The 120,869-nt window shown below is 40.5% G+C and overlaps 3 protein-coding genes across 6 annotated transcripts; all 3 read right to left on the bottom strand.

Moving 5' to 3' along the window:
* Positions 1 to 23,008: 23,008 nt before the first annotated feature.
* On the bottom strand, positions 23,009 to 30,694 carry GREM1 (gremlin 1, DAN family BMP antagonist). 2 transcript variants are annotated; one of them, XM_049825943.1, is made up of 2 exons: positions 30,624 to 30,694; positions 23,009 to 23,656 (listed from the first exon to the last, which is right to left on the bottom strand). In XM_049825943.1, exon 2 carries the CDS (start codon positions 23,653 to 23,655, stop codon positions 23,101 to 23,103), a length of 555 nt encoding a protein of 184 aa, XP_049681900.1. In that variant the 5' UTR covers position 23,656; positions 30,624 to 30,694; the 3' UTR covers positions 23,009 to 23,100. The 2 variants fall into 2 exon arrangements, with proteins under 2 accessions (XP_049681900.1, XP_049681901.1); XM_049825944.1 differs by lacking the exon at positions 30,624 to 30,694 and having other exon boundaries at positions 23,009 to 23,418; positions 23,629 to 23,655.
* Positions 30,695 to 49,688: 18,994 nt separating this feature from the next.
* On the bottom strand, positions 49,689 to 81,962 carry SCG5 (secretogranin V). 2 transcript variants are annotated; one of them, XM_049825941.1, is made up of 6 exons: positions 81,942 to 81,962; positions 80,202 to 80,434; positions 65,187 to 65,336; positions 62,095 to 62,207; positions 56,521 to 56,574; positions 49,689 to 52,775 (listed from the first exon to the last, which is right to left on the bottom strand). In XM_049825941.1, exons 2-6 carry the CDS (start codon positions 80,431 to 80,433, stop codon positions 52,680 to 52,682), a joined length of 645 nt encoding a protein of 214 aa, XP_049681898.1. In that variant the 5' UTR covers position 80,434; positions 81,942 to 81,962; the 3' UTR covers positions 49,689 to 52,679. The 2 variants fall into 2 exon arrangements, with proteins under 2 accessions (XP_049681898.1, XP_049681899.1); XM_049825942.1 differs by lacking the exon at positions 81,942 to 81,962 and adding an exon at positions 81,650 to 81,771.
* Positions 81,963 to 83,526: 1,564 nt separating this feature from the next.
* On the bottom strand, positions 83,527 to 96,831 carry ARHGAP11A (Rho GTPase activating protein 11A). 2 transcript variants are annotated; one of them, XM_049825928.1, is made up of 12 exons: positions 96,680 to 96,831; positions 94,077 to 94,147; positions 93,650 to 93,746; positions 92,862 to 93,112; positions 92,166 to 92,326; positions 91,904 to 92,050; positions 90,154 to 90,228; positions 89,323 to 89,490; positions 87,933 to 88,068; positions 87,533 to 87,641; positions 86,613 to 86,760; positions 83,527 to 86,225 (listed from the first exon to the last, which is right to left on the bottom strand). In XM_049825928.1, exons 1-12 carry the CDS (start codon positions 96,809 to 96,811, stop codon positions 84,643 to 84,645), a joined length of 3,078 nt encoding a protein of 1,025 aa, XP_049681885.1. In that variant the 5' UTR covers positions 96,812 to 96,831; the 3' UTR covers positions 83,527 to 84,642. The 2 variants fall into 2 exon arrangements, with proteins under 2 accessions (XP_049681885.1, XP_049681887.1); XM_049825930.1 differs by lacking the exon at positions 90,154 to 90,228.
* Between the last annotated feature and the right edge of the window lie 24,038 nt (positions 96,832 to 120,869).

The following is a 120,869-nucleotide window of genomic DNA, read 5'->3' as shown; positions in this document are numbered from 1 at the left end:
TGTTTCCTCCTCATCTTCAGTTGTACCGATTTTTCTCTAAAGACAGAGATTCTGATTCCAACTTAACCCATGACTTAAATCCTCTACTATGAGTTAAACTATTTTTAAGTGAAAAAAAGAATTGACCCAGACTATTTGATACATTCTCTTAATCAAGACTAAGACTCCTGGATGGAATTCATCAGCTAAATATCACACTTACACCCCTAGTGATACCCCAAAGTGTCTTCAGACAGTGATTGACAATGGTACACCTGCTGACCTTACCTAAAATGTTGTATTGCAGAAGAGATATTAACAGATATTATATATCTATGTAAGCTGTTCAATCATTAATTATTTAGACACTACAGACGTAACAAGTGCATCAACCAGCATTCATCTTGGGGTCACCAAGTGTCACCAAAAGTTATGTTTTAAGCTTGCATGTAGTTTGGTGCCTGACTTTACCCTGAGCTTTCTAGTTTGCGGGGAATAAAAGGAGAGGAGAAAAGAAAGAAAATAAAAAGATGGACTGGAACAGAAGTCTCTGGTACGTGTCTACATTGCTGTCAAGGAAGTAAAAGTAAAGAGTAGACTAAATTAAGCCAAGTAGCAATAGCTAGACAGTTACAATTTTCTGGGCTATGTAATTTAAAATACCTCTACACCACATAGAAGTCACTTCTGTGAGGATAAAGTAGATGTGGCTTAAGAGGGGGTTTTTTTCGGTTCTTTGTTTTGTTTTCAGCTTCTCAAAGTCTGTAAAGCAAAGCACTATTTAACCCCATATTACTCAGTAGGTGCTTATTACCCAGGAATAGTATATACATTACTGATTTGTAAATTGAATTATTAGGAAGAATTCAGTTTAGATGAGTAAATATCAATAATTTGTGAAGTGCTCTTTACCTTATTTACAACATTACCACTTAGTGATTTTAAAATGAAAGACCTTTTAGCATCTTTGAGATATTTTGACAGTATAAATTATATTTTCATTATGTTTTTATTAATCTATGAAAACTACCCAGGTGTTTTGCCATGACTAACACATGTAAATGTTTATCATGTGCTTTATTATAGGGTTGTGAATGTGTAGATTGAATATTATACTTTTGTATTTAACTTAGAAATTTTTTGCAGCAAAACAGAAACTGTATGATCTTCAGTTTCTGTACATATAGAAAATTAAAGTAGAATGGATGGAATATTCAGTACGCAGAGAGAAAAATAATTGAACATCTTAAGCAGTTCTAGGAAGGATAAAGTTTACATAGGGTTTTAACCTTTCTGAATTGCTGAGGATATCTCCTCCAACCAGATATGAACAGCCAGGTTATCTCTGACCAGTCTAAGTTTTTTCTACATGAAACATGAATAAAATATTTTGTTTTCCATATGATGTACAGGGTTCTTATTGCCCTGATTTTCCAGTAAATTGTTAGCAATTTCTTTCTTAGATCTAAACATCTTTCCTAGCTGATGATATGGGGCAGTGGAAGACTGCATATTTACTTATTTGTTAATACTATTTCTTCATTGCTTTAGGTCAATATCTTAAAAATGGATGCCTTAATCTTGTGTAGGTGTGGAATTTCAGAAACACCCAAACAAGTTAGAAATATTCATCTCATTACAGCACTGATGTGTTTTTGAAAATCCACCTCCATAAGCTGTGTTTAGTCACCAGTCTAAGTTTATAATTTCAGAAAATCATATCCACCTAGTTTTTGCTCATTCTTGGCCTTGTCTCAATCCTGTTTAATACTGTTACGGATCTTGCTCTTTCTTTTTTTTCTTTTTCTTTCCTTTTTTTTTTTAACGCCTCTAGAATTTATTAATGCCAGTTAGTGAATTTCAGAATTTGCAATCTGGAGAGTTCTCTTTGGCATTCTTTTCAAGATAAGCCTATGTATTTTCATATAAATGTAAAGAAAATAAAAAAGAAAGTTAAGAGGTAACTTGACTGTAGTCAATAAGTTGTTTCAAAGAGAGAAGATACTAGGAACTAAACAGTTGCCTGAGGCAGCAAGAAAAAATATAACAAAAACAATATAAAAATTAAAACCAGTTTAATTAAAATCAGCAATGAATTCCCAACTATTAGTAATGAGGCTAGTTAACCACTGGAAGAAGTTAGCAAAGATAATTGTAGTTTCTCCATTTTCTGATGCTTTCAAATCCAGATTGGACATCTTTCTCAAAGGTTTGTGTAGTATAATACAGCTTATTGGACTCAGTTCAGATGTACCTAAGCGGCATCCCATATCCATTGACTCACTAGTCCAAATAGTTCCTCTAGACAGAAGAATATAAGAATAAGTATGTCAAAAGACCTAATAAAATATTTTTTTCTCAGCTATAATGAAATATTCTTATCCAAGCTAGAAGAGCTCTTTGTTGTGAGTTAAATTTAAAATACCACAAAGTGTGGTGTAGAACAATATAATGCAGGAAACCATTGTCAAATTATATACATTTGTATTTCAAATGATTAATTAATTAATAGCTATCTGATCCATCTTGTGATATTTACAAGGTAGCAAATTTATATGCTCTGGAATTCAACATTGGTTTAAAGATTCCCAAGCTATGTCTGGGAAAATTGGCATTTTGGATTGTACACTGTGAAATCCGAGAATCACAGAAACCCTAGTTCTTTAGTATTTGTCAAAGGTTTGAGCATATGCAAGGGAGTTTACCTTGGCTACAGCTAATGTGATGCAAAATTTAAATAACAGTCTCTTGTTTTAGTGAATTATTATATATGACCTGTTAATATCATTACTAAACACTTCCACTGCTCAATAGGGTTTGAACCATAACAATTTTATGCAATTGTTTTAGAGATCTAAAGTTCAAAAGTTGTGCAAGCAAAAAGACTTGGTTTTGCAAGTTTTTTTCAAAATGCCTGCAAGAGCTTTTCGTTCTTGATTTTTTTAACATTGTTTTCAATACAATAAATATTCTTAGAAACATTACTAAAATGGATGTTAGGTTTTTTTCTACTTGTTGAAAATGTGGTACACCTAAACTGTAATATTTTCAGTAAATTTGGCAAGCTTCAACTGGCTTTAAATGATTTTGATGTGATACCTCATAGAATTCAAGATTTTAAATTAGGGCCTTTTTGTAAAACGTAAGCACTGGGTATAAGAGAACATTTGTTTTAAGCAGCAATGAATTAAAAATGCTGAACTGATAACTTAGACTCAGGATGCACCACCTTCCTGCGAGGACATTATCAAGTAGCATAAGCTTTCCCATAATGCAGAGCAGCATTGCGTTTCCTGTGATTTGTTTCTGCCAGATGTCATCTTAGAGTAAACTGAAGGCAGCAATTTTTTTTTTTTTTCCATTAAATATTTCTGGTTATTTTCATTCCATACTTTGTCACCTCAATTTCATCTTCAAGAATCTAATATTGAGGTAAAACGAAGCCTTTTTATAGAGGGTGATAGTGCTTCTATATGCAAGTAGTTTTATTTATTCAAGTATTCCTGGGGCCCACACAGTAAAAAAAATCCATAGAGGACATTATGGGGTCATGGGACTGAATAAAATCTCTTTTAGAATCATGTTATGAAAATTATCTTGAACTATCCTAGTATGGGACATGGATTTTTTTTCTGTGGTAGGATCTGCCTCAAAAAGTTTTGGAGCTCTGGGAGCTTTTGGAGGATGGAGGATGAGGCTGTTGGCATGGCACCTTTGCTTTAGCCATCAATTCCTAAAAGTAGGGCTTCTCTGGAGTTACATTGCAGTTGAATTGCCTGAGCGAAGATTGCCCCGGGGACTCCTGGAAGGGAGACTGGAAAATACTGTCAACAGCCATACATTTTCAAAAGGGAAAGACATCATAGTTGTATTTCCAGACTAAAGTAAAAGCTAGCGGACTCTTCTGAAATAGCAGAAATTTTGTATAGTTGTTTGTATCCTTTAATTGGGTTCTGTAGATTTCAGAAATTCTGCATTCATATATGAACTTCATTCTGTCCCTGTGTTCTTGTATTTATTGCTCATATGATCATTTAATATGAACATAATCACTTATATATTCTTAGTCTTTTATTGTGCTGCGACAACTAAAATGTAGACTACAAAAACTGTTGAAAGAGAGATCCATTAACAGAGTCCTGTCAGGCAGTTGTATTTCAGGTTTCCCAGTGTTGTTCTGCTGGGAACCTTCATATTTTCCTAGAGGTAGGAAGAGTTTAGCTGCCATGCCATCTGAATTCTCAGCCTTTCCTAATCATAAACTAGTACTTGTATCTTAGGGCCAAATGATGGGGCCAAATTCTATCATCACTGATAAGTATTGTCTTTGCTGCAATTAGAAGTTAACTGGGGCACAGAATAATGCTAAAGATGGCAGGTGGGGTGTTTTTTGTGATACCCATTAAACTGTAATGTATTTGATAAGCTCAAAGTCCTAAAGAGTACTGACACAGTCTAAGATTCATGTGCGATACTGACTCTGACTCACAGCATCCTTATAGGTTAGGCTCAAGTGACTTTAGAAAGAGGAGCTGTAATATCTGTTCACTAGTTGATAGTGTTTCTTTAATCATTTTTTTGAATCCTCAGCAAGATGATTTCTGTCCATCTGCGAATTAGAAAACTTTAAATGGTACATTTTCTCTACAACTGCTCCCAGAGGGACCAAGCTCGTAGTTCAGTATTTTTGTTTTCTCATTTGGCCTGCTGTAAATACATTCCATTGTACTTGGACAGATGCTCCTCCTGAGCAACTATCCACAGACAATAGGTTACAGAAACTGCAGAAACTGTGTAGAGTTCAAAGAATATAGCACTATTTCCTACTGCTTGGAGCATCAATAGTCAAATGAACATATCTATTGTATAGCACCTGATGCTTATTTCTTAGCTGTAAAGTAGTTTAAGCAATGTATTGCTATTAGCAGCTAATCACTATAAACTGGATAAAAGCCATGTTCCTATTCTAATTTTTTTTTTCTCTTTATTAGAATGATTTGTTGTGGTGTGGGTATCTTCTAGATTTTAGCGGGAAAGATACCATTTTGTAATGAATCAAAATGGAACAAGGTCACAGTTCTATTCTAGACTTCTTTCATATCTGACAGAAAGGTGAAGGAATAAAACTGATTTCTTTTCATTCCACATAAAAACAATATTTTTTTTCTGATCCCTCTTCATTCAGTTATTCATTTTGTGTAACAGTCCTATGTTTTTTAGAAGGGCTGTAAAGAAATTAGAAGGTTCAGCTATGAATCTCATTCCTTAAAGATTCCCTGTAGTGTTCAAATTCAGCAAAGTGGGATCGGGAACTCCTCCTCTATCACCATTTTGTTCAGTGATTCATAAAATTCCCCACTCTCCTTTTTTTTATTGAAAGTAAAGTCATATAGTTGCCAAAGGTCCAAGAAAAACTGAACTATTGGGTGCAGAGAGGTCAATTAACTTCCAAACCAAAATGAAGACTTGCACGTCTTTACTGCGCACGAGCTGAACCTTTCTAATTCACCTAAGTTGAATGCAACTCAGTTCCAAAGAGATAGACAATCAATACAGTGTTTTCATGCATTTCTGCTACTTATCTTACATCAAGAAAGCCTGTCTCTCTAAGTAGGAGGCACAACTTGTGCATTTAGTTACGTAATCAACTTCTGCTTGATTCCAGACCAGAAGTATGTGTGATATGGGAGATACATCTGAGTGTTTTGGCATTACATTTTATACTTATTTTCCATCACTTATCTAGGGGCCAAGTAAAGAGACCCATTAACATACCTAAAATGAAAATGTTGGTTGAAAATGCCATTGAAACAATATAAAGCTTACTATTTCATTCTAATGGATATTCATTTGAAGAAATCCATCCTCACGTAGTTTACTATTGAAGTGTTTGGGTTGGTTTGTTTGTTTTAATTAAAAGTTGATATTCTATCAGATAATCACCTGGCTTGTCTGGGACAAGCTTCTGTGGGGGCTTGAGTGCTAGTCAAGTAAAATAATCTGTGTGCATGCTCAACAAGTCCACTTGTTAACTACTGTAGTCTGAACAGCACCCTTTCATCTGCATATAGCTCAGAAAAGGGAGAGACTTGGAAGGGAAATTGTAACAGGTTTTCTGGTGTCAAGTTCAGAAAAAGCTATGTCAAATGATAAGCATTCTTGACATATTGCACTGGTTTTGAAACTTCAATGATATCTGTTGCAAAGAAAAAGACTCATGCTCTATGTCAGATGGGATTGGATAAGGACTTTTTATGGAGAGTTGGTAAAAGTACTATTTCTTGTAGGAGCTCTCAGCAAAGCTGTGAATTCCCAGCTGATGACTGGCAGGAGAAACAGAATTATTTTTGTAGGGTTTTGAAAATATGTATTTATTATAATGACACTTTATTTTGAGGGGTATATCAGCCTCAAGAAGAAAAGCTGCCCTTGTCATTGTACTCAGCTATTACTCTCTGTACAAGCTAAAAGCTTTGCCATATTCAGAAGTTATAGGAAGCAAAAATGGAGAAATATTATTCTGGGAAGAATCAAAGTTGACCTCTGCAAATTGTTTTTAGTAGGATTATAGTATGATTTTCAACTTTCATTTAGTTATTTTGAATTTTTTTTTGTTTTCCTTTCCAATCATTTTGAGTTGAATAGTTGCACTGTTGAACATTATTGTTGTTGGTACTCTTCCCTCTCTTCTCTCCATATGACTCAAAGCCATCAAAATACAGGCCTCTTTGGCTGGTTAACTTCTCTTTGAAAATGTACTAAATGACAAATTCTCTCGCAATGCTATTAATATTCTCTGTATACCTAGCGAGTTTCTGAGACATAACAGGGTTTAAGTCTCATGTCTATACGGAATTTGCTTTAATAAAATCGTAGTTTTGCTTGAATGTTCACACATACATTCAGCAATTAAATATTTGCTGTCATCTGAGCTCAACTTTGCATTTTTCATCCCACAAAAAGTACAGCAAAAGTAATGGAATATTAGTATGGTTTAGGTTTTTTGTTTTTCAGGAATCAAGCTCCTTTTAGTTCTTGACTAAATATGTTGTAAATGTCTGAAAAGAATAAGCTAAATAGATTCAGGTGCTTCCCCCCCCCCCCCCCACTTCTCATTGTAATTATATATGTGTGTGTGTGTGTTTCTACTATGTATCTGAAAGTTTTTCTCAAAAAATAAGATGTGCACATGATTAACTTTGTAAAAGTTATTGTAGTGGAATGGAGTATTTATTTTTAAACTAAATTCTTAAGGAGCCATTGACTGTAAATAAAAGACTATATTTTCCTCCTCAGTATTTTTGTTCATTGTATCAATTGTATTTTTGTATGTAAAATATATTGTTGAGTTACTGTAGGTTTCTCTGTTTGAAGAATTCTGTCTAAATGATGGGTTTTATTTACACTGCTTTACTGATCCAGTTAATATTCCAGGTTCAGTGTGTTTGTTAAAAAGATACACAATGTTTTGGGGATCTGCAAAAAGTTCAAATATGTAGCTTACTGATATAAATTTCTTGGAGGTATTTTAATAAATGTTGGGGAGGGGTTGCATCGGAAACAGTTTGTACAGACGTCTGGGGATGTGGATTTCCTTTAATTCTTGTGCCACTGTTAGCAACTTGTCACATTTCCAAATACATAATATTGAAAAGCTCTTCAATGCTCTTCAGTAACTCAGAGCAGACTGCCCACAAAATGATATTAAATAGTGTTTGAAAGGTATGTATCATTCATGTCCCCAGGCACTAATATTTGGGCTCCTTTATCTAAGGGGGAAAAAAAAAAAATCTATAAATTACATTATAATTTTATCTATATTTTACTGTTACTTGTATTACTCTAGACTAATAGCTTAGGAAACCTTATTAAAGATCACTAGAGATATTTTTTCCAGTTTCTCTACAGTCAGAATAGAAAACAATTACAATTTAAGTATAAAATTAGGCACTAATTTCATCCAGCAACTGACCATTGGTGGAGTACAGAAACTAGAAGCATCTTCACCAGGATGCTCAGGAGCTCTCCAAAGACTGGTATATTTTAGCCAGTTTTGAGGCTTTTTTTGGCATCACAGATCACATAAACTTAAAACAGAAAGAATGTGATTTGGCTTTAGATGTTTCTGAGAACAGCATTAGTGTGTTTGTTTGAAAATCATTATCCTTAGCCAATAAGAAGTTGGAGTGATCATGTCAACAGAGTAATAGCAAAGATACGCTATGAAGGACCTGGAAAATTGTAACAAACTACTCAGGTTTAAAGAGGGAGTCAGTGGAGATACTCAACAGCAGCATGATCAAACTAATGGGGTTTAGTTTGAAAAGTTGTATTTCTCATCACAGAAGAGACTACTGTAATAAGACTGTAGAAGACAAGAACCTGAGCAAGGATTTCAGCTACATAAATGAAATGGGGATGCCAGATAGAAATAATCACCAGGATGTAGACATTAACCAAGTATGAAGAACTGTTGGCAATCAATTTTCTGTAGAAGAGAAGGGGACACATAGGTATTGGGAACACATGCTGGATGTTTAAATACCACAATGATGAGCATGTTAGAAATATCTAGATAGGCATTGAACAGTTAATCAAGTAGGTAATGAGTTAGATCATCATAATTAAAATTAGCTAAGCCAAAGCAATCCAACTTAAAGACAGTTAGTCTCTTTTCTTTTATTATTTATTGTCTAGTTTCTTGATCCTTTAAGACAATATAATGGTGTGCTGCTGAAGAGACAGATGTTATAAGCTTCTTTGCTTGGAATGCTACTGATATGCCAAGATGTCAGATGACAGATTGTTTTTCTTTACCCACATGAACAACTGATTTAGTGTTCATTAAGAACCTAAATTTGACCAGCAGGTCCAAAAGAAGTGTTGGAGCCCTGAAGTTCTTGAACTGTCTTTATGCTTCTTGAAATGCAGGATTTTTTCAGCAACTCAGAAGATCTAGCCAAGAGCAGTATTTGCCATAGTGCTGTGCCAGTTATTCTGAAGGAGAAATACCACATGCAGGGAAGCAAATACATCAGATAAAGTGAACTTATTTCCAAGAATAAACCTTCATAATAACACCAAAGCTGAATAGAGATAAAAGCAGGCAATTCCCAAGTTATTTTATTTATAAATATACCGATACATATATATGCATATGTGTATTATTCTTAATATACACACGCACACCTCTAATACAAGCTATGCTATTTATATGGCAAAAGAAATTGATCCAGTCATAGAACTAATATCTGTATTTCAGTAATATATAATAAAATTTTCATACATCCATTAGCTCAGGAAAGGATAGTTAGCACAAAATCAATATTAAAAGCTGGGATACTGTAGTTACTGAAATAATTTAAAAGCAAATGAGCTGAAAACTAGCATTTGAGATGTGCTTGTCAGAAAACTTTAATCAAAGCAGACTGGGTATTTCTATGTAACTTCTTTCATGAGACGCATCCCAAGGTGCTTTGCAAAATAATGAAATTAACAATGCAAATATTGATGAATACACTAGGTCAAAGCAAGCAGTCCTTGGTCTTGAGAGTGCCACTACCATAAGTCAACAACCCAAGGGTTTCCAGTTGCAAAAAAAAGTACAAGCCACTAAGGTAGCCAAATGGGATATCTGCCTTTCACTCTGCGCTCTGTTTTTGGGAAGGATGAAAAAAATGTTCAAAACCATTTTTTAAGTCTTGGGTTCGCTTTCTACATAATTGCTGCATTTCATTGTGTCTATTTGCTCTAGGTTTTTTGCCTCTTACAAACGATCTTTGACACATTCATGAATGTGCCAAATCTCTTCTGTAAGATGGTGGATGAACAAGTGTATGGGTTCAGAAGTTTCTGGTTCCTGTATAAGCTACCTACTGTATGGGCTACTGCTGGAAGAATTACTGTTCTTATATAGGTAATTCCCACACACTTAAGAAAAGTTAGAATTTTTCAAGTTTGGTCTTACAGTACTGTTTTATCTATCCCTGACAAGAGAAACTCAAGCTCCACAGATCACAGCTGAAGACAGGCTCAAAAGAAGTGAGTGGTGATTTAACTTTTACAACTTATTCTTTCTGAGTGGAACTTGTTTAGGCATGCTGGGCCTTCATGAAAACCCTCTGCAGCTTCTTAAAAAGAATGTGAGGGGTGAGTGAGGAATAATTTTTTCAATCACAGTATGCTATAAGACTTCTTTCTTTTTTTCTTTTTTTTTGCATTGTTTCCTCTTTGTAAATTTTTTGTCTTCCTCTTTCTCCCTCCCTGTTTAAGAAACCATTGCTAGTTTCATGTGCATTTATCCAGCTCCAACATTTGTTCATTGCTAATAATGAAATTTATTCAAACTGTAAATTCCAGGACTGCAATGATTAAGCCATTTGAAATGGCTCCATTAATTGATCTCCAAATTTCTCAGCCAGATTATTGGTCATACTTGTAAGTATTTGTACTAATACTTACAAACTTTTATTTCAGACTCTGTTAGTCACAGAGTCAGGCACAAAAACCCACCACACAATTCATAACTAATCAAAATAGTGCCAATCAACCATTGAGAATTCTACAATTATGTAATTAGCTGAGCAGTAAAACTTGAAATTAACTTGTTATGAAAAGCTTGACCCACAAAAGGCCATACAAACTCAGCTCCCAAGGACCATGTGTGTGAGTTAAGGGAAATATGTTTAAATTTTAACATCTGTATTTTTTATCTTTCACTTCTCTTACTAACCTCAAAAAATGACAACAAGGTGGTGTTTGAAAATGCTCTTTGCCAATCTCACTTGCAGCATTTATAGCGGTATTTTGGGCTGTTGATTGGTTATGAATCAGGTAGAAGGGTGCTGTGCCTATTTTTTATTTTTTTTTACTTTAAGCATCTTTTATTTCCACTGAAGTACTGATGAAGACTGGTAGTGCTGGTTTTATATGTGATTCAGAGCAGTCATATTGACCCTGTCTTTAAGAGATGCGATGGTATGATGCAAATGTTCCGAGGAGGCTGTGCATTCATGATGTGGGATAATAGGGTTTTAATTAGACATCACAAAATGCTTTCAGATGTTTGAGGTGTAGGCATTCACAAAACATTGCAATCCTTAGGGTCTGAAGTTCTGTGATTTTAAAGATTTGAATGATATTCAAAGATCTCAGAATTTTAAAAGAAAGCACCATGTGAGTTGTGTTCTCTGACTACAGAAATTAGTTCCTAGAGGTTGAATAGGAGACGAGTTAAAAGAGAGAGAGAGAGAGAGAGAGAGGGGTTTCACCATGTGAATTTTTTCCTCATTTAAGGTCATCATCAGAAACTCTCATATAATGATCTTCCACACACACATGCCCTGGATGATGCATTCCAAAACTACAAAATGAGCATGCAGATCCAAGATGGGTTTCTGCACACACTTCTGAAGTTGTCATCTTTATTGCTTACATACAATAGCATGTTTTTAGAACTTCACAATCTCACAAGAGTACATCTTTCTACTCGTTGCTCTCTGTTTGGTGATAACTGCCACAGAAAGCAGGTTATGGGACCATACACCATGTCCTGACAACAAAAAGAATGCCCTGAGATTTTAAAAGAAGTTTCCTATCTCTTCTGGTCTTAAGTGTCTTCTAAAATATCAAACCAAATCCATCTGCAAGCCTATTGTGAAACTATTAACATTAATAAAAAAACGTGAAGGGAAATCAGAGTGTCCAGAACCTGAGAAAAGAGTTAAGATTCTTGAAAAGAGAACAACTTGCATATGAATCTAAAGATCCTGTTCAAAGCCAGGCGGAAAATCTGGATATTTTCCAAAAGCAAGATTCAATATAAACTTGCATCACACTGTGATGCTAGCGTGTCCTTTCCTTTAAGCAGCATTGAACAGCTGATAATCATTCACCTTACTTTAGCAGACATTGTTCGAGAGAAAAGGGGCAAAGGCAATATTAATTTTTAAGTAACGTGAGCACAAGAAATCTGATGCCAAACTGCCCTTTTTGCTCCTGGGATTGTGTTGAGCTAATTCCCAAGGCATCCTTCTGAAAATGTATCCTTTGGACTATTAAAAAAAAAAAAAAAAAAAAAGGGCAAAACCCACCCTCTTGGACCCTACTGTTTTAGTTCCCTGTGTGAATCTTCTGGTTTGATTTAGGAATGTGCTGCTTGGTTCCCATGTGCATTGTTGTTGTAGTATTTACTTTGGAAGGAAAAGTGAGTATACGGTTCACGCCTTAACCTTGTCAAGCTTCCCCCTTACCAACTTGAACTGACACCATACAAATTCTGAAAGGAAAGGCCACAGCCAAAATTAATCATAAACATTAACCATAAAATATTACTCTTGACCCTACCAAGGGGCAGACCTCTAGGAATAACATCCTGCTCCTTAAGAAAATAACATCCCTCTCCAACCGAGAGGAGCAGACGGCCTCGTCTATGCATGACGGACATGCTGACCTGTGCCTCAGGGAGTAACATCCGATTTCAACTCGGAGGGTAATAAGCACTCCAGGCCTTACATTATGGAAGTCCTTCCCCAGACACAGCCCTACACATAAGCTTTGGCAGCTTGCGCCGTCTGCATAAAACAAGTCCTGTCCAAGGTTGTGCTGTAAGGTTAGGTTTTTAGGCAAAGCCAAACAGGCTAAGGCTGAAGCTGGAAAAATGAGAGCTGCCGCCCCAGCTTCCATGCTGTTTTGACCTGAATGAAAACTGTCAATATACCTCAAACAATGAGCCCTGAGGAAAGGCTACACTCCATAGCTCCTTTGTAACATTTCACTTGAATAGATTCTATGCTCAGTTTATTCTTAGAGGCACAATCCACAGATTGGCGAACCTATTTCCATAGCTATCAGGCAGTATGTTGTTCGGCAGCAAATTGAATTAATTAAGCCTCTGAAATCTGAAAAATCCTGAACTAAAACATATTGCCCAATACTAATTTCATTTGGTAAAGAAATAATAGATCAAAGAACAACTTACTTTATTGCAAGCCACTGGAGATGAGACTTAGGTACCTAAATCACACAAGACCTGCAACACTGAATGAAGCATTTCCTTAATATCACAAAAAATCTGGGTGTGGAGCAATAAACCAGATTTCTTTCCAGGAGATGTTGGTTGTACTGGCACTGACAGTGAGAGATTTCAGCAGCAAGCTGTTGAACTTGTGTCGAGAATCCCCTGCAGATATATTTCTGATATTGCACTCCTCCCTGAATTCATTCCCTTGCCAGCAAGGACAAGATGGAAGTAGCACCAAACCCCACTTTGCAGGGGTTCCCCTCAGCATAAACCCCCTCCTCAGTGTCACCTCACCAAGCGATTTTGGTCTTCCTTTTCCCAGTGCGTTAGCCCCAGATGGAAGCTGAGATGCTATGGGGACGGGCAGGTTAAGTGGGAAGAGAACTGGGGAGAAAATAGGACGTCATTCCTAAATGTTGGTGCACTCAGCAATGATGTGATGTAATCATTATATACGATTAAAGGAAGATTTCCCTGGTAACTCTTGTTTTTCTCTATGCTGGGACAGACAGCAGGGTTTGTCTCACCTATTCATATTCACCATAATCATAATTAAAGAATAGACTTCAAGCTTTTGCAATTAAATTATTGCTGGTACCCATGTTTGTGAGGTTAAAACTTATCTGGGATTTCTATGCCACGCTGAAGTGCAGCTATGCTCCCAGTAAGTGAATGTGACAGATTTGATAGAGATGGCAGAGGTTACTGCAGTGTCATCTGCTGGATAAACGCCTTGAGATGAGTGAATATTTTCACAGGAATTGATCTGTACTTGATTTGTACTTGCATAGTCTATTCATATCTAACAAATATAAACTGTGCTCTACCCAGATGGCTTATTTCTAACACAAAACAAACCGAGTACACTCCTTCTTTCACACTAATGCCAATACATCTCTCCTGTTATTAATAAGCTATTTATACACATTCTGACAGCAGCCTAGACCTCATCTTTGAGATCAGTACCTGACGGTCATATTTCTTCCCTCTTGCCCTCTGTTTCTTTCCACCATCCATCACACTGACTCTTACTTCCTATCCTCTCCTGTGAAATAGACACTACCTTCTTTTTTCACCAACAGTAAAACAGATCAAGGTGGTTCCATGTGTTGGTAAAGATAAATGTCGAGGCTAAAATCTTTCCTTGTGTGGCTTCCATTAAATTTCATTGGGTAGCATTTGCACACCTTTCAAATATGATGCACAAAGGCTAGTGTTGCAAAGATTTCTGGAGTCTCATAACATCATGCCTTTTTAGGAAATCAGTGCTTCTGCACACCTCTTAATTGAAATCAAATGCCATTTAAACTTCCCTATTTTTTGAGACTTAGTTGTCCAGTCTTTTCAAATAGCCCCTTCTCTAATGGTACAGGTGGTATACTATGTCAAGGAGAGGATTGACAAAACATGTCTTGAAATTATGCAAACAGTATTTCAATGCAATTGTGCTAAATAAAGATAGTAGAGTACACTAAAGATGTTTTAGCTCTGGAGAAGTAGCAAAGATAAGGAAGAAAAGACGTGAAGATGCATTCGAACCTAAGGCAATTCTCACTGGAAGAATTTTTTGCTTTACCCAGCTCCTCTCTTGGGGTGAGGTAGTGGAAAGTCTTCTCACTTGTCACGGATACGTGATAGGAAGAGAAGAATATTTATTACCAGGTATCTGTGTATAATGTTTTGTTCTTGGTAATGAATGAAAATATTTGTTTCTGAAGGAAGGAATTTTTCTTTTGGTTTACAAAGGAATTTGTTGCAAGAAGTAAACTTGGTGGTACAGGAGCAGGGAGGCTGCTGACTTCTGACAGCCCATCGACACTGCCAGTTTAAAAAGACCTGCCAGGGTAGCTGTTCTCTCAGCTGGCTGAGTGACGGCAGTTTCATCAGCAGACAAAGTTCAACATTTCCTTCAGACGAAAACTGACTCTGACTTCTTGAACTTTCAGACTACTGGGCTGAGCAGAGTGAAAACTATTGTTTAGAGACATCATGCGTGAATCTGAGGGACAGATGGCTCTGAACTATGCCAGAGAACTATGATAAGACATTCAGGCTATATACCAGGATTGTCTTCTATTTATTTCTTTTTTAATCATTGTTCTTGCTCTACCGTTTGTTCTTAGTCTCACTAGCTTTTCATTGTTTCTCAGTAACAGTGAATATATGAAATACCCTGCTAGAAACCTGAGGCCACTTAATAAGCAGCTGTAAGCTGAGTTCAACTCATATTCACAGAGCAATGGCCTCCTTGAATGTTGAAGAGCCAAACTGAAAGCAAGTTGGATACCTCTGGGATATTATGGTTTCTCGGAGACTTTCATTGGTGTCCATTCAGTGGCAGCTCTCCTTTTGAAGCATATTCTATACAAAAAGAATCCTAAAAGCAACTTAACAGTGAAATGAAAGATCTACATAGATTACACTCCCAATGCAAGGGAATGGATTAACTTAACTTTCAACTCCTGCTGCTTAATGTTGGTTTAATATATTGTCTTGACTTTTAATAAGGTTATTGAAAGATAAAAGCATATAAGGAGCTGTGCCACAGATGCAACAGTCAGAACTTCATATGCAAAATAAAAAGAGACATTATAATAAAAAGAAAATTGAATGTTGCTTGTATAAAATCTGGCTTTGTTTTGATGCATAAAACAGCAAACACTGTTCCACACTGAGGTTTTCAAGAATGTCTTAAGTATACAACGCTTCTGATGCCACCCCAGTTGCCTATATATAGATCTGTCTTGTGTAAAGAATTTAAAAAGCATTAGAATGGAGAAATCAAAGAGACAATAAATTTTAAACCAATCTTATTGTCTGCAGCCTAAAGTGTTATTAAGATCAAAGTGGAGCAAACATCTGGCATTTGCCTTTCTGCAAAAATTAGATCAAATTACCTACCATAGGATTTAGATCCATTCAGTAAGTTCTTTCCATTGTACACATAGTTTTCTTTCTCCTTTTTATTTGTTAGATCTAACTTAACACCCAAATTCTAGCCTCTTCATTCATTTAGAGTTGAAACATATTAACAACAAAAATGGAAATACATGTTCTCCTTGAACATCTGTTTCCTAAGGAACATTCAAGGTCCTTCAGATCCTAAGGAAAGAGGTTCAGCTAGCCTTCATTTTTGCCATTAAATGTAATTGCCTAGAAATAAACTTGTATGCACAACCCTGTCCCCCTCCTTGAAAAAAAAAACCTTCATGCCTACTGTTGTAATTGTCATTGTTGACTTTATTCTATACTAATCACTCATAAAGTATGTTGGTAAGAAGCTTGGCACACTGGCCCATACTTTTATGTATAAACTTATCAGATGTACATTTTTCAGACTTCTAAATATATCTAATGCATTCCTAGGCTTTTGGTACCTTTGTTTAGAGAGATAAATACATGTATGTTACACCTATATAGCACAATTTTTTAATTCTCTGAATAGAAGAATATACTAATACAAAGCTAAGATTATGTCTCTTTTCTTAAATACAAAGACTGTACCTTTATACCTCAACAAACTAATTACAACACATGGAAATTCAGTAAAGTTTAATTTAAAGGAAAAACAATATTTAGGTCTGCATCATTAAATAAATCAAACAAACTTAACAGTGCTCTGTAGTAATGCCACACATAACTATAAAATTATGATTAATGAATTCGAGTGTTGCTGTCCCAGATGAGCTGTAACTGACACATTAATTCTTTCCAATTGCTTTTTTGCTGGAATCCATATTGATATTACTAGACAGAAGGATAAGATATAGCTCTCAATTATTCTAGCGAGAGATGGAGATATTATTTTAACCTTTGTTCTTTTGATCTCTTGTAATATGAATTGGAATATGGCTGTTCCCATAAGGCATTCTTTAAGAAAGAAAGGCAAACATGCTGATTTCAAATTTTATTTGCAGAACTTTCATTGGGAGTCAGTGTAACTTCTCCATTTGATTCATCCTCAAACTACGTGATTTACATCTGTATCACAGCAAGGAGGAGTTATGGCTTATGGCAACTTAGAAGTTTGGGGGTTTTAATGCGATCCCAAACATTCTTCTTTTATGTCAGTATATAATTTGATCCTCATATCTTGCTCCTTGATCATTCAAAAAAAGGCAGATTATGAATTTTATTTTCAATATTTTTAGAAAATAATAGGAAAGGGAGCAATTGACAGTTAAAATTTCTGTACTCCTCCCCCCCCAGACCCATAAAAGCTAGAGGAGGAATTCAGGCAGCCAGAAGCCACACATTGTCAAAGGGCACCTTAAAGTCATCAGCTACATTCCCAGGCAGGCAGTGCAGACAGGCTTCAGATGTTTTTATGAAGCTGCCTTACAAGGTCGCATCAAAAATCTGCACTGAGATTCGTTATGATACCTGCACGTTGCTGTATATTTCTGGTTTCAGTCTCAGCTGATAAAAAAATAAAGCAAGGTGTCTGACTCCTCTTATTATGGTTAATCTTTTTGATACCTTGAGGCCAAGATCTGATGGTTATTAAAAATATGTACCAGTGATATCTCCAGTGTCTTGACTAAATCCAAAAACACATTAATGTTTTCACTCCCTGAAGTTTTAAATGATGCAGCTCTCTCCCCTTCAAAAGCCTTTGGTTAGTGGAATCATCCAGGTCAGCAGAATGACTCAGACAAAATTTTGGACTGTCTTCTGCCGATATTAACTGCTCTATTTCAGTAACTAATGAAGTGGTTTCTAAGGCAGATTTGAGTTATTTGGAGTGAATAAGATGTATCTTTTTTAAAAAGGAAAGAGTGTGTAAGGAGATCATTAGGTTAAGCAAACCAGCATTCTCATCTCAGTCTTCTACCACTGACTTGGTGCTTCTCCTTTAGAAAACCTTTTGAAACTAACAACTCTAGATTTACTCTTGTACACTGGATAGCACAAAGAAACACCAGTCCCCAAGGGTACAGTTCTCTGGTGCTCCTTTTTTTTTTTTTTTTTTTCCTTACTCAGAAGGTAAATTACAAGGTTAAATTACTCCTCATTTTTGCAAATGCAATGTCCCTCTTCCCAACCAAGCACTGCTGCTGACAGGCAGCTGGAGCAGAGCCATGATGCTGCCTGTTCCACTGACCCATCCAGGACACACCGTACCTACTGTGCGCATGAGTTGCTCAGATGTCTTGCACATGCTCAGCAAATCTGACATGCTCTTGATGCCTCAGTCCTATAATGTGTGTGAGAACCAACTGTGCAGCACATGGATGACAGCGCGCACACAGAAATCCCAAAGAGAAATGTAGACTACCTCACTGGGGAGAGAGAAAAAAATAGTCTTATTTCCATCTGTGTCGCTGAAAGCTGATAAAGGTGTGTGAATTCTCTCTCTGTTATCTTCTTTTGGTCAGTGTAACTATCTATAAAGCACATGGGACTTCAATTCAAAGCTGGTATGTAGGCCAGACATAAATTATAATGTATGTCCGAGCTTGTTAGCATATAAATAGTAGGGCTATGGTACTACAGAGTACTAGGAAGGTAAGTCCAGGAGGTTTTTCCTCTCTGTTTTAAATATTCAAATAAAGATGTATATGCACATCTTTTCAAGGAAACTTGTTCTGTCCAGCTGTGCTCATATCTCAGACCAGAAAAAGCCAATCGCCTTCTAAAAATAATGACTTTAATGTTATTAGCCTTTCAATAAGTTTTAGAAGCAGGAAAAAAAGCTGGAAGAGAAGGAAGACTAAACCAAAAAGCCTTTAAAAGACCCCAACCAACCAGTACAACTAGACTGCTCAGCTCCATTATTGCATGAAAGGAAGAACACACCAGGTATCACCAGCACCCAGCTTTTCAGAGCTGGGAGCAGGACATCTGGCCCTTTTCTCTGGTTATCTGTGTGTGCCATGGGAAAACATTACATGCTGTTCTCTCATATGACCATGTTACCTGACTATGTCATCCATTCCTTTGAACTAAAAGGTGTACATCTGAAAATTGCTAGGCTTATGTCACTGCTCAGAAGTTTATGTGAAATCAGTCAGTTCTCAGTCCAGGTCAGCGAGGTGGCTGTACCTATTAGAGCAGCTTTCTTCACAAGGGCAAGCAATGCCACCGCTACTGCAGACAGCAGCATTGCACCGGGGTCTGCAATGACTGACCGAGTCCCTCACACATCTGACAAGGCAGCAGGTTGGAAAGGTAAAGTTTATACCGCTGCTGCTTATCTCCCACCGGCGGGGTGGAAAGTGCGAAGAAACCTGGTCTCTGTGGTTGCAAGTCCTTCCTCAACCCTGGCCTGGCTCAAGTGCTGCCAGCAGGAACAAATCTTCCTTTCCTCTTTTATAACTATTTTTCATCTTCTCTGTCCCTATATACAGCTTGTAACATGCTGTATTGTAAAAGTGTTCCTTACTCTTTTTTTCTAAAAGCAGGAGTAAACTGCTAGCTAGACGTAAAACTGAGATAAGGTGTAAGGCAGGCATGCCGACTCCAACTTTAACTCTACAACAATTCAAGGCTGATTTATATTTTGAACTGTCACTGTATGGTTTACAAGGGGAAAAGTGCGAGTAAAGATTGAGATTTTCCTTCTATAAATTGTGGAAGGGTGAGGGGGAAGTGACAGATCTCATTTAAAAACCTTATTGAAGTAGCCGTGTTGAATGATGGTGCCATTGCTTGTCTCTGTGTCTCATTGTCATAATGTAAGCCCTTTTATAATTAGAAGAAACCACAGAAGTCAGAGTAAAGTACAACAGATCCAGAAAGAGCTGGAAACTTAAGGAAGAAATAAAAAAAAAACAACCAACAATAGACATGGGCTGGAGAAGATATTTTATTTATTTGTTACTAGTAGTTAAAATGACGTACAAAATGCTGGGAAGAAAAAACTCCAATTCTATTCAGTTACAAAATAATTAAAACTTCATTTTAAACCAAGTTTTGCTTTGTGAGACCGAGCATGAAAATACTGCAGCCTTAGGTTATATAGTCCATTGTTTTTAGAATAAAGCAGACATTTAAATACATATTGTGGTTGATATTAAATATCTTGTATAATTGTAAGTTAGCAGAACTTTCTTACTCTCAGGCAATAACTAGCAATTCATAAAAGTTCTTTGTATAAAATTTACGTATGGGGCGGGGGGGGGGGGGGGGGGAATTGTCTCAAGGGGAGTTCCATCATGATCTATGCACAGGCTGTTTTGAAACATAAAGATTTGTAAAACTTTTATCAATTTTCCTTCAGAATGCTAGCCTAATCTTAAATAAAGAAGCCAGTAATGTCTGATGCTTAATGGCTAAGGGTTTAGGGACACAGCAGTCACTGTAAAAGACAATGGGCGTTTTGCTGTCAATTTCACATGAAGAAAAAAATGCATTCTTAAGGTGTTCCCGTTTCTTGAACAGAAACCCTAGCTAGTACAAAACTTTCAGCAATGACTGAGATTGGCCCTTTCCCCTGCAAACCAACTCAAAAAAGTTATTTAAAGGAAAACAACCCCTGCCTATTATCAGTGAAAGAGGATTTGTACTAATAATAACATTAAATATCCATATCTTTCTGTTTAACTATTCACATTCCACACAGTGGAAATCTACTTCCTGTAATTCCAGATTTTAAAATTGGATTTTAAAATCCATGAAGAATATGTCAAACCTGCTGAGTGAGAGTACACCAGATAAAATGCATTTCAATAATATCAATCAACAAGTTGCAATCTCTTAATCTTACAAACGCAGACCTCACAGCAGTGGATTTTACAGTAAAAATGTATTCATTGCAGAGACGCAGGATATCGCCAATAACTGCGTGATGCGTTGTGTAACAGCTGGGGCATCTAATCTAATGAGGGCACACAGGATGCATCTGCGACACGCCACTCTCTGTATTTTTCCCTTTGGACATGCTAGTCAGAGCAGAATTGTCTTCCTCGGCATTCAGTGGACAGAAATACTGTCAAGCTAATCACCTTATGGCTGAGAGAGGCATCTGGTGTGAGAGAGAACAGTTACACTGATCGTGGGTACTGGAGAGTATTGCTGCTGGTCGGAGAAACTGAGCCCTGGACGATCCAAGCCCCACCACACAGTCAGTGGGGACCTAACTCCCGTTTCACTCATGTCACTGATGCCAGGGTTGCTTCCAGGCCTGGTACTGACTCTGGCATAGGAACATGCCTTTCCTTCCGTACCCCACCGGACAGGACCGGCTGTCGGGGCCCCGCCGGCCCCGGCCCCGGCCCCGGTCCAGGCCCCGGTCCAGGCCCCGGCCCCAGCCCCGGCCCAGGCCCCGGCTCCGGCCCAGGCCCCGGCCCCGGCCCAGGGAAGGTGTGCAGCACCCTGTGAGCTCTTCAGCACCCGGCGGGGAAGCGCCTTTGCAAAGCCAGCACGCAGGACAGCATGAGCAGTCTGCACGCCCTGTGGTCCAAGGTGCAGGCGGCGAGACAACCCCCAGGTTCCTTCCCATCGAGCGCCCGCCAAAGCAAGGGCAACACGCGTGGAAGGGCTGCCTCTCGGGTCCGGTGGCCCACCGCGCTAAACCAACTTCTTTTGCAGGACCTGTGCTCTTGCCAAAAGCTACGGCCCTGATCAAGTTTAAGCTCCTAATCCTGAAGGAAAGAAAAGGCAGGATAACCTCACAGGTGAGATTCATCGAGCTGTTGGAAGTAGTGTGTCCCCTTTTATGGTTTTTTTCCCCCAAAAGAGAGGGGCAGTTAGCCCTTAATTTTCAGGAAATTCTCTTTACTTAGTCCAAATCCAGCATAAATGCAAGTCTGTGGTAAAAGATATAAAAAGAGGATTATTGCTGGCAAAGTTCTGCATCTCTTTTTCAACAAACTGCATGCCTGTGGCAAAGCTAAAATAACAATAACAATGCAATGTTTACTAGTCATGAATGTCGTGTCTTTTGTCTCTTGTGTGGTTATTGCATTTGCAGTCACATGATGCTTGTTTTAATTTTTGCTTTGCTCTTTATGTACTAAATTACTGCCATTCTGTACTTGATCTTGGTTAGCAAGATTTTTGTGCTGTGGTTATGTATGGTTTTTATGTATGTGTGTGAAAAAGAGAAGGAGAGAGTTCGGATACACACAATGCAGTATGCATACTCATTGTATGTACGTATAGATACCAATGACTAAAAGATACTGCACATACATATATATGTAGATATGAAGAATAACTGATATCAGAAATGCAAGACATCAAATGGATCTAGTGGCACAAGAATAGGCTTTGACTGATTTAGAGAGCCATTAGAATTCAGAAGTATATTTATAGCCTTGTATATAGTTTCTCTTTAATTTATGTAATATATGACTAGGTATATAAATTAAAGCAAAACGTAAACAGAAGACAATATCTCTTCCTCTGTGTCTTCCTATTTATGTCTTTCCTTTTTCTACTCCATTTGTACTCTCCCCATCTACTTACTTTGGCCTTTTGCTTTCTAACTTGCTGTAGCTCTGTTTTCCATCCACCTATAGTGACTTTTCAGCACTCCCACGTCCCCCCATTGTTGTCCAGACATGGCTTGTGAATTACAGTTATTTTTTTGAAGAAGCATGTTACAAACTCTTGATACAGCTGCTATTTTCAGTGATGGTTTTGCTATGCTTTAAACTGCTTTTTGCCTACAACGTATTTAAGAATAGAGCCATGCTTTCAAATATATTGTCCTTTCACTTTGATGTTTCTCTTAATACAGTAAAAGCAAACAGCACAGCAGGTGAACATTAGCAAAAGCCACAGCTCCACTTTCCCAGCAAGCGGCAAAAATGTGAATATACACTAGGAAGCCTAATTCATGACTGAGGGTAAACAAATTTTTTTAATATTTCATACCCCTGTTAAATTTTTTTGCCAGAGTGAACATTCATATATTGCTTGTACACATCCGTTTTCCCCCTTACACACAAACACACACACACATGCGTGCCCTTCCTTTACATCAATTTTTTTTCTTTGTTTTTGGGGTTGGGGGTTTTTTCGCTTGTTTTAGGTAATTCACTAGGTTCCTTTCAGTTTTGTCCAGCCCCACGGTATACTAGTTCATGCCACTCACTCTCAGGCTGGCAATGATTGCATACAGTCCAGAGTGCAATCGCTACGTTTGTCTCAGTTTAGTCCAAGTCAATAGATATACACCGGCATTCCTTAACTCGGGTGATTCTTTTCTTCTTTCTCGGGGGCTGAAGCTCAGGGCAATTGAGTGTAACAGTCATGGTGGTGAATTTCTTGGGCTTGCAGAAGGAACAAGACTGGAAGGAGCCTTCTTCTTTACGGACATGCCTGGGGATGTAGAAGGAATTGCACTGGCCGTAGCAGAACCTGTTGATAATGGTACGACTGTTGCAGCCTTCTTCATGGATAGTTTGTTTGAGGGGTTGAGTTTTACACCAATCCCGCTTTAGGTATTTGCGCTCAGTGATGTGCAGTGCCTCCTGACTAGACTCCAGCACCTCTTCAGCAGGCATTGAGGTGCCTTTTCCTCGTTCTCGATGCCTAGAGCCTGACTGCTGCTGTGTCTGCATTTGCTCTGAATCATTGGGCTGATCTTTGTCAGGAGGAGGGATAGCACCTTGAGATCCACGATTCCTCTTTCTCCCTTCTGCTGTTGGTAGCAGAAGTCCCATTAGAAGAAACACAGCACCGACAGCATACAGTGTGCGGACCATCCTATATGGAGGAAGTTGAGGGAATAAAGCACAGTTGTGGATTTCAGATATCAACAGAAGCCAAGTATGCAGTAAATTTTCAGTTCCATAAAGGAAATGTGTGTGTGTGTGCATGCAAAAGATAAGCATTTAGCCTTTACCAGCTGGAAAGCTGTTTCCAGATTACCAAGTGATAAAAGCTTTCATATATGGTGATTGGAAGTCAAAGGATAAAAAAAGTCCAAACAAAAGTTCATTTTGTGTAGCATGCATCTTTTTCCAGCTCTTTTCTCCATGTATATTACCCTAGTTAAGAGTTCTCATTCCCTTCTGACATAGCTCACTGAAGGTTGCTCCTTACTTACACTGGTGGAAGAATTTTATCCTACACAAGGATTTATATGACATAGCTATCTATGGTACCAGAGGACTAAACACTTTCACTCAGGAGATCTAGTCTAGCTATGTGTCCCTTAGTCAGACTCAGAAGCTTTGTACAGCTTCTTGCATAATATACATCCAGAATATAACGTGCATGCTGTATCCACCTGTTGCCTGATTTACAGTGTGCCAAGCTCTGTCACACTGCACCTCTGAAGTGGTCCACTGTGGCCGAGTGTGATGATGCTTAAGGCAAGAGATGTGCAACAAGACAGGCAACTAACATAAAAGAATATTTAGGTATAGGTTAAAAGAGATGCATCTGTAATTTCAAATTACACCTTCTCGCACATTACTCTGAACCCTTGACAGAAGTTATACAGATGCAGTCACAGTGTTAAGAATTTTTCAGATCTCTGAATTTTAATCATTATATACAGCATGATATTGAAAAGACATATGAGGACAGCAGTGTTTTGTACACAACATGAAGCATCATGTAGTTTGTGCATACACAAAAAAAACATTTCAAGAAGTGCAGTAAGTGGAGACTATCAGGTTCTTCAAAACGGCAGCCCTGCTCCAAACCTAATAAACAGCTTAGGAGCAGCCTTTCTCGCCTCCCTTATTCCATCATTTCTGCTGCTTCCCAAAACTCTGAGTTCTTTTGGCTGCTCAGTCAGCTCAAGACACCAACCAGCCGGGAAGAAACTCATCGGCTGTCACACTTTTCCCCCTTCCAGAAGTACCGTGGTCTCCATGTTGTTCTGGAAAGCCAGGGATGTGGCAGCAAGACAGACAGATCGGGGAATGAGGCTCTCAGGCAACCCTCCCTGTGGGAGCTTGGAAGAAGCCAACAGAAATGAGCAACTGCTTGCAAAAAAAACGTAAAATGGGAGAACCGCGAAGAGGCACATGCACTGAAAAGGGGAAGAATTGTGAAAAAAAATCCTGAGGAAGTTGGTGTCTTCTACCTGCTTGGAGTGCTGTGGTTGTATCCCTTATTTGACTCGGTTTATCAGTAAGGGACAAACTAGCATTTGAACTGAAACTAAGGGCACCGTCCTGGACAGCTTTATCCGCTTTGCCTGAGACCACACAACTAGGCAGGAAAGCAGCCAAATGCCAATACTGTAAAGGCCACCTAGAGACTCAGCAGAGTACCATCTGCTATAAAAGATAACTGTTATTTCTCAGTTACTAGGTCTTCCCAGCCACACGGAGAAAATAAATGTTATATTATGCCGTTCAAAAAGTGCTTCTCACTGAATGGACTGGGAAAGGAACTGCCGGAGTGGAAAAGTATCACAGGGGGAGTCCCTTGTATTCAGGCATTTGCTTGTGGATCTAATTTTTTAAGTCTTTGTCTACAGATTGTTAAAACACCTAGAGTTTATAATACATATGATAAATATATGCATTAGTTTTATTCATTTAGGTTTATGTACCAGTATGTCCTATGTTTGGCAGAAGCTTCAGGCTTCAAGCGAAGGATGTAAGAATGACATTATTGACGACTCCAACAGACAACTTGGAAGGGCTGCTTTTAATATCTAAATGAAATATGGTACAGAACATGCAATTTCAATAACCTTAAGGCTCTGACATAGAATAAAAAAAACAGTTGGGATTTCTAATTGAAGACTAATGCAGCATAATTTCAAGTGTCAGCTCGGACTTCACATTTGCTGGTTTTTCCCCATTTCTATTACAACCTGAATGTTATTTAAACGTGTTTCTTTTTAAGTTTAATTTTGTCTTTAAAATAATTTTTTAAAAAAGAGTTACAAACCACTGCTTATTTCCTCAGGAGACCAGAATGACTTCTTCCAAAACTATTCCTATTTCTCCGGCAACTGTATACCCATGCTGTATTTAGACAGTATTTTAATATGCACTTTATTTACTCAAGATGGTGCCAGAGCCTTAAAAGAAAAAAAAAAAAAAAGGTCATTGCATGCAGTTGAAAATAAATTGGTAGTTTATAAGCAGTGCCAGGAAACTTCAGGTGTTTGTTTAGTGTCCTATAACTGAGTTGAAGTTCCACCAACACGAACATGCATATTCCTGGACTACTTTTATTTCTACAACTGATGACCTACACATTGCGTCACTTTTTTTTTTTTTTAATAAATGTGCAATTGTTGGCACAGTAAGGTCTAGTCATGTGAAAATGAGGTGTACTTTGGGATGGGAATTTGGGAGAAATTTGGTGATAACGTTTACTATTGTAAGATCTGTATCCCCGATTCACGCATCTTTATTAAGCATGTGCTTAACCCTAAGGAAATGCAAGCATGTGTTTCAATATAATCCTAAACTGGGGGAGGAAAGGTAATTTTTCACTGAGTTGGTTTCCAGCCTTAAAGGCGGAAGCTATATTACATGCTCATAAAAGGAATTGTGATTCAAATGAAAATTAGCAACTCAGCAAAAACTTTTGTTATGGTCACTTCCAAAACACACACCTAAAAGTAAAAGTAATCCAATCATTTAGGGATAAATACAGTTTAAACATAGACCCACAGAACAGGCTATGTGAACCTCATGATCCCCACAGCAGCTCAAGCAGGACTTTCTTTTAATAGTAACTTATTAAACATTTCTTTAAAAAATTAAGATTATTTTTTAAAAAATGCAAAATACAGAGGAAAATGAGGTGCCATGCCTCAGTAAGGAAAGCCACCAACATGCAGTGTGGGCACTCTGCCCCACCTCTGGTCCCAAGGCAACGCATTTGCTTATGAGAGAAGACAACACCTCTGCTTGCTTATGTTAGCAACTCGCGTGGTTCATCCATCTATGAATTAGTGTTTGTGAATGTTTCCTTAACTGGGTTTTTTTTTTATTACTGCAAAAAAATAGAACACAGAAGAGGACAATTAGCTAAATCAGTGTTACCATACCCAAAGGTGTACCAAAAAGAAATCTCTCCTGAAGTAGATGTATTTTTTTCTTGTCACAGCCATCACTCTGCAGAAATAATAACTCTGGGGCTTGGGTAGGAGCTGTGAGGAATCAGGCTGTAAAATCTTACATTCCAAATTTCTGCAAAATTTTCAGTACTTGATACTAGCTGTCACATTGGCATAACCAGAAACCCTTTTGAGAATCCATCTGAGAATCCTTTGAAGGAACAGATGACTATAACCAAAATGGTCAATTCCCACTTACTTCATTCAGATCCAGAGAGATCTGATAGGATTCATATTTATTTTTAAAAAGTAACAAAATACTTCAAAAATCTATTCTTTCCATATTTCACTGCTGAGTTCTACTTTTCATCATCTGTAAGCTCTTAGTCCTGAAGCCAAGAGAAGTTTTATTGCTGACTTCAAACAGGAGCAGAATTGGGCCCTAACATTCATATCACCTCATATGTGGTTGATCTAGAGCCTGGGATCTCATCATCTAAAACAGATTAGGAATTTTGTGGATTAATACTAGCAACCATTCACAGAGAAGTGTAAATGCTTTCAGGTTTATTATTTCATACAATTAAGCCGTAATTTTTTCGTTTATCCATTTTCTGCTATAAATTAAGTATCTCCACATGTCAATTCATAAACAGAATTTCCCTAGGAGTGCCCAGGCCGAGTCAGAAAGTTATTACTGAAATTTTTAGCACAAAGCAACTTGTTTGAAAGAACTGGACGGAATCCTGGTTCTGTTGAAATATACAGGAAAATTCTCACAGACCTCAGCAGGCCCGTAATTTCATCTGTGAACCATATTTACTAGGAAAATATTATGATGAACCATGGACTCATGTGCTTCACAGAAAACATGAAAAATAATCTGACGAAGACCTACAAAACCCAAATGTATTTGGTGGGCTTCAAATACCAGCCAAAGAAAGAGGCAAAACACAACCCTTCGACTACTGAGAAAATTGAAGTGGTTTATGTCCCAAAGGATCAGCATAATTTTATGCCTGGCTTATTATATACGAATTACAGAAATAGTCTTATGTAATGTTTTCATAGCTCACAGATCTGTATTTTTAAATATACAAAAAGGCATGGCAATGGCGGTTCCCAGAGAACCATGATTTTTATATTCCCCCCCCCCCCCCCCCCCCCCCCCCCCGAGATCAAGACAGCAAAGCTAACATCTCTGCCTGGTAGAATTTGGATACATTTACATTTCAGATAATTTCTTCCTGTGAGTCGTGGAGATGGCTTTTGTTGAGACACATAATGAGCGCAGGCAGCAACAGAGAAAAGAAAAAAAGACCTCGGAAGCTTCTTTGAGACTCCCCCCTTTAAGAAAGCGTTGCTCTGCGGGGCATCCTACGGGGCTCCAGGGAAGTCGAACACCAGGGTGGGCATGGCCGGCACCAAACCCGACTCAGACTGGCCTGAAGACGCCCACGCAGCCCGACAGCTCCACGCCGCAGAGCGCAACTCCCTTCCGCCAGATTCGCTCACGGAGCCCTAAAACCACCAGCACGGGTTGGCTCCCGCGCACAGCCACGCGTACGGACGAGGAGCGAGGCTTCAGCTGCGCGTTTCTGGGTGGCATCGCCGAGAGAAAAAAAAAACCACCCAGGTGCTCTGGCGCAGCGTGGGACTGCGTCCTGAGAGGAGCAGAGCGCCGCGGGCACTGCCGCCCGTCGCCGCCTCCAGTCGGTCTCGGCCGCACGCCGCGTGGCTGGTCACTCGCAGGCTTCGTGGGGCGGCGAGGCGCGGGGGCGGGAGAGCAGCCCGGCCCCGGCCCGCGGGTCGCCGCGCTCGGCTCGGAGGCAGCTGTGCGTGGCTGGGGGCTCAGCGGCGCTGCACCCGGACGCCTCCGCGCACCCCACAAAGCGGGCAGCTGCACCCCGCGTCCCTTCAGCCGACGGGGCGCGCCAGACGCCCGTCGGTGTTTCCGAGCCCCTGCCTGCGCGAAAAGAGGTTGCCCCGGCCCCGGCCCCCGGCCCCGACGAGCGACGCGGGGGTTCGCTCGCCGTCCTTTCGCCGAGAGGAGCCACCGGCGGGACACCAGGAGCGAGACCGCAGCTGACGGCCGGGGAAGAAACGTTACGGCTCACAACAGCAGGCCGCGGCCGGGGCCGGGGCCGGGGCCGGGGCCGGGGCCGGGGCCGGGGCCGGGGCCGGGCCGCGCAGCCCGCCGGGCCGCGGGGGACCGCGCACCTTCCCGGCCCGCCGCCGGGGCCCCGCACCGGACAGGCCGGCCCCGCCGCACCGCCCAGCACGCCGAGGTAAGAGCGGGCTGTCGCTGAGCGCAGCCTGGGTGGGTACGCCGCGGGGATCGCCGGCGGCCGTCGGGGGCGGAGAGGCCGCCGGCTTGGCTTGCCTTGCCTTGGCTCGGCTTGACTCGGCTCGGCTCGGCCGGGAGCGGCTCGGCCCGGCTCCCGCGGGCGCCGACGCTCCTCGCGGCGGCTGGCGACACCACCCGGGTCTTTCCCGGGGACGGGGACGGGGACGGGGACGGGACGGGGCGAGGACGACCGCCGTCTAGGCTTAGCCAACGGAGGACGAGCTCCCTGGAAGTGACTCCCGAGCCCCCGAGGGATCGCATTAAGAGGGACGGGGCGAGTAAACATGGGTCCTCCCGCAGGGAAAAGCCCAGCGCCAGGTCGCGCCGCGGGCCCGGGGCCGAGGGGAGCGCGGCCGGTCCGCGCCCGCGGCGAGGGCTCCGGCCAGGCCGAGCCGAGGCGGGGGCCTGTCAGCGCGGGGAAGGGGAGCGGTGCCCGACGGCCGCACGGAGCCGTCGGGGCGGCGAAACGAGTCAGGTGGGAGGGCAGGGCCGGGAGGCGGCGGAGGGGAAGGCGGAGGGCCGCCCAGCGCAGCGGCGGAGCCGCGGTCCGTCCCGCCCGACGGCGCCCGAGGACGCGCGGTGGCGGGACGCGCGGCGCCGCCCGCGGGCGCGCAGCCGGTGCGCAGCCGGTGCAGACCGTCCGCTTCGCGGCGCCCGCCCCCGCCGGCACACAGCGAGCCCCCCGGGCGGTGCGGCCCCCGCCCCGGGGAGGTGCTGGGGGCCCAGGCGCACGGTCCGCCGAGCAGCAGAGGTTTGCGAAGGCGGGCCGGGGCAGAGCCGGGGGCTGAAAGGTCTCGTAGAGGGCAGCTCGGCGGGACGGGACGGGACGGGACGGGACGGGACGGGACGGGACGGGAGGGGCCGGGGCCGGCACCTGGGGATCTGCCCCCGCCCCGCTCCGCGCAGAGGCCGGGCCGGGATTTTGCCGTGTGTCGGGTGGGCGCCGAATCCAATTTGTCGGGAGTGATGCTGTAGGCGGAGATGAGAGGCAGAGCTAACGGGGCTTTTGCAATCCCTGGGCTTGTCAGGGGAGAGAGATGTAACGGCGCCCTAATCCCCAGCGCTGCAGCGGGGGTGTCGGTGTCCCCCTCGCTCCCGCTGACGGGAGGGACGGGTGTCGCCCTCTGCAAAACCGAGGCGCCCCGGAGTTTTGCTAGACACCGGTGAACGACTCCTCCCCTTCCCCCTCCCCGAAGGTAGGAGAGAGACATTCAAATTTTGCCTCCCACAGAGACTGGCCGAACTCCGTAGGTGCCGGACCCGTCTGCGGCCCCGCTGTGAGTGCGCGCAGCGCGGCGCGGCGCGGAGCGGAGCGGCGCGGAGCTGAGCGGCGCGTCCCGGCTCACCTGCGCGGCGGCGGCGGCGGCGGCGGCGGCGGCGGCGGCTCCTCGGCGGGGCCCGGCTCGGCGGCGGCAGCGGCGGCTCCTCGGCGGGGCCCGGGGCTCTGCGGGGCTCTGCCCGGCGGGTCACTCGGCGGAGCGGGTGGCCTGGGAGACCGGAGCTGCCCGGGAGTCCATAGAGAGAGAGTCTCGGATCCTGCCTACAAATTGCAGCAGCGCCGAGCTGTCTCCCATTTAAATGTCTGCCAGCTGAGATCTGCTCTCCAAGCCCCTCCAGATCATTGGACAAGCGCCTCCAAAGCCCGTGTTATCCGCCCCCTTTAACACTTCCATAAACTTCCACCAGGGAAAGCTTTCAGTCATCCAGATAAACACTCGACTACTTGCCTCTCTTAAAAGAATCGGTGCTAAAGGTCACCACCCCAAGGAATTGTTCCTGGAATGCACAGAAAATTCACATTTTCCATCCCCATTAAAGTATGACATTTAAGAAGAGTTAAAGCCGCCCCCGGCCTCCGCTGCCCTTCCGCGCACGCTGCCCCGGGCCGTCGGCCGGGCTGCTGGGCCGCTTCCCTGCCCAGGAGCCGGCCGGGCGAGCGGTCCCGCCGCAGGGAGCCGCTCACCGGCCCGCCTCGGCCAGGAGGGAGGCAGCCACCTTTCCGGCCCTCCCTGCTACGAATCGCCATTGCTGAGGTTTGCCTTCTGTAAATGTGCCGGGAGTTACGCAGCTTTGGCAAAAAACCCCTGTGTGTAGGGGGGGGGGGGGGGGGGGGAGGAAGTGTTAAAGCGTGGCTCCCGGTCCGCAGCCACGCTCATAGCTCTTTATCAGCTAGAGATTTTTTTTTCTTCTTTTTTTTTTTTTCTTTTTTGGTCCCGCAAGAGGCGGGCCGCCGCGGGTGGCTGTTTCCCCTCGCGTCGCTGCGTCTCTCAGAGGGCTGCGGGCTCCTCGGGCATCCCGCGAAGGGCAGGGACGCCGAAGGAGCGGAGCGTCCCGCCTGGGCTGAGCGCGGAGGCGGCCGCAGCCGCCCGCCCGTCGGGGCGGCCGCAGCGACGGGGGCCCAGAACGCCGCTCCGCGCCAGCGGCCGCCGCTCGGAGCCCCTAGGCGAGGCGGCCGCGGTGGCCGGCCCACCCCCGCGGGATCCCGGGGGTCGCTCGGAGCTGGGCAAAACCCAGCGGGGGCTGAGCGTCTTGGCGGACCGAGCCCTTCGCGGCCGGAGCCGAGGGGCGCAGCTCCGCGCGGCGGCTGCCCCAGCCTTACCCCGCGCGGGGTTGGGGGCGTCGGGGGGCAGAGCCCGGGGGGGCGAGGGGACCCCCCTCGGTGCCACCCGGCCGCCGGGCCCTCCAGCACCCACGGTTCTCGTCTCCCACGGGCTTTTTCCCACGGAGGGCTGCAACGCTACCGAGAGCCACTACGAGCAGGAGCCGCCTCTGAAATACGGGTTGACCTTTGGGCTTGCTAATTAAACAGAGACGTCTGTCAGCTGCCACTTCCAGCGGTGGGCATCACCCGGCACGAAGCAAAGCAAAGAGAAGCGCCCTGCGACACGCCCGGGCCCCGCAGACGGTGCTGCAAGCACCGGTTTGTTTTCTCCTTACTGTCCGGCACAAAATTACTGCCCGCGAACGAACCAAACCAGCCCCGCACCTCAGTCACCCTGCCCTGGCAGCGAGCACCCGCCTTGGGCCTCGGAGAGGCCCAGATCTCACCTGACACGTGGAGGTTTTTATTGTCCCTGGGTTTGCAGATGGGGAAGATGAATTAAAATGAAAGGATCTGCTACATTAGGGATGCCAGGGCTAGGCAGGATGCCAGGTTTCTGACTTTTGGCAGTACTTAGTAGCAGCTTGCTCTTTGCTAAGGCCCAAAGCGTGGCTCTGCTTAGTGCCAGTTCCACAGGTGAGCGCTCAGCAAGGTAGTAAATTAGGCCTCTTGCTGTAACTCACACACACAATCAGCAGTAACTTGTTAAAAAATAATCGCATCAGTCACAGGGCAAGCGACAGTAGTGCAGTGGTAGGTGGCAGCCCGAGAGAGAAAATGTATTGGTGTGCAGGGGCCACTGAAATTCAAATACAATGAAGGGGGGAGGGATTACTGGCAAAGAATCACAGCAAATGACATCGAGACGGATGGAAGGAGAGGCCTAGGGAATTTTTAGGATTTTTTGTTACTGTACTCAAAAAAAAGTGCTATTAAAATTAATAGATGTTTTTAATTAACTGGGGTCCTTCCTTTGTGAATCCAGAGAAAAAGTCGCAATTCCCACCTCTCAGTATGTTGACAGACTTTACGCTCCTTTTCTTTTTCTTCTGTTAAGTAATTGTACTGATGTGTAGGGAAGGGGTCTATTCACCTCTTTTTCTGCTCTCTGTCTCTCACTCTGACTACTTGCCCTAGAGCTGGGCTGGGGGGCTGCCCCTTTCCCAGGGCCGTGGTCAAGGCATTTGATGCTGGAGGAAGTGTTTTCTGTGGTTGCTCTGAGCTCCCGTTGGAGCCTGATGATGGCACTGGCACTGCATGCACTTCCAGGCATTGCTGCTGGCCTGCAGGCAAGCTGCCTTTCTGCTGTGTTTTTCTGCGATGTAGTTTACATGCCACTCTGGCAGTGACCCTCCTAGATGATGATACTTCTGGGCATCTGTTGCAGAGCAGTCATCACCACTTTAATGCCTCACTGCAGTCAAGCATCTAGCCAGAGTGGCTGATGCGGAGTAGATCTCAGTCTGACTTAAAGCAAACTAAGAAACCCTTTAGGAAGCATCTCGAGGTGTGGAAGATGTGTTGCCTCCTCAAGAGCTCTCCCCATTTCTTGTGGCTGAATGTTCTGCACCATATTTCCCCATCTGTTTTCTTTCACTCAGTTCAATCGTGAGTGTTTCAAGTAGGCAGCAGCATCTTGGGTCCAGCAAGACAATTTTTCAGATTTCTCTGATTGTTGCAAAGTAGAATTATTCCTGCAAGAGTTTGCCTGCTCATTCAGAAAAATAAACCAGTTGTGTACCAACAAGGTAAATAATTGTAGCTGTATCTGCTTCCTTGGACTGAGTGGAGGTAGAAATAAATGTAATAATAATAATTAAAAAAAGACTTGGCAAAAAAAAGAAGAAACATTTACGTCTATTTCTTTGCTTTGTGGTTGAGGGTGGTGGGGGAAAGACATCTTTCTCCTCATTGTTCTTTTAACATCAGGTATCCAGATAATTTCCAGCTTAGACGTTTGTGTTCCTTTTACTGCTGGATTCTTTAACAAAACATTCTCCAAGTTTACTCCAAAGGTTCATCTGTGCTGGTCAGATCCCAAGTAAAGATGAGGTTCTGCTATCTTCTGGCTTAAAAAGCCCGCTCTGCTTAAAAGAAAATATTTCCCTTCCTCCCCCCTTATCCACACCTGAAATTCTGTTGATGCTCAGCAGTGCTGCTAATTGGAGCTGGAATACTGATGGGGAAATTTTATAGAATTATTTAGCATAAAAGAGGCCTATGGGAATACGCATATTTTTGTGGCATAGGTTTGAGACGAAGAGCTTCAATGCCATGGGGTGGTAATGGCGCGTACTATGAACCTGGCTGGATTCAACTACCCGCTCGCTATTGTTTTGTTGGGCTTTTTTTTTTTTTTTTTTTTTTTTTTTTTTAAGTTTCCTCTCCCATTTCTTGCTGGTATTCGCTGTGTGAGTTGTTCTTTGTTTTAGTGGAACAGTAAGAATTGTTTTAAGCTTAAAAGAAGTGCTGTACTTAATTCTTGCAGAGAAAAATGTTATTGGGCTGAGCTCCTGTCTGTTACTGCTAACTTTTGAGTGCTACTCAATATATCCTCACTGCCAGGACAGTTGGTGCCTTATTAAAAGCCTTTGCAGAGAAGCCAAAGAGTGACAGGGGCCAGATCCTCTTCTTGAGTAAATTGGAATAGCTTATAATAACTTCAGGGAGATGTAACTGATTTATGCCAGCTGAGAATCTGGCCCTAATATACCTAGAAATCCAACTTCTCTCACTCCTAGACATGTTCCTCCAGGTCAGAAGTAAGGCAAGATGTCCAGGAGAGACAGGGCACATCTGAACTGCTTTACTTGGTATTTTGAACTGTTCTGCTAGAGAGAGAAAGGAGCTTGGTTTACAGGGCTATGAATCTGGCACCAATTTACAGAGGAAAAACTAAAAGGGTACATAAAACCCAGCCATTGATGACAAAATCTCTCATGTTTTCAGTGCTTTTTGTATGGCAGTGACTTGAGATATTTCCTTTCTGTTGGTAACGTTCGAGAAGAGTAATGCCAGATCACTCTATTCATGCATTTTGAAGGAGAAAATATGAATGTATGCATCTACATACCTACCTACCAGCGTGCCTCAACTGCTTGTTAATACAGAGGTAGTGATGATTCGCTGTGCTTTTTGCCCTTTAAAATTCCAGTGGTGCTTGTGAAAATCGTGTGAAAATGAGGGAGTGAAGTGTTAAGGAAGAAGTTGTCTTACCAACACAACCATAACTTTTCTCATTGAGCTTGTAAGGAGGCTAGAAGCAAGCGCCGACTTCCACTGCCGTCTGCTGCTCGCCACCTGCCACCCTGGGAGGGATTTAAAACTGCCCAGCGGAGGTGTGAGGCAATGAAGTTTGGCACAGTTGTTATCTGATGCAACAAAAGATGCCTGCATTGCAGAGATGTCTGGTTTCAGAAATGGATTTTGTGGGATGTGCTCTCAGAGATGAGGGTTATCTTCACGTTACAGGGATTGTCGACCTTCTGGTGGTGTACGTGGCTGATCTTCCCAGCTTGATGGGCAAGATGAGCAGTGTCATTCATGGCTTGGAGCATAAGCAAGATTATATGTGGTGTGTGTTGGGTGGGCTGTGCATAGAAATGCTCCATTGTTAGTGTATCGCTCAGGTGTGGGAGCTTGTTTGCTTTACATGGGGAAAAACCCCCGTGTTTTGTCATAGAAAAGAAGTGATATCCCTGTGGGGTTTAGATATATCCAAAAGTAACAGACAAAAAGTGGTATGATAAACTAAGGAAAAAGATTTTTCACTTTTTATTTCAAACCTAAGTAGGTAGACAGTAATAAATGGCATAAGATGAGGGATGGAGATGTTGTAGGCTTTCGTTTCAAGTTACTCTATTAACATAGCAGTCCTATGGTTCTTGTTCAAGTACTTCACTGTTTATTCTATTACAGATTACCGTATGAAAAAAATCCTCATTTAAATAAGGTAGCTGAACCTCATCTGACCATTGTACTTCATATCAAGCTGTATAAAATAATACCAGAAAAGGCTTAGGTTAGCCTGAATTGAGTTACATTTCTCATAAAGTTTACTAGAAAAATCAAGCTTGAGATTGTGCAAAAATTACTTGAGACTAGCAAAGTTCTGTTTAATTAAAGAATGTAAATCTTTATCTTATTTGAGTTTTAGAATTAATGTTCATGTGGCTGAGGCTCCACCCCACAGCCTGAGAAGAAAGATTTGGATAATACTGTACTTACTAAAAAACCAGTATTTTAGATGTAGGTTGACAGAACATCAGCATTTTAATGTATAGATTTCCATCAGGTGAATGAGAGAAAATTAAGGAGGGAAAATGTTTGTTTGTTTTTAAATTAAAATTTTTTTTTTTCTTTTCAAAACACTACCCCCCCCCCCCCCATTTTATTTGTGAATGTTCAGAAACAGAACATTGGAAATCAAAAGAATGAATGGGTTTAAGATAAAATCCCTAGCTTTTAGCAGCCAAATACTGTAAAAGTCTGGGATCCCGCTCTGAATAGTATGGTGGCCTGGTATGTCTGAAAAGCTTTCTTGTTTAACATATACTACATGTAGAGTCAGGTTGTGAGCTTGTAATGATCTCTGCACCTAGAGCCATGGTCACCCACCAGCATTCTACTCTGCTGTGTGCTGCAGACATAGAACAAAAAAAATACATTTTCTGGCCTCAGAACACCTACATATATAATACAAGCCATATGTGACTATTTTTCAAAAGTGATTTAGAAAAGCTTATTTTATTAGGATGAAGTTTGACTGCTGGACAAATATAAACTTTCATGCCAAATGAGGAAATATCATTTGTCAAGCTAACCTTTTTATAACTCTCTTCACAATTTTTTTTGAAGCATCTTATGTATTTGATGGCTATAGAAGAATTTGCCAAGAAAATGAAAGCCATAAAATACCCGTGAAAAATTCCTCTGCCCTCATGCATTTGCTTTTCTTTTTCTTCTGTCTCATGAATCTGTAGGAGGTGTTTGCTGACATGTGTTGCTTTCAGGGCAGCTCTGGAGCAATGTGATACAAGAAGTGACTCAGCTAAGCAAACTGAGTTTGTATGACCATAAGAAGCCCTTATAGTCTGAAGATGTAACTGGGAATTATGAAAGGAGGCATCTAAGGAGCTCAATGTGTTATTTGCTTACGTATTTCACTCCAGGGGTATGACAGCTATGAAATACAGTTTCCAGTTATGCTGCAAAACTAAAAGACTCCCTTCCCACACCTCACCGCGTCCCAACATCTTAGACAGATTACATACACTTTTAAGACGTGTAGATATCTCATACACAGTCCTGGCAAAACAGTTCCTTTTACTCTTTTCTTGCTGTGATGAAAGGCAGTTTGTTGTTGTGTAACTAGGACGTTACCTGGAAAAGGAGTGCTTTTTCCTCCTTGCAGTGTAGGGGCTTCTGTGCAGCACCTATAGCACATACGATGTCAGCCTAGCAGGTAAGGTAGATAGCTGGAAGTTAAAAGAGTCGAGGCTTTGTTCCTGACTGTGCCACTTACTGCCTGTAGCGAAACAAAAAAGGAGTAAGAGGCGCAGGAGAACTATTTTATTATGTCAGGAGAACTATTTTATTATGTAAGAAGATTTGCAAGGCTTTTGTTTTGGTCTGAGGGGGTTTTTTTATCCCATTGCCCTCTTCTCAAAATTGAAATCTTATCTGTTCTTTTTGGTTTTCCTGGCAACGTCAAGGTGAAAACAGAATACCAGATAAAAAAGTAGCTTTGCAGGAATGAAAGAGCTGAAGCCCGTTTCGGCTGAGACAACTTATTTAGATTGTGTAGAACTTCTGCATTTTATATTTGAAATCCAGCGTCCCAAAAATGATGTTATGGGAAGGGAAGAACTCCGTTAAACAGTTGAACTGCTCCAGCATCAGTTAGTCCACTTCTCAGAGTGAATACTAATGCAAGTGGGAAGAAACAGAACTCTTCCTCACTGCCATTTTTTGTTCAGATGGTCTCTATGTCAAGAAGAAGAGGTGTAAGAGGTACAAGTGCCCCCCACCCCCCATCTTCATCCTTTAACCTGTTTCACTCACACTGATTTTCTCTTGACTCCATTTCCCCCCCTATAAAACTGCAACAGGGAACAGAGCTTTCAAAGGAGCCAGAATAATTTTGGCCTAGATCCTTAAAGCTTGTTCAGTACCAAACTTCCCATGAAATAAGCAGTTAATAAGGGGAGTTGAGAGTTCAACTTAATCTGGGAAGATAAATCATATTTTTTAAACTTTCACTTATTTTGTGTCTACGTGCTTGAATGCATCCATTTTGAAATTTCTGAAAGCTTTTAACAGGGAAGAAGGCCTTTTAACTTCTGTAATGCTCCACAATAAAAAAAAAAGATATTTCCAGTGAATAAGCCAAGTTTTCACTGTTGTGGACAAAAAAATCTAAAGGCAAAGAAGTGTTTAACCAGTTGTGGTTATCTAAAAGAACTGCTAAAGATAAGGCTCCAATTTAGCAGTCTTTGTTGATTTGAATAGCATTTTAACTATATACATAAATGCAAACAGATATTTAAGTGCTTTGGTAAGAAAAGTGGACTTGTGTGCATACTTCAATTTTTTGCTAAACTTAGATTCAGACCCGAATCCTGCAGGGACTTGCCAGATGCTTGACTTTGTTTTCAGTGGGGCTATTCGGAGTGCATAAAATGAAGCGCACACAACCATCCAAGAGCCTTTCTAAAAGACCCCAAAATAATTTAGATACACATCTTTCCCTTGTTACAGGGGGAACATCTAGTTGATGTGCATATTAGAATGCTAAACTTTATGAACTTAAGAATTAAAAGTACAGTACAATAATAATAAAATACAAAAATAGTCTATTTTTTATCTGTATGGTTACCAAAACTTTACTCTTTCAGAAATTGCCAAAAAAAATCACTTCTGGGAAACTACACAGGCGAGCCTAGGGCCAAATCTCTTGTCTTGGTATTTCCAACTGCTCTGTTTTGCTTCTTCTGTTTCCTTGTCAAAAGGATCCTGTTTAGCCTGTTTGGCTAAGGGCAGTTGGATATTTATTCATTGATCTTTCCCTTTCTTACAGTATCTTGAATTCTAATTAGCATTTTTCAAGTCCTTTTTCTTTAGTCTTCAAACATAGCTACGACAGACATCACTCTTCACTTTTTGTGGAGCTGTTCAGAGCCATGGAAGAGCTGTCATCTTACGTTCTGGGACTAAGCACACTGCCTAGTGATTCTCTGCTTTCATTGGCAGTTTGATGAATTTTTTTTTTTTTTTTTCCCCACAAATAACATGCAATTCAAAGTGCCTGGAAAAGCATAAAATCACTTGATGTTAAGAGAGACTCTGTAAATCAGCTTGGAGGCAATCCTGTAGGTGTTTGTAATTAATCAGGCACCAAAACCTTGGAGCTTTTGGATGCACTTTTAAAAAGTCTAAAAATGTAAACAGTTTTCTTTCCCCTCCCCAGGAAGTCTTAATGCACTAAAGACGTAAGCGAAGAAGTTAAATTGCAAGTGATCGAATCAATTACACTTCAGATCAGACTGTGGCAGGGTTTTTTGGTACTCAACCAAATGGAACTAGACTCCTTGTAAAGGAGGCATTATTATTTCTTGTCAGGGTTTCAAAATGAACATATGAATTCACAGTAAAAAAATACATATTTTTCCTTTTGAAAAATATAATAGAACATTTAGAGGAAAGAATCCTTGGGAGCTAGCATCACCAAAGCTATCAGACACTTAAAAAAAAAAAAAAAAAAAAAAGAAAAGATCCTTGTAGCTATTTCTTGTTCTTCTGATCCGACAAAAGAGAAAACAGAAACGAACGGGATATTTTCCTGGGTTGTGAGGCAAAGAAGAAATCCTCCTTTTTAATACAGTAAATTCTTGGATTCAGAGTTTATGACTTCTTTTGGCTCTGCCTTTCCTGTAGGCTGAAGTTTTTACACTGAGACAGCTATCGTGATGTAAAAACATACCAGAGCCAAGGTACGGTGGTTTTTGTCTTGATCTGATTAGTTGAGATAAAACCAGGTGAGGGCACAGGCTATCTGGAGGCAGAAAGCACTTTTTTTAATCCAATGGAGGTGGGACAATTTGTTTAGAAACCTTCTGCACATTAGGGAGGAGGTGACTACTACAGTCAAGTGTAACAAGCCTGCCTTCCTAGATAGAGAAAAACCACCACAACCAAATGGGACTTCTTTATTTCTAATTTAGAGAAGTACTTTGTAAGACCAAGTACTTTTATGTTTTAGTATCTCAAATCAAAGTGTTTGTTTTATCTGGGGTGCAGATCCCTCTTGCTTTGAGTATACTCCCACCAGCTTCTGGAAAAGCTTTGAAAACCCCTTCAGTATTTGACCCTGCATATTTTAATACGGAGAATTCCACCTGAAATCATCTTGAAAGGAATTATTCCTGCTGGTGTGGAGGAAAAGATTGTGACTTAGCTTCAATGCTGAAAATGCTTATAGCAAGACATGTCTTGCTATAAGGAGATGTCCTGTCAGCAACACTAACAGGGTCCTTTAGGGTCACTGGAGCCCTTGGTGAACAAACCTGATGGATGACAATGATTGCAAGATCAAATTTGTCACTGGGATGCTAACAGTGAGTAAGAAAGTGGGGTTTTATATGCTTTCTTTTCAACAGATGCAAAATGATCTAAAGCTATTTTTTAAGTTACTAGAATAAAGAATGCAGAGTCAAGTAATGAACTCTTGCGAATTTGTCTTGCTAAGTAACATTCTTCCAATTATTTGGGTAGCAGCTAAATACATCTCATTTTCCTGCAAAAATATTACATTAAAAATGAGTAAAAGAAGGCTGGTATTGTTTCAGGAATCAGAAAAGAAAAGATTGCGGTCTCTATGTGCTCACCGGAGGGGTTCAAGCCTGTATCTCCTACACCTCCAGAGGTGTAGCCGCTGAGCCGTGAGGCAGGAGCCTATTTGTATGGAGGACTCTGCACCTCCCCTGCTGAGGCTGTTCAACAATTCAGGAAACAATTAAATAAAGACAGGGAGCCAAAATAAGGCATCTGGTGGGGAGGATGGGGGAGGGTGGTTGGATCGTTTTCGCCATGCTCTTAAGACTGCTTCTGTATTTTTATCCAGTGCCTGGCTGGCTACCCAAACACTCCTTGAGGATTAGCTAGACCCCAGGTGTTACTCTGTCCTTCCTCATGTTCACCCTGCCCTACTAACCACTAGATGACAAATTTGTGTTCATTCTGGATCCCCTTCTCTGACGCTGTTAGAGCTTTGATTCTTTTGCCATACCTCTTCCAGACACTTTTTTTTTTTTTTTTTATTAAACTCTCTATTTCTGCTGTGGTATTTTGTGCAATGCCTGGTCCTGTAGATGGGTGTGAGGTGGGTCCTTACGAGGCTGATTCCCCCAGGGAATATAGGGGAGGAATTGCCAAGTTTGTGGATTCAGGTTGGATTTAGGACTGAGATAGGTGTATAGCTATGCAGGTTCACCAAGTTTCAAACAGTCCTAGGCATGCACGGAAGTTGAAGTTTAGGTGCCTGAGGTGTTTCATTGACAAGAAAACAGTTGTGTATAGACTTTAGCTGCCTAGGGAATCGGGCAAGGGAAGCAGGGCTTGAGGAAAATGTGCTCGGACTTTTGTATTTGTATTGCAAGCAAGTCCAATGGTGGGCACTTAAACCTTCAGTGGAGCCAGCCCTCAATCTCTTTGCAACTGTTCACCCATCTGTTAATTGGAAATCATTTCCAGTTTTGTAAACCTCCAAATCAAGAACCTTCAGATACACAACAAAATAGGCACAAAGTCTTTTTAACAAGCAACTGGTATTTTAGGGGCTGCCTATGAAGGTCTTATCTTCAAGCTTGCGGATGATTCTTGTCCTTTTAAGGGCTCATAGGTCGCTGCTGAGAACATAGAAACACAGCAGGAAATAGCCAATATGGTTAGAAATGAGGATATAGCCTCAACTACTAAAGCAGAAAATATTAATGTAATTTAAACTGAAAGAAATGTATACTATTCTGACACATATTGCTTGCATGCTGGATAACTTGCACTCATGAGAAGCCCTGAAAACAAGTCTGAGAATCCCTAACTTCAGACCCATAACCACCAGAAATTCTGCAGCAAAGTTGGAGGCACTGTGGGGATAGCAGGAGGAAGCTATAAGGAAACAGAAGCAGGGCAAACTTTTCTGTTTTTTTTTTAACTGTGCACACATTACCTGCACGTGCACAAACCCCTGTGGCAGCTGAGTTGTACAGTTGTTTGGGAATTTAACCAATAGCCAGGGCTTATGCATGAACTACGGTAGCAGTGCTTATCTGTTATAACAAAGACTTTTGAAGAACTTACTTAAATCACCTGTGACTGTTTTTTTAAATTGATAAATAGTTTATGCAGCATTAAAAATAGGTTTCTTACTTCAATTGCAGTAACACAGCTTTAAAACCCATAAATCCTATAGCTATTGCACTGCCCATTGGAGTCACTTAAGGTTTTGCAATTGAGTTAGTCAGCAGCATTGTTAAAAAAAAGGGAAAAAATAACCAATGGTGAATTACGAGTGCTTCTCTGGATGATGTGACTTGTTCTTTCAGGAGTCTGTTTTGTCCATTTGGAAATATAAAATGCCACAACGTGGTATTTTATTTCCCAGTGTAAAAAGGTGTTCTGTGTTAGGATAAGGAATCAGGACCACATTTCCCCATAGGGGCTATCCCACTTGAATTTCAGCCACTTTTAGAGGACTTTTGGACATTAGAATGTAGATAATGCACTGAAGAACTGCTAGGGGGTTTGTTTGTTTGTTTCTCAGAATAAAGAATTAATTACAAGAGGCTAAGCTGTATGCCCCTTCTATGAGCTAACAAATACTCAGCTGCTCAGACCTAAAAGCCCTATCATCTGTAATGGAGATCTTTGGTGACTCCCAAGAAAGTTACATTGTCATATGGTGGTTAGGTTCAGAACAAAGATCTGAAATAAAAGTAGTCAGTGTTTATACATTTAAAATCAGGACTTAATGGTCTGTAAATTAATGAGACTGGTTAGGGAACACGGGAAAATTTGAGGCTAGGAGCAAATAACACATTATTTTTCTTTGTGCTTTCTCCTTTGCCTCAGTTTACAATGAAATTTAGCCACCGACTCCCACTATTGTTTTTCTTGGATAGCAGAGTAGGATGAAGAAACACAGTGATTAAATGTAAAAGACACCCATGCATTGCATTAGGAGCTGGATTTGGTAACAGGAACTATAGGAAAAAAAATAAAAAGAGGTGAATCAAGCCTACCTAATCTTTAAAATCTGAAGACATTCTTAGTTCCTACCATCTCTGATTCCTTCCCTACCTCCCTCTGCCCCACATACAAAAATAGACCTTGTTAGTAAAACAGGAATTTTTTTTGAGTTCTTTTGGTTCAAATTGGTAATGCTGCTGCCATGATACTCACATCATTTAAAGTTTGTTATGCTCCCATGTGTTGAACACATGGCTAGCAGCTCTTCCAACTACCAGGATCCATGTAATCACAGCAAAGCGGTTAGCATCATAAAGAAAGCAAACATGAACTGATACTACATACTTCCTTCTCACGGTGAATTAGGATGATGAACTGGAATTCAGTGCCAGTCTTCACCTAACAGCAAAAGGCTTGAGTATGGTAGACCTGGACCATAACATGGAAAGAATTCATTTAACCCTTTCATTATCTTATATTTGGAAATCTTGGCTTGGGACCCAGTCCTGTGCCAGTCAGCCATGTTTGCGGTTCATGGGGCCCTTCATGATGGTAATTGCACCCTCTTCTTCTACATTCAGCAGCATTCGGTCAGCGGCGAGGCCAGCAGAGCCAGCGGTAAGTGGGCGGTTAAGCGCTGGATGGAGGCAGACTGGGAGGTTCCCGAGGCCCAGGAGCCCCGGGGAAGAGCGGAGGGACTGGATGGAGCCGGCGGCTCTCGCAAGAGAGAGGCTGACGCGGCGTGGGCCTTGCCAAGGGCAACCGCGGGAGATTTGAACGGCCCCGAGGGGCGCCGGCGAACAGGGCGCGGCGCGGCAGTTGGCGCAGGCAGGGCGCAGCCCCCCTCTTCCCAGCTGGAGAAGTCTACTCAAGCGGTGGGTGTCGGCCTGGAGGGAGACCCAGGTATGGCTGCCACTCGGGTGAGAGCCATTGTTAGGAAAAACGTGGCAACGCAGACAGAGGTGCCGTGTAAACATGCAGCTGTCCGGGTCTCTGGCTGCAGGGAGTGCCTGAGTCTATCGCTGATGCTGGAGGGCAGTGGGGGCACCTCTTGTGTGAGGTGTGACCGGGTGAACGATCTGCTCAGCCTGGTGGCAGAGCTGAAGGAGGCAGTGGAAAAGTTGAGGAGTATCAGGGAGTGTGAGAGAGAGGGAGATAGATTGGCGGGCCCACACCCTGCCGTCCCTGAGACAGAGGCAGCAGATGGAGGCTCCACAAGAAGCGGAGGTTCCCCTGCCCTCTTGCCACCAGGCAGGAGGGGACCTAAGAGATGGAGGGGAATGGATACAGGTCCCTGCTCGGGGAGGCAGGCGAATCCCCTCCCGGTCTCCCTCACCTTCCCAGTTGCCCCTACACAACAGGTTTGGGGCTCTGGAACTTGAGGACCAGGCCAGTGAAGATCAGGGTGTAGATGAAGCCCTATCTAGGGAGGTGCCTAGGCCCAGTTGGGCAGCCCCACACATTCTCACATCCTCTGAAAAAAGAAAAAGGAGGGTAATCGTCATAGGCGACTTCCTTCTGAGGGGGACAGAGGGCCCAATATGCAGATCTGACCCATCCCACGGGGAAGTCTGCTGCCTCCCTGGGGCCTGGGTAAAAGACATTACCAGGGAACTCCCTGGTCTGGTTTGGACCTCTCATTATTACCCATTGCTGATTGTGCAGGTTGGCAGTGATGAGACTGCAGAGAGAAATCCAAAGGCAATCAAAAGGGACTTCAGGGCACTGGGACGATTAGTGGAAGGATCGGGAGCACAGGTAGTGTTTTCCTCAATCCCTTCAGTGGCAGGGAAATACACTGAATGGAACAGGAAAACACACCTGGTTAATACATGGCTCAGAGGCTGGTACCATTGGTGGAATTTTGGGATTTTGATCATGGGGAGGTTTACATGGCACTGGGCTTGCTAGCGACAGATGGTATCCAGCTATCTCAAAGGGGTAAAAGAATCCTCACCTGAGAGATGGTGGGGCTCATAGAGAGGGCTTTAAACTAGGTTTGAAGGGGTAAGGGATAAAACTAGGTGCACCAGAGATAAACCTGGGGCCAGCGTGCCGATGTTAGGGGTGGATTTGATAGGCCAGCTCAAATGCATCTATGCCAATGCACGCAGCATGGATGATAAACAGGAGGAGCTGGAAGCCATCGTGCAGCAGGATAGATATGACTTAGTCGCCACCACAGAAACATGGTGGGACGACTCCCGTAGCTGGAGTGGTGCAATGGATGCCTATAAGCTCTTCAGAAGGGATAGGCAAGGTAGAAGAGGTGGTGGGGTGGCTCTCTACGTTAGGGAATGTTTTGACTGTACAGAGCTACAAGATTCTGATGATGAGGTGGAGTGCTTATGGGTGAGGATGAGAGTGAAGGCCAATAAGGCAGATATTGTGCTGGGAGTCTGTTATAGACCACCCAACCAGGTTGAAGAGACAGATGAATTGTTCTACAAGCGGCTGGCAGAAGTCTCAGAATCGTGTGCCCTTGTCCTTGTGAGGGACTTTAACTTTCCAGACATCTGCTGGAAATACAACACAGCAGTGAGTCAACAATCTAGGAGGTTCCTGGAGTGTGTGGAAGATAACTTCCTGACACAGCTGGTGGGTGAGCCAACCAGGGGAGGAGCCTTGCTAGATCCACTGTTTACAAACAGGGAAAGACTGGTGGGAGGTGTGATGGTTGGAGGCCGTCTTGGGCTTAGCGACCGTGAAATGATAGAATTCACAATCCTTGGTGAAGCAAGGAAGGTGGTCAGCAAAACCACTGCTGTGGACTTCCGGAGGGCAAACTTTGGCCTCTATGAGGCACTGGTTGAGAGAGTCCCTTGGAAGATGGTCCTGCAGGGCGACGGTGTCCAGGAGGGATGGACATTCTTTAAGAAGGAAATTTTAATGCCTCAGGACCAGGCTATTCCCATGTGCCACAAGTTGAACCGTTGAGGAAAACGACCAGCCTGGCTGAATGGGGAGCTTTTGCTAGGATTCAAGAAAAAAAAGAGTTTATCATCTCTGGAAGAAAGGACGGGCAACTTGGGAGGAGTACAGGGATCTTGTTAGATCATACAGAGAGAAAATTAGAAAGGCAAAAGCTCAGCTAGAACTAAATCTGGCCACTATTGTAAGGCACAACAAAAAATGTTTTTACAAATATGTTAACAGTAAAAAGAATCCCAAGGAGAATATCTATCCTTTAATGGATACAGAAGGGAACGTAGCCACCAGAGATGAGGAAAAGGCCTGTACTTAATGCCTTCTTTGCCTCAGTCTTTGATAGGGAGACCAGTTATCCTCAGGGTACTCTGCCCCCTGAGCTGGAAGGTGAGGATGAAGAGCAGAATATACCCCCCATAATCCAGGAGGAAATAGTTAGTGACCTACTACGCCATCTGGACACTCACAAATCTATGGGACCGGATGGGATCCATCCGAGAGTACTTAGGGAACTGGCATAGGTCCTTGCCAAGCCACTCTCCGTCATCTATCGGCGATCCTGGTCAACAGGGGAGGACCTAAACGACTGGAGGCTTGCCAGTGTGACTCCCATTTACAAGAAGGCTCGGAGGGAGGATCCGGGGAACTACAGGCCTGTCAGCCTGACCTCAGTACCAGGAAGATTATGGAACGGTTTGTCTTGAGAGCACTCACATGGCAAGTCTGGGATAAGAAGGGGATCAGGCCCAGTCATCATGGGTTTACAAAAGGCAGGTCCTGCTTGACAAACCTGATCTCCTTCTATGACCAGTGACCCGCCTAGTGGATGAGGGGAAGGCTGTGGATGTTATCTTCCTTGACTTCAGCAAGGCCTTTGACACTGTCTCTCATGGCATACTCCTTGAGAAACTGGTGGCTCATGGCTTGGACAAGTGTACTCTTCGCTGGGTGAAAAACTGGCTGGATGGACGAGCCCAGAGGGTTGTGGTGAATGGGGTGAAATCCAGTTGGCGGCGGGTCACAAGTGGTGTTCCCCAGGGCTTGGTGCTGGGCCCTGTTCTGTTTAATATCTTCATCGAGGATTTGGATGAGGGGATCGAGTGCACCCTCAGCAAGTTTGCAGATGACACCAAGCTGGGAGGCAGGGTCGATCTGCTTGAGGGTAGGGAGGCTCTACAGAGAGATCTGGACAGGCTGGGTCGATGGGCTGAGGCCAATCGTATGAAGTTCAACAAGGCCAAGTGCCGGGTCCTGCACTTGGGTCACAACAACCCCACGCAGTGCTACAGGCTTGGGGAAGAGTGGCTGGAAAGCTACTTGCTGGAAAAGGACCTGGGCATGCTGGTTGACAGCTGGCTGAATATGAGCCAGCAGTGTGTCCAGGTGGCCAAGAAGGCCAACAGCATCCTGGCCAGTATCAGAAACAGTGTGGCCAGCAGGAGCAGGGAGGTGATCGTCCCCCTGTACTCGGCACTGGTGAGGCTGCACCTCAAGTACTGTGTTCAGTTTTGGGCCCCTCACTACAAGAAACACATTGAGGTGCTGGAGCGTGTCCAGAGAAGGGCAACCAAGTTGGTGAGGGGCCTGGAGCACTAGTCTTATGAGGAGCAGGTGAGGGAACTGGGGTTGTTTAGCCTGGAGAAGAGGAGGCTGAGGGGAGACCTTATCGCTCTCTACAACTACCTGAAGGGGGGTTGTAGTGAGGTGGGTGCTGGTCTCTTCTGTCAGGTGGCTGGAGATAGGACGAGAGGAAATGTGCTCAAGTTGTGGCAAGGGAGATTTAGATTAGATATTAGGAAATTTTTTTTTACTGAGAGGGTTGTCAGACATTGGAATAGGCTGCCCAGGGAAGTGGTTGAGTCACCATCCCTGGCAGTATTCAGAAAGTGCGTAGACGGGGTACTCCGTAACATGGTTTAGTGGGCATGGATGATGGTTGGACTCAATGATCTTGAAGGTCTTTTCCAACCTAAATGACTCTATGGTTCTATGATTTCCTTTTAGTTTTTATTTAGTTTGCATCTAAGTAGGTCACTGTCAGTGGCTGAGCACTTTAAGGGACCTTGTCGGTTTTGCTCATGGTTGGAATCTGCCTTTGGCTCTAGGCACCACAAACAGGTGTCCCGTAAGGACACAGTATTTCTGTATTTTAAAAGAAGACTTACTATTTGAGATAATTCCTGAACATGATACTTATTTAAGAGTATTGAAGGTAATTGCATGACTTCAAACAAAACTGAATTTTTAAGTGTACGCGTATGTATATATGTGGCAATAGATTTGATATGTTCAGTTTGGTTTTGTTGTTGTTGTCTTTAAGACATATCACATTGCCATCCTTTTTGTATCAAGCATGGTGGAAATATAATTCATTCTAATTGTCAACTCTACTGGACTGAAATCTTGGATTCAGATGTCTCAAAATTGAGACATTGTCCTCTGATTCTCTGATAGCCTTAATAGCTTCTAACTTGGATGGAGAAGTACCTTAAATCTTACCTATAGCACACTTAGCTATTAAAGCGGTGAACACACTCATCTCCCCTATGGGTCACGTTAAACTGTACTTTCCTTGTACATTTAAAAATTCTGCGTGGTCATGGTAGCATCTTCTGAATCTGTCTACCTTCCCTTTCTCCTTCCAGAAATCTGAGTCTGTGACTTTGACTAAAAAGTTATCTTTGAACTCCTTGTCTTAATGACCCAGACATTCCAGGCTTCCATGTAAAAAAAGAAGTATTTGCATAAAAATTAATTGACAGGACAAGGGTTACAGCATTACAATGAGGTAAGAGTTGGTTTAGTGAGCTTACCAGCAAAAAGGCCAGAAAATTCCAAGTTTGTTTTGGGTTGGTGGTGGTGTGGGCTTTTTCCCAACAATTTTAAATGTTTCAAAAATTAGTTTTTGTACAGCATGAAAATGAAAACAAAGCCTTTTCAACACTTTCACACAGCTACTGGTTAGAGGCCTGATTTGAGGGCATGGACTCAAGTCTCCTCTTCGGCGTGAAAAAAATACTTTTCTTCATCCCCAACTCCTGACATTTGGAAACAAAGGGGCTTGAATTTTACTTTGTCTACAAAGAAGCCAAAAACTTAATTGACTTGGTAGTCATCTTTCTGCCTGTGTCCTTCCTCAGTTTAACAGATGAAGATACGCTTCACCCTATTTTGATAAAATAAGTTTCAATCAGCTTTACTTAGAGTCCTGTAAGTGACTCTTGGGACTCTGACATCACATTCCCAGGAACTACTTCCAAGTTTCTTTGGTTTGCTCATGACTTGCTGAATAGATTAGTGGCATGGTTTTGTTAGGCAAATGCAAACGTGCCAATAAAAAGCATATCGCTATTTCCCCTCCTAAATAATTCAATAAGCATTTTTATGTCACTTTCTTCCGTGGGTTGACATCTTTATATTCTTTACTACTGAGTTTATTATAAGACTGTATTATCTTTTGAATGGTGTATGTTAGTATTTGTGTATTTATACATATATATATATACACACACACACACATGCACTCCCAGGGTAAGTTTTGTGTCACAAATACTACAATCTACTCAGCTAGGCAGTGCTTTTTTTAAACTAGGGTCATAAATATTTCATTACCAGAAAAAAACAAAGTTGCATGGCAATACACTTTATTTTGTATAGCTTCTTTCAAGAACATTGTATCTCAAATACATTAGAGGTCATTAACACACTTGCAGATTTTAAAATAATCTAAAAAGGTTTTAATTTAATGAAAATTCTGAACAGCAATGGCAATACACATGCTCCTTAATTCACATGCATCATAAAGGTAAAAGGATGATTTCACCTGTAAGAGCTAAGCAGCTGTTTACATTCTTGTAAATAGTGGTTTGATAGAGTGAGTTCTTGGTGAGAGGGATAGTTGGTATCTTTGTTCATTGATTCCGAAAGACCAGCACTGTGGTGATTCTTTATAAAAAACTACATATACATGTTTGGACTGTTGTTGGAGCAGTAGGAGGGACTTTTTTTGCAGGGTTTTTTTGCCCTTTTTTTTTTTTTTTTTTAATTAATATGGGACTACCAATCCCAGTACAGAAAAGCAGCTCTGCTATGAAACTGAAATTGGAGTAATTAATCTCATTATCATGGTGTAATAGCTATATTTTATTAAAATTTCACAATAGTGCTGTTGAGTCTTCCTGGTGAAACACTCAAGCTGCCTGATGGACTCAGCAGATGGCTGCTCACCGCCACGTGTTTGATTTCTTCCAACAGACAGTTCCTGTAAGATGCATCATTCTATTGTGCAGCGTAAAGGGGTTTTATTGCTTGCATTTAAAGACAAAAACATCACTAAATTGTGTAATTTTTCCTTCGCCTGCTCTGTGCAGATCTATCACAGACAGCAGGGCAGCTCCTTGGGCCGCAGGCAGCCACTGCAGATCCCTGTCCTGCTCGGTTTGCAGTGCTGGATTATCACATCCCCATGCAGCGGGTGTAGCGAGCTGAAGCGGTTCAAGAAATCAGACATGGGATTTCTGATACTATTAAGCAAACAATTCTTCTTTGCCCCTCCCATTTTAAGCCCCCCATTTACTGTACACACCACCTTTTTTTACATGCTGGTCCTTACTAAGAGCTTAAAAAATGAAATAAATTGCCTTCATGGTTGCTTCATTTTTGTGATTAAAATGGGTTTTACTGGAGCTAATAAGGACAGAACATAGCTCAGACTGCTTTAAAAGTATTGATAAGACAGTTGAGTACCTGAAGAAACACCAGTTTCTTAGGAACAGAAATCTAGCCTCTGACAACTGGAAGCCTTACAGCAGCACCAGTGGCCGACTGTGGGGTTAGGTGGGAGGAAGGACCATTTCACGTACTCTGGGCCACTGGGCATCGGTGGTTTCTGATTCCAGATTCATGCCATGATACCTAGTTTTTTCTGGTCTGGAGACAACCTTTGCAACTTTCAGTACCTATGTGAAGACTAAGCAGGAGTGCAGGTAAAAAAAGTAAGCTTAAGAAGCAGAGAGTACAATTTCTCTCGTGTGAACAGCTGGATTACTCCCATTCCAGGCACTGGAAGTGGAAGGAGCTCTGCGACTCACACAAACTCCTCAATTTTGTGACACAGGTGAGTATAAACCCCACTGCATTACTCACTACTTAGTTTTCTATTCCAGAATTTTCTTAAAGGGGAAATATGATGAAAGACATGATAGCTCAGCCTAGAATGTTACGGAGTTTTGCAATCTACCCATAAATGACATGAGAGGACTGACTCTCTGCATACATAATTTATTACAAAGTGCTGGGATAGAAAAAGCAAATGCCGTACACATTCATATTTGTGCCATCCTGTTAATCTTCTGTAGCTAGGACCTTTAGTTTCTGCTAGTTTCTTGCCTGTTTTTTTCTAAGGGATCATCATTATTTTACTGCATCTTTCTGTAGGATGGGGAAGGAAACTACATTTTTTTCCCCATAGATTTGAAGTTCAAAACTGTAAGCTAATGCTGTTTTCCATAATTCCAATGCCCCATGCACATGGCTTGAAATATTTCAGATGCACCCTGAAAATAATAAAATTTTAGGTAATTTTATATTCTCATCTATCAGAAAGGGAGAGCTCAGTTTTCTGGAATATAAAGTTCTTCAATCTCCTAGGGGCAAAAAAGGCAATTTAAGCTTCCTGGAGCAACTTCAAGAGCAGCAATAGCTACCAGTGTTTATTAGAGCATCATAGTTTTTCAGAAGATCATCAGCTGTAGTGACCTTCATATCCTGGATTTAGATTCAGAGGATGTTGACACAACCTTATTAACACAGACAAATGTCTCCCATCTTCACTTATAATATCCCAGGGACGCATAATCTAAGCACATTATAACGCACAAATGCTGCTGTTACCAAGACAAGGAACAGCATGGGAGATGAATTTCCACACAACGGTACCATTGATAAGGAAGAAAGATGTGCAAGTGCTCAGGAAAGTTGTGGACATAGAATGACTAAAACCAACAGAAAAAATATTCCAGTGGATAGAGTGAAAAAGCAGTTCTTTAATTTTTAAATTTGCACAGCAATAACCGAGACAAATAAGCCTCTGAAGTATTTTGGAAAATGTCACTTTGCAAACCTTGTAGATTGCTTAAATGTTTATTAAAATGGACCAAAAGCCAAAATTCTCTGGGTAAAATAAATACTTTGTCCTTGCTAAGTAACAATATTTGTGAACAAAACATAAAACTATAATTTTCATGTGTCAAACATAGTAACATTTAAGATTAAATATTGGAGTCAGACTGGGCATTTATTTTTTTTTTACATCTTCCTATTTACAAGCTGCTCATTAAGACCATTTACCTCGCGTTAGCTATTAAAATGACTAACATTTTTAAAGTTTGCTCCATGACTAAAATAAAAACAACAGAAATGTCCTTTTACCATAACTTAACAAAAAGCAGAACCATATTTGTGTTATCTAGGAGAACATACTGTTATAAATACAGCTGTTTTTCATCTACAATTATATAAATAATAAACATGCTGCCATTCACAAGGATTTTAATAGATGATTATATATAAGCAATATTAAGATCTAACAGAGGATGGCATGAGTTTTCATCATTCATTTTTATTGTACTTATTCAGGACCCTTGTCTTCATCTGAAAAATGTGGAACAGACTTCTTTGCTACAACATTATCCAGTCGCTGTCCTTGCAGATACGGGTTCACACTCTGAAAAAGTTTAAAATTATTTACACTTATTAGAAACACGGAAACATGTAAAAGGTAACTAGGATTAGCAGATATGCTTATGTATTTCATATCTGTCAAACAGTTGCAGACTGAAGAAAAAAAAGAAAGCGTTCCCAGGGAGTAAATCTAAAAGTTACTCAGTGTTTTGTTTTCTAATATTTTTTGTGTGCAAGAATTTAATCCAACCCACTAAAAAGAATACAAGTGAAAGTGGACTATCGAGAATATAGAACAATCTGAATTAAACACTCTCTTTTTGCTCCACTTCTCCTTTCCTCAGCTCAGCAGAGAAGCAGCAGCAGCAGATATAACTCCCTAATTCTTGAGGCAGGACAGAACTTGTTAGAGAAGTACAGGTAAGCTTCAGCTTAAACCACAAGACTCTGATGGACCTTGTGTTGGGAGACAAGTTAGACACCATGATACCATTTTTGACCAAAGTCTTTTCTTCAGCCCATCTCCTCTCCAGGAAACCCATCCTCGCTTCCTCTTTTGATGCTGAGATAAAAAACTGCTGGCACAGAAGCAGAGCCAAACAAGGTTTTGGCATAGCAAATGGCGCTCATACTACTGCCAGAACAAGGGAATGCTGGAAAGATCATCCCCAGAGAGGGTTTAACTTCACTTTGCACTATGCAAGCAGCACAACATTGAGACTGAAGATGAACAGATCTTGTCTCAAAACTGTTTGGAGATCACAGTAATGTAGAAAGCCTATGCTTGAATTTTATCTATACCAAAGGAATAAAATGTATTTACTGTGTTTGCAAGTATCAAGCAGTGCAGTAGGGCTTCAGAATTAACTTAAATGTTATTTACACCCATTTTCTGGCCTGTTACAGTGACAGTGTAAACAGAATTCAAGTATATACTTTCTCCTTCACAGATCTAGGCAAAAATTCTAGTGTGCTGGTTTTTTATACCCATAAAAATTGTTTGCCTAAGGACAAACTTTGGAGGAATGCAAATTTTCCAGCATCTCCTGATTCTTGTCAGGCTGGCTGTATCACAGAAATTACATTTCTTTAGATATTTCTGTGCTGCTTTCACCAAAACATAGGAATTCAAAGCTATGGGGAAAAAAAAAAAAGGTTTTAAAATAAGCATGAAATATTTATTTTCAAATATCCTGGGTATTTGTCAAATCTCTGGAAAATATTTGGGGTTTGTCTGTCTGTGAGTTTAAGCCCTTGGGTTTCTCCAGATTTGTAGACGCTATCATTAATACTGAAGCATAACACAGAGCAGCCCTTTTGCTTACTTCTATTGTTTTTTGAGTGCTTTGCCTGCTGCAAGTGAAAATAAAAATATTAAGAACCAGAAATGAATGTGGAAAAATATTTGAAAATAGAGCTAACACTAATTTAATGCTTGAAATTGTTAAAAATACGACACATGTAAATGATTTGTTTGTGTTTGTTTAAAGAAGTTCTGTTTAATGTTAATTTAGTGAAATTCGGCTGTTGCATAAACTTCTAGGAATTATTTGAAGATTCTTAGGAAGATTAATTGGTCTTTTTTTTGGAATGGTACTTGCTTGCTACTTTTTGAAATAAAGTAGAAGAGAATGAGAATACATAAAATTTGAATCCTTTTCAACCGACAAAAGAAAACACAAAATATAATGCAAAATTTTTGGCTGATTTGACTAAAAAATATTTAATCCTATACAGCTGTGCTGAATTCAAAGTAATGCTGTTCCCAAGTACCTTCGTGCACAGCTGCAAGCCCATGGCAACGTGACTCAGTGATTACAGAAGCACTCCTGTCATGTTTGGGATATTAGATTCTGGACAAGACTATGCTCACGCATAGAAATTTAAAAAAGGGGAGAATTGCTAGTTAAATTAGGAGTCACTGTAGGCTTCCTTGTCTTGCACTGCAAATGCTGCAAAAAAAATAACATGGCAGCAAATGGTAAATATATGCCTTTGCTATATAAACTGATTATGTGTATGTATGTTTGTATGTGTGTTTATATACATACATATAAATACATGAACATACACACATACTTAGAATGTGCAGTTTTGTAGACTCCAGTAGTGCCTCTGTGACTGTTACGCTATAGCATCGTATAGACACAACACAGTTACTATGTACACAATTACACAGGACTCACTTTAAGCTAAAATCGGGACATTCTGACCCAAAAGACCAATCTGTTGCCAGAAGCTGTCCGCCCTAAACTCTCTGTGCAGAAGGGCATGGAGGAGTAGCAGGGGGAGTAGCAGAGGGCCGGAGGGGAATCCGGTGGGCTTTTTGGTTTCTGGAAAAATACACTCTACTGCTGACAGCTCTAGGTTACCCTTCTGCTGACAAAGTGAAAATTCTGAATTGTTCATTAAAGCATTAGCAATCATTACAGTATTACTCTCAAAACAATAAAATACTTTAAATGATAATGAATTTACCATTAAGTGACATGCCTGTGCTAAGAAAATAAATCTGCTGCAAAGCAAGAAACTGAAGCTTCACCTCCAAAATTCTGGGCTACCCCTGGCAGTGTGGCTGTCATGTCTCTCCATTATTCCTTTTGTATCTGATTATGTCAGTCAGCACACAGACAGAAAATCTATTTAATTTTTTTCTTTTTTTTCTCATGAATATATTGCACCAACCCTACTTTAACATGCTGTTCTAGCTATTAATAAATATTCCACATAACTATTTTCAGAGTAAATTCTAGTTACTTTAGAATCATGTGCCTACCCTTTTTCCTTTTCTGCTAACAAACTCAAAAATCAAATGTAAGCAGGAGGCACATACTACGCTCAAGATGATAGATCATTAACTTACGGTTGAACAGTGCTTATTACCAGTGGTGTGTGAATCAGTAAGAAATCAACTCATCCTCTCCCTTTCTAGCAAAACTTTAGGTTTGAGAGTTAAATAAATGAACCCTCTTCACTTTTCAGTTATTTTAAACCAAATTTACTTAATTTACAATATAAACTGTGCTGTCATATTTTGAAAAGCTACTTCCTGGCAGAGAGCTAGACCTTTTCTTCTTGTAAAAATAACTATACTAGCAGCAAAGCTAAAGACTGCGACTCTGCCTGAAAGTGATTTTTTGGTAAAAGAAAGGCTGACATTATCAAAAACAAGAGAGACGATAGATAGTGAGATGGACTGTGCAGAGATTCTCTGTGATATGTGGATTGCCTTCCTTGTTTCAGGGGGCAGAAAGATGAGAACCCATTCATCTTTGTCTTTCAAGCAAGTGGGACATGGAGATAGGAGTTTAATCTGAAATGAATCTAAGTATGTAAGTGAATCAAATTACATCATCTATAAAGAACCAGTTCTACTGTCATTTACACCCAAAAACATATTCACGGGCATGTATAGTGGTAATTAATTTTAGCAATATTTTTAGTAGGAAACTTTTAAATTCTGTTTTAAAGACACTGAAATAATTTTAAATGGTTTTATGCAAATAGGATCAATTTAAAAACACAGATCATATAAAGTTTTTTAAATTAATGCTCTGCACTGAAGTGCATCTTCTGAAAGCAACAGGCGATTTAGAGAAATACATCTTGTACTTGGTGGACAGTCCTGAAGCCTGCTATAGTAGTTAATCACAGAGATTCCCTGACTTTACACATTATGTAAGGTATAATGCAGATGCATTAGACTAACTCTTCATTTCAGCAGTATGATTTTAGTTCTGATTAGCTCTCTAGATGATACAGGGGCTATAAAGTATTCTGATAGTTACCCTCTTTCTTCTTTTTGGACCACCATTAATCTTCTCAAAGAGTAAATTCTTGCTCTGGAAGGGGAAAATATGCAGCCATCAAATTCATTACACTCTACTTTTGCTGTTAAATATTAGCAAGTTTAGAGTGGTGTATAGCTTTACAGGAAACATAAACCACAAATAAATATTTTGATATTCTTGATAACATTTTGGCTTTCTTCAGGAGCAGTCACAGTCTTACCAACAATTATAAAGCCAGTAATTTTCCCCTATATTGCACTATATTATCATCTGTGTTCAGGCAATAAGTGCTTCAAGTACATGCTGGTATAATGATACAGACTGGATGTTCCCCATCATGTGATACATGGTAAAAATACATACATATTTAAAAAGAAAAAGGCAGAAGGAAAAAAAAGAAAAATAAGAGTGGGAGGGAGAGAAAGCAGGAATCCTGACTCTGTTACATTTTTCTATACATTTGAAGTGACACAAGAACAGGAGCAAAAATATTTGCTTTACAAGGGATTTTCTAATTCCTTTTAAAAACGGCAATCGGCGTCATTCCTACTGTTTTGTTGTCTTTGCTTATTCCCTTCCAGATATCAACACTTCCCAGTGCAAAGTTCTGCTGAAAGGAGTTCAGCGCCAACTCTTCTTTTGTTTAAGTAGTGCCCTCAATAAAGTTTCTAAAAACCATTTGGTCTATAACATTTTTAATGGCGAACCTTTTAAAAACTGCCAAAAACATCTTGGCAGAAGAGAAAGTTATGATGATGAGAAAAGAAAAAAAAAAAACAACACAAAAAAACCCCTCTGACCATAGTTTACATAAGTGCATCCACATATTGTTGTATTTCATACAAGTAGTGAATTCTAATAAAGTCTGGAATAACACACACATGCTCAACACATTTTGTTTCAATTGTGTATTATGAAGGAAACCAAAACCAAACCCTAACCTGAAAATGGAAGGAGAGAAGAATTACATGTATAAAAGCAGAACACTGTATAAACAAGACCATTAATTCTGCTATAAACAACTGACCTAACGTTGATTATATAAATAGAAAGTGTAATTCTAGCGCGAGACAAATTCACCAAACACTTCTACCCTCTCTGCAGCCTTGATATGAGAAAAAACAAACATTTTCAAGTGTTACAATGAAATCTGCCAAAATTGTCTGTATTGTACTTCTCATGTTCATTAAACCCCAAATTCACAAGGCCTATCTCTTGCCCAACCTCAGTTATTTTGTCTGAGCTGTGCCAAAAGGGAACAGAGATGAAGTTGGCCAAGGGAGACATTCTTGGCTAGTCATTTATGCAAACTCACTTCAGGAAAACTTAAATTTAACATTTTAAAGAAACCCACGGATGTGTAAATTATTCTCTTTAGGAAACAGCACTGCCGAAGCCTCTCTTTGTAAACTATTTGACCGTATACTTTTCATGAGAGGAAAAATAGTGTTTCTGAAATAAAAAGACTTTCATGACTACTGGAGCTAACATTTCTGTCACTCAGGAAAATTCCTTACAATTGAACTGTTCCTGCTCAGGAAGATCGTATTTTGTTTAGTTTGTTTGGGAACATTTTAAGACCGTAACTACTACTTAAGCATTATGTGGATGGCAAAGCAAATGAGGTTATGGAGCATGAGCTAAGGGTGTGCTTGTGTGATAACAGCAATCCTGAAAATATGTTCCACTGCGTAAGGGCCTGAGCTCATCAGCCACCAAAATTTTCCCATGAAGTGCTCACCATTCTCAACCCTTACCTAGGAGTTGTTAGGAATGAAGGCACGGAGGTTCTCCGGTTAAAGATAGACCTCATATGGAGACGTGCTACTCGTGAATTGCTACTTTTTCCTCATTCCTGCAGCTTCCTTTGCACCCTCCCGGCTACTTGGATTAGGGTACTAGAGGTTGGGGTTTGGGTGGGAAAAAACTCAGAAATTAAAATGTTTACAACCAACTAACTAATGCCAGAGAGATCTACCCTTAGATCTTTCAGACTTCACTGAAACTTCATTAAGTCAGTAATAATCAGCAGCTCAGTAATCTGGACCTGCACAATTATTAAGCAAAGCTGAAAAGGAAAATTGCATCAGTAAGGTTGCACCCTTTCAGGTGGGCTTTTTTTTTCCCAGTCAATTTACAGTCTTATCAGGAATATCAAGCATGACAATTTCTATTAGTCCATTTCTATTACACACTACTACACTGAATGAAACAATCTGTATTGTCCGAGATTGACGATGGGGACCAGATCTATCATAATCCACCCTAATAATCACCATTGCCATCCAGATATTTAACAACATCAGTTGGTAAAGAAAGACGCACTTAATGTTGCTCACTGTAACTGGAGTTGGAATAAAATAAAATCTGAGTGACTAGTTTCAGGTTTCTATTAAAATTAGGAAGCCAGAGATGGTAAGTTCTTTAACAAGGAGTTCAACTTTGACAAATATTTTCATCCCTGCTTCCTGTTTGCCCTTCTTTGTACTGTCTTGGATTCCTCCACTGTAGCTGATAAGCAAAACTGACATTATTTCTACCTTCAGAGTGAAATGTTATCCATTGCTTCAGCAAAAAGAAGTGTTGCTGAAAAACATGGTTCCTTTTAATTTTCTGCTTGTACTGATAGTGGTGCCAGAAAACACAGCTGAAGTTCCCTCCTCTTTTTAACCCCTACACATGGTAGTGGTTATTTATTGAAACCCAAAGTGTTAACAACTCACATATAAGTGGTTTTTAGATTTGTATTGTAAACTGTATGTTGTAAACTATCTTTGCGCTAGCCTTTCTGGATGCCAACAACACTTCTTCAGACCATCTAAAGAGTCAAGTTGCAAGATGCGGAAAAGGCAGACTCAAATGGAAAGTACCTGTCTCCTGCAAGGAAAAGTCTGAACTGGGGAAAAAACGAACCTCAGAAATCTTAGAACTATAGTTGCACACTAGGGTAGAAACCTCCAAAAGTCCCTCATCTTACTATTCCCACTGTCCCCTCTACGTTTTCCATGTATAAGGAGAAAAAAAAGAGTCTTCAGGGCTGGGGAGGAGAGTGTAAGCTGTGTATCTCGCCCTATAAACAGAGTCTGTTTCCGAGACTTCCCACAGGTCAGCATATTGATCTATGGAGAGTTGTCCCAAAGACAGGAAAATTCTTCCTCTTTCTTCCCTCTCCTAAGCCAGTATACATTTATCACCATTTATGCATTTGTATCTTCCTACGTATTAGCAGTATAACACTATATATACACATACATATACATACACACAGTATTTAGCATCTAGATGGAATCATACACTTTGCTGTATGAGACAGCTTCTAGACTTGTTTTACCCTTATAAAAAGTGTCTGCTATTCACAGGGTACTGCAGAGGTTCCACAGTTTTGCAAGCATGAGAGCCTGTCACCAAAACACACCAACCAACCTGTTTCTTTCCCATTATTCATGAACAGGCAGGTCTTTTTTTTTCTGACCTGCTAATGTAATTTGGGTTTTACTGTGGTTACGCCAAGGAATGCACGCTGGCTCCTTGCAAGGACAAGTCAGTGGGAACTGTAACACTGCCTCGACGGCTCTGTGGCAGGAAAAGGCAGGGGAGAAGCTCCCCGGAGAGCTGCGAGCACGCGCCAGCTCGCGTGGGTCCAGGAGACACGCTGGCTCCAAGGGCTTCAGACGGCGGTGACAGCCCAGAGCCTTCACAGCACGCAGGAGTTCGTGGAAGTGCACTCTGTAAATACACAGCCATTACGGCCCCTGAGGCATTTGGTCCTAGGCTCTGCCACGGGAGAAGCTGCTGGCGGGCAGAGGGGATTTTGGTGGCTGGGGGCAGTGGGAGGATGAGGGTGCACAGAGGTACCCGCCGGGCAGCCCGCGGTCGGCTGTGCCGGTCGTTTACGTCCTAATCCAGATGACAGTAAGTGACCTAAAAGACCTGATCTACTTTCTCTCCTTTATAGAGCTAATTTTTAGAGTGCTTTTCTGCTCTTCTGTTTCCAGAGAGATAAAAATAACAAAACCAGCCATAAAACCAGATACCGTTGTATTTATCTTTTTAATGTGTAGTAATATACAATGAGGAGGCAATCGGGGCAGTTCTCCTGATCTCGGCAGAACGTTTGCTCATGCACATTACCAGCTGTTTCATCTCTAATTAAAAAGATCTGGAGTTGGCTACAGTGCAGCTATATGATTACTGTTTAGTACCTAACAGTCTGTTTTAATCCATGCATGAGCAGTTTTTTCCCTTGAATTAGTAGTGATGGATGGAGAAATGAAAAAATGCCAGTATTCACTAATGATTACCTACCATTTGTTAACTATATATGTTGCTGATGACAACGCAGTATGTATGCTTGATTCTGAAATATTGCTATAGGCCAAAGACTTACAGAAGTGCTTTTATAGTCTTCAAAATGGTATTATGAAAGTAAATTACTTATGAATAATAAGAAAACTAACAGCATTATCTGGCATAAATAAGAAAGTTCACCATCTGGTGTTTTTAAAATGGAAACCTTTGATGGTAATTACTTAGAATGCAACAAGTTTCCAAAATTTGTATTTTTGGCATGATTCTCTCTAGAAATTTAGCACTCACGTAAGTAATTAAGACTATAAATCTTACACTGGTTTGATTATGAACGATGAATCATTGTCTTACAATTACAGCAGGAGAAGAGGCTGCCAAACATGTCCATTTATCGATATATGCTTACAGAGCACTGGTTTAGGGCAATCTTAAGTAAAGTGTTATAACAATGTAAAATGAGATTTCACGATTTGCTCTGGAAGCATAAATTATGATCATTGTTATTGTTTTCCTGGCGCCTGAAGATGGATTTGGGATTGGACATTTAACTGATGTAATCTAAGATTAAGCAGCAGAGCTCTCCTTTGGAGCCTCTAGCCTGCAGAAATAGTCTAGCTGGAGTTATTAAAGTCCTTGTACGCTCAGAGCAAGATTTTTGCCCTTAGTGTAGCTCGCTGTATTTATTATATGCAATGTGTAAAATAGGTTTTCAATATAATATAGTGCACAACCTGAATAGAGGAAGAAGCAGCAAGTCCTCCAAAATCCTTAAGCCAGACAGGATTCCTTAAAGCAAGTTGTCTGGACCTAGATTTTTTAAGTTGTCTAGACAATGATGCACTCCATTTATTTTTTCTTTAGCATCTAAGTAGCTGAATAGTGAATACACACCTAACTTGGGTAATCTTTCAAGTTAGTGCCCTGTGATATTTTGAAATCTTGTGCTACAATCTTTTGGTTACATGTTCACTGCAGTTTGAAATGTGGTTTGTTGCATTTATCAAGCATGTACATAGTTGTCATGCTTTGGGACAGGTAATAAGACAAGGATTTCTACTTTATATTTTTATGGGCTTTTCAACAGTCACAGGCATTATTTCTATATTTTTAAGGGCAAGTTCAGCTTTTTGAGAAGTTTCCCTTAAGGTGACAATTTTTCCAGCAATAAGCACAATATTCTCCTTGTGGTTTCAATAGTATCCCAGGCAGCAGACAATACCCAGTTTCATATGCAACAAAAATAAGCAAGAAGCATGTACTCACCCACTTGCCCATGTTGGGATAGTCATGCTCTGGATCAAAAAGGTGTTGGTGCAGCTGGTATTCCCTGCTGAACTCTGCTGTGTCTGGGGTGTTTTCTAGACACCCATCATCAACTGCAAGAGTATGTTAGAAAGCACTGAGTGCTTGGTAGCTTTGAAACTCACAATACGTGCCACGTTAATCAGCAAACTTCTTAAATGCAATTATGCAATTAAAAAAAAAAAATCATTTAAGGACCTGGACGACTGGAAAATATCAGGTATTTTTTTCTTTTGAAAGGAGTTTGTCAGCATATATTTAAATAGTTTTTTTAAAAAAATGCAACTTAATGAAACTTCAAAACTAGACAAATTTATTTTCCAAGCTTTCCCCCTCCTTTTTGTGTTTTGTTTAAATTAGCAATTGAGCTTGATTTTACATAGAACTGCATGTTATTCTGATTCAGAAGGGATCCTCTTTTCATTTTTTAAATGCCCACAGGAAGTTGTAGAAAGTGTTTAGGCAATACTTTTGAAGGTCATGGTAAAACAATGCTGTGAGCAAAGACAGAATTTCCTTCACTGAGTAGCTCTTCATGGAACTCCATTTCAGGTTTGCTACTTTGTTCAAAATGGCTGAAAATCATTTACACATCATAGGATCTCATAAAAATGCAATGTGGCATAAGTTTTATGCTGAAGACGTTTCTGCAGATTGGTAACTAATCTGATGGGCCCGGAGACCTCCTTTAATCACAGTGGATGGGTTTGCAGACAGTGTCACATCGAGGATAATACCCTTTTAAAAATCGGTTTATGGACTTTTTACCAAAATAAGTCAGATTAAATGAAGATTCAGCAACTTGAGGCCAGAGTAGCTCTTTGGATAGAGTCTGCTCTTGGAGCTCGCTCTGCTTTGTCAGCATGGGGAGCTTGCAGTGCAAGTTCCTCTCGGACGTACCCACGGAGATCCTACCACCCGGGGCGCGACGCTGGGCATCCGGGCAGCTACATCTGCCAGAACACAGGCACTCCAGAGGACACGCCTGGGGGCTTTCCCCTCCGTCCTCGTGTGATCATCATGTAAAAAGATTTGCAGATGAATTATCGTTTTCCCTTAGATGTGGGAAACAGTAAAGACTTGACTTAATAATGGGTTGATTCAATGACCCGAGGAGGTTATTCAAAGTCCAACAGATCCGGCTTTCTCTCTTTTCTCCTTAGAATGGGGGAAAAAAATAAAGTTGCCAATAGGAAACGGGGGAAAACTAACCATACTGGCTAAGTAACTCAGACACCGTTAAAGCTAACTACAAGCACTTAAAAATTATTTCAGTCTCAGCAGGGACAGGGTCATCTCAAAAGAGAAGCAGGTGACAACAGAAATATGGTAGACCTTCTCAGAGCATCTGTGTCTTTTGGTAGAAAACACAAAGGGCAGCTGGACATACATCTGCCCTCTGTGACTGCTAATCCAGAAGTCTTCAAGCTCAAGTGCTCCGGGCTTATGTAGTCCCGCCGTGGAATGTGCACATGTAGACAGTGACTGGAAAAATTGTTTTCCATTAAGCAAATCCACAGACCTGATTGAGGAAGGCCCCTGGTAATTTGTATGCATAATACAGTCACCACTTGAATTTCCATTTAAGGCTCTGAAAAACATTTTACTCTAATCCTAGTAGATAGTATCTTCACTCACAGCGTACCTATTACAGAGCCATTTATCTGAGCAGGCAGCACTTCCCTAAGAATTCTCCATGTGTTCAGATCTGACTGTATTCGCTTAGCTAACAACTTTTATTTCACCTAAGAAAGAAAAATGGAAGGGATTTTCAAAGGCATTTCTCTGGATGCCGGGCTTTTAATTTACTTATCTAATCACTAACTGAAGTCTAATGGGCAAGCACAGAAGATAGAAAGTCTGTGTATGTGCTTGTGTGCGTGAGAAAACCTAAACCCATCATTTGCAACCTGTCACACAACAGCTATATTAAACCAAACGGAAGATTAGGTATTATTTTAGAAGAGATGCAGGCATCACCACCAAATGGGCTGTAATAGAAAACAGTAAGGGAGGACTATTTGAAATTTTGTCCTATTTTTGAATGAAATGTAAAAACACTGTTTGCAAAACTTTTCGTGACAAATATTTATTTTTGATCAATTCTAAGCTAGTTAGAACATTTAATAAGAATACAGACAACTGTTTTGCATTATCCAAATAACCTAAAAGAAGACTAAACAGAAAAGATTTTGAAAGGATCTCAGCTCACAAATAAAAAATGAGAGAAAAATAGAGTGCTCATTCCCAGTTCCAGCTCCCAAGGCAGACAATGGGTGTTTTACTACTACTTGCAGTACTGGAAGTCATTCCTTGGCTCAAATAACAGGAAAAAGATCGATTCCATTAGGGTATGTCTATATCATGCACATGCAGTCTGCTTTAGAGACCCTTCAGCACTAGCCACCCACACGGCTTGGTATATGGGCAGCTACAAGCTGAGGGACGTACTGGGCGTCTCGGGCACCGTTCCGCTGCGGCACTCCGAGGCTGCACTGCTCCTCTGCCAGAGCAAGTCTGCGTGCAACACGCTGGGGTACGTCCACGTAGTTCTCCATTTCTTGGCACAGATGCACCCTCAGTGAGCTATAAAGCCACATGGATCGGAGCCAAGGTATCTTAAATATTGACTCATGGTCTGGGTTGGAGATCAGGGCAGACAGTTTCACTCCTCTTGGCACAATGAAAGCCTCTAAAATAAGGGTAAATCTCATCTGTACAGAACGATAACTTCTTTCAGGGGCCAGCCTAAAAATGAACTCCCTCAGGAGCAAGATGCTATCATAAATCCCACTATCTTCTACTCCGAGGTCAAGATGAGTTCTTCCACCTCACCTTCTCTAGCAGGCGTATAGCAATACAGAAGGTGCGCATATTAAAAAAAAAAAAAAAAAAGCTCATCTAAACCACCTGATTGCTCAACAGTTCTGCTGCTGGGGAAAAGAATGAAAGAAAACACCCATTGCTGATCAAGTGTCATAGTGCCTAGTACAGCGCTGAAAGACTGGAAGATGTACAGTGAAGACAGAGGTGCAAAGGCTACAGCAGAATACCTGTTTTTCCAATAGGGCAGGGATTTGGAGGGTCAGGATATCCTTGATCTTCACTGAAATCCTTTGGTACGTTGTCTCCTGTCAGCTCAGCCACAATGTTTGGGATATTACCATAAGGACCCAAGTGCTGGAGACCCTCATGTGCACCACCTAGCAAAGACAATTTACACACACTTTTTACAAGATTTAAAGTGTAAGTGCTTAGATTTAAAATATATATATATATGTATAAAATTGTTATAGAGATAGATCCAAGTTTAGATTTCAAACGTCTCTTTTAGAAACATAACCCTGTGATCTAAATCAGATAACTTAAGTAATGAAAAATGAAACTAGGAAACAAATCAGCCACTTATTATTAAACTTAGGGTCGTTTTTTTCCTTAACTGTGTAAGTTATAGGTAAGAAAATGCAAAGAAAAAGAAACATGAGACAGTAACCGAACTTAAGACATTTACTGCACAATCACTGTCAGTCACTGTTCATTGTAGTAACCAGTAATTGAAGAAGATATGGCAAGACAGCATCATGGCAAGAAGACAAAGTTAATGACACTGTAGAAAGAAACGATACTATTTGCACAGCCTAGAAATACATTAATAAATTAAGTCATGTGAGGGGACCCAAGATGATATAGCAAATTTGGTTGTATACAGCTAGGAAAAGTATTTTTAAATCAAACCATTTCTTAAATGCAAATTTGAGTTTCCTGCAGTAATGGTAAAAAGTGATTAAGAGTCCATATTGTGGATGGGAATTCTTGTCCATGTACACCTACGCAGTAGTCATTACAGTACGAAACATGACATTCAATGACTTCTACACCTTTAGTTAATAGATCAGTTCTAGATGCAGGCTTTTATATTTGCCCTGCGGGACTCGGGGCACCATCACTGCAGGGCTACAACAGCAGTGTGCAGCAGGTTTTATAACTCAGTGCCGGAGGACACGATGATGGGCTTCCTGTTCTTGGGCAAATCCACGCAGAAGTGGTGTGCGACAGCCTTCTTACACGCATCTCAGATTGGGTGCTTTGCCTTTGACAAGCAGGGTCTTCCACTAAGGGTTTGGGAACCAAGCTCAGGCCATTCTCTCTGTATGTCTCTCTACAAATATTTATCTGCTCCAGATCTTTTCTGCACGCATTACTGGCCAAATGCATCTACTGGCTAATACCTGGCTGCTTGCGGAGTTTTCTAAATACTGTCATACAGTATTCTTTTGAATTTCAGACAAATAAAAACTTAGTTTCAAGCATGCTCTGTTCCCCTGCCATAAGACAGTCACCACACACACTGCAGCAACAGCTAATGTAGTTATTGAGTACTGAGATGGTTGTGTGACAGCAGAGCAACATTTTTTTAAAACCCTATATAATGAGGGATAACAACATACAGTCAACATATAAATTCCACTAACAATGAATGAGAGGAAAAGGAATTTGAATGATTGGAAAATGTGAGTTAAAGAGTGAACGCAGACACAACTTTTTGGGTAAATAGCACGATCACCATATTATCACCAAATAGTCTTATTTTCAATTTGTATCATTTTCATAGATCCAAAAGATTGCAATAAAGCTCCTGAACATGAAAGCTGCTCTAGAAGAATCATTCGAGTACTCCAGTCCCAACTTACAAATAAATACTACCAGCCTAAATCTTCGTTTATACAGCTAGGCATCGTAAGCTAACATAATCACTTTCAAAAATTGCTAACATAAGGCAGTCTTGACAAATTTTGTATTTGTTTCTACATTTAGAAGTGGTAGTTGAGTCAAATTGTCTGTATTTTGCAAATAATCGGTTGGAAGCTGGCATTATAGTACCAGAAGCAAGTTAATCTATAAGCATCTATATTTCAATTTTATTTGCATGATGGACTAAAATCTAATCAACATGCTAATTTTCCCCCTCAAGTACAAGTTTCTTATTCTGTAATGCAGTATTGAAGGAAAGTTTTACAGATATGTAACAAACATAAACGTAGCCCTACAAAAAATTTGCATCTGTGATACATGCGGTTTTCCCTTGTAGCTGACCATGAGGCCTGATACTAAAACCAGAATAGTGTTATGCACACGATGAACTTCATTACACATTTACAGTCCATAGTCAACACAAAGATGATGCTTGTAAGAACTGTATAGATTCACAGTAATGCTATGGTGATGAGGTTAAAAAAAGTAGAGCATACATTTAATCTAATGTCATTTAATCTAATGTCTAATGTATAGCATAAAATATTTCCTTTGTACTGAGCCCCTTCACATGAAGATTGATTGCATGTATGTACTTAAAAGCATCAGGTTATGATTCAGCTGCAAACTACAGAACCACATAATCAATACGTGTTTGAACATCCTGTATACAATGTGGTTCATTATGGGACAATCCATCAGATAGAAGCATATCCACGCTTGTATGTGGTGCAGACCTCTTGGCACCAAAGCTCCATCCATAAAGAAAACAGAGGTACTTAGCAGGCTCCAGTGTGCTATATATACATGTAAGTTTAAACTGACTGCCAAGAATTCCCTTGACTGAGTACAAAACAATCTTTTTATATTAATATAAAGGATTGTTTCCTTTAGGTATAAATGTCTAGGATCATTTAAGGGTTTTTCCTTTCTTTCCAAAAGAGCTGGAGACAATAGCACCTGCTCTGGTGCCATAATTTAGCACACTTGAGCGATTTAATAGCATTAGCAAAGCTCATTCCTTATAAACTCTGATAAATAGTGCACTCAATAAAGGCTGCAATAATAAAAATGAAATGCTATGAATATACCAAATAGGGGTATTATGTACAGTAATTCACAAGCTGCATTAGTTTTGGTATTGTAATGTTACCGATTCGAAGAAACATATTAGGATTAAATATACTGCAGCTACCAAGACAAAATATTGTGATACAAATGTATACAGTCACCTATAAAAATAACGCAAGATGGGTCTCTTGACCCTTGACGCAGAGACTGAAACAAAAAGACAAGACTACTAAATATCGAGGAACTTTTTGTGATTTCCTATCCAAAGGAAGCATGAGAAACAACATTGTTAAATTATTTGAAACGGGACTAGCAAAAATCCAGAAAAATAGTACAGAGAACACCCTTGTACTGAAAAAGGTTGGGGTAGATAAATCTGTGTTTTTCCCATCTCCTCTTACTTCTCCTATGAACTGGCTTTTGGATGCCACATGCTAGCGAAAAAACTGCTCCAAAATAATCAGCTCTCGTTCATGTGCAGGATTTCTGTGTGAGCATGTAGTTATTTTACATCCCTACAGGATAAACTGCAAGTTTGGATCTTTTGGACTGAGGTCAGTATTGTTACAAGTAAGCTTTGGATTTAATTTAAAATATATGCATCTATGTAACCATCTTCTGGCACTGGTCTTGAAATGTTGCAGGGTGGGAAACAAAAATGGAACAATGCCTCTCCCCTTTCTTATAATTCTGGAAAAGTCTTTCGTCATCTCACCAACTGCTGGTATCATCTCAATTAGAGACACTTGTAATGACTGAAAATTTGAAGTGCGCACATTTTAGCTCATTTCTTTGTAGGAGTAATACCATCTCTATGGGTGGGAGGACAACACAACCACTCCGTTCTTGGAGAAAAGAAAAGAGAAAAAAAAAGGAAAAGAAAACACAAAGAGCAACTAGTTTCCTGCCAGTATTGAATATTCCCCTGATCAAACAGATCCAATGGAAATGCTATTAGTCCACTGAAGTTCTAGTTGCTGCTACCCATCTATTGATAGCGTAAAGCACAACTGAAACAAATATGCTCTCAAAGGCAACCCTCCCCATCAAATACAAACAGGCAATGCTACCCCCCAGAAAAGTAATTTTAAGAAGGTCAGTGAGAATGGATTTTCAAAAGTGTAAAATGACTGCAGAACATTTAAAGACAAATAATGGGAAAAATTTGCCTTTCAGTCTGATTGCAACAGTTCCCCATGCCATGGTGTAGATAGGGTTACCCCACTTCCAAATTCAGAAAAGAGGTGGTTTGGCCAATCTTAGCAAGGAGATACAAAATAGAATGGATCATGAGTATCTGTTGCGGGTAGACAAATCCCAGATCCCAAACTGAAGCCCGTACTTGAAGAGTCATACTACATGCCCTAGTTTTCATTTCTTTTGCTCTTAAACATCATGAAGCAGGTTCTTAAAGTGTCCAAACCCTTCCCAGATGCACAGAGGAATACTCCCCTTGAGTAAGAACTGCACCTCTTATGATCTTGAGCTGTACAAACTCCAAGCAAATATAAGCTGCAAGGGAAGCCTGGTATACCTTACCCCATTTATGCAAGATACCTGAGGGAGTAAATAGATATTAATCAGAGATGCAATACCATCTTTGCTACTTTGCAAAATCTTTTGTTAATCTGGACTATTAGTTCTTATCACTGGGAAAAATCTTCAAAATTATTTCCAGTGTGTCCTCTCTCTGATACAGAGGGAGCTCTTTTTCCTTTTACTGCGACAGCTTTATGTCCTATTCTGCACTCCCGTCCCCAGTCATCTTGCTGTATCTACCTTTGCTGTGTCGTTGTCACATTTAAAAGTGATGTCTCATCCCTAATCAAAGGCAAATTTGGTGGAATGCTTTCTGGTGCTCTTGTATCGTAAAATGCGACACCATCCACTAACTTCCTTTTTCCTTTGCTTTATTATCTGCAAGACTCCCCGCCATATAATCTGATTAATTGAAACTGTCAAAAAAATCCTGAATGTAAAAAAAAATGCATTTTCATTTTCCTTACGCTTTCTGACATTAGCAAAATCTTCACAGTCGCTATGCCACTTCCCCCATGCATCTTCAGCTAGCATCCTACAGAGTCCTACCCTGGTTGCTGAGATCAATTAAGATCGGGAGATGAGAGGCACTGAAAAAATTACAAATTATCACATTTTCTCTATTCCACAGAAGCTGCTAATTAAGGGAACAGGGAAGGAGAAGGAGCATAGGAGAAACAAGAACGGAAAAATGAAAACCTAGCCAACTTCCTTAACCATTCAAGAGCATGCCTTGGGAAACCCAAGAAAACTGCAGCTATACATACTCAAGCATCCACATTCCAGAGTCAGCTTGTCTTCTCCTTAATGACACAAAGTTTCTTAAAACTATGAAGATTAATTTTCTTTTTCTCTGCAGAGGGACAAATTCCTTTCAGTATGTTTTCTAAAGCCTTAAGCACACACATCACACAATTACAGACCTTGCTTTCAGTGAATAATTCCATTTTACCCCATATTTTAATTACAAACAGTACAAATATTTAAGATATGAAATGCTTTTATTGTGAAATGGTTAGGACCAAAGTAACGCCCATGCCTCTCTCGCAAACAATTTATAACAGTAGCTTATATGCCATTATTATTCGTTATTCAAACTGCACACACAATAAAAAAAAATCCAGCAGCTCACTTGCTGACAGAGCGCAAAAGCAATCTCTTATGCCTCCCTTGGTTGAACAGTCCTCTAATGGACTACATTAAATTGCCCTTCAGTCTGAGCAAAAAGCTTTCGCGCTTCACCGTGTGGGTCGGCTTACCCTTTTTACAAACACAGTGCAACCTGCAGTACGCAGCGAGAGGCCCCCTCTGCCACGCTGACCTCCAGCTACCATGCGTCAGCAGCGACAGGGCAAAGCCTCTCCAGCAAAGGCTGCACACCTGTAGCTGCCATAACGTTACCTTGCTGAAGGCCACGTGTATGGCACATGGCTCTAGGAAACAGGGCAACAAGAGGAAGCTGGTGACCTACTTTATCCCACGAGAGATGGGGCGCTATTTAAATCCTATAAATGTAAACGTCCCAATGAAAGACTAGAACACTTCTGGCACCGGCACTGACGCCAGCTGCATGAGAAGCCCACGTGCTCCATCAGTGTCAACCCGCTCGTAGAAAAATACTCCTTTTGCTCCTGTCACGTGAAGCGTGGAGGCACCGGAATTGTCCAGCATGGGACCACGTTTTCCGTCTACCGCTCCACTGAACTTCACGAAGTTTTCCTGTTTATTTGCCCATTCGTATTCGTTCAATTCCATTTTCCATGCAAATGGCTCGAAGACCCAGCTGGTTCTCCAACAGAAGTGTTTAAAAGCTTCACACGCCTGTCTGACAGCTGACATCAGGGCAGAATTTCTAACTCCCCCAAACAATCCCAAACCACCGTGAACAGTACCAGAGTGGGGCTACAGGGCTCCCAAGCCTCTGCTTTGGCGAGCCGGTATAACCTCACAACTCGAAAAGCAGAAACCTTCCTATGCAAAACTTCTGCCAACATGGCCCAAGTTAAGACGAGATTTCTTTTGCGCTTCAACAAAAGCATCGGCACACGACGAAGACACAAGAGAGCAGCGAGGTCAAGAGCCCGGCCAGGTAAGACCAGTCCCAACGCTGCTTTTTGGCACTGCAAGAGGGACTCGGGCCAGCTGACCTGATCTAGTAAAGCATCCCAAGGGGAGAAACCAGCTTCTTCCTCCCTCCTGTTCAGCAGCTGAGAACATTCCTCTTCTCATTCATCCCTGCAGCAGCTGCGAGGGCACTGCTGAAAGCATGCACGACGGGAAGCACAGAGAGAATAGCTCCAGAAACCTCCGGAGCATGCCAGAGATCCTATCTCCTGCACGCGACACCACAATCAAGAAAAGCAAGAATCTTTTCTTTGTCCAGACTTCTAAAATATCTTTTCACAGAACCACATAAATTAAAAAATCTTTTCTAACTGCAAGTTAATTTAAAATTCAGATGGGAGCCAGGGAAATGCCCATGATTTTGAGAACAATTACAAAAAAGTATAACTCCTAACTAATGTGCCCAGGGATTTATTTTATGCATGTGAAAGACAAGCAGGGGAAAAAAATCTTTGAAAACCAGAGCTCATCATAATTTGGCCAATCTTCACTGCCAGATTTTTAAATACCATGTTCCATTGCTAGATAAAATTTTACTGTTTCTTATTAAATTCCTATATACCATCTGCCAACACTAGAAAACAGTAATACTATAAAGCATCAGACAATACAGAAACTATCATATTCCGTCTCCTCCTCGGGTTTCTTACCTCTCTTATTGGATTATTTTCCTCTAGTGACATGTACAAAAAAATAATTGTGGCTACAAATACCATTCCAATTGATTAACTACCTCTAGGTACATGAGAATCTACTTAATTCTAAATCCTTACAGACCTACCACCTTTCTTCCCTGAAGGAGTCCTATCTCAGACTGCCTTCTCCTTTGGTGGCATCTTTTAAAGATGACTTTATGAACAGCAGTAGTCTATACCATGTAACAGTGGTCAGTGGGAGGTTTTAAGAGCTGGAGTCACTTTATCTTCGTGGTTCCTCAGAAGAGGGATGCGACACCTGCACTCCCTCCTGCAGCCAGGAGAAGAGGACCGTTAATACGCACGTCGTTTCAAGAAAATGCCCGAAGCCTCAAATCTAAATAGGTCCCTCAGACCCACATGCAAGTAACAAAGTTCTAGACAGAAATGGGGATTAACACGCTTTTCTTCTCGCGTTCCCCATTGACTGACTTCTCTGATGAGCACACTAGTTCTGAGAACTTTCCCTGCCTGTCCCCAGACACACCAAGGAGACAAGAGCAGTGCCTGCTCGGCTCCCACAGCATGCGAGCGCTGAGGGAGGGCAGCTCCCGAAATTCAGTGAAGCGGCAGAGCCCACCGTGGTAACACCCACAGCCTCCGCTGGAGCCTGCCCCTGCTCCAGAGGAAAAGGCGTCAACACACTGGGGTAACACAATACCACCGCCACAGAGCAATGCGAACACCAACTTTGCTTTCTTATCATTCGCTGCGTCTCATGGCTTATAAACTCATATGGAAGCAAGGGGTATGATAGGCCAAATTTTCAAACGCTTGTCTTCAATAAAGAACAAGTAAAATCATACGACCTCATTCTTTTCCTGTTTGTGGAATTACAGGTAGAATCGTTTTACGTGCCACTTCTTCACAGACCTGTGCCGTATCACTTACTCAGATAAAGAAAATCCACTGTAAACTGCTGCTGTCATTTGGCAGTGTCATTTGGCACCGTCATTAGCTTTTAAATTCAGGAATTAACATTCTAAATCACCTCTCTCACGACACGCACCACTGCCTGATACTCAGATTCTGGTTATGTTTGACATTACAATTTGGGGAATAAAATACAAAGAAAGTTGTAGGTATTTTTAGTTAGATCTATACAAATCCAGATGTCTACCATATTAATGTATCAAAAAGTGTAGCTTTAGCATTTTCTTTCTATGTTAGAAATTTGAGATATCCGTATTAAATTTTGAAATCATATTTCCTGGGCTATTTCAGTAATTTGCAAAAAACCCCGCTGAAAGCAGAGACTAGTAGAGTGATGGTGGGGTGTGATTTTGTTTGTTAAGTGTCAGGCCCGTAACGCAGCGTTTGATTAAAGTCATGTGTGCTTCAGCAAAAGCAGTCCCAACGTGAATGCAACTTCATGTCTCAACTGCAGCAGGACTTTCTCTATAGAACAGATACAATAATCCAAATCCCAAACGATTGTGTGGTCTCTTTGCACTAAATTGACACTACAAAGCAGCTCCGAAGCAGCAGAATTCACTGGGGGAGCTCCGTCCCGGCCCAGTGACTCCTACACTGCTACCCCTGCCTGCTGGCACAGAGCAAAGGGGACGCAGCCATCACTCTGCCATGTTTGCTGACCCCCAGATATCACTCCCATGTGTCAACGGTTCTTACTTCTAGTCACCCAAGGAAGTCCAAATATATTTGGGTATAAGCACAGCCCAAAAGCAAACGAGTACAAAGGTCGCTTATGCACTGGTTTCACTGCGTGCATTCATAAGCAAAAGTTTTGGCAATTTTCTAATACAAAGTTTTTACTGTCCTTGTAGGAAACCTGTCTTGGTGGTACGTTACAGGCCGGAGAGCAAGGTAACCCAGCGTTGTCCGTCTTAGTTTTCTTATTAGGAAAATGTAAACAAAATACATTATTAACATGCATGAGTTATCTGCATAATTTTATGGACAGTAGTTTTCATGCAAAGTGCTATTTGTACGGAGTCTGCTGATGAGTCATTAACTACCAGTTGTTAGTAGAAATATTAGCATAATGTTCCAGACTCTCTTGAGTTTTATCCTCTCAGTCAGGCAAACAGTAACTAGCTTTTTCTAAAACAATAAACAGGCATTCATTTCCTTTCAAAATAATCAAATAAACCCCAGCTATAAGCAGTCTCTGCAGGAGAGTCAAAACCCTCCCAAAGAGGCATCATATTTTCTTATACCCACAAACAATCAGGGCTTAAGGGACGTAATTTAATGTTGTCACTGAGGTTGACAGCATTACGCCTCTTTTGCAGATTGCGAACTTCAGACTCTCTGGGCTCTCATGCCAGTACCTTTATCAACCATCATCTCCTCTGAAGTGTTTTTAAGAAATAAAACCAAAACAACCAAATCAAAGACAAACAAAAAAACCACCCAAGAGGCTTTCTGTTGTATTGAATTGTACAGGAGGCAATGAAAATGTAAGGAGATTATATTTGCAAAATGAAAATAGGACTTTGCATTTCCCATTATGCAGTTAAGTGCTATAAACTGCCCGAGCTGAGCTACTGGTGCCCCCGTGTGTTTAAGTGAGATTTTACTGTTCTCCTATGCACGATATAATAGTCCTGAAATTTGCATTATACACATATTCCTCCCCCCTGCCGCCCAAACCCCTTAAGTATTGGCACAAACTTGTAAGCATGCGAGGAAAGAAAAAAACCACGTGGTCTCTTACTTCATAAACTCCCTGCCATGCAGAAAAAATAACTTGTAAGTTTTTGAAAAGTTGAAGGCATTTTTTTATTTTATTGTTTTGTCCTCTGTTAACATACATACAGCTCCCTTCTTGTCTATAGAAAACCTGAATACAGCCCAGTGGTGCTTGTAAAGTATTTTAGTGATAAACCTAAAGAGTAACTACAGAAACAAAGCTACTCATTAAAAATGCCTGTTTTGCTTTTCTATGCTTTTCCCCCTCTTTTTATAGATACTGCTAAGTGACTCCAATATAGCTTTCTGAAAAGACAAATTAACAAGGAGAGCAAATATTATTAGAGAAATTAAATTAATTAATATGGGTTTATTACATTTAGGAATCGGGGCGGGGGGGCTGTGCAGAAAGAAAATCTATTAAGTTGTCAGCAAAACCCAGCTGCTCTTCAGGTGTTAAGAACATCTTGGCTGGACACCCATCACACAGGATCTGTTTGGCTTCTGCCGTGCTGACCCCCCACTTCCCATCTGCCAGCTGTGGGGCACAAGTACAGGGAACTGGCCACCAAATTCCCATTTTTGTGACATATTTATCCTGGGAACGGCTTCCACTCGGCTAAGAGAGCCCTAGCAAAGGAGGAGAGCTGACGCTGCCTCCGCACCTCCCTGCGGGCTCGGGGTGGAGAAGCCATCCTCCCCGGGCCGCCAGGAGAGAAAAGCTACCGCGATCACAGCCCTCTGGACCCCCCAGATCTCCCTGGATCACACACAGCTTGAACTTCACAGTAATTTCTTGGTAGATTAAACTCTTTAGCAGGCATCTTCTAGGCTTTACTCCTATTTTAGCAGCTTGACCTGAGGTAACAGGTAAACTGACAAATGCAAAGGGAAGGACAAGAAAACAAAACAAAACAAAACAAAAAACCCACCATGTATTTCTAGATTTCAACATAAGAAAAGGCAGTAACTTCTTTCAATTAATAAGCTGTTACTTTTTTTTCTGTCCATCAGCAGGAAATCTACCTGGTCACTTAGGAAAGAGAACACATGCTTCTAAACGTAGTTTCTGAAAAGTGCCCATCTTTTAGTTGTCTTTGGCACAGAGCAAGTATTTCACTTACTACAGCCAAGGCAACACATCCACCCTCTGGTTTTTAGCATTTTAAAGTCAAAATGTGATGATTAACACCGGAAAAAATGTAGATAGCTAAGATGGAAAATGGGCATAATTAGGAAATCTGCTTATGAACTAACAGCAATAGTGTTTTTGTTACATATAAAACTATTGAGATCTTATTCAGCTGGAAAAGGTTATTATAATAATCACTCAAATTTGCAAACATTTCATTATAATCAGGCTGCTAGTATAAACTTGTCTATATTATGGCAGCGTAAATTTGTTTCCAAATCCCAAAGCCACAGAAATTAGTTTTTCCTGACAGCACCTCATTTGCAAGTGTACACATATAATGGGTGAAATCTTGGCCTTTTGAAAATCAGTGGTACTTCTGGAATCCTGGCTTGGCTGAAGCTGATGGCATCCACAGCTATCAACACTGCTGCAGGTCTACACTGCTGGGGCAAATTCTGACAAAAACATTTTGTTCAGTAAAACAATTTTCTGTAGGAACATTCTAAATCTATTAAGCTCTGATTGATAACGGGTTTTTTTTATGCTGAGGTGCAATATCTGGTCAAAATGAGAAACAGATGCACCCCAGAACAGTCAGTGGGTTGATGATCACGACACTGGCATGGGATGAAGCAGGCTGTAAACTGTCTACATTGGTCACTGCAACCTACAGTTTGAAAAATGGCTGGAAGTCAACACTCCTGGCAGTTCAGAACTTCTCATAAATGATAAGAGTTTCATACCCAATTCTACTCTCCACTACTTTCAGGCAAAAATGCCCAATGAAGATAATGCCTCAGGAGCACAGTTAGTGAATTGCCACTTTGCCATGATGTTATTTAGAATGAAAACACTATTTTGCTGAGACATATTCCAATTATTGTTAAACCTCTATCTTCCTTTCCCCCATAGTTTTCCCTTCTATTACCTTGTAGATTTTTTTAAGCACTTGCACACAGAATTATTAGCCAGTGATAAAAGTGTAACTATGTTGTGGAAAGCCCGTAGGTGAATCCTTCAGAATCTGAAACCTTGTACGGATGTACTCTAAAAACACATGCAGTTATTTTTTCTATTGCTCAACCATAAATTACTTATTATTCATATGCATACCACTGGGAACATCAATCAAAAGTCCCCTCTCAATCCTCCTCAAGTCAGCTGACACCTGTGCTAGAGGCACAGGTTTTTTTGCTTAAACATTACAACCCATGACACTGTTTCTTGTGCTGCTCGGTTCACCTCCTCACGCATTGGCCATGAAGTATCTGAGAGACAAGCAAGCTGCGAGAGCTCACCACCATCAGAAACATTCTTCCAGAAAGTCCTGCAAGTCTGTTTGGCAGAGCAGAGATTGGAGCTTCCTCCTCTGAGGAAATTCTGTTTCTACATCATGTGAAGGAATTTCACAAAATACGTGTGCAAGATCCAACTCCCTCCCCCGCAAAAAATCAACCCCCCAAAACCTCAGTTCAGAAAGGCCACAATATTTTTTACTATACTGAGCATTACGCTTCATATGCCCATAACAGGTCAATGCCTCATGGGAGTCCTCGTTCAAATGCCTCCTGTCCTCATTCCTCACCGGAGGACAAGGTCCGTGCTTGACTCCAGTTTCTATTCTGTTTTGTTCAGAAAACATTGGCTGACTGGAGCCGCTGGGAGGTCAGGAATGTCAGTCCCCTGGCAACAACCGAGTAGTGGGCAGACTGCACAGAAAATGGTAAAAACTGCAGTTTTTCAGGCACATACCATATGTGGAAGCATTATGTATGGGAATCTCTTACAGAACTAGACTGTTCGGAACAAGTATCTTACCATGTCATTTTAGCAGTTCTGTTTCCAAAGTAGACACCTAATAGAAAGTCAAATGCATTGTGCAGGTTTTTCCCAAAATTATGCAGAAATAAATATTCAAAGAGGATGAAACAGAGAATTGTTAACTGATTAGTAATTGGTATATTCAATTCTGAAGTCTTTCACAAAGTAATAGTTAAAATCACTGGTAGGGAATGAAATGCAAATTTTGTTGGATTAGCTATCCTGTAGTTCAGGGTCTGTATTTAAAGTCAAACTTATGGTGAAAATTTACTGAATTATATGTACTTTTAAAAAAAGCAGTATGAGAAAATGTTGTGTAGAATGACATAAGTCCATGTTAATTTTGTAACTGCAACCGACACTTTCACAACACTTTTGTAAGTTGAAGTTTCTAATCAGATACTTTAAGAGATACCTATCTATAAATAGACACATATCACCACAAGAAACCAAAGAAAGAGCAAGTGATTACTATCCGAAAAACTTACCACAAAACACTCTATGAAAAGCAACGTTTGACATGAAGGTCTGATTTGCATGTGTATTTCTACACTGATTGACAGCGTTCACTTCACAAGGCTTTTTTGCTTTCACAGAAATTTCTCAATAGGCTGTTAAATAACCATGGCAGACCTGAAAGAAGAGAGTCATCCTCATCTGATCAGGCGGGAAATGTTAAATATGATAAAAAAACCTGGATTTATCACCTTTCAGTTTTATATACACAGAAGGTATTTTTATTTGAAAAAAGGAAAAAAAAAAAGAAAAGAGAGGAGGGGGGAAAAAAAAAAAAAGTTTGTCCAGCCTACTTTTTGTGGAAGACTGTGTGGATGACTGGAAAACTAGTATTATTCAAGTCTCACAAGCACCAGAAGTGTTTCAATACTTAAGAGATTCTTAATCTGGTTTTGCTAACATTGTAATTAGAAGTAATGGCAAGCAGCTGAGATTAAATATTTGTCAAAGATCCAGATTTGCTTATCTTTTCTAACTTTTTTTTTTTTTTTTTTTTAAAGTCTGGGGAAAAGAGGGAGATGGAGAGTAAAATCACTCACTTCTACCAGTCTGTCCCAATTTCTCTACATACAAACACTCATAAAGGAGTAGGAAAGGGCACAGACCAAATTCTACTCCTTAACCCTAATCTCTGTCATTTAAGTTTGCAGAAAAGCATATGGCCTTCAAAGTTTCTTTAGAAAATTACATAAACTTAGGTCTGCAATTAGCCAGTAGAAACGCCAGTTCAGCTTTAATCCTCTCTTCAGCCTCCATTAAGACAATTGTATCTCTTTGGCTAGCACAGTCTGTAGATCCGAATGGCGACAAAATAAAGGGCACAGACTTATGAACTGGGAAGACTTGCTACACACTGTATCAAATTGGTTTAATTCTGAGAGAAGGGTTGAGAGTTTCTGCTCTGTTTTGATGTTTGGACGTTAACTATAATATCTGGAGTTGCACGCTTTCAACATTTTGCTGTAATCCCAAAATAAAAGCTAGTTTATTACAATTCAAATAGCAATACGTTGCAACATTATCCTAATACCCTGACATTTGAGCCAGATATTTCAGATGGTTTGCATAGTTATAAAAGACTGATTCCAAGGCAAATTTACTCATGCAGAGTGAGACCAGAAGTACTGGCCAAAAAAATGAACCTGAGCCCAGAGCATTCATCACAGCAACACAGTGTTGAGGTGCTGCTTGTGGGCACAGGGAGAGGAGCACCCGTGTCCTTTCCACCCCTGCAGCTGCAGTCTGCGCGCTCCGGCACGGATCCTGCCCCACGGAGAGCTGCACAGGGTTCTGCAGCACTCGGGAAGAACTCCCCGTATAAGGTTTCTCCCTTTAGCTCGCATGACACTGCCAACATTTGACCTCTTCTGGTCTGCAAAGGTTTCTAAAATTCCATGAGGTTTGGGCTCTGTAGCTCGCATTTGTTTCATGTGAAATATATACGTGATGTATTTATACACAGTATTGGGGAAGAAGTCAGTAAACTCATTGTTTTGAGATACTAGAGACCAGATGCTTCTAAGACGACATGACTTTCTACAAAGGCTGTACATTAAAAAATCCCACTACTTCTTCTGCCAAAACTGTTACATTAAGGAAAGTAAAAGAGGGACGATGATTTTAAAACAAAGATCAGGCAACAGCATGGTGAAGAAGTCCATGATTTTAAGCTCAGGATACTCTACATCGATATACAAACCAATAATTATTACCAAAAGATACCAGTAAATTCATCATAACTCAACGTAGAAATCAGCTACCTTCAATGCTCTGTGGACCAACCAGATTCATAGCCTGGTGCGCTGGATATTCTACCCGGGGTCTGGCAATGCCCAATTGCTCCATAACGCCATGGAGGAGCCTCTGAATATCTGCTTCAGAAACCCTGTCAGGGGTCCTAGGGCTGTGGCTAAAAGCTGAAGCCAATCCAAATCCCAGCAGAAATATCATGTTACAAAGCAAGGTAGTTGCCATTCTGGTAGCCACTTTCATCCTGTGAAAAAGAAAGGAATTTGATTATAAATGATAGTGGAAAAAAAGTCCGGTACGCTTGCTGAAAATAACTTCTGACCTTACTAGTGCACATCACAGCTTCTAGGGGCAGCTGAAAACTCAGCCAGCTGAAAACTTGGGGGGGTGGGGGCAGGGGAGGAAATAGGGTGGATAGGTTCTTCTCTTCTAAAAAAAAAAAAAATAATATTAGGTAGCAAACTGCAGAAATCAATTTTCCGATTTGCATTTGCCCACAAGATTCATTAACAGTCACTGCAAACAAAATGGATCCACTGTTTCATTTAATGAGAATACGTGTGTCGTGTCCCCCGCCCCCCCATTTATTATGCTATTTGATAAAGCTCTGGGCTAAAAGCAAAGGACTCTGCAGCCTGGAGCTGTGTTTTCCACGTGCAGTTCTTGCATTGCCTGAAAAATGAATCGCTAGAAACCGCTGAACAACCTGGAATTATATTTTACTTGTACCTAAAGACAAGAGGCTTCCTATTTCCTATGCATCATCTTCGCCACCTGAAGCAAAGAGGTTTAATTTGTTTCCTCGAGTCCTTTTCACTAAATGGCTGCAGTGTAGTTTAATTAGGAAAAACAAACAAACAAGCACCACTTACGGTCCCCTTTGAGAGGCTGACTTTTAACCAGAACGCTTGTTTCTTAAAGCTCCTTTCCCCCGCACATCAGAGAATAATTAACCGCATCGCTTCCAACCCCTTGAATGAACAAAGCCCCCTCGAGCCCCACCCCCGTCCTCCTCAAAACACACGCAGCTGCCCGGTTCCTCCGCTCCAACCGCCCCCCCGCAAGGCACCTGAAAACGGCTTTGAGGCAAAAATGGCTGAAAGCACCAATGCTGCAAATACTGCCCGCTACGGCGGCGGGCGGCTGCACCCGCCCCCCGCCCCCCCCCCCGCTCCGCCAGCCTCTCCAGGAGAGAGCCGCACGCCAGGCGAGCTTCCTCTCTTCCATTTCGAGGGGAAAAAACCCTGCTTTTTACAAAACAGTCCCCGGCCATACGCAGACGGGCAGGGCTGCCGCTCCGCCGCCTGCCCCCCCCCCCCCCCCTCCGCCCCTCTGCGCTGCGCCCGTGGAAAGCTGGACCGTAACACCCCCCATCCCGCTCCCCCCGGCACCCAAAGGGCAGCTCAGCAACGGCATGGAGACCCCCCCCCCGGGCCGGGCCGGGCCGGGCCGCACTCACCTCCCGCTCCCGGCGCGGCTCTGCGGGTGCGGCGGCTCCGCGGCCGCGCATCCTCCGTGCGCAGCCGCGGCCCCTCGCCCCCCCTTCTCCCCGCAGCCGGGGCCCGCCGGCTTCTCGGAGGTGCCTGCCGAGACCCGGCGCTTGCTGCGCGGGTTTGGCCGGTTCAGAAGAGGACACAAAGCTTGGAGGGGGGGGGGGGGCGGTCAAGATCTCCCTTTTCGGCTAAACACAACAGTCTAAGAATAAAGCGAAGGGTGCTGATGGCTTAACGGTTACAGAAGTGAGATATTACGTATTCCTAGGATTGTGTCGGTCTTCCTGCTGCGACTTCTCTCCCCAGAATAATACCATCAAAGGTTTACTTACGGAACGATGGTATTACCTAACTGCAGGTTTACAAGGTAACAACATGGCAACCGCCTCTAAGAGCTTGCGGGTAAAGGTCTCCCCATTAAACAAATTTGCGTACCTCCTCCATAGCTGAGGTTAACAAAAAGACAACTATAAAAGGATCCTGCTAAATTAAGTCTATCATTTAATAGCACTCGGCAAAACGGTAATTTCTAAAGGCTGTTTTATGTAATTCGTCTTAACTGCTATCGACACGAACGTGACCTATTCCATTTTAGGATATCTACAGAAAAGCTCTGAAATTATACCCCATAAACCACAACAGATCCAGGAACTGCACTTTCAAATGTAGACTACTCTCTCTTTTCGCTAGTCTAGTACATTATACACGTTTAACGTGCAGGATTGGGCATCTAGTGTTTCTAAACTTTCTCCACAACACGTTCAACTTCATGTAAATGGATGTGGGCCTAGACTGTTCTGTAGAACCCCTAAAAACAGAGCCTAGAACTTTCTTTGACAATCTTTCCAGGTGTTTAAGGGTTTGTTTGTCATGCCCCTGCCAAAATCCGTCTGACATTTAAGGCTACCGCTTCAAGACTGCCTTGCATCGACGATCAAAAATAGTTTACTGCTCCACTCACGACACATTGTCAAAGCTACCTTAGCATTCAAAATATTTTGTACATATGAACAGGAAAAAGAAATCTGAAGTCTTGCTCTTTCAAACACAAATTGATGTGACTGTTACAGAAGGAGTCAGCTCTCATTTTCTTCCTCATGACATTGCCTGTATCTCCTTCTGTCCTATTTCCATCTCCTACATCCTTGCATCGACCTACGACTGCTGGCGGTTCCTTTGCCAAGCCTTATTTCCCTCAGTGAAATGGTACAAAACACGGCGTTCTCATGCCTACATTCAGCCTACTGAGGGATGTGCCAGCACCAGCTGAAGGCAGAGGGTAGGAGCACATCGCCCAGAGTAGGGAGAAGCAGCTTCCTCTTTGGGTGGTGGTGACCTGTTAACATTGGCTCCCTTATTTCATGAAACTGAAGCTTCTGCTACTTAACAGGATTGCTTGGTGCTATCACCGAGCAATCCTGTTAAGATCCGCTAACAGCTCTTTCCCTAGTGTTAGACCTTAACAATAGTGTAGCAACAGAGTGAGGCAGCTCAGCTGGGCTGATGTGGCAGGAGGTTTCCACCAGACCACTGAGCTGAACCAGTTCAGCTAGTGAGTTGGTGGGTTATGAGGAAGGAGGCAGGGAACAGAAAGCAAGCGGAACTATTCCTTTCATTAACATATCACTCAAGTTTAGAAGCCTACTCCTGCTAAATTACGTTGCACCACGCCTTTTGCTAGTTGTGAGAATCACCAACATGTATCAAAGATGAACAAAAAGGAGAGCCAGAACAGAATCATTCTGACACCTGTATTTTCAGACTTACTCATTTCTGATGTCCACAGTCTGCATATGACAACATAATCGAAATTTCTAAGTCATTATAGAAGAACAGGCTCCGAAAAGGGACAAAACCAATGGTTTTATTAAAACCAAAAGTATCCAGTGCTTTCAGCTCTTACATTTTGCCAATAAGCAATTCGCACATACAGAAAGCTAAGGAACAGTTTTAAGAGTTTACTCTTAAATAACGCTACAAATGATGACAGACATAAACAGTTTTGATTCCAAAAGATGTAAACATTTGCTTGTGCAAGTCAACTTTTAACACACTATGGCTTCTTACATTCATCTCTTGCAACATTATCAGCATCTAAAACCTGCTTCTGCACATGTAATTAACACTATTCTGTTGCTCTAAAAATAAGTTAAACCCCTGCTTTCATATTAAGATAAAACATTTAACTGCTCACAACTGAAAATACTTGGTACCTACTGCAGAAGACATTGCTGCATGAAGTTTTAAGACTTTTCACTTCTTGAATAAACTGCACATTTATTTTCTATGTGTTCTAATAATTCTCCAGTATGTGTGTACACATGTCAAAATAGAATTCATTTACCTACTCAACAAGGAACATATGCTCCAAATTTACTCCAACATAAATCAAAACCATTGTCTCAAAAGAAGTAGAGCTGGTGTAGAGGTCCAACTTAAATATCAAAGTAACACTACAATACACTTAAAACTAAGAAGTAAATAAATTTAACTACCAATACTCAGCATGAAGACATTTTCGTTCACATGTCTGTTAGTTTTGTTTAAAATGTCTGAGAATTGATTTTTTTCTTAAAAAAACCCAACAAAACAACAATGGACCACCAACTTGGTACTTAGCCTAAATACTGCAAAAATTGTTTTGGGAGATGCAGCATGCTTTTAGAAGCTGAGATAATCAAATATGGGACATAACACAAACGTTTGTAAAAACTGGTTATTTTTGTTTTAGAATTCAAATTCACTTGGATGAACTGACTAGCATTTACAAGAGTTTCAGTAAATGAAGAAAACCTTGACATAAAACAAACTATTATTTGTACAAGTCCATGACTCATACAGTTAAAAAAAATAAATCAAACCCCACAAATAATTAGAGCTAAAAAAAAAATCATACAAATTTCAATTTTCCAAAGGTTAACCAGGTTACAATAAGCCCATTTAGCCGTCATATTTGATCTTATAAGTCTACTGGTTTTGCAGTTGGTAGCAGTTTCACTTTAGATATTGGATTCTTTGGAGAGCCTCTATAACGAATTCTTTCTTTTCCTGGAGCACTTCTTGTGATTGTAGATTTTTCTGGGGCAGCACCCGGAATATTTATATTTGCATTAACTTTTAAACTGGATTTTACTGTTTCATGATTGGTTAGATCTTCTAGAACAGACTTTGATGGATGAAGAGTCGCTTTCTGTTCGTGGATTCCAGCAGTTCTGACAGAAACATCAGGCTTGTCTGATGGATTTAATGGCCTGCAACATGATTTAGATGTTAAGTCTAGCTGCTTACAAGATACAGAAACTTGGTTGTATGTACTTTCACTTCTGAGTGGCAAAGCCACGGAATTCTTTGAGGGCTTTTCTGTGCAGGAGAATAGTGCAGAATCATAGCTCAAAGATTTAACAAGTGGTGAACCAACATCACTTGCTTTAAGCAGTTGAGAACTTACAGATTGTCTGTTAGCCTCTAATAAGGAATTCATTCTTCTTACAGACTGTCTAACAGGAGTACGTTGAAACTTAAGAGGTGGTTTAGTTCTGCTTGCAGAACTTGGATCATTTAATGAAAGCTTGTTAAACCACTGTATGTGGTCAGAAACCTTTCCATGGTCAGAAACAGTTGATGTTTTAGTTAAAGTTTTATCAGAATTCTCAGCTTGCAAGGATAGGTTGCCTACCTCTTTTTGTGATTTAGGCAACTGCAAAGTAGGAAGCTGTCCTGCCACAGAAAGTTTAGCGGCATCTTCTTCCAAATTACAGCATTTTACCACACAGTTTTCAGCTGTTTGTGAGTGTGTTAATTTTATTTCCTCTTTTCTTCCGAAGGAATCTAATTTGTTTATGTCATCTTTTGATGAACTGTTCTGAACTGTCAGCTTGTCTTCCCTGGCTAGTACTTGAGGCACAGGAAGTTCTGTTACTTTTTTTATACCTGGTTTTGGGACATGAAGTTCAATCTCAATAGAAGTTTTGAAGTTTCTTTTCTCCAAAACTTTAATTTCATCTTTTTTTGATTGCTGTTTATCCATAGCATAAGATTGATTAACTTGGTGCAACAGCTCCCTGGATTTTGTATTTGCTAGGTTTTCAGAAACTTCTTCAGCTAACAATTCTTTCTTTGGACTGAGACCTGTGAGACACAGAGTTTCATTTAATGTTTCACCTGCTCCATCTGAGAAAGGAGGGTTTGTATCACCTATCAAACTGTGAAGATTACTTCCAGATGCAGAGAAGGCTTGCTTAACTTTCAGTAATGTTTCTGCAGTTGAATTACTTTCCTCTTCACAAAGCAAAAGTTCTAAGCTGTTGTCTTGTTTGCTTACAGTTGTGGATTTGAACTCATCTGGAACAACTGGTGGCTTTCCAAATATTAAAGAAGAAGAACTGATTCCTGTTTCAGGGTGTCCCGGTGGAACTCCCTCATTCCTGCTGATCACCTGAGAGTCTCTAACAGTAGGACTACTCCATGACATTCGGTGAACTACTTTATCGTGACATTTTGGAGTTAGCAAGTTTTCTTCTGACTTGCTCACATTCTTCGAACCTTAAAATAAATATCACAGTGTTTAAGAATAAAATCTTGCAGTTTTAATGATCATTACAGGCAAAATAACTTCTAAAAAAGCCGAATTATCAAAGCAGCACTGAATTTAAAGATGACTCTCTCAAATCTCAGAAATGTAAAAAAACGTTGCAATATTAAGAACTGAAATCCTGTATCTCATCTTGTTTAACTAACAAAAGAGAGCTACTAAAATACACTAGAAACACGACCCTGTCCTAAACAAATCCTTTTTCCCCAGGAGCCACTAACATTCAAGTAAGTAACTTTTGTCCTCCTGGCTAGAAGCACTTCTAATCCAATCGCTTTTATATCTTTATAGATAAAGGAAAAGTTTTCCCCATCCAATATATTCTGTTAGATACTTACCTTTCTTAGGGAATTTTTCATTGACACACGGGCTGAAGAACGCATCTTGTTTTGCACATTCAGTTCTGCCTTCCAAACCTTGCTGACTTGCAAGACGCCTTCCAATATTTTCAGATCTATTACCAACCGCACATCCTGATACAATATTCTTGAACAAACAAAAGGTGATAATTACTTTCATATAAACTTGTAATTCAGAAACTGATTTACAGAGGAACCTCCAGGAAAAGGCTATGCAAATCAGCCATGGCGGGCTTTTCTTGGCCATACTTCACCGTGCCTTGATTCTTTGTCGGTAGGGAACAACCCACCTGCAGTAAGGTAGGCTTAACCACTCTCTGAACATAGCGATTCTGTGCATAGGCTCTGTAATATCAGAAATTCAGGAACTGTGAGACCTGCTGATCATGAGTGTGGTGGGTTGACCCCTGCTGGCAAGTAAGCTCCCATCCACCTGCTTGGATGAGGGAGAGAATTGGAAAGGCAAAAGAGGAGGGGGCTGGGGAACAACAAAAAAACCCAAACCCACAAGTGATGCAAAAGCCATCACTCACAACAAGTAGACCAATGCCCAGCCAGCCCCTGAGTAGTGGCTACTTTGCAAAAACTCCCCCATCCCAGTTTTACTGGTGACCATGACATTATATGGGATGGAATAGCTCCTTGGTCAATTCAGGTCAACTGTCCCAGCTGTCCCCTCCCCCAGCCTCTTGTGCCACCCCAGCTGAACCCAGTACAAGCTGATCAGTTACTGCTATGAAAATAAACCTAGGGTTTCTTGTACTTGATAGCAGGTCCAGCCATGCCGTGATCCCTCCATTACCAAGTAAGTCCTTCCTGCTACTGAAAAGCAATGCCCAAATCTTAGGATTCAAATTTGCAGAGTAACAAGAAGACTGGGTTATAAGCAGAATACTTACTATTTCTCTGTTGCTTTTCCCCAAACCAAACTTCAAGCGTAACGACCTACGAACCATTTCTTTTCGGCTAATCTTTGGTGAAAAACAACCTGTCTTTCCTGATTCAGCCCTGGGAGGACAGAGGGGAAGAAGTGACACATAAAAAACTCTTTAGGAGGGCAATGAAAACATCCTGATGCTTATTTATGGTTATTTCCATTAGTTTTACTTCTTCTATTGGCTCCATTTTGCCACATTGGAAGATCTGGTGATTTTAAGATTACTATAAAAATTTGGTATGTTTTGAACACCAAAAAAAGATGATTTTAAAGACAGACTGAGATTTTACACATCATTAGTCAAGGGGTCTAGACCTACCTTTCCCATTTATCTTTAGTTTCTGAGAGTTAAGGCGAATTACCTGTATAATTTTTTGCTTGCATGTCTTTTACTTCTTCTGTTCCCCGTACTAAACAGATGATTTTCACCACCAGCTGAAGGAGACAGCGAGGTTTGTGATGACTCAAGAGACACACAAGGGCTTGCGTCAAACTGAACTACAGGAACAAAATCATAGTTACATGATCTTAAAATAGTGACTTTTTCAGATAAAGATTTAACAGTTAATACAATAAAGGATCGGTTTTTAAACAGCACAGATTTGTTCCCTTATTTTGTGGAGTGCTGGCTTGAAATTACTTTGACTGCCATTTTTATTTAATATTAAATGAGGCTGTTGCTTGCAAGCCAGCCGCTTCTATGGATGCTACAATTAATTGCATGCTACTGATATCAATACCTCAATTAAGTTTCCACACTGCTATCATCAGATCAGTTCCTCAAATTTAAGAGCTTAAGAAAAATTAGATTCAGTCTTAATATTATTTGCAGTGTGTGTTTTGTTTTTTTTTTTTAAACACACCTAGCCAGATCAGGTAAAGCAACAATAAAAGAGATGCTACTCTACTACTAAACTTTTTCATAAAACAGATGCAGTACTACTATCTTTAGAAAACATCATTGCTTTTGTTTGCTTATCCATAGAAACAAGAATTTCATGGTGAGCATGAAATGATTTAATAAACAAAATCAAGAAGGAAAAAAATCAGTTGAGGTAAAAAAACATTGATCTTCAGGGAAAACAAACATAGCCAATCTAGAAATTTGTTTTTACTCTAACTTCAGCTGGCAGCACATTAAAGAACCAAACAGAAATAAAATAGGATTTGCAGAAGAGCCTGACATTTGGAAGCACTCTAGTAGAATGAAGTGATATTAAAGCACTGTTAAACAAAAGTAAAACTTTTTCTGTAAGATTTTGAGATTATTTAGCATCTAGAGAAAACAAGAGGTGATTGGATTCAAGAAAGAACCTTTATAATAGCAACAATTACATTTCACATAGAGCTAAGACCAGCTATTTAAGTATTTAGGAGACAGAAGAAGGCTACAACTTTCAAAAGGTTGGAAGCATAGGCAGTCTTCATGGATTTGTGTGCTAAGAGAAATGTGAGTATAACCTAGGTGATACAGAGGAACTGAAAAAAGATAAAAGGGCATCAGGATTGCAGATTTGAGAGATTAATGAAACAGAAAACAAGAAACAGAATTTTGCTTTTGCTCAATCCATATAACATGACAGTCACTGAAGAACATAAACAGACTACTTGCTAAGACAGGAAAGTAGTGCAAGGAACACTGTTAAGTGAAGATTATCCATGACTGCCTGACAAAAACAGAAGATTGTACATTTAAATTAAAAGCCACAAACAACCACTTCAACCAGCAAATTAAAAATGAAGGCACTGTACCTGATGCTGGTGTTGAGCTGCTGTTAAAAATGCTACTTGGTAACAACTCAAAAGCAAAACTATGCTTAAAAGATCGTCTCTTCTTGCTGGACAAGCCCTGAGAGCAATCAGTTGGAAGTTTACGCTTGGTACTTGGAGTAAGAATCACTGGAGTCACCGGTGGAAGGACTGAAATTCAGAAAACCAAATTTGCAATAACAGCTTAAAAGGTTGGGTTTACTAAAATATAAACAGTTGTTTTGTTTTTTCTTGAACTCTGAAAGAAAGTTGTAAAAGCTTAGCCAAAGTGCATGCGTTTTGAACAGGCAGGCAACACAATCAGTATAGCTCAGGGTTTGGGTTTTTTTTTTGGGGGGGGGTGGGGTGTTTTTTTTGCAAGTTAGAGTACCAGAAAGGAAAATCCAAACCCATACATTAATAGAACAATATAGGTATTAGGAGGAAAAAAAAAAGTATAGTCATTTTCTGTAAGTTTAAGAGACAGAGTATGAGTGAGAGAATTTCAGTCCTGGCGAATTTATTCCCAAGATCAAATGCTGCATTACTGCACTGAAGCCTTAGCATGCATTAGATGAAAAGCACAAGTTCAGTTGTGTAATCCTAGAACCGCACAGCCCGCTGCTGCAGTGATTGTAGCTGCTCCAAAAACTACAGTAAATGCAGTATCCTCAATAATATGTAGCTATATTCAAAGTTTTAAACAATTTAAATGTAATCACTTATCTTCAACTAAGTTCTAGTTCTTCAGTTAAAAAAATTTGTGGAATATAGTTGACAAATCGAGAAGATACTGCGTGGGCTTTATTTAGTACAAATACACCAAATACCTACCGCTTCTGTCTTGTTGTGGTGTAGTGGAGGGTGTTCTGTTAGATTTAACTTTATTCAATGCTCCACTAACAATATCTGAAATGCAAGACACCAAGCAATCAAATTTAAATAGGAAGTTTGTCTTGCTCTATTTTCAACTCAAGTTTAACTTTTATTCTTTCAGAGAGAAATAAAGCAAATCAGTTTAAAAGGTTGTTTTATGTAAAGAAAACTGTAGCCCAGATCTTCTCACCATCATAGTTTTTGTTGCTTTCACAATAGCTGAAAAATTCTATTTTCCTTTAAGAAAAAAAAGGATTCATGCACAGACAACAGAAGTTTCTTGTAGAAAATTCTACTGGTCATGATAAAATTATATGCCTTCTGATTTCTTGTAGGCAAATCTAGAAGGTGTCCATGAAGTCTTTCTCACAGACTTTCTCACTTCACTGGACAGTCATCTTGAAGTTAAAAATTAGTTAGAGCTTTGAAGTTAGGCTCCAAATAGAAGTATGAAATTTCACTCTTGCAAAGAAATAATGTACAACCTTTCTGTGAACTATGTGGTTTGGGTTGGGGTGTTGTCGTTTGTTTTTTAGTTTTTTTAAAAGGCAACAATTAAACCCAGCAGAGTATATACATCAACTTTTACTGGTTTTCCTGCTTTAAAAACATGTAAAATGGAAGTATTTTTATTAAGTGCTATTGCTACCTACAGTTGTATTTCCATGCATTCATAGCAAAGCTTAGCAAACTACAAGCTTGCAGTACTTCTTTTATGGTGTGTGGTAGATATCAGGTAGTTTTTAAACACTCAACTTTGAAAACAGATGAAGTGTAGTAATACTATATTTTACTACATCTGGAGAAAGAGTAGAAGCTGCCTACCTCCAGAACCTTTTCCACAGCATTAACAAATTCTAACTGCTTCGCCTCATAATTTTAATATTCAAACATTTATCACTTTGCAACCCCAGGATGATCTCCCTTCTTCAGAGTGGAAAAAGTATATTCCTCAAAAAAAACCCCATGCCTTAGCTAAACATATACAATAATAAAGCCTTAATTTCAATTGCTGTCAGGTTTAATATTCCAGGTACATGAGCTAAATAAATACTCATATTTTTATAGCAATACATACAAGATCAGTGTTACAGTGGATTTGAATCAAGTCAAGCATACATATTCCATAGTATTTCCTCAAAGAGAGTGCAGAAGAACAGGGAATATACCATTTGATTTTCCATATTTGGCAAAACAAATTATTGAATAGCTGAACTGGAAAAAACCAAACCAGATCCATGATATCAGAGCACAGAGTATCCCATAATATCCAATTCAGAGTTACACTTCAAACCACACATGCCTTTTATATCCTTGCCTTCTCATGACCTGACTTAAAGTATGCAATATCTTTGACCAAGTATAATTTCAAAACTAGCAAAAAAAAAATAATATCTTTATCAGTGTTCTGCAACAGGATCTGAAGTTGACTCAACAAAAAGATGGAACATTAATCTGGCTTCACAAATCCGAACACAAGCAAAATAGCTTCTTTGGTAGGCAACAGATACACTAGAACAAACTCAGAGTAAACATACAATAAAGTGATGTGATTACTGAAGTCTTACGTAGATTTCACAAATCAAACCCAACAAATTCCACAGGCATCTGTTATGCTTGGGGAAGAGGCAAGTGCTTAGGGTCAGCATACCTGAAGTCTCAAAATAATTCTCTTTTAGTTGCCCAAACTTTCACACAACATACCTACCCCCAACACTTCGGTGCCTCCTCTTCTTACATTCACTGGGAGATTCATTTTCACTGTCTTCATGGCCCCACAGTGAGGGAGTAGATTGAAAGGCATCAACACCTAACATTGCAGGAATCTTTTCCAAGATAAATTCTGGTACTTGTCCTGAATTAGTTGACAAATATATGTATTTTTAAAAAAGTTATTTAAATAAGTTGAAAAGAAAAGCTGTATACAAGTATGTGCAACAAGACATTTTGATAAACATTTATCATCTTACCGATTTCTGCTGCATGGTCAATAAGTGTTTGCACAACAGCGGCTTGCAAACGAATTTTTTTTTCTGTACTGGCTGACATCTTTTCATTTTCATTCGAGTGCAAGAGGTTGGGAGCAAAAATCACTGCCAGATTACTGCTATCCATTCTGTTTTCATTGGATCTTAAGAAGAAAAGGTTTTATTACACAAATTATCAGGACATAAGCAGTGGAGAGAGAAAAGACCAAATAAGACAAATGCAGTTGGGGAAAAAAAAACAAAAACAAACCAAAACCCACCAAAAATTAGAGTCATTCACTTGAGTGCTCACATGGTGAGATTAATGTGTAGACTTATGCACCCCAGGCTAGGTAACAGCATGACTATGTTATTGAAATCAAGAGGTCATAGACCCCTGACAGTTTTGGGGAATGCAAGGTATCAGATTATGTTAATTTTATCAATCACTCCTTTTACTTTCCAAAGAAGAATGAGGAATACAGCTATGAAAGAATGGAACAAAGTCAAGTCTCCAGCAAAATAAGGTTTCATAAAGAAAACACTTTGAATTTATGAAAGAAAAGACCATGACTGAATTCTAGTGAATGACTGCAGATAAAGTTTAAAGTCACAAACCACTCAGTTACAGCAGTTGCCTGGAAAGAGAAGTCATTGAAGTAATTGGGAGCTGTTTACAAGTACTCTCTTCACACTGACCTTAGGGACACAGTTCTCAGAAAGCTGAAGAAGTATCTCAAAGCTTCAATTGTTCTGTCCGCCATCAAACATGACAGCAACATGGTAGCAGTTTTCTTCTCATTTCCTAGCTGCTGAGCTTTGAAAAGGCCTTCCTGCAGGTGAGGTGGAAGGATGGGTTCTGGCAGCTCTCTAAAGAACTGTTTAAGAAGCCCTGCAACATCACATGGCAGTGCAGCTGAGAGGCAGTTTTCACCTTGATCCAATTTACTCTGAAATTGTTCACAAGAAACACGATTTGAAGTTTTCAACATACCGTCAGATTTTTAAGTTTAGGCATTAATCCTCTAGCCTGTATCAGAAAAGACTGTCACATCTTCCCCATTTTTAGTTTCAACCTTGTAATGTTTTACTTAGCTACAGTACCTACAAAGAGACACAAATGATGTTGTCAGACCACATGTGTTAATATACATGTTTCCCATGTACGCATCCTTCTGGAAGAACATTGCTAAACAAATACCCTCACAGTATCCAGGGTGCATAACTGCTAACAGGTTTGTTCAGTCACAAGTGTATTCTCCACCATCTGAAAAGCTGAAAGTTTTCCCAGAAAGGGGGCGGGGGAAGTGAAGTATGCCCGTTTCTGGAGTAGATTGCCTCTCATTTCTAAAGCAGGTAATGTTACCAGTCTACTTCTAATATTAAAATGTAAACATTACTGGAAAAGTCCAAAAACTGAAACATGCAGATGATAAAGTGAAATGCAGCTTATTAAAAAAAATAAATAGAGAGGCTTTAGAGAATACCTTCAAAGCTTTTAAACGAACAAGAGATCCAGACTTTCTGAAGAGTCCCTCGGTATGAACATGTTCTTCCAGATATTCACAAGTATCAACAAGAAAGCTGAGGAAAGAACAGTAACATACTTCTGACACTCAGAATAAAGCTTGTTTTTTCCAGAAAAACTATTTCATGATAAATAGATAAAACTTAATATATAGGATAGTTTTCCCCAACGACAAGAAGTATAAAGAAATACAACTGAATGATAGCTGTGGCGCTGAATTCCCCATCTAACTTCTGCATCCCTCCTTCCCCAAATGAAGCTATTCTTGTATTGCCCATAAGCTTTAGCAGGCCTGGAATAAATATTATGTTCCCTCTTCTGTCAAGAGTTCAATACTATAAAGAGAGCAAAGTAAGCATATATCTAAATATACAGTGTTAACTTACCTCGGAATATAACCATATTCTGGCACAAGCAATTGCGGTAATGCATGAAAAGGTACTCCAAAGATTTTACCCTAGAATACAAAATTCAGTTAGTGTTATTCAAAAGTTGATAGGATTACCAACAAAATATCACAGAAAAGCACATATTCCACAAAGTACAAACAGAAGGGTAGTTAAGACAAAAACCAAAGTCTTTCAGGCAAAAGAGATAAGAGGTATTGTCAGGAAAAGCACTATCATCTCTAGATATCCGAGCCTATGCTGATTGTAGTTTCAGGTAACACCCTAGATTACTGTGAAATAATAGAAAGTTTTTCTGCAGTATGTTTTGCACTTTTTATTTTACAAGGAGTCAGTTTTCCTATAAGGCGCCCAAATCAGCAAGGATATTAAACAGACTGTTCTGGAATCTCACCTTACCTTTTCAAATTGACTAAATGCTATTTTTCTTAAAAATCAACACAACACATTTTAAAGTAATTTTTTCTTCACCTGAGGCACACAAGATTACTGTTTCAGGGAGGATTAAACTCAACAGGACAGTCTAGAAAACTGTTTTGAACTCTCATATTTAGCATTTGTATTTAAAAACCTGTTATAACTCTATTGCCTTATAGCAAGAAATCAGAGTATCTGTTACATATTAGAAAAACAAGCAATTTCTTCAGTCATTACTACTGATGGTCACCTACAGCATTTTAAAATCCGATGTTACTGCACAGTTGTTTCAGTTATAAAAGCCCACATTGCAATGTAACAACTGGTACTTTTATCTCTTCGCCTCACCTCTTTTCTATTTATATTTACAGAAGATTCAAGCTATCCCCTCCCCAACCAGAAGAGGATTGGGATCATGCTCAACTTAGAGATGAATGCAAACTCTTGGTCACGTATACCTGAAATTCAAAGTGCTGAGCACGTTGGGAAAATAGTTAATCAATAACTAACCCATTAGGCCACCTTGGGCCTATCTGTCCTACAGAAAACAAACATAACATGCTAAGGAAAGAGAAGCAACACATTTGTCATTGTATTCCAGGTTGCAACTAAAAGCACACACACAAAAAATTAACTCCAAGATACAATGTTTTTCTGTATTTACAAGATTATGTAATAGAAAATTCCAGTGGCTTGTAATTCAACATTTAAAATTCATAACCGATATCCTCACTTTAATGGGTTTTGTTCGAAATACCAGAAGTTGTAGCTTAAGTTCTTAAAATAGTTACGTTTGTTGCCTTACAATAGAAATAGAATCCCCCCTAGCAAATGTTATTCTATACTTTTTCCTACCTTGCCGAGTTGTTATTTAAATATGTTTTCTTCCTTGTATAAAATTTAAGCACTACAGACAGCTATATAGGCATCTTTTATTATGACATACATATATTATTCACAGTTCTTATTACCCTCCCTTCAAATGGGGGAAAAAAAAAGTCTAGAACCATATGCTTGATATTGGCAAGGGAGAAGAAACGAATTCTAACTTTACTTTTGCGCTCTCCCCCTCCAAACAACCCAACTCAAGCACGTGTTTTTGCAACTTCTTTGGTTTATATTGACCAAAGGTTACTGCAGCATTTTGCAATACCTTCTCAGCCTTACAGAAAGCTCATTCTGAGAGTGCCGAGTTCTGTGCCATATCAGTTGCAGCGGGATCTTGTTTAGGACTTGATAGTGGCCCATGCTTTCTAAACTAGAGTCTACTAGAAGAACAGCGTTCTGAAGTGGACTTCAATGCTGTATAAACTGGCATTCATTAGGATACTTTAGTTAAGAAGAGTCATGAGACAGAAACCACACTTCTTTCCTTCAACAAATTCAAAGTAGGTTATTTAGGGTAACAGGACAGATCTCATTCCTCAGAGCACAGGCAAATCAGGACCAGATCTGTCTGTACCAAAACACCCTTCGCCACGTTTTTTCCTAAGAAACCACACAAACAGAGCCCTTCAAACCAAAAACCCAAGGAATCAAGTAAAATAAAAGACACAACGCCTTCAGAAACTACACAGTAGCTACGTATTCCAAGAAGTAACACAACGACTAAGCTTTAAATTCCGTAGCGAGTGACATTAAGCAGAGCAAAGCGTAAAACGCTCTTGCAGGGACCAGCGGCAGGCACGCGCGTCAGAGGGCGTACCCGCCGCGTTAACAAAAAGGGGACCGCGGCCCACCCGCCACCTGCTCTGCCTTGCAACGCTCGGGTCCCAAACGGGCGGGAGGAACTCAGCGTCGCCAAACCGTCACCGCACTGAACCACAGCACGGCTGTCCTGACCACCGTCTGGAGCCCTTCCTCGCTGAGGAAAGGGGGACGGACGGACGGACGGACGACGACAACGACTTCCCCCACTGCAGGGACCACGACGCTTCCCCACGAGGGGAGGCGATGCCCTGCCAGGGGCTGGCAGCAGCAACAACGGCGCTACGGCCACGTCAGCCGTGCCGGACTGGGTGGCCACCCGGCCTGGCCGGGGACAGAGGACCGGCTCCCGCAGCGGCGGCAGCCGCCGCGCTCCCCCGCGGCGGAGCCCAGCCCGGCCCGGGGAGGAGAGGGGGTGCCCTCCCTGAGGGCCGCAGCGTTACCGCCCTCCCCCTTACCTCCGCGGCCGCCGCCGCTCCCGGCTGCTTGGCCGCCGCCAGGCAGCCCCCGCTCTTCACTTTAATCCCGTAAGAGGCCCGGAGCTCCTCCAGCACCGCCAGCCGCACCAGCCGCCGCCTCTGCTCCGCCATCCCAGCGCCCGCCGCCTACCCCGGCCTCTCGCCCCCCGACTCCCGCAGCCGCCGCTCAGACCCCGCTCAGCGCCATCGCAACCGCCGGGCCCGACCCGACCCGGCCCTGCGCTGCGCCGCCGGTTACCGCCTGGCTCAAACCCAGCGCCCTACCCCGCCCGCGCCTCTGATTGGGCCGCTTAGCCGTTCGAAATCAGGGCCCAGCCGCCCAACGGCCCGCCGGGGCTGCCCCGGCCGCGCCTGCTTCCCGCGCCGCCTCTCAGCCCGCCGCAGCTGGCGCGGCCTCGCCCGCCGCCTTCAGGCGATCGCCCTGGCTACCTAAAGGCCCTCCGCTAGGCCGCCAGTCTGGGGTGCTATGGCGACCGCGGCAGGGCGGGAGCGGGGGGGGACAGTGGCTGCCGGGAGCTGCTGGGCCCGGTCGGCGTCGGCGAGAGGCCGAGCGCTGCGGGGGGCTGCCCGGTCTCTGCGTAGTGGGAGACGGGGTGAGCCAGCAGCCGGGGTAGAACAACGGGCGCAGCAAGCGGGAGCGTTCGCAAACGCGAAACCCGACACCATTCCCTTCCCCTCACCGCCCCCCCCCCCCCCCCCGGCAAGCTTCAGGCCGATGTTAGGAAGTTTGGGGTTGGTTGGGTTGGTTACTTGAAAATAAATGTTTGTTGGTTTCTTTGAAAATAAATTCCAATTTGAAGTAGTAAACCACCGCAGTTTTGTGAATAAACTGAATTTTTCAAGGAGGAATGAATACACAATGTCAGCCCTGCTTGATTGTAATGGTGGTGTATGTTGGGATAGAAGAAAGATTAAGGATCTTTGCATCTGCTTCTGTCAGTGATGTTACTTTCTCCTGCGTTAGCTTTGATCTGTGCAGGTCCATCTAAGATGATTCAACATTTTCTGTGGACAAAACAACAGAAGTGGCAGTTAAACCATTAGCACCAGGTTTGTTTGTACTTCTTCAATTTGGGTTTGCTCACCTATTCCATGCTATCTTCTCATATACCTTTTCCAGGAGGGTCATTTGGGGGTTTGCACTATGTTGTTATAGGAAGAACTGCTTTTTCCTTTTTTTTTTTTTTTTTGTTGGTTTTTTTTGTTTGTTTGTTTTTGTTTCTACTCCAAAGGTAACTCTTCAAGTGTTAATAACAGTCAAATTAATGAAATGCAGTCTTAAATAAGCTTCCCAGCTTTTCCTTTATGCATATCCTGGTACTAGTTCTAAAGTGAGTCTTACTTCACTGAGAGAAAGAGAATACCACAAAGCTTAGACACAGAATGATAATAACCACATCAGGTGCTCTGAACACCTATGGACACAAAAACTAGAGAATAAAACAAAAAGAGAATAGCTAGAGATTTTCTAAAAGTCATCAAAAGATAAACAGAAAAAAATCCTAGAAAGTTATGTGAAAGAAAGACCTAGCAGCAATAACAAATAGCAGATTAGACATAAATTTTCTTAAGTTGAACCCCAGGATTTTGATTATGGACATCAAAATCATGTAATTGAGCAAAAGTAATATTCCTCTAAATGTAGTTTTAGTGCAGCCTTACTGTAGGTATTATTATCTGTCCTGGCACTGAAATTACATAAAAATACAAAATTCCAAAACCTAAAATATCACTGATGAGAAAAGTAAAAGTAAAGAAATAAAATAAATAGGTATCATAGAATTTAGTTTAAGCAATCTCTATCCAACTTAGTTTTCTGTAGTAATGGTGAATTACACAAGAGGGAGCTATGATCTGATAAATACATCGAAACTTTTCATGTCCAATATTTTCCATTCAGTGTTCACATAAGAAAAATCACGATGGTAGCATGTGCTGGGTTTTTTTCCCCAAAAAGCGATGGAGGTAATCTTTTTACATTTTGCAGAAGATATTTAAAGCTACAGTGTTAAATATTTTAATATCCTTTGGGTGACTATTTTAATATATTTCTGCTTTATTTACAGGTAGAGACTGGAGCAGAAAAATCACTTTGCAAATAAGAACTAGGCACCTAATTTTGGAACCAGTTGTAGCATCCCAACTCAAATCTATTACACTCCTTCAAAATCGAATTAGAAAAAATAATCAGCTATTTGGCTACTTTTTCCCCCCACAGAATTGTCTAAGAATTGACATGCCAAGCTTCTGGCATTTTAAATAATTCTAATTTTGAGAGGCTATGGGTGAAATACTGTCCTGAATGAAGTAAATGGCATAACTGTCTTTTATCATCAGGAGGGCCAGGCTTACACTCCTTTTTGCATCCACCATGTAATACACAAATGTATTTGTACACACACACACACAGACACTCTTTTGCACTATCCATATATATGTATATGTTTACATTTTGGGAGAAAAAAAAGCCACATGAGCACCTACGTTTAGCGTGGCATTCTGTGAATTTTGGAAGCTACTCCAGAAATGAGAGCTTTAAAAAAGAAGTCAAATGTTTACTAATTGTCTCATTTCAGCAACGACTCACAACACTCAGTGGTCAAAACAACCAGAAACTCAGCCGGAGAAAGCAGAAACAAGCTACTTCAACAAGCAGAGTAACATCATGAGGAGTACGGAAAACAGACCTTACTCTGAAATACCCCTCCCTGAACAAACTCAGAATTTGGTGGGAAAGAGTATAAGTATCCCACATTCTGGCAATACAAGGGCTGGTTTCGCCTTACGTCTTCAACCAAACAAGCTGAGAGCACAAAGATCATAAAGGCAGATAATGAAAAAGAAAGATCATGAGGGCAGAAAGCCAGACTGTACCATCCAGGAAAAACTGTGAAAAGTAGCTGCACAAGGGACATTTATGCACTGATGTCCTCAGAGTCTGACTGACTACTAGTACAGTTTATTCTGAACATCCTTACTCATTCTTGTCTCTTCCTGGCTTTCTCTCTTAATGAGGAATTATTTACTCCAGTTGCCAGTTGTCATCTCTCTGCGCTGTTCAGCCTGCATTTATGTTAGTTATGTCCCTTTTCCATCTCCCACTCCCTCTGCTGCTTTTTCTTGTCTTCAGTAAACAATTTTGCCCAGGACTGAAAGTGTTGTGGGGGATCAGTCTCATGCAGTGGTGTCCCTACTTGCAACCATTCAGAATTATGTCAGAAGCAAAACAACCTGGATACTCTGAATACCTTCGACATTTAAGCGTAACTATATCCCCTACTTCCTGGACTAGCTTGATGAAAACTAATTGCAGATCAAGAAAGTAGTAAAGAAGAGGATTTAAAGTGTATTTGAAGTAAGAAAATATGGTTAGAAAGAGTGTCTTCCAAACTGACATGCAACATGAATTTCCTCTGAACCATGGTTTGAGGATAGAATAATTCCATTTAACCCATGTTTCATTTGGGTTACAAATTTGGTCTCAATTTACCACGTTGTCACTTCAGGTTTTTAAAGGGCTATTGCAGAAAATTAGATATGACAATCTTAAAACCTTAATATCAATTGTATAAATTGTTAACTCTATATCTGAGCTTGCTCCATATACAATTTTTGTGGGGACAGATTATCAAAGCTAACTCATTCAAGTTTGAATATTCCACACTAAGAATCATCAGGATTTTGTCAGAAATATTCTAAAACTTGATTTTGTGAAAAGTAGTAATTGAATTTGTTTTTTAGATTCACTAGTGCTGTAGTCAAATAAGTTTTTCTAATGAAATTTGGGATAGCTGTTGGAGAACAGCAGTATACAGGATACCTTTCTTCCATTTACTCTGCAAGACCACGTGTTTGAAGGAACGGAGGAATCACCATGTGAAGGAAAAGATACCTGCATCTCTAATTTATGTAGGTGAAACTTTGGAAAAGCCTGAAGATTTCATAGGCAGATTCTAGCATATATAATGCTAGTATCTTGAGTCTGTGACTAAACTTCCATGCTTATTGCACTGAGGAAGCATTTTACCTATTTTCCTTTGGGACAAAGTACTTCTGATACCTTCAGATGCTAATTAGAATAAATCAATCAACTGTGAGCAGGTTTCAAGTTCACCACATCATCTGAAACTCTGCTAGAAAATAAAGAATCAGAAAATGATGGAAAGTAACAACAAGATTTGTTGTTTGATTCTGTCTTGGAAACCAGCATGTGAAATTTAAAGAGTGCTTCTGATTCAAAGCAGCTTAGCTACTGATGATACCACACTGGTCAACTCAACTCAATGTAGACACTTTCTGTTGTAAGTGCTTGATGTTTTCAAGCATGGCTGAAGCTTAGAGTTTATACTTGACACTGTACATGACATTTTGCACTTATAATACATTTCATTTTATCTTAAACAACACTAGTAGGAAGACTGTTCTCTCTTTTCTGGTTTTCTCTCACTTCCAGTTCTTGTGCTTGAGTCGTTGAAAGGTCTGAAACCGGCAATTTACCTGGGATAGAATGATTTAATAACTAGATGTGCAATCTTCACGTGTGGTTTTCAACACAGAATTTAAAATAAAAGGTGTTAAGATACCTCTAACAAGGACAATGTTTTAAGCTGTTACTCAGTGCAGAATATTCTCCGGTAAAACCAAAACACTGATCTGTACATCAAGCTGCAAGATGTGCCTTTAAAATAAAAGCAGAGTTGAACAAGCCATCTAACAGACACAGACTTTCACATCTGCTGCTTAAGCCACAGTTGGCTTCATGAGTTACAATATAGATTGATAAAGCCATTACATACTTAGAATAGGGATAAGATTTATATTTTATTGACAACATAGACAGTGGAACAGCTTAAGCAACATGTAAGCAAGGCAGAGCAACTGATGGTCTGCTCAAGATGGAAATAATAAATGCAGACTAGTAACATTCACCTCAGTAGCTTGCAAATACTGCATTAGAAGCTAAAAGATATAATAAGCAATTGGTTTGCTTCCTACCTTAGTAGTAACATTAAAAAAAACAGAGGTACCCGGAAAGAAAAGAGTCAAAATGGAAAGGCAGAAGTTGCATTCTCCAGTTTAAGTAAGGTTTGTTTAACAGAAATCTGAAAGGTAAAAGGAGGCTAAAGCTAACACAGAAGTTGATGATGCATATTTCCACCTTAATATACGTGTATGATAACTGGGAATCCGGGGGAGGACCCAAGTACCTAAATACATCTAAAAGCCCAGGAAAGATTTCCCAGAATTCAAGCCGCTGTCCTGGAAAGCATGCTTTTGTTTAACAATGCTAGAAAAAAAACTTAGAAGTTTCAGTAGTTCTATGAATAGTAGGCTATAGTAGACAGAAAAAAAAGTCAGTGCTTTGTTGATGTCTTAGGCAATATTAATAATTCAGAGTAAGTAGCCGCAGGCTGGATAATCTTTTACCCCCATTCAATTTTCCTAGAGTGCTCCATTTCTCAGCAAAGATACGCATAGCAGTCTTTTGTTTCTGTTCAGAATAGCAATTCTATGTTTAGGTTTTTATGTTCAAGATATACAAAGCAAAACCAGTTTGAAATCCTGGCATGACAGATTTATTTAATAACAATTTAAAATAGATTCTAACATTTGTCTTGGATGTTTGTTTGTTTGTTTGTTTTGGGTTTTGTTTGTTTGTTTGTTTGGGTTGATGTTTTTTTTTTTTGCAGGGGGAGGGCTGTGTGGGGTGCGGGAAGTGGGGTAGCTTTTATACCCAGTATTTTTATTTTAGACTTGAAAAAGAGCCAAAGTGCTTCAAGGGTTATCTGGGTTTTTTCCCCACCCATACCAGTTGGTCCTACAAGAGCTATTATCTACAAACCTGGTCTAGGGATATAAGTAGGATAATGACAGTTACCTTGCCACTGATGTATAGAAATGTGTTTGCTTGTTTATATCTTGCAGAGATACAAGTTTATTTGGAAATCTGGGTCTTAGCTGCTGCTGCACCACTTCCCACATCGGCAAAGATTGCAGACTTCCTCAGCAAGTTCTCAAGGCATCTATTGCAAGTCTGCTTGTTCTCTAAATGCAGGGACAACAATAGCTTATTCAGTCTCAAGCAAGGTCTTAAGGGCAGAGCAAAATGGTAAGTACTTCCCTTTCAAAGGGAAAAAAAAAAAAAGGCAAAAAGAGAAGAAGGATGCAGTACCATAGATTTAATGCTGCTATCCGACAAAAAAACCCCAAACCATAATAGTTTCCTCTAACCAAGTCTGAATCAAGGGTCTATAGTGGCACTCAGAAGAAAAAAACATCTCTTCCTCTCACTTCTCACCCTCCATTTTCTTTTTAAATTCTACTTAATATGAGCTCTTTTTTTCATCACATCCCTTTCATAAACTTCCTGGTAGGTAAAGGAGAAATTTATTTTTTTCATCAGCTGGCTCCCCCTAATATCTTGTGAATCCTAGAACTTAGGGGTAATACTCAGGTAACAGGAATTTTAATTTCCTTTTTTCAACTCTAGGTAAGTAGAGATTACATTTAGAGGATTATGGAATGTTTCTGGTAGGATATTTTAATTTTGAAATAATAAATAGTTAATTCATTGAAGGGTCAGAAATTTTATATCCAAGGCAAAATCCGGGTTTTTAAAAACTCTCTGTGTCAAGAATTCAGTTTATTTGGGTAAACACTATATTAGAATACAATTGCATGACACTGACTTAAGCTGTAAGGGAAGCAGATGCTAGGCTCTATGAAGTTATTAATGGAGCTGAGTCACTGAACAATTTTGTCAGTATTCGCTATGTGGAGAAATGATTTCCCATCCGCTCTCAGCAAAGAGTGATGGGTTGTGTGTTTTTCTGCTTTTGCATAAGACTTTCAAGCGTCCTACGTCCGTTATATGTGCACCATAGTTCAAGAGATGTCTCTTCCCAGTTCCCACTTCAGTTAGAAGGGAACAGATGCATCACCTCGTTAGCTTGAAAAATGAAGCAAAGGCAGTATGGTTTTGTAGTGGATTGACCCTGGCTGGACGCCAGGTGCCCACCAAAGCCACTCTATCACTCCCCGCCTGATCTGGACAGGGGAGAGAAAATATAACAAAAAGCTCGTGGGTCGAGATAAGGACAGGGAGAGATCACTCAGCAATTACCATCACAGGCAAAACGGACTCGACCTGGGGAAATTAGTTTAATTTATTTCCAATCAAATCAGAGTAGGGTAATAAGAAACAAAACAAAATCTTAAAACACATTCCCCCCACCCCTCCCTTCTTCCCGGGCTTAACTTTACTCCCGATTTTCTCTACCTCCTCCCCCCCAGCAGCACATGGGGATGGGGAATGGGGCATGGGGCTTTTGGTCAGTTCATCACACGTTGTCTCTGCTGCTCCTTCCTCCTCAGGGGCAGGACTCCTCACTCTTCCCCTGCTCCAGTGTGCATGGGTCCTCCCCCGGGCTGCAGTCCTTCAGGCACAGACTGCTCCAGTGTGGGTCCCCCACGGGGTCACACAAGTCCTGCCAGAAAACCTGCTCCAGTGTGGGCTCCTCTCTCCATGGGGCCACAGCTCCTGACAGGAGCCTGCTCCAGTGTGGGCTTCCCACAGGGTCACAGCCTCCTTCGGGCACCCACCTGCTCCGGCGTGGGGTCCTCCACGAGCTGCCGGTGGAGATCTGCCCCACCGTGGACCTCCCTGGGCTGCAGGGGGACAGCCTGCCTCACCAGGGTCTTCCCCACGGGCTGCAGGGGAATCTCTGCTCCGGTGCCTGGAGCATCTCCTCCCCCTCCTTCTCCACTGACCTGGGGGTCTGCAGGGTTGGTTCTCTTACATGTTCTCACTCCTCTCTCCAGCTGGAGCTTCTGTGTTGCAGCAAGTTTTTTTCTCTTCTTAAATATGTTATCACAAAGGCGCTACCGCTGTTGCTGATGGGCTTGGGCTTGGGCTTGGCCGGCAGCAGGTCCGTCTTAGAGCCGGCTGGCATTGGCTCTTCGGACACAGGGGAAGCTTCCAGCAGCTTCTCACAGAAGCCACATCTGTAGCCCCCCCGCTACCCAAACCTTGCCATGCAAACCCAATACCGTTTTTTTCTCTGAAGAGATATGCTTTTGAGACACTGAAGTAATCGTGCTGAGAATGCATGACTGAGACTGCATTCATTCTGAAGGAGGAAATAAAAGCTTCAGAGTGGTATAATTCTGGACATGGAAAGGAAATTAAGATTCCTCTTATATTACTCCACATCTATAGAATACTTGAGATTAGAAGTGCTTCAGAAACTATTTATAGGACTCAGCTCACCTTCTGAAATACTCAGTCAGTTGAAAGTACAAAGGCATTGACTTGGGCAGACCCCAAGGCAAAAGTTAGATGGAACACTAAGCATCATGTCTTGTGCCACAGAACCTGTCACAAATATTCCAGAAGGACAAGATTTTAGTTTGTCATTGTTGCCTTAGCAAACTGTTATCATGTTGTGAAAGTAGTGACTCAAAAGGTAAAATACCTTATTTACTTATGGCCACACATCAGTTTTCATAGATTATCATAGAGTTTAAAGCCAGAAATGATTCTTAGATTGTCTGGTCTGAACTCTTGTATGTCATAATCCAGTAATTTATGTACTAAGGGGAACAACTGATAGACAGTTTTCTAATGGGAGAATGATGTGTGTTTTACTCTCTTGGGCACAAAAAAGTGAAAATTGCATTCCTTGGCAAATGCTGTACCTGTTATGAAATTGTATAAAAGATGGGTATAAACGTCTCCTCCAGCTACGCTGATAATAAAGCAAGAATCTGAAACTCTATTTTATAGTCTACCCAGTCCTATAGGCCTATTTTGAAGCAGTCTGCCAGATCATTACTGGAGGAAGGTTTCGACTAAACAACTAATTTCTAGATTTCAGACAACCTTTGATAGGAGGTAAAGTAGAAGGGAAAAAAATTGCCCCTTCTTCTGGTGGATCTTCTGGGCAGGTTCATATTCTAGATGCCTTGAGAATATGAAAATCAAAGAGCAGGAAGTTTAGATACTTCTAGTCCTGGGTGGAAGCTGAGTGGGGGTTTTAAAGGTGCTATTTTGGACTTGTGCCTGCAGTGGGATCTCAGGTGGAATGCAGCTGCCCGAGTCTTATAGGAGGCACCCAAGGCTTTAGTCAGATTTGTCATAGCATGTCTGAAGTAGAAGCTGTTCTGAAATCTTTAGAAGTTTAACTCCAGACCTAAATCTTGATGTTTTCTCTCCTGACTTTTGATCTCTCCCTTTCAATCGGTGTGGGAAGGAGAGACGGTAAAGCAAGCTGTGTATGGGAAATTAAACTGAGAACAAAAGCCTGTCCAAATTATGCAACAACGATCATTATGCTATAAAATTGCTCTTCAAATGTGGCTGTCATTGAAAGATATTAAGATTTCAACAGTTATTTTCTTGATGAAGACTTAATTTCTTGCATAAAAAGGTTTTTAAGCTTAAAGCGATGCCTACACAATTAGTGTCCTTTGGTTTTTGGAATGTTTGAAGGGTGCTAAAGGATTTAAATGTTATAGAAGTATTTTTTTGTCACTACAGATCAGTAGTCTCAAACTACTTTCACAATAGCTTTATAATTTAAACAATTTACAAATGTAATGTGTCACTAGATATAATGATCACTAGATCATTTTGCAATGGAATGTATGTAGTTTTAGGAACTCAGTGCAAGCTTTGAAGGCTGTGGTGCTGTATCTAGGGCTAGAGCTGGGACTGGACAAAAAAAGCAATAACTGAATTTCATCTGCCAATTCAAAGGATAACCTCACTGGAATACAGCAGAGAACAGAATCCACAGATTCCCTCTTTTAACCCATTCTCTGTTTCTCTTACGGAATGGGGTTTTCCTGTGTGCAGTGAGGCAGAAGTAAGGTGTTTTAACATACCAACAGTGAGACTGTTCAAAGAAATAAAATCTGTAGATAATATTCACGATGGCGTTGTTGCTTAGTTTCACAGACTGCATAGTGATGTACATATCACTGGAGTGCTCTGCTGTGCGTATCTGTAATCAAAGTGCACTCTGTGGCCTAGGAACAACACCCTGATGTGTGGTTTTAAGCAAACTTATTTTGAAGAGCATGCACAGGCTTTCCTTCCTCAGTTTCCCCCCTCGTCATCCTATACGCATCAGTTACATAGTGGGTTGTGGGGCTGTTATGACACCCCAGTGCTTGGGATGGGAAATCTGGCCCCTGTTTCTAACTCTGTCTTTCTCCTGCTGTGTGGTCCAGGGCTCCTCTAAAACCTTCGACTGTAAAAGGCTCTCTGTCTACTGAATGTTTAAAGGACAGTAGATAATGATTTTGTGGGTTTATTTATTTAATATATTCCCCCAATTCGTTTTTACATTCTTTCTATCTTTGGAGTTGCTTTAATCTATTTTCTTTATACAAATTTTTTTTTTCCTCCAGTAGAAAAGATAATTGTATATGAACAAGAATATTCGCTGTTATTTTTGTTACTTCTTTTTTTCCCTTTCCTTTTCTTTTTACACATTTATATTACAGATGTGCCTGCTGGACTTAGATAGCATTTTAGCCTCCCCGTGCTAGATACTATGTAAATCCAGTAAGAGACAGGACCTATTAGGAAAAGCTTGGACTCCAAATAAACAAGGCAGCATGTATTATTAGGTAGAATAGGCACAGATCAGTGATACAGCTTGTCTAGGAAGGTAAATGGCTAAGCTAAATATGGAATCCAGGTCTTTTGAAATGCAGTCCCACTAACCACCCACTGACCCATGCAACCTCTTTTTTTCATAAAGATCAGTAATTCTAACTGGGTAGAAACAGTGGCACTGTGTGACTTAGACATGCATTTCTCCTATATGGCCTGATCCTGTTACCTTTGTAATAATATGAAGACTTCTAATGGCTATGGAGTCCAGCTCATATTGAAGAGCAAATTGGTAAAGGGAGCATACCATCAAATAGGCTTATGCAAGCAGTTCAACCAACACACCAAGTACATTTTCACAAGTCGGGACTGGTTAGTAAATATGACAGAGAAAAAACCCAAACAGAGCTCAATTTAGACAACTTCTTTATCATCCATTTTCAGATCTGAATAGTCTACTGACAAACTTTTAGAGAAAACCAGACACAAACATGCAGCATTATTGTAGGTGGCAGTAGTAAGGCCACATTTATTACTCCTATTTTCATTACAGTTACTTTTACAAATAGCACTGACATCTCACTGTCAAAATGTTTACATGTGAACGTAGTTAGAAACAGTCTTGTTATCTACAAAGCCACAATCCTGAAACCTCTTACACATATAGATACCTTTCTATTATTTGTGGGTGGATCTTAACCCATTTCACAAACTCAGCATGTTGCGAGTGCAGAGAAGCTCAGTTCAGGTTTCCGTGTGTGACTACGGGAACTGGATCTCTGCAGTGTAGGTATGTCTGGTGGGGTCATATATGACCCAGCCTCGGGGGACGGGCTTTGTCATTTGGGAGCGGCACCACACAACCGTGGTGGCTCTGCAGCTTCTCTTGCTGATAAAAATGTATGTGGCACGCCTCATTGCGTGAGCTAGCAGGCTTTTGAAATTGTCTGCACTTCACAGCTAAGCATTGTTCAATGGTTAATCTTTTCTTTATTACATCTCATCGTATATTCTTCTAGCTTTATTACCTAAGTATTGTCTTATGTATGTTTTAACTGTGTTATCTCATTCCTCATCACATTAGATAAATGAAAACTGACCATATTTAGTGTCAACGTCGTCAGGATTCCTATTAAAATAAACTTGAAGTTTCATGTAGTAAACCTGTTTATTTTACAGGATTAGAATTAAGTGTCTGCTCATCTATTATTTTCAATTATTTTAGAAGAAAACATAAAAGATGACTGAAAGAGACTAAATACATGGAGAATGATGACAAGAGAAGGCAGCAACTCAGAAGACAAAAGAACAGAAAAGTTGCTTGAGACAGTTAATGAAAGAGGCAAATAAGAACCGACTCCTGTGTACTTAAATTTCCTCTGTTCTTTATGATCTCTGGAATTTTGCACTGTCTTTAGCATGATTGTCCAGCTTGCCATATTGGACTCTCCACAAATTTACTAGGCAAACTAGTTCTAACTATGTATATATAGCTAATTTTTACATATATGTTATTTATATGTTATTTTAAAATTTATTTTATTTTTAGCTAGTTATTTTTGCTCCTAAAAATACACATAAGATCAGCATTCATTTAGGAAATGCAGAAGTTCTTCTGTGGTTTTTTTTTTGTCTCATGACTACCAATAAGTTTAGATACTTACTGCATCTGAAAAAAATTACCTGCCTTTCACTTGAAGGCATTCACACTGGTGTCAAGATATGTCAAGATCTTTTGCTGTGCCACCTCCAGTGAAAGGCTGTCAAGGTGAAAACGCTACATGTCATCCTAGCTTCCCACGCTACATCCAATTTTAATTTCCTCTTAAATTGCCACAATATCTTGTGAGTACTGTATTCTGTCATTATAATCCATGTTTCCTTCAAAAATAAAAAAATAAAGGAATACAGCAAAATAAAGAAATACTGTACTTTTCAGATTGTGGCATTTGTAGCTGTTTTTGGCAGAAAGGAAAAGCGAAAATGAGACATTTCCAACAGAAACAGACTATGAATTGCACATATTTTTGGAGGAAATTTTGCCAGGAATGGAAGACTGGAATCCACCAGTTCCAGTGTCACAACTGTAGGACTGCTCTTCCCCTTTTCATATTAGATAGTTTTCCCCTTACCAGTTGGGTACTTCTTTAAATAACCTACATCCTGTAATCCTCAAACAAGCAAAACTTCCCGTGTTCATGTTTTGGAGGAAACAAAGTTATTAGCATATTATTGCATAAGCATATAATTTCTTCCATTTGTTTTAATCTTTCATAAATATACAAGCTCTCAAGACAGCTAAATGTAGAATAAAAAAGAATTATTGGAATGTGAAGAAATTCTAATTTCAGTAATTTCTAGATCCGTTTATTTATAGCTTTATGAGACATTATCAAGTAGCTACAGAGATACTTAACTCTCTCCATTGACTCTGCACAAAACTATCCGTTTAAAAACCTGCAAAGATCAAACAATTCCTACATTGGTTATGTTAGCTGCAGAAAAACCACCACCCCTGAAGCTGATTTCCTGCTTGAGAAACCATAAGCTAATTGCAGAACAAAAGGTATGTTTTGAGAGGTCCTCGCTTTCAGCAGTTACTGTGTTAAAGCATATCTGATGCAGAGCAGCTTGTAAATGTTTTGCTTTGTAAATGTTCTGTGAAGAAGATATTCTGCTTGATGCATGCTGTTAATGCTGCTGGATGTGATGATATAGCATGAAGAAAAGCAAGCTGCATCCTTTAGCGTCAAAATCTTCAGTTTCAACTGCTCCAAAGAGCATGTATTTGGGTAAAGAGTAGGCGCTGCTTTTTTTTTCAGTCAACTGTCATCTTTACGAAGTCACTTTCCACCTGCTGCTTTTTTGAAAAATTACAATCCTTCCCACTCTCTTCAAGTCAGTTACCAAGATCCAAACCCATGGTGCCAAGATAATGTCTGTTACATGACTGACAATGAAAAGAACAACATGAAGAGAGCAACAGGTAACTTGCGGTACTTGGCAGATTGGTTTTGTGTTTTGGTAAAAAATTATACTCGTTGATGCTTATTACTGATTTATTGTCTGGTTATGATGACTCCTAGTTTTCTACTCATTTTTCAAAGCCAAATGTTCACTGTATTTAATGTCCAATTTAAACTCAAGTTTTTCCATAAGTAAAATTATTACGATTAATTAATGAAAATAGCGTAGACTTTAACACCTTAAAAAATACATTTTCAGAAAACAGCTTCATTATCTCGTTCAGCTTCTAGAAGTATTTAGGCAATACTATGGCTGGCACTGCTAGGCCTGTGTGGCGCTGATGAGAGTTTCATTTCTGAAAGACGATAGGATGCCCTTAACCCCAGACCTTCTAACCGTCTACGTTAAAGGTCTCTTCATCTAATCCCCAGGAAGTTTGCTTCATGCCAGGGCCTGAAGTCAGTCGCGTGGCTCTGCCAGGCTGCCCCTGTCTCCTCCCTGCTGCGTGTTTGAAACCTGTCTCTGTGCGTGAAGGGCTCGAGCATAGGAAGCCAAGTAGAAGTAACTCCACAGCTTGCAGGCCCTGGCTTCCCACCCGTCGGCACTTCACTTGCTGCACCTGCGAAACACAGTCCCGTGACGGAGGGACGTGACTGCTTCACGGGGCAGGGGTGGCATTATCAGCATTACGTGACCCGCCGAGGGACAGGGTACAAAGACAAGGCGTGCGCAGGAGAGAAGAAAAGGGGTTACAGGGCTTCAGGTGCTGAAAATGATCTCACCGATCGTTAGCACAGTCAGTGTTACCGTTTAGCTTCTACCGCTAAGACCTGGGGCCCCAAGTTAAACGGATTTCATAAAGCTGGCTGGAATAGTACTTAATACTTAAAAGAAGGGCTGTAGGGTTTTAGGAGCTGTTTGAATTTAAATGCCATTTTGACTGATTTCCTCAAAATATCTAGGACCTGATGCACAGCAATAGTCGGGACTAAGAATAGCTGGTGTAGTCACCAGTGGGCACCCCCAGAGACCTGGATTTGCCAATCAACTGCAGAGAAAACTGAAATATCCAGAGTGACTGGCACTTTTGAAAACAAAGTCCAGATGTAGATTTAAGGTTTTAAATGCTCTGATTTCATCCATTAAAAGACTTTCAAAATTTGTGGGTGTGGATATGAAAACGCTTCTCATACATTATTATCAGCACTCTCGTTTTTCCTGGTTCTTATTGATTATGACCCTAATTAACTTGTAAATCAACAGCAACTCCATTAAAATCCTTTTGGCTTTGTGATGTTCTAAGTGGTCTAAGACAAAATAAATTACTGTCTAAATGTCTAAATGTCTAAATTTATATAAATATATATTTTATATATAAGTATTTCAATATAAGCATTTCGTATAATAAGCATTTCAGTTTAAGCTAAACAGAACTCATAAAATCTTGATGAAATAACCGTAGACTTCAATATTGTACGACCATGATTTTATAGAAGTTATAACACAACTTTTGATACCTATGTAACTTTTGCTATGGAACTAATACGGTTGTTCACATGCACCAACATTGGACACTTGCTATCAGTGAAGTCAAGTAAATTGGTTTATATTAACCAGGTAGGAGCAGAACTTCAGTATAGTGCTTTTTAGCCTAGAAAAATATAACTCTTAGACGAAGTTCTCTGTCAAGTCATGTAAAATCTGCACATTGTACAGAGATAAATTAGGATCTTCATTCAGTGCTATTGCAAATGTTTTCTCATCATGGAGGTTACACTATAGCAAGTAAATTCCTTATACACTTTTTGTACAGCAGCTTTCCTTCTAAAAGCTCAAAATATCACACAAATGACATGTGCCACTCTTGTGAAAATCCATCCTTCTACAAAACTAAGGGTTAGCACCAAGATTCGTGTAAAGACTTTGTCGGGTTTTTTTTAGACAGATTATAAAAAAGCCTGGCTTCCCTTTGTATCCTTTGAATTTTGCTACCATTGGCAATTATTTATACTTGCCTAGCATAATGAAAGGAGTAAAGCACATGTATGGCAAGGGGACACTAAATGAATTGGCTTTTGTGGAAAAAAAGAACAAATCTAATTGTCTAGAAAGGCATTAGAGAAACCCTTCAGAGAGAAAGTAAGATATTATTTAGATTAAGGCTAATGATAGTCAAGTCACAAGTAGATATATGTGGTATGAAGACATTTAGATTGTAAATTAGAAGAAAATTTCCAACCATCAGGAAACTAAGGTTCCAAAATAGCCTTACAATAGGAGTAATGGGGTAAATAAGCTCACTGGCTCTAGGATGGCACCTTATTACTTTACAAAAGAGATTTCATGGTTGCCTGTAAAAGGGAACTAGACTGAGTGACTCAAGAAGTCATTTCTAATCCTGTGTTTCCAAATTCCACTTCTTTGTTTGGGTGGGGGTGGGGCAGAGAAGGGTTTATGTAGGAAAGTGAATCATTAATGTCATGTCAGATTTTAAAAGGAGAAATAAGGTAGTGTGTTTATATTCTCAGCCATCTAAACATAAATATGGAGGAGAGCAGTAAGAGAATGTGCAAGACTAGGTTCAATTGCAAATAAATACAGTAGAGTAAAAATGACACAGTGGCTTTTATTATTTTGTGCCTGTGAAGTGCATACCTATACTTTATTGGTCTTGTAGAAAGACATTTTGATAGTACTGTCCAATTTATATGCAGGTACATTAAGTTTCTATACAGGTGAGCAGGCTTCCAAAATTATATGTGTTAATAGGGAAAGATGGGAATCTTCTGTAAGGCAATTCAGACCAGATAAATGGGGCAGCAATTTGACTTCTGACACAGATGGTCTGAATAGCCCCATAGAAACGCCTTCCTTCTGTCATTGACTGTAGAGCACTAATTTAGTCTTCTAAGCTGGGGGCCTAAAATTGAGAATGGAAATAATCCTTCTTCATTTTCCTAAATAAAATCTGTACAGACATGAATAAGGAAAGACCCTGCCCTGAGGATCTTATGATGAGAAGGCAGAGCATTTCAAACATTTTGCTACTTTATAGGAAGCTAGCCATTTCCAGTATGGCTCCAATTACTCTTTATCAAATCAAATAAACCTGTACAATATTATAATAAACAATATATTTTTGTGCAAGTATCTTTGTATCAATATCATTACCTGCATACTTGTGATGGAGTGAAGATGTAGTTTTATTTATTTTTGAGGTAGAGATGTAGTTTTATGTACTCTTACAATTAACAATTTTGTATTTAGTCAAATAATGCAAATAAAGCAACTAATGCATGTTACTGTTACAGGACCAGTTTATTAGTTTTCTTTCCTCCTTCTTTAATTAAAAAAGATTTTTAAGCCCCATTTCCTAATAAATAGCATCCTATTAAAAACAGCTTGCAATTTAAATAGCTGCTTGTCTTTATTTTTAGCTAACTACCACTGAAAGAGTAAGATGAAAAAGGTTTTCTTTGTTTTGCTATGTATTACTTGCTGAAAAATCAGATATATCAAGTGCTATCAGATATACTTTAGTCAAGTGGGTCCTACCAATTTTCTTGTACTTTATACAACAGAGGAGAAACAAACACTAAAATTACATGAGGTAAAACAAGAGATAGCAGTAAAAGACAGGTAAGTCATCTAATTTTATTTCTAATTTGTTTTTAAAATTATCTAGCTACTAACTCAATTTCATTAAATATAGGTAAGTGTTTATGCTGAACTTGCTTATGTGCCTCTTCAGTAGCATTTCATGCCAAAGTTTACTTGGCAGATACTGTAAAATAACAAGTAACTGAAAGGAAAACAAATTTCACTCATTATCAGGAATGTCATTCACATCTGTGTCTAGCTGTGTTGTCTGACACATGGGTGTTGTGTCTCTGCACAGAAATTAATTTTCTTCTTCTTTCTTGTTCCCTAATGGGAAATGAGCCCCTAGGTCCAAAGCTCAGGAGGGAATGGAATTTCCACCCTGTAGCATTTCTCTGAAACCACTCTCAGATTGTGAATCTCTCCTTCTCTGCTGGTAATGGAATCCCACACACAGCCAGTCTATACTAATGATTTTAGTTGCCTCCAGCACCACTTATGACTAAGTGCAAAACCCTCTCTTCTACCTCACTACCCCCCCCACCCTGCTGAACCACAAGTCTAACAAGATAACCAAGCCTTTTTCTTCTAAGGGCTTCTTCACAGTGGAGCTAATTATACACCATGACATGAACATTTCCTTCGAGAGTTAGCAATAAAGACACCATGGCCATCTGTGTGTTCAGGAACTAAAACTGCTGCACGAGCGTGTGTATCTAAGTTAGCTGTGAGTTCCTCCCAGTATTTTTACAATCTGAGGGCTGGAAGGGCAGAAGATGTTAAACTTTTAAAAATCTGTATACATATTCTATTACTTTATAATGTTACATATTGCACAATGCCACCCAGTGTTGTCAGAGTATGACAGTCTACTCTAAGGAATGTGTTCATTTCAGGTCACATCTGAGAAATTTACAGTACTAGAGTTCTTGTTGTGCAAACTGTTAACCAGGAAAGCTTACCTGTTTTTTTTTAGTTAAAAGTTAATCATTCTGTGTCAACACAGTGCAACCCCAGTTCTAGGCAAGGGATCATTCTGCTGTGGGTGTGTCACTCCTCACATGCAAGAGCTTGGGAAGTTTTTAGGCATTTCTTCACCTCTCATGCATTGCACTAAGGATAAGTTCTATAGAACTTCAGTTTTGGCGTTATTGTGCTTTCCTAACTCGTGTAACTATACTTGGACTTTTTAGTTAGCTAGGCTAGTAAAGATATCTTTTCCTGATTTTTTTCCCAAGTGATCTTCCTTGTAATTTCCAAAAAAAGTATCCCTTAGATGTTTAGGATGTCTGGTTTCATCTATTACTTTGTGTGTGAGAGAACCATGCAGTTAATGATGGGCATTCTGATTGCCTTGACTATCTGACAGACTCCTACATCATTGGAAATGCTCTACAAATCCTTTCTTTGGCATGTTCTTAAGGGATGCAAAGCTGCACATACAGTTCCTGAGAAATCCATAGGACTGGTCTTGGATGTAGCAGCACATTATTTTTCTGGATATTTCAGCAGGGAACCTAAGAATGTAAGTGCAGGTTTCCTGCACAAATCTTCACTTTCAGAACTGGAGTTAAAAAGGGAAGATAACCTCAACACATTGTCCCCATTTCTCTTCAGTAATGTCTCATAAAATGAGCACCAGAATCACCCTGTTGACACCACATTATTGTGTGACCAAGCATGCATGGATATGCTGCAGAACAAGCTCTTGGTAAAGAAGCATATACATATATTAGATCCTAGGGTGACTAGCAAGGTCTTCATACTATTTTATGTAACACACATTGACATAGTTAATACAGGCTATGACAACAAACACTGTAGCTGGTTTCATTTTAAACAAAAAGGCTAAACCAAATTATTTCACATATCATGAATCAGCCAAGTTCTGAAAACATACATTGGTGTAAGATATATTGCTCCTGGGAGATGTACCATAAACTTAGCATAAGGCAATATAAACAGAAATTTCTCTTGAAATATAAATGACAAATTGTCATGATTCACACAGGTGGTTTCCCAGAAAAACCTGTTTTCAGAGGAAAAAAAACCCCACAAAACCACAAAAAGCATCAGGTCTCTCTGGCTCCTGCGTGGTGTTGAACTCATTCCTAACCGATAACCTTTTGATCTTGTGGACACCGGTATTGATACACCTTTCTCTCTGATTCCTAGCCTTTTCTTCCAAGTCAAACAGGATTTTGCCAGTTTTGCTCAATGTAGCATGGCCAACGCAGTTGTGGCTTCTGGTTCCCACATTGCTTGTCAAAATTTGTTCCTTACTTTTTTATCAAGGTGAAGATGAGATGAAGACATGATCTTCCAAAAGGACATGATATTCACTCTATCCAATGACTTGGATGAGTCTTGCAAAGAACAAAGCAGTCTTGCACTTCAACAGTCACATGTCGCCTGGACCAAAACCATGAAAATTTTGAAAAAAAGAATGAGATTAATTTCTTTGTGCAGGCCTGGTACTGTGCAAAATGTTAATTCTAATCCATCCAATGAGGTGCATATGCTTTCCAGTATAATATCCATTCAAGTTACCATTGTAAATAACTTGTGTCTTTCAGTAAAATATGAGTTATTGGTCCCCTGGCAAATACACTGAAAAGCCTTAAAACAGCAATTCAAAATGAAAATCAGAACTGAGAAAAATAAATTAGGAACTTATTTCTTTGTGTTTGTATTTCTACACTCTTTGACATTGTGTATTGATTTTCATCTACAGACTCAATTACTCTGAAATAGTGATAATGAAAAAAAAGATACAAAATTAAAATGTGGCAATATCTAGGAATAACTTAAAAAACTAGCCTCAATTTTAAAAACTTTTTTTTTTCCTAGCAGTTAATTGATAATGTGTTTACTAACATTTGAGCTATTAATGTCCTGATTTACAACCAGACTTACTCTGCATTACACACTTCCGGAGTACAGTATTTGAATTTATTCCTCAACTACCAATGCAATCAACTGTAGCTTTACATTAGCCTATTTTTAACACATCAAGCTTATAGTATAGGAGATTCGATCAAAACCCAACAAATTATGGTATGCTATATATAAAACATCATATGCCTGATTAGATATTCTTTGTAACTGAATTTTCTAAAGAGCCTATAGGAATGAAGAGCCTAATGGGCCCTTTACTTCCTTTTGAAATGTGCCTTGCTGTTTACCCTTTGCATCATGCTAAGATTATTTCAGTTAAGAGGAACTGGCATGCCAAATTTTCTCTTACTATATTGCAATACTGGATGACTGGATAAAGTTGTGCTCTTGCTTGCTTACTAGAGAAAGCATTTCTAAAATGAAGTATGTGCATCTCAAAATGAGTCTAGATTTCAAATAACATTACAATTTGAAAGAGTTCAGAATCTAGGTTCAGAATGATACTTTGCATTTTAGGCCATTTTAATGTTTTCAATACTTAAAAATTTGCTATGTAGTCAGTATGTTCTCAGAGAGGCCATTTTTAGCATAAAGTAGAGATACAAAAATATATATTGAAAGATTTAGCTAGGTTCAATGGAGAAGAATACTGTTTAGCAACAACTTTAAGAAAAAATTTATCAATTAATCTCAGTGTTAAATGGTCTGAGTTATTAAATGTAAAATTACCTCATTGAAGTGATATGACTAAAAGTGGTCATTCTTATGTCAACCAATGTTTCCATTTAACTAAAATGTTCTCTTATTTACTAAGCCACATGGAGTTCCTGGTGTTTTTATTCAAATGCATTAAAAAGGTAGACCTGCTGAACTCTTTTCATCTACGTATTTTTTCAGTCTAGAACAACCAGACATTATCTATATGCAATATATGAACAATAAATATTATTTTCCATTAAAAATAATAAATGAATTCAGAGAAGTAATAAATGCTCATCCTTTGGTAAACTTTTTAAAAAATAGCTTTTAACTACAGAGAAAACACCTCACAGGCAAGTTTTATATGTTTTGAATGTTCTACTGCTTTCAAAATATAGTCAGTCAGTTCCATTTAATAGCTGAATATTATTCTTCTCTATATAGCAGTGCTGGATCATTTTGCCATATGCTACTGTCTCCTTTTCAAAAGCTTTCTCTAATGGTCTTTGATGTTTCCTTACAGAACTTTTTGTTCTTTTCCTTTCCTTCCATTTTAGTTCCAACACATACTCAGGCTGTAAAGGGAACATCTATTTAAGATATCTTCAGAATCTAAGGATATGGATTCTTCTTTAATCAACAATTACAAAGCTCAGAAACACTGCTGATAACATCTTAAACTTTATGTACTTATCTATAGTAATCTTTGAAAATTGCTTCTTCAAAATCATGACTCCTTTGCACTGCTGCTGAAAGGTATATAGTGGAGATTGTCTCTTGAATATGTAATTAAATATTGAATGCAAGGCAAATTAGGCTCTCACTAAAAGGGCTTTTTTCTGTGACAAATATATACATTAAATTTTTCTTGTGAGGGTGAAAGTAGATCAAAATAGGAATACGTATCATCTAGTACGTTCTTGTCTTAGTTTTTGACACCCTGCAGGAAAGCAATATTCAGGCTTGTGCATTATCTCATGCACTCAGCATGAGATGTACCTAATGGGTTATGTTGTCCACCAAAGAGCAAGACAGAGGTCCACATCCCTGGTCTTCATCTGAATGCTTGTGTATATATTGGTGTGGAAATCAGAATACAGATGATTACTCTAGACAGTAGGCTAGAGTTTAAGGCTGATTTTTTAATTGGAATTTTAAATTATAAGTGTTACTTAAATGCTTCGGTGGCTAAGTTTAAAGTAATCAGTGAATCATGCAGATTACAAGATACAGAATTGTTTAGGCATAGACTTAGGGTAGGAAGGCTGTAGTTTCCCATTAAGCACACAAGGCATACCACCTCGGCAGAAAGGCCACGTAGTTCTTTCCTCCTCCTCTAATGTGATGTTGTTTCCATCTATTCTTTAAAGAGTATATAATTTATTTGTTTATGTAACAAGGGACACATTTGTGACTTCTTAAAAGACAGCAAATAAATTACTACTCTGAGAGGAGAGAGAGCATGGAAGAGAAAGAAAAGAAGTGAAACCAAAGCAATATTTCTAATAGGATAAATTTTGCATTAGGTGAACCAATGCCTGGGAACTTCAATGAGAACTGTGGTTTTGTCTTCTCTACTCAGTGATGCATGCAACAGTGAACTTTACTCCCTTCTCTCCCTCAACTAATCTGTTCAATGAGTTAAATATAATTCTCAATTGTAGAATTTCTTTAAAAATGTCTAGTTTTATTTGTCAGGCATTACATGCCCTACAAACAGGAAGGTGGAATCTATCTATTAAAGAAATGAAATTTTCCATAACACTTTTCTTACTGGATAAGGGTTTACTTCACAGGGAGCCTTGTCTGCACTTGCAGATAGAAAGAGAGGAAAAGAAGTAGTTAAGTTTTCATCCCATGGATTTACTGTTTGAAATATAGGTGCTGTTCCTTTACACAAAAGCTTGGATTGAGAAAAGGACTTTGGCTGTTACTCATTTAGAATTCATGTTTCAGTATCTATTTGCTTTTATTTATTTATAAGTTTTCCTCATTTTCAAACCAGAAACAAGTGCTTTCTAAAGCACAAACCTAGTGTTATCTCAACCCTTCGTGCCCCATGTTGGGCGCCAAAATGGACTGTCGTAGTTTAGCCCCAGCCAGCAACTAAGCACCACGCAGCTGCTCACTCACTCCCCCCCTATCCAGTGGGATGGGGGAGAAAATCGGGGGGGGGAAAAGAAGTAGAAGTCGTGGGTTGAAATAAGAACGGTTTAATAGAACAGAAAAGAAGAAACTAATAATGATAACACTAATGAAATGACAACAGTAGTAACAAAAGGATTGGAATGTACAAATGATGCGCAGGGCAATTGCTCACCACCCGCCGACCGACACCCCGCCAGTCCCCGAGCGGCGATTCCCTGCCCCCACTTCCCAGTTCCTATACTAGATGGGACGTCCCATGGTATGGAATACACCGTTGGCCAGTTTGGGTCAGGTGCACTGGCTGTGTCCTGTGCCAACTTCTTGTGCCCCTCCAGCTTTCTCGCTGGCTGGGCATCAGAAGCTGAAAAATCCTTGACTATAGTCTAAACACTACTGAGCACCAACTGAAAACATCAGTGTGTTATCAACATTCTTCTCATACTGAACTCAAAACATAGCACTGTACCAGCTACTAGGAAGAGAGTTAACTCTATCCCAGCTGAAACCAGGACACCTAGGCTATCAATGAGCGAAAGACTTCTAGATATCACTATGTTGTAGCATATAGCATTTACATTCATGTTAGGTTAGTTTAGTTAACTAACTCGTTTGAAATCTCTGTCACATGTGCCTTTTTTAGACTCAATATAAGACCACAAATGAGTTAGCAAGAAAGTTGGTGAGCAAAATTTGAATAGACAAAATACAAAAAGATTTCAGCATGGATTAATCTTTAAGCAGTCATTCCCAGTTTCTACAATTAAAGTAACTTGAAGGGCTATCCTTCAACTTACCACTCACTGCTCAATACTAGGTAGAACGAAAACATGGACACTTGCCTTATGTGATCCCTATGAGAAACATATGCAAAAAGGAAGATAATTGTTTTACTATAACTCATCTGCTAAAATTTCCAGCTTTTACCTTCTCTTTGAAAGGAATGGTATCAAAAGCAGAGTGATGGCAGGTGAGCTTGGCAGAATACTCTAACATGAAGTCCATGAACACACAAATTCTGGCTTAAATTCAAGTCTTCAATAAATGTCTGAGAGAAAACACTTCTCCAATGCACCTGTGCAATTTGCAGTACCTTATAGTGTGAGAAAACTTCAGGTCTGACTGTTCAGGAATTCTGACTAAATAGAAACTACTTGCACAACTGAGAAAGAAAGTTAAAGAAGAAACTGGTATCTGGTGATGAGATTAACACTCTCTTTTTTTGTCAGATTTTACAAA

Source organism: Accipiter gentilis, chromosome 22, assembly GCF_929443795.1.
Source record: "Accipiter gentilis chromosome 22, bAccGen1.1, whole genome shotgun sequence".
NCBI lineage: Eukaryota > Metazoa > Chordata > Aves > Accipitriformes > Accipitridae > Astur > Astur gentilis.
Note: the sequence above shows the minus strand (reverse complement) of the source record. Positions and strands in the feature narration are given on the sequence as shown.

What these genes read in the sequence shown, in the direction of transcription:
- GREM1 (XM_049825943.1), bottom strand. Translation starts at nt 23,655, where the DNA reads ATGGTCCGCACACTGTATGCTGTCGGTGCTGTGTTTCTTCTAATGGGA.
- SCG5 (XM_049825941.1), bottom strand. Translation starts at nt 80,433, where the DNA reads ATGAAAGTGGCTACCAGAATGGCAACTACCTTGCTTTGTAACATGATA. An exon ending in TGGTCCACAGAGCATTGAAG is followed by an intron (nt 65,337 to 80,201) that starts GTAGCTGATTTC and finishes TGTCTTTGCTAG; the next exon opens with GTGGTGCACATGAGGGTCTC. An exon ending in ATCCCAACATGGGCAAGTGG is followed by an intron (nt 56,575 to 62,094) that starts GTGAGTACATGC and finishes TTCCCCTTCCAG; the next exon opens with AGCAAGAATTTACTCTTTGA.
- ARHGAP11A (XM_049825928.1), bottom strand. Translation starts at nt 96,811, where the DNA reads ATGGCGGAGCAGAGGCGGCGGCTGGTGCGGCTGGCGGTGCTGGAGGAG. An exon ending in CTGAGAACTGTGTCCCTAAG is followed by an intron (nt 92,327 to 92,861) that starts GTCAGTGTGAAG and finishes TTTCTTCTTAAG; the next exon opens with ATCCAATGAAAACAGAATGG. An exon ending in GAGGCACCGAAGTGTTGGGG is followed by an intron (nt 90,229 to 91,903) that starts GTAGGTATGTTG and finishes CTTGCATTTCAG; the next exon opens with ATATTGTTAGTGGAGCATTG.